This window comes from Saimiri boliviensis, chromosome 1 (genome assembly GCF_048565385.1).
Source record: "Saimiri boliviensis isolate mSaiBol1 chromosome 1, mSaiBol1.pri, whole genome shotgun sequence".
In the NCBI taxonomy this organism is placed as follows: Eukaryota; Metazoa; Chordata; class Mammalia; order Primates; family Cebidae; genus Saimiri; species Saimiri boliviensis.
In genome coordinates, this window is record NC_133449.1 from 90,713,810 (window position 1) to 90,835,705 (window position 121,896).

Consider the following 121,896-nt stretch of genomic DNA (forward strand, 5'->3'; position numbering starts at 1 on the left):
CCGCCTCAGCCTCCTGAGTAGCTGGGATTACAGGCACGCGCCACCATGCCCAGCTAATTTTTGTATTTTTAGTAGAGACGGGGTTTCACCATGTTGACCAGGATGGTCTCGATCTCTTGACCTCGTGATCCACCTGCCTCGGCCTCCCAAAGTGTTGGAATTACAGGCGTGAGCCACCGCGCCCGGCCTGCCTTCCTTCTTTTGTTGTGTAGGGGGCCCTCGGTCAGCGTGAGGTTTCTCAGGATGCAGTGGTGGGAGACAAAACCTTTTTTAAGTCCATGGATAGTGGGGCTAGCAGAAGCACAGCAGGCAGGAGAAGCAAACTCACAAGACAGTGAGGTTATCTAATGTAGTGAAGACACATGCCAATGAAGGAAGGGTCTCATGTAAGCAACCCCCTGCCGTGGAGCTGCCACACACCACCTGCTCTCAGGAATGGTGCCGTGCTTCTACTGTTTCTTCCACAGAAGAAATTCACAGGGCCAGGAATCAAGGGGTGGAAATGGTAGTGAACCCTGTCATCATTACCTTGAAACTCATCTTGAGATGAGCCCAAGGGTTGCTGGGACTTTGTCTCTCCCTTTGTGGGGAGAGGATGTATGAAGGAGAAGTTGGTCCTGGCAGGAGTTAAATTTGGGTAGGACCACAGGAATGGATGCTGGGCATCAAGGGAATGCTTGTGCCAGCTATTTACTGCCGCTCTCTGCCCTGCGCCACTGGGGACTGTCCCTGCAGACTGCATTTCCCAGACTCTCCTGTCAGCTTCTCGCTAGGTTGTTGTATTAGTCCGTTTTCATGCTGCTGATAAAGACATACTGGAAAGCTGGGCACGGCGGCTCATGCCTGCAATCTCAGCACTTTGGGAGGCTGAGGCGGGCGGATCACCTAAGGTCAGGAGTTCGAGACCAGCCTGATCAACATGGTGAAACCCCGTCTTTGAAAAAAAAAAAAAAAGAAAGAAAGAGAAAAGAAAAGAAAAGTCATACTGGAGACTGAGTAATTTATAAAGAAAAAGAGGTTTAATGGACTCACGGGGTCATGTGGCCGGAGAGGCCGCACAATCATGGCAGAAGGCGAAAGGCACATCTGACATGGTGACAGGTAAGAGAGAAAGAGAGCCAAGCAAAAGGGGAAACCCCTTATAAAATCGGATCGCATGAGACTTATTCACTACCATGAGAACAGTACAGGGAAACTGCACCCGTGATTCAATTATCTCCCACAGGGTCCCTCCCACAACACATGGGGATTATGGGAGCTACAATTTCAAGATGAGATTTGGGTGGGGACACAGCCAAACCACATCAGTTGTCCCGTGGGAGGCACTGGCGAGAGATTGGCAAGGAGGGAAATGGGACCCCTCCCCCATCTCCCAGCTCAGGAAGCATCTCCAGCCGTCTCTCCTCAGCACCTTAGCTTTGCCACAGCAGGCCCTGCTCCCTAGTACTGGCTCACATAAATGGTCCTGGACTTTGGACACCTTCACCTCCTCTTTTTGTCTTTCTGCCTTGGGATACTAGTGGCTTCCTGCAATGACTAACCTCTGGGATGCCTTACCTTCCATTGCTTGCTGTGTCAGCTGCTGACTTTGTTCCTAATTCTGAGATTAAACTCCTATCTGTGGCGTAGGCTCCATTTTCCAAACCTGATTCATGCTGTGTGTGCTGGAGCCTTGCCAGAATGTATGAGGATGAGCCTTATGAATTTCCATCATCTCAGTGACTTTTGTCTCCCACACAACACAAAGGAGCACAAATATCTGTGGGTCAATTGAGAAAACAAAGTCACGCATATTACTGTTCCACGAGGTTTGTCCAAAACTGAGACTGTTCTGGGAAACTTTAGGATCATTGCAGCCTCGCCCTCAGATAAGTCACAACTGTTTTGCAACAAGTGGTTACAGCCTAGAATTATCATTTCATTATGTCTAGTAAAACATGCCAGTGAGGGTGGGGCCGTGGCCTCCAGTGGGCTAACTTATGCTTGCAAAGGTTTTCCAAGATTCATTTTTATAGAAGTAGCCAATGTTTTCCTTTAAACACATCAAAAGTAAACTTTTCTCAAAGAAAATTTAAAAGTCAGGTCTTAAGACAATGAGATACTTGGCCGGGCGCGGTGGCTCACGTCTGTAATCCCAGCACTTTGGGAGGCCGAGGCGGGTGGATCACGAGGTCAAGAGATCGAGACCATCCTGGTCAACATGGTGAAACCCCGTCTCTACTAAAGATACAAAAAATTAGCTGGGCATGGTGGCGCGTGCCTGTAATCCCAGCTACTCAGGAGGCTGAGGCAGGAGAATTGCCTGAACCCAGGAGGTGGAGGTTGCAGTGAGCCGAGATCGTGCCATTGCACTCCAGCCTGGGTAACATGAGTGAAACTCCATCTCAAAAAAAAAACTTTCTCGATAGGTAATCAAGGAAGTAATCACGTGCTTTACAAAATATATTCTTAGGCTGGGTGCGGTGGCTCACGCCTATAATCCCAGGACTTTGGGAGGCTATGGTGGGTGGATCACAAGGTGAGGAGTTTAAGACCAGCCTGGCCAATATGGTGAAGCCCTGTCTCTACTAAAAATACAAAGAAGAACTAGCCGGGTGCGGTGGCAGGTGCCTGTAGTCCCAGCTACTCAGGAGGCTGAGGCAGGTTAATCGCTCAGACCCAGGAGGTGGAGGTTGCAATGAGCCAAGATTGTGCCACTTCACTTCAGCCTGGGCAAAACAAAAAACAAAAAACTTCTTCATTTTAGGAAGGTATAAGTTCATCATACCAGCTGGGCATAGTGGCACATGTCTGTAATCCCAGCACTTTGGGAAACCAAGGCAGGTGAATCACCTGAGGTCAAGTTCAAGACCTATCTTTTTTTTTTTTTTTTTTTTTGAGACGGAGTTTTTGCTCTTGTTACCCAGGCTGGAGTGCAATGGCGCGATCTCGGCTCACCGCAACCTCCGCCTCCTGGGTTCAGGCAATTCTCCTGCCTCAGCTTCCTGAGTAACTGGGATTACAGGCACACGCCACCATGCCCAGCTAATTTTTTTGTATTTTTAGTAGAGACGGGGTTTCACCATGTTGACCAGGATGGTCTCGATCTCTTGACCTCGTGATCCACCCGCCTCAGCCTCCCAAAGTGCTGGGATTACAGGCTTGAGCCACTGAGCCCGGCCAAGTTCAAGACCTATCTGGCCAACATGGTGAAACCACATCTCTACTAAAAATACAAACATTAGCCGGGCGTGGTGGTAGGCACCCATAACCCCAGCTAGTTGGGAGGCTGAGGCAGGAGAATCACTTGAACCTGGGAGGCAGAGGGTTACAGTGAGCCAAGATCACACTACTACTGCAATCCAGCCTGGGTGACAGAGTGAGACTGTTTCCAAAAAAAAAAAAAAAAGATAATACCTTTAAATATTAAATCCCTGCAATAGATTTAAAGCATCATTTTCAGGAACACATACTTCATGTTAGAAAGCTTCAACTTCAACTTAAGCTTCATTCATTTAGTCTTCAGGACCTTAGTCATTGAGCCAATCTAACTACTCTGGTTTTGCAATTTTTCAGTTTTGCTGTTACGAGCTTTGATGAATCTTGCTTTTTCTCATTCTTTAAATGGTTTGGCAATCAGGTGTTTATTTCCTAGTTCCCAATAAAGACTGTAAAATCATAAGTTTTAGTGAGCGTTATTTCTTACTTTTTTTGTCTTTTTGGGGTGAAAGCAGTTGCGGAGCATCAGGCCATCAACTGGTCCAGGTTTCTGTTACTGTCATGACTGTAGCCGCCTACCTGGCTGTCCCACCTTTACCTCCAGCCCTCTCACCCCCAACCAGTCCATTCTCCACATGGCAGACAGTTATCCTCCTTTTAAGATGTAAATCAGCTGGATGTGGTGGCTCACACAGGTAATCCCAGCACTTTGGGAGGACAAGGCAGGTGGATCACCTGAGGTCAGGAGTTAGAGACCAGATTGACCAACATGGTGAAACCCCATCTCTACTAAAAATACAAAATTAGTAGAGGTGGGGTTTCACTGTGTTAGCCAGGCTGGTCTCAAACTCCTGGCATCAAATGATCCACCCACCTCAGCCTCCCAAGTGCTGAGATTATAGGCATGAGCCATTGTGCCTGACCTACATCACCTCTCTAATTGGATGAATCGAATGCATGAATGCTGAAACAGAAATCATTAAGGTCCAGTGTCCATCGTCACTCACACCTTATCGTGAATGGAGCATCTGAGAAATTACAACAGGGAGACCAGAAGAGGCTTCGCAGGCCCTGGCTTGTGGAGTGGGTGTGGCCATGTAAGTCAAAGCTGCTTGCATAGAGGGAAGGACATTCGCCACGCCCCAGATTCACTACGTTAGAACCAGAGAAGAAAAACTAGGTTTGCTTGCATGTCCTTCATTCTTGAAAGCCTTTGGCAGTCTGCCACCAGGCATGGTGGCACATGCCTGTAATCCCAGCTACTTGGGAGGCTGAGGCAGGAAAATTGCTTGAACCTGGGAGGTGAAGGTTGCAGTGAGTTGAGATTGTGCCACTGCACTCCAGCCTGGGCAACAAGAGCGAAACTCTGTCTCAAAGAAAAAAAAAAAAAGATGTAAATCAGATGGTGTCTTTCTGCTGCTTAAAATCTTCCAGAGACTGCCACTGCACCGAGAATGTTATCCACAGATCCCTGCCAGTCTGAGGCCAGCCAAGCCTCTTTCCTGCCTTTGAGTCCCCCGCTGTTGATTCAGTGGTTCAGTGCTCGCATTCTTCTCCCTTCAGTTCCCAGCCCACACCAAGCATTCCCACCCCAGGACCTAAGAGGTCACCGTCCCTTCTGTGGGGCTGTGCCTCTCATGATCTCAATGAGGCCAGCCTTGGCCACTCGGTTCTTGCACCCTCTCTGTTTCCATCCTGTAACCCCTCCTAATGTGTGATTACTGCTAATTTGCCCACTTAAACTCGTTTATTTTCTCCCTCCTCCAACATACTTAAGTAGCTCAAGGAAGGAATAGGGTGTGTGATGCACCACCGGGGCCAGGCATCAGTTGGCACTGAGTGAGGCAGGTAATGAGACCAGATTGACCAACATGGTGAAACCCCATCTCTACTAAAAATACAAAATTAGTAGAATGATGCTTGTTCTCAAATTCTTGGTCAGACCAGACTGCCAAAGGCTTTCAAGAAGGAAGGACATATGAGCAATCCTAGTTTTTCTTCTCTGGTTCTAACGTAGTGAATCTGGGGAGTGGCGAATGTCCTTCCCTCTATGCAAGCAGCTTTGACTTACATGGCCACACCCACTCCACAAGCCAGGGCCTGCGAAGCCTCTTCTGGTCTCCCTGTTGTAATTTCTCAGACGCTCCATTCACGATAAGGTGTGAGTGACGATGGACACTGGACCTTAATGATTTCTGTTTCAGCATTCATGCATTCGATTCATCCAGTTAAAGAGGTGATGCAGGCCAAGCATGATGGCTCATGCCTATAATCTCAGCACTTTGGGAGGCTGAGGTGGGTGGATCATTTGATGCCAGGAGTTTGAGACCAGCCTGGCCAACATGGTGAAACTCCATCTCCATAAAAAATGCAAAAATTAGCGTGACGTGGTGGCAGGCGCCTGTATTCCCAGCTACTCTGGAGGCTGAGGCAGGAGAATCGCTTGAACCCAGGAGGCAGAGGTTGCAGTGAGCCAAGATAACGCTCCAACCTGGGCAACAAAGCGAGACTCTGTCTCAAAAAAAAAAAAAAAAAAAAAAAGAGAGAGGTGATGTAGTCCCTGAAGCTGCAGGAGATGATCCAAATCCCGGGCCTGCTTGGCTCTCCAGTAGAGCTGTTGTAAGTATTAAAATATTAACTTTGTAAGTGCTTTTAATAGTACTGGCACAGAAAAAGTATTACTTAAGCAATAGTAATCTAGTATTTGTTTATCTGCATTAGTAAACTAGTATTTATTAAGCCCCTAACATGCCCCTTCTCCCCAGTGTCTAGGTCCTGGGAAGGTAGAATTGTGAGCAAACCGACGCAGGCACCCACCCTCAGGGAGCTTCCATTCTGGCAGAGAAGACAGAAATTAAAACATTCTTACACTTTTTTTTTGAGACAGAGTCTTGCTCTGTTGCTCAGGCTGGAGTGCAATGGCATGATTTTGGCTCACTGAAACCTTCGCCTCCGGGGTTGATGTGATTTTCCTGCCTCTACCTCCCAAGTAGCCAGGATTATAGGCACATGCCACCACACACAGCTAAATTTTTGTGTTTTTGGTAGAGATGGGGTTTCACCATGTTGGCCAGGCTGCTCAAACTCCTGACCTCAGGTGATCGGTTTGCCTCGGCCTCTCAAAGTACTGGGATTACAGGCATGAGCCACCATGCCCGGCCTTTAGTATTGTTTTCTATGTAAACATTTTGCTTATACCCAAAAGAGAATTACCATTTTACTTTCATGGCTTTGATGAAAGCAAACCCTTCACAACAATATTTTCTTTTTTTTTTTTTTTTTTTTTTTTGAGACGGAGTTTCGCTCTTGTTATCCAGGCTGGAGTGCAATGGCACGATCTCGGCTCACCGCAACCTCCGCCTCCTGGGCTCAGGCAATTCTCCTGCCTCAGCCTCCTAAGTAGCTGGGATTACAGGCACACACCACCATGCCCAGCTAATTTTTTGCACCTTTAGTAGAGACGGGGTTTCACCATGTTGACCAGGATGGTCTCGATCTCTCGACCTCGTGATCCACCCGCCTCGGCCTCCCAAAGTGCTGGGATTACAGGCTTGAGCCACCGCGCCCGGCCCCACAACAATATTTTCTTAAAATCATTGGCCATTTATGGCTTAGCACTTGGGGGGCCGAGGTGAGTGGATCACTTGAGGTCAGGAGTTCAAGACCAGCCTAGCCAACATGGTGAAACCCCATCTCTACTAAAAATAGAAGAAAAAAAAAATGAGCCAGGCATGGTGGCGCGTGCCTGTAATCCCAGCTACTCAGGAGGCTGAGGCAGGAGAATCATTTGAACCCAGGAGGTGAAGGTTGCAGTGAGCCGAGATTGCGCCTGGGCGACAGAGTGAGACTGTCTCAGAAAAACAAAAACAAAAAAAGGCCAGCATGGTGGCTCATGCCTGTAATCTTCACACTTTGGGAGGCCAAGGCAGGCGGATCACAAGGTAAGGAGATCGAGACCATACAGGCCAACCTGGTGAAACCCGGTCTCTATTAAAATACAAAAAATTAGCTGGGTGTGGTGGCACGTGCCTGTAGTGCCAGCACTCAGGATGCTAAGCCAGGGGAATCACTTGAACTCAGGAGGTAGAGGTTGCAGTGAGTGGAGATCACGCCATTGCACTCCAGCCTGGGGACAGAGCAAGACTCAGTCTCAAAAAAAAAAAAAATTACGCTGGGCGTGGTGGCTCACCCCTGTAATCCAAGCACTTTGGAGGCCAAGGCGGGCAGATCACCTGAGGTCAGGAGTTCAAGACCAGCCTGACCAACATGGTGAAATCCCGTCTTTATAAATAAATAAATAAATAAATAAATAAATAAATAAATGAAAAAGAAAAAATAATTATTAGCCATTTACAAATACATGCAAACATGGGAGCACATTACTACTTTTGCCTCCAGCTCCATTGTGGTTGGGCATGGTGCAGTGAGAGTCTGTCTGCAATTAAAATAGTAATATTTTATTTGTGATGGATTTTTTTGAATTCATTTAATTTTTTAAAATATTGCATTAAAATATCGTTTATCTGGATGACTTTTTGCCTTCTGCCCCCTTCCATTTTGCACCCAAACTGAGCATCTCACACACCTGACCCTGGTCCTGGTCTGAAGCCAGAGCCACTTTCTGGGTGAAGTAAGTCAGCTCTCACCTTACCGGTAAGGGTCAGTTGTTAAGAAACATTAAGTTGACCCTGTCACTGTGGCTCCTCTGTGGAGGATATCTTCTAGTTTATAATTAGTGGTAGGTGGGTAACAACTGCCTACTTGGTATATTCTTGAGTTCTGAGTAAATATAGAACACCTGTGCGTTAATAAGACTCACCTAAGAGCAAATAAATATGTGGATGAGAATCTGCTCGGGGCCTTCAGCCTGGAATGCTGTCAGCCTCTCAACTAGCAGGCTGTTGGTACCCTGGATAGATCCACTCTGCTGTTCTATCAGGGTGTCTGCCTCTCAATACCTTCAGTGCTGCCTGGGTGGGGGTCTCCCCACCGAGCTGGTACTCAGTCGTCAGTCACCTGGGAGAAGACTAGAGATAACACCAACTAACAGAACGGAGCCTAGGGCAAAAGTATGGTGGCCTCAGAAGGACCAAATGCCAGAGTAGAGAAAGTTGGGGACAGCATGCCAGCCCCAGCCAGTGGAGCTCAGCTGGTGTCAGGCTTCAGGTTTTTTTTTTTTTTTTTACTTTAGCTCCCTTGAGTTCTCCCTGGTGTCTTTGTGAAGTTTTTATGAGCATTCCAGCCTTTTTTAGCTTTGTTGAGAGTTTTGTTCACACTCTGAGCATAGAGTTTAAAATGGAAATGACGAGCCGGGCGTGGTGGCTCAAGCCTGTAATCCCAGCACTTTGGGAGGCCGAGGCGGGTGGATCACGAGGTCGAGAGATCGAGACCATCCTGGTCAACATGGTGAAACCCCGTCTCTACTAAAAATACAAAAAATCAGCTGGGCATGGTGGCGCGTGCCTGTAATCCCAGCTACTCAGGAGGCTGAGGCAGGAGAATTGCCTGAACCCAGGAGGCGGAGGTTGCGGTGAGCCGAGATCGCGCCATTGCACTCCAGCCTGGGTAACAAGAGTGAAACTCCGTCTCAAAAAAAAAAAAAAAAAAAAAAAAATGGAAATGACGAACCCCTGAGAGCCAGTATGTGGGTGACAGCCATAATCAAATAATTACAATGAAAACTCATGCTGGACTTACTGGGTGCAAACACAGGTCTAAGAGCCTCATCTACGTTCACTAATTCTCACCTCCAAGCAGCTCTAGGAGGTAGGCACTAGTAATAATTATTTTTGACTGATGAAGAAATTGAGGCAGAAAGAGGTTTGTCCACATATTTAAGTGATGGGTTGGGCATTCCAATCTAGACAGGCCGACTCTTGAGTCCAGGCAGGGGACCTTGAGCCTGTCCCACCTCTCAGCAATCTAAGCTTCAGACCGCGTGGCAGCCTGAGCTTGCAGGCATAGCCAGGCTCAGTTTAGCACACCTTCCAGGACCCTGGAAAGCCTTCTTTCAGATGCAAACTCAGGAGGACCCACATTTATTTCTGTAAGGTGTAGTTTCGCTTACTAATGACAGTAGCAATTGGCTTTATAGGCTGGGGGTGGTGGCTCACGCCTATAATCCCAGCACTTTATGGGGCTGAGGTAGGTGGATCACAAGGTCAGGAGATCGAGGTCATCCTGGCCAACATGGTGAAATCCCATCTCTACTGAAAATACAAAAAAAATTACCTGGGCATGGTGGTGGGCGCCTGTAATCCCAGCTACTCAGGAGGCTGAGGCAGAAGAATCGCTTGAACCAGGGAGGCAAAGGTTGTAGTAAGACAATATCACGACACTGCACTCCAGCTTGACAACAGAGCGAGACTCCATCTCAAAAAAAAAAAAAAAAAAAAAAAAAAAAAAAAAGTTGGCTTTACACAGAGAACAAAATCTCAGGCTGAAAGGGTGAATTTCAGACCTCTCATCAGGGATTTGGCCAGAAGGGGCTGGGTGCCCACTCTGTGCCAATTCTAAGACTCCTTGTTGTTCTAGACCAAGGTTGCTGAGTTTACTTACTAAACAGAGGGGGATTTGCAACCTCCCGTTGCTCTGTAAGCTAATTTACATTTTAACACCCGCCCTCCACTCGGTTGGCAACCAAGACACCACAACAGCCCTCAAGGAATTAAGTCCTTGGGCCCATGAAGGCGAGCCTGAGAAATAAAAGTGCTGTGGAAGAATTTTGCCAACAAGCCGAAGAGCAACCTTTCTGGCACGCACGCTGACATTTAGGATTCCGCTGGTTTGTGAATCCTGGCATAGTCGCTGGGGGGCCACACAGTGGAGAGGCAAACAAAAGCTGCTCAGTTAGCACTGCAGTGCTTTTCCCGGGGGTGGGAACTTGCAGGAGCAGACCAACTAGGGAAAAGTCCCTGAAGTAGACAGTTTCACCAGAGTGGTTATTGTTGATGGGGCTTAGGGTCTTGTGATCCAGAAAGCAAATATTGACAGTCAGCCAGGGGGAGGCAGGGCAGAAAACAAAGTCCAGGTTTAGATGACAGCTCCACTAAGGAAAGCAGAGGGCAGGCCACAGGCTGAAATTCCAGTCCTGGCCGCATCCAGGCGGCGTTGCTGTGACTGCTGGGAAACAGTACTTCACATGCCCTTGGGTATAAGAGAACACAGGAGCCAGTTCACAGTTTTGAATGTGGTTACTACAAAAGCCCACTTTCCCTTTTTTTTTTTTTTTTTTTTTTTCTGCCTTGGAGATATTTTGCGGATGGTTTTTAAGCAATTTTTATTTAGATTCTGAAAAACTCCTATTCTAACACAAACTACTTTTCTTTAAGGATATTCTCTATCCTAGTGATTTGATAAGAGGCCACGGTTTTAAATACCATTGTAACTGCCCAAGGGGTTCACCTTGCCCATTGCCAAGACAGAGTAGATTCATCAAGACAGGGAAATTGCATTCACGACAGTAATTCGTGCAGAGTCTGCTGGGCAGGAGACTGGAGTTCTATTATTACTCAAAGCAGTCTTCCCTAGCATTTGGGGAGCAGAGTCTTTAAGGACAGTTTGGTGGATGGGGGAAGCCAGTGAGCCAGGAGTGCTGATTGGTCAAAGATGAAGTTATTGGGAGTCGAAGCAGTCCCTGAAGCTGTCCCTGAAGCTGTCCCCGGTAGATGGGGGCCACAAGATCAGATGAGCCAGTTTACTGATCGAGGTGGTGTCAGCTGATCCACTGAGTGCAGGTTCTGCAAAATTATCTCAAACACTGATCTTAAGAGCAGTGTATAGGGAGGGTCAGAATCTTGTAGCTTCTGGCTCCATGACTGGAACCATAATTTCTAATCTCGTGGCTCATGTTAGTCCTACAAAGGCTGTCTAGTCCCCAGGCAAGAAGGAGGTCTGCTTTGGGAAAGGTCTGTTATTCTCTCCGTTTAAATGATAAATTAAGTTTCTTCCAACGTTAATTCAGCCTACTCCCAGGAATGAACAGTATAGCTGGGAGGTCAGAAGCAAGATGGAGTCAGTTGAGTAGATCTCTTTCACTGTCTCAATTGTACTTTTGCAAAGCAGTTTCATCATCATTCAAGGGCTAATGGCTCCTAAACTTTATCCCAGCTCCAACCTCTTCCCTGAGTACCAGGGCTGGGTGTGTAATTGACATTGGCACTTGACTTTCTTTTTTCTTTCTTTTTTTTTTGACGGGGGGCAAGGAGTCTTGATCTGTCGCTCACTTGGCTCACTGCAACCTCCACCTCCCGGGTTCAAGCAATTCGTCTGCCTCAGCCTCCTGAGTAGCTGGTACTACAGGCCCAAGCCACCACACCCAGCTAATTTTTGTATTTTTAGTAGAGATGGGGTTTCACCATATTGGCCAGACTGGTCTCAAACTCTGACCTCGTGATCTGCCTGCATCGGCCTCCCAAAGTTCTGGGATTATAGGCGTGAGCCACTGCGCCTGGCCTCTTTTTTCTTTTTTTGAGACAGAGTTTCACTCTTGTTTCCCAGGCTGGAGTGCAATAGTGCAATTCAGCTCCCTGAAACCTCCACCTCCTGGGTTCAAGCAATTCTCATGTCTCAGCCTCCTGGGTAGCTGGGTTTACAAGCGCCTGCCACCATGCCTGACTAATTTTTGTATTTTTAGTAGAGATGGGGTTTTACCATATTGGTCAGGCTGGTCTCGAACTCCTGACCTCAAGTGATCCACTCGCCTCGGCCTCCCAAAGTGCTGCGATTACAGGCTTGAGCCACCGTGCCTGGCCAATGCTTTCAATCTTATAACATTTTCCCTTCTGTGGTCATCAACACACAAGTGTGTATGTCTCACCTTCAGCACTGATATTCTTAGTTACCTTTCTATGTGCACATGACTTTCCTACCCCTCTAGGTTATAAATTACCAAGACCAAGAATTTTGTCTTGCACTTTTTGGCACACATAGCACCATAGTCCTTAGTAAGTGGTCAATAAATGTGGTTTAGTTAAGTATTAATAATCAGTTAAATGCTAGTGGTAGAGCTTTGAAAGCTTGGGAGGAAAAAGATGATGATATCTGAAAGTAAAGTTAGGAAAAAGAAAGCTGAACGTTTAGAAGAGTAAAGCATTACCTGGTGACAACTTTCTGAATACTTTGGGCTTACAGGGCAACTCCTGCTCCCAGCTTTGCCATATCCTGGCTCACGATCTCTTGGCAAATTGCTTATCTTCTCTGAATCTCAATTTCCTTGTCTGTAAAATGACTACAAAATCAGGTAGTACATGTATTTCTTATGAATATTATTAAAATGGAAAGATTCTGTGTGGGAAGATTCTGCCTTCTGACCCTAAGGCAGAATCTAACAGATATGAGCAGATTTCCTTCTGGACTCTAAACCAACTGTTGTTTCCTGCACATGCAAGGGGCTTTTATTTCCTGCCTGCAGCACGAATTCTGCCACCAGTGGTCAGTGGCCCAGCACACCATCTGCTGAAATATCTGAACTCCTTGTTCAGCAGCTATTACTCAGTTTTCTTTTTAAATCTTAATTCCCATAATGCATTTCAAATAGCCAAAGGTAAAAGATTTGACAAAGGAAGAGCCTATCACTGCCACTAACATGACTGACTAGAATATTGTCTCTTTATTCTCATTCCACATGGCTTGTTCCAAATATGATAAAGTATATTTAGCATAACACTTACCCATTTTCACAGTTTTTTCTTTTTTTTCTTTTCTTTGAGACGGAGTTTTGCTCTGTCGCCAGGCTGGAGTGCAGTGGCACAACCTCGGCTCACTGCAACCTCCGACTCCCTGGTTAAAGCGATTCTCCTGCCTCAGCCTCCTAAGTAGCTGGGATTACAGGCACGCCACCACCACGCCAGGCTAATTTTTTTTGTATTTTTAGTAGCGACAGGGTTTCAGCATGTTGGCCAGACTGGTCTCAAACTCCTGACCTCACGTGATCCACCCTGCTTGAACTCCCAAAGTGGTGAGAGTACATGTGGGAGCCACCATGCCCAGCCTCTTTAACCATATTTAACTGCACAGTTCAGTGATATAAAAGACATTTACGTCCAGGTGCGGTGGCTCAGGCCTGGAATTCCAGCACTTTGGGAGGCCAAGGTGGGTGGATCACCTGAGGTCAGAAGTTCGAGATCAGCCTGGCCAATGTGTTGAAACCCTGTCTCTACTAAAAACCCAAAAATTAGCCGGACACGGTGGTGCACACCTGTAATCCCAGCTAGTAAGGAGGCTGACACCGGAGAATCGCTTGAACCCAGAAGTGTAGGTTGCAGTGAGTGGAGACTGCGCTATTGCACTCTAGTCCGGGCAACAAGAGTGAAACTCCATCTCAAAAATAAATAAATAAAAATAATATAAAATAAAATACATTCACATTGTGCAACTGTCACAGTGCAATGCAAGCTATTAAAAAAGATGGTGATAGGCCAGGTGCAGTGGCTCATGCCTGTAATCCCAGCACTTTGGGAGGCCGAGGCGGGTGGATCACAAGGTCAAGAGATCGAGACCATCCTGGTCAACATGGTGAAACCCCGTCTCTACTAAAGATACAAAAAATTAGCTGGGCATGGTGGCACGTGCCTGTAATCCCAGCTACTCAGGAGGCTGAGGCAGGAGAATTGCTTGAACCCAGGAGGCGGAGGTTGCGGTGAGCCAAGATCGTGCCATTGCACTCCAGCCTGGGTAACAAGGGCGAAACTCCGTCTCAAAAAAAAAAAAAAAAAAAAAAAAAGAGATACATCAGCCAGATGCAATGTATAAACCTAATTTGGATTCATGAATCTGGAGAGCTTTTTCATCCTTCCAAACTGAAACGCTGTACTCATTAAAAATAACTCCTCTTTGCCCCCTCCTCCCAGCCCCTGGCAACTACCACTGTACTTTCTGTCTCTACGAATTTGACTACTCTAGGCTCCTCTTATAAGTGTAATCAAACAGTGCTTGACATTTTGTGAATGGCTTATTTACTCAGCATCATGTCTTCAAGGGTCACCCATGTTGTGCATGTGACAGGATTTCCTTCTTTTTTAGGCTGAATCACATTCCCTTGTGTATATAGACCACATTTTGCTTATCCATTCATCCATCCGTTTGGGTTGTTTCCATCTTTTGGTACAAGAAGTAATGTGCAACCTCTCAGAAGGCATATTATTTTTAATTTAAAAAAAGTATCTTGGTATGCTCTTCTCAGTGAAAAAAACCGTGAGAGTTCTAAATCGTCATCAGATTCTTAATGTCCTAGTCCATTTGGGCTGCTAGAACAAATTGTCACAGACTTGGTGGCTTACAGATGACAGACATTTACTTCTCACAGTTCTGGAGGCTGGAAGTCCAAGATCAAGGTGCCAGCAGATTCAGTGTCTGGTAAGGGCTCACTTCCTTGTTCATAGATGGTGCCTTCTCTCTGTGTCCTCACATGGAGGAAGGGGAGAGGGAGCTCTCAGGGCCTCTTCTGTGGAGGCGCTAATTCTAGTCATAAAGACTCCCTTGTGAGCTGATCACCTCCCAAAGGCCCCACATCCTAACATCATCACTTCGAGGTGAGGATTTTAACATAGGAATGCTGGGGGTACACCAACATTCATGCCATAGAACTTAATAACTGTTATACAGTTCTGTGTTTACTTACCACTTTCCAGTAGTGGGAAAAGTTAGATGGCATTCATGTTTACAACTTAGCACCCAGCAAAGTGCATGGCATCTAACTGGTATCCAATAATACTCATTGAGTGAATTCTTTTTGAGGGAGAGAGTACTCTCACTTCGTCTGCACGATCCAGCTTTCCGGCTTCTGCTCTCTGTCCCCCACTGACTATCTGAGATGAGGTAGGGTCAGACAACCCATTTTGGGCTCAGCTCCCTTTCTGGATATGGCATCTGGCTCCCCTCATGAACTAGGAAAATTCTCTCACAGCAAGAATCTGCCACTCACTCCAGTGCTTGATAGGTGTTGGATTACGGAACAAATGTATGCTTAAAATAGAATATGCCAGCCAGGCACAGTGGCTCAGGCCTGTAATTCCAGCACTTTGGGAGGCCGAGATCGGCGGGAGTTCGAGACCAGCCTGACCATTGGAAAAACCCCATCTCTACTAAAAATACAAAATTAGCCAGCCATGCTGGTGCATGCCTATAATCCCAGCTACTTGGGAGGCTGAGGCAGGAGAATCGCTGGAACCTGGGAGGCAGAGGTTGCAGCGAGCTGAGATCAAGCCATTGCACTCCAGTCTGGGCAACAAGAACAAAACTCCACCTCAAAAAAAAAAAAAAAAAGAATGAGTAACTGTGTTGGAGGCAAACTCTCTCCATTTTTATTTGTTTGAAAGATATCTTTTTTTTTTTTTTTTTTTTTTTTTTTGAGACGGAGTTTCACTCTTGTTACCCAGGCTGGAGTGCAATGGTGCGATCTCGGCTCACCGCAATCTCCGCCTCCTGGGTTCAGGCAATTCTCCTGCCTCAGCCTCCTGAGTAGCTGGGATTACAGGCATGTACCACAATGCCCAGCTAATTTTTTGTATTTTTAGTAGAGACGGGGTTTCACCATGTTGACCAGGATGGTCTCGATCTCTCGACCTCGTGATCCACCCGCCTCGGCCTCCCAAAGTGCTGGGATTACAGGCTTGAGCCACCGCGCCCGGCCGGAAAGATATCTTTATTTTGCCCTCCGTCTTGAAAGTTCTGGAAGCTCCACTTTCTGCAACAGCTGAGAACTACTTCTGTGCATGTTCTGAAGCTCTCATTCAGACACCGACTCAGTTGAATCACCCTTTCTTGGAGATAATCTTTTTCTTTTTTTTTTTTTTTTTTTTTTTTTTGAGACGGAGTTTCGCTCTTGTTACCCAGGCTGGAGTGCAATGGCACGATCTCGGCTCACCGCAACCTCCGCCTCCTGGGTTCAGGCAATTCTTCTGCCTCAGCCTCCTGAGTAGCTGGGATTACAGGCACGTGCCACCATGCCCAGCTAATTTTTTGTATTTTTAGTAGAGACGGGGTTTCACCGTGTTGACCAGGATGGTCTCGATCTCTTGACCTCGTGATCCACCCGCCTCAGCCTCCCAAAGTGCTGGGATTACAGGCTTGAGCCACCGCGCCCGGCTGATAATCTTTTTCTTTATGGCTTTTTGTAAATGTTCTGACATGTTATCGTGATGTGTGTAGTTGTGTGGGTTTCTATTGGTTTCTATTTGTTTATTCTGCCTGCAATTTGTTGGACTTCCTGATCAGTGATTGGTTTTGTCACCAACTAGGAAAGATTCCTGGCTATTATATCTTTGAATATATTCAATCAAAGCTATTATGTCTTTAAATATTGCCTCTTCCCTCTCCTTCCTATTCTCTTCCATTGGAACTCCAAATGTATATGTGTTTGACTCCATCCTGTCCTTTATGTATCTAAACATCTTTTTTTTCTTTATTTTATTTTATTTTATTTTTTATTTTTTATTTTTTTGAGGCAGAGTTTCACTCTTGTTACCCAGGCTGGAGTGCAATGGCACGATCTCGGCTCACCGCAACCTCCACCTCCTGGGTTCAAGCAATTCTCCTGCCTCAGCCTCCTGAGTAGCTGGGATTACAGGCACGCACCACCATGCCCAGCTAATTTTTAGAATTTTTAGTAGAGATGGGGTTTCACCATGTTGACCAGGATGGTCTTGATCTCTTGACCTCATGATCCACCTGCCTCAGCCTCCCAAAGTGCTGGGATTACAGGTTTGAGCCACTGGGCCCGGCCTATTTTATTTTTTAATGAAGTCTCACTCTGTTACCTGGGCTGGAGTGCGGTGGTGCCATCTCAGCTTACTGCAAACTCTGCCTCCCGGGTCTAGGCGATTCTCTTGCCTCCACCTCCTGAGTAGCTGGGACTGCAGGCATGCACCACCACACCCACTAACTTTTGTATTTTTTGTTTGTTTGTTTGTTTTTGAGATGAAGTCTTGCTCTATCACACAGGCTGGAGTGCAGTGACATGATCTCGGCTCACTGCAACCTCCATCGCCTGGGTTCAAGTGATTCTCCTGTCTCAGACTCCCGAGTAGCTGGGATTACAGGCACCTGCCACGACACCCAGCTAATTTTTTGTATTTTTAGTAGAGACAAGGTTTTACTATGTTGGCCAAGCTGGTCTCAAACTCCTGATCTCATGATTCACCACCTGCCTTGGCCTTCCAAAGTGCTGGGATTACAGACGTGAGCCACTGCGGCAGGCCAACATTTTTTTTGTGTTAAAAAAAAAAATTATTACACTTAGATCTCACCGCAAAAAACAAAAACAAACAAACAAACAAAAAAACTGCTTAGCTGCACTCTAGATAAGTTCTTTTTTCCTTTTTTTCCTTTTTTTTTTTTTTAGACAGAGTTTTGCTCTTGTCTCCCAGGCTGGAGTGCAATGGCACGATCTTGGGTTGCTGCAACCTCCACCTCCTGGGTTCAAGTGATTCTCCTGCCTCAGCCTCCTGAGTAGCTGGAACTACAGGCGAGCACCACCATGTCTGGCTAATCTGTATATTTTTAGTAGAGACAGGGTTTCACCATGTTGGCCACGGTAATCTTGAACTCCTGACCTCAGGTGATTCCACCTGTTTCAGACTCCCAAAGTGCTGGGATTACAGATGTGAGCCATCATGCCAGCCTGTCTGTTCTTTTTAAAATTTTATCTTCGGCTAGCCTTGGTGGCTTACGCCTGTAATCTCAGGAATTTGGGAGGCCGAGGTGAGTGGATTGCTTGAGGTCAGGAGTTCAAAACCAGCCTGGCTAACATGGTGAAACCCTGTCTCTTTAAAAAAAAAAAAAAAAATCTTATCTTTGGCAAGTGCAGTGGCTCACGCCTGTAATTGCAGCACTTTGGGAGGTCAAGGCGGGCGGATCACGAAGTCAAGAGATAGAGACCATCTTGGCCAACATGGTAAAACCACTAAAAATACAAAAACTGGCCAGGCACGGTGCTCACGTCTGCAATCCCAGCACTTTGGGAGGCTGAGGCAGGTGGATCACGAGGTCAGGAATTCGAGATCAGCCTGACCAAAATGGTGAAACCCCATCTCTACTAAAAACACAAAAAAATTAGCCAGGCATGGTGGCAGGAGCCTGTAATCACAGCTACTCAGGAGGCTGAGACAAGAGAATTGCTTGAACCTGGGCGGCAGAGGTGGTAGTGAGCCAAGATTGAGCCACTGTACTCCAGCCTGGGTGACAGAACAAGACATCTCAAAAAAAAAAAAAAATTTTAGCCAGGACTGGTGGTGCATGCCAGCTACGCAGGAGGTGGAGGCTGAGGCAGGAGAATAGCTTGAACCTGAAAGACAGAGGCTGCAGTGAGCTGAGATCATGTCACTGTACTCCAGCCTGGGCAACAGAATGAGACTCTGTTTCAAAAAATAATAATAATAAAATGAAATCATATCTTCATTCAAAAAAAATTTTTTTTTTTAAGATGGGGTTTCTCTATGATGGCCAGGCTGGTCTTGAACTCCTGACCTCAGGTGATCCACCAACCTCGGCCTCCCAAAGTACTAGGATTACAGGCGTGAGCCATCACGCCCAGCCTCTCAAAATTTTTTTTTAAATTCCAGTGGATGTAGTTAGCTGGGCATGGTGGTGCGTGCCTGTAATCCCAGCTACTCGGGAGGCTGAGGCAGGAGAATTGCCTGAACCCAGGAGGCGGAGGTTGAGGTGAGCCGAGATCGTGCCATTGCACTCCAGCCTGGGTAACAAGAGCGAAACTCTGTCTCAAAAAAACAAACAAGGCCGGGCGCGGTGGCTCAAGCCTGTAATCCCAGCACTTTGGGAGGCCGAGGCGGGTGGATCACGAGGTCGAGAGATCGAGACCATCCTGGTCAACAAGGTGAAACCCCGTCTCTACTAAAAATACAAAAAGTTAGCTGGGCATGGTGGTGCGTGCCTGTAATCCCAGCTACTTAGGAGGCTGAGGCAGGAGAATTGCCTGAGCCCAGGAGGCGGAGGTTGCGGTGAGCCGAGATCGCGCCATTGCACTCCAGCCTGGGTAACAAGAGCGAAACTCCGTCTCAAAAAAAAAAAAAAAAAAAAAAAAAAAAAAAAAAAAAAACAAACAAACAAACAAAAATTCCAGTGGATGTGCCTTCTATTTCCCATCACAACCCTGTCTAATGCAGTTCCCAAGCCATGCTGTTCTCCGAAGACCATGAGTACAATACAAAGACGGTATCACATTTGTGGTAGCTTGTACAATTTGGGAACTGAAAGGAATTTGAAGGGAAGAAAATCTAAAATGGTAACTCTGTATTTCATCGTGGATATCAAGTTTTAAATAGATAATATGACATTCTGTTTCCACCCAAACTCGCCTGACCAGCTGGGTATACTGAAATTAAACTCTGACACTAACTTCCTGGGGCTGGTGCAGATGCCACAGATTAAGGGCAAAGGTCACCACAGACCCTCAGTCCCCTTCAGACATCAGTCACAAGTATCAGAGAGTCCTCAGGGCAGTTGCACTCTGATTAACTATGAATTTGGGAGTTCCCATGACTCCCTTAGGTTTGATAATTTACTAGCACAACTGGCTGACTCAGGAAAGCACAATGCTTACTATACGGTTTCACTGTAAAGTATACAAATATGGGAGGGTCCTGAATGCAAAGCTTCAGTGGCCTTTCCTCATGGAATCAGGGCACATCACTGTCCTGGCACAACAACATGTTCACCAACCAGGAGGCTCTGGAAGCCTCCAGTTCCAGAGCTTTTACTGAGCTTTTCTTTTGTAGGCACAAGTGATTAAACCACCAACCCTGTGATTAATCTCAACCTCCAGAACCCCGCCTCTCTTCAAGGTAAGGTGACTCAAATTCCTCAACCCTCTAATCACCAGGCTGGGTTGGTCTTTTGGTAATCAGCTCCCATCTTGAGGCTGTCTAGGGGTCCACCATTAGTAGCATAACAAAGCCTTATTAATAAAAAAACCCAAAGGGTTTTTAGAGTCTCCGTACCAGGAATTCAGGACAAAGACTAGACAAATTATTTGTTATACAACAGACATAATGAGATTTCTTTTTTTGTTTTTGTTTTTCAAGATGGAGTCTTGTTCTGTTGCCCAGGCTGGAGTGCAATGGCAGGATCTTGGCTCACTGCAACCTCTGCCTCCTGGGTTCAAGCAATTCTCCTGTCTCAGCCTCCCAAGTAGCTGGGCTTACAAGCACCTGTCACCATGCCTGGCTGATTTTTTATGTTTTTAGTAGAAACGGAGTTTCACCATGTTGGCCAGGCTGGTCTTGAACTCCTGACCTCATGATCCACCTTCCTGGGCCTCCTAAAGTGCTAGGATTATAGGCGTGAGCCACTGCAAATAGCTGATAGTGAGATTTCTTAATGAATTGTAGATTCTGGTAGGAGCATATTTATTCAAATTCATGTTATTGGTGATGGGGACTTGGGACACAAATCAGCACACACTTAACTTTGGACATTGTTTGCAATTAGAGTTTCCCAAAATAAGATTTTGACAAATTATTACAGATGTCATCATTCAACCTATTAATTGATATCTGTATACTTAACTCACTTTCCAAAAAGACTTGGGATTACAAGTAAGACTTCTTTCCAAAATATTCCATATGACAAGAAAGTATAATTTTTCCAATTCATAGGAAATAGTCTACATGGAGGTAGTAGTGTAGGGCCAAGCAACCACAGTCGTTGGTACAAGTCCTGGCTCTGCCACAGCATGACTCATCCCTTATCTTGGAGCTGGATGAGATGACCACTGCAATTCTGTGACTGCCACAGTCAGATCCACGTCACAGAGCAATCACGTCATGTCTGTTTAATCGTAAACAGCTAGCTCTCTTTCCTTTTCAAGTTTTTAATCTTGGAAACTTTCTTTTTTGTTGTTTTTGTTTTTCGAGACAAAGTCTTGCTTGGTCACACAGGCTGGAGTGCAGTGCCGTGATCTCAGCTCACTGCAACCTCCACCTCCCATGTTCAAGTGATTCTCCTGCCTCAGCCTCCCAGGTAGCTGGGATTATAGGTGCTCACCAGTACTCCCGGCTAATTTTTGTATTTTTAGCATAGAGGGGTTTTCCCCATGTTGGCCAGGCAGGTCTGGAACTCCTGACCTTAGGTGATCCACCAGTCTTAGCCTACCAAAATGCTGGGATTACAGGCATGAGCCACTCGCCTGGCCTCAACGTTGGAAACTTTCTATACTTGTACTATACATCTCTCAACATTACCTTCACAAAGTCTTTCCTGATCCTTGTTTTGTACTCTTTTAGGAAATCATTTGTCAGGTGTGGCTATGAGAGGTAACAGAGGAGAGGCTGGGGAGAACAAAGCGCATTCTACTCATGGGTCCTAGAGAAAGGGGGCAGGCCACACAGCCAGGAGCCAGGGAAGGGTCAGGCCTTTATGGTGATTTTCACAGGAATGGCAAGGCAGGGCAGGGGGGACAGTATAGGACTGGCTAGTGTGGATAATTCTGGTGGGCTCTAGACTCTTTGGTTGCCTGGTACTACCTGGCCTTGGGATAATTGAGGTAGAGGATCTTTCTGCTAGAGTTTGTAGGCCAGGTAGAGGAGTGCTGGCTCTGAATTGGTTCATTTGCGTATCAAAGGCGTGCTCCAATCTGAGCCTTTGGTCCTTATCTCCAAGAATTGGCTGCCCCAGGGAGAGTTTTTGTTTTGTTTTGTTTTGTTTTGATTTCATTTGATTTTTCTTGGTGTTTGTTTGTTTGTTTGTTTTGAGACAGAGTCTTGCTCTGTTGCCCAGGCTGGAGTGCAGTAGCATGATCTTGGCTCACTGCAACCTCCACCTCTGGGGTTCAAGCAATTCTCCTGCCTCAGCCTCCCAAGTAGCTAGGATTGCAGGTGCAAGCCACCACACCCAGTTAATTTTTGTATTTTTATTAGAGACAGGGTTTTGCTATGTTGGCCAGGCTGGTTTGGAACTCCTGACATCAAGTGATCCACCTACTTTGGCCTTCAGATTACAGGTGTGAGCTACCACGCCCGGCTGGAATCTGTCTTTTTAAATGTGATTCCCTGCAGTGGTATACTAGCCTGGAGCATCTCCGCATAATGGAGGGTGGCTGTAGGCCTAGCTCTCAGAATCCTCTTAGAAGATGTCCACGAGATGGGCCATAGGAGCAGCCACCACTGTTACCATCCAGAAGACAGAGAATTGTGGGGAACACTCCTGTGTGAGACCCCTAAAAGGCGTGAGTCTCACTATACGGTGAGTTTGATCCCAAACACAGTTTCCTACTGGAGGCAGTCGAGCTATCCGGAAATATAGGAACTGAAAGATGAATGATCAGTTTCTAATATCAACCACAATATCCTTTGGGCCTAAAATTATGCGTTGCTGCTAGACGGAGTGACCCCCTGCCGGCAACCGGTTCCTGCTTTTAACCTTTTTATGACTCTTTAAGAATAAGCCTTAAACCTTACTTACCTGACTGCCTTGTACCCTAGATAATGGTTTAACTGTCGATATTTGCAAAGCAAATGCCACCATAAGGGATGGCTTTGATTCCTGACTCAGAGATTCCTGAATGGGGAAGTTGAGTTAAGTTGAGTTAGGAGTAGACAAAGGAGAATCCGGTTAAGAGATATTCTGATGAGCAAAACCAGAAAACCTTTTCACATCTCAGTTCTAAAACAAGATCAAACCGGAGATACCTGCAGCCAGGAGGAATAATGTTTGGATGTAAACAAGCTTTGTGATTACAGGAAATTCTGTTACTTTTTACAACCACTGATTGCATATCTGACTTCTCTATTGTATAGGCCATGTAAGGTATACATTTGCATGTCCTCTTGCAACCATTGTGTATCTGATTTCTCTCTTGTATAGGCCATGTAAGGTGTACATTTGCATTTCCTCTTGCTATGATGTAAACCAGAGCCAAGAAAGTGTATTTATTCCTGGCCTTTGAAAAATAAAATTTGCTGTTTAGGCACAGCCTATCAGCCCTCCAGACGCCTCGCTTTCTCTCTCTCTCTGTCTTTATTAATTTTCCAGGCGCACTCCCTCTTCCAGGTATTGGGACCCTCTTGCAGGTCGAGAGACCCCCGGGCAGACGTGCCTACCCGTCCAGACGGTCCACGACAGAGAATTGAGAACTCACTACTCTGTGTCCCTCAAAGATGTACATATGCACCCTCTCCTTCCCAGCAATGCACAAATTGTACATGTGTTCACCAAAAACCTTTCATTGGAATGTTCATAGTAGCACCCTTACGTGGCAGCTCCCTGAATAAAACTACTCAATTGATTAGCAACTGTTGAAGGGACAAATTGTGTTATGGTCATACAACTATATAGCAATGAGTATAGACAGTCTATCTAAGACTATAAGCAACAATATGTATAACTCTTACAAATATTGCTGAGTAAAAAAGTCAGACACATAGTATATACTTAATTATTCCATTGTGTGGACATACAGAAAGTGTGAAAGATCACCTAAGGTGTTAGAAGTCAGGATACTCTCACTCTTGTGAAGAAGATCACTCCTGGCAGGGACACAAGAGAGGCTTCTGGGGAGCTGACAATGCTTCCTGTCTTATTCTGGGCACTGTTTACACAGGTGTGTTTAGTTTATGAAAAATCATCATTATATAAACAGGACGTATGTGCTCTGTAGGCATTTTATATTCTCCCATTAAAAATTGGTTTCTATTCAGACAGTGGCTCACCTCTATAATCTCAGCACTTTGGGAGGCTGAGGTGGGTGGATCACTTGAGATCAGGAATTCAAGACCCACCTGGCCAACATGGCAACACCTCGTCTCTATTAAAATACAAAACTTAGCTGGGTGTGGTGGCCCACGCCTGTAATCCCAACTACTTGGGAGGCTCAGGCAGGAGAATCACTTGAACCTGGGAGGCAGAGGTTGGAGTGAGCCAAGATTGTACCATTGTACTCCAGCCTGGGTGACAGAGTAAGACTCCGTCAAAAAAAGAGAAAGAGAAATTCACCTGGAGGAATCAACTGCTTTTACTACTCTGACCATTATTCTGGACCGTGACACATGCTTTCAACCAAACTTGCCGATCTCACAAACATGATTTCGCTCTCAGATTGTTCCTTCAGGTTTCCATCTGCAGCCATCTGTGAGTTGTCTGGGGAATGCTGCTTGAGGTCTATTCCTCTTTTTCTTCCCTTGTAGAGAAGTAATGAATAATCTAGATATCTGAGAATCTTATGATCTTGGTCTGATCATACCAAGTGCTGCTAAAGATGTGGTGCAAAGAGAACTCTCATATGCAGTAAGGGTGTAATTAGTGCTACCCTGGAGAGTAATGTGGAAAAACTACTTGGAAATGCAGTTGAAGACACACATACCCTTTCACTCAACTATTTCACTTCTCGCCACATAAGCTGCTCCAACAGTAGTCTTGGGAGCAGCAGCATCAACTTCTTAGAAATGCAGAATCTGGCTGGGCATGGTGGCTCACACCTGTAATCCCAGCACTTTGGGTGGCCAAGGCAGGCATATCACCTGAGGTCAGGAGTTCAAGAGCAGCCTGGCCAACATGATGAAACCCCTTCTCTACTAAAAATACAAAAATGAGGCTGGGTACAGTGGGTCATGCCTGTAATCTCAGCTACTTGGGAGGCTGAGACAGGAGAATCACTAAGTAATCCAAGTAGCTTGGATTACAGGTGTGTGCCATTACACCCAGACCTGTTTGTTTGTTTTTAAGTCACAATTATTCCTTAACTACTCCCTTCACCACAGGTCTGGGCACACAGCACCCAGCCTCAGCCCACTCCAGCAGACTGGACACCTGCCCACCATTCTGGACACCCCAAAGCTAAAGACCCAACAAGGGCCAGGTGTGGTGGCTCACGCCTGTAATCCCAGCACTTTGGGAGGCCAAGGCGAGTGGATCACAAGGTCAGGAGTTCCAGACAAGCCTGGCCAACACGTTGAAACCCTATCTCTAGTAAAAATACAAAAATTAGCCCGTTTTGGTGATGGGTGCCTGTAATTCCAGCTACTTGGGAGGCTGAGGCGGGAGAATTGCTTGAACCTAGGAGGTGGAGGTTTCAGTGAGCCGAGATGGTGCCACTGCACTGCAACCTGGGTGACAGAGCAAGACTCTATCTCAACCGAAAAAAAAAAAAAAAAAAAAATCCCAACAAGGGCTCCCCTTCTCAGGAAAGGCCCTACTGCCAGCTTGCCTGCAGGAGTCACAATGGCAGCAAATGCACTTTACTTTTACTTCCCTCATCTGCAAGGCAGCTTGGCAGAAGCCAGTCTAGTGAAAATCCTCAGAAGTCAGGTCTGAGTAGCATCCTTGTAAGCCTAAGAAATGTACCAGTTTCTGGAAGGGAGCCCTGAACAAGTGGGCTGGAATGGATTTGAGTGGCCAGTCTGCATAGCAGCCTCACCTCCCCATTGACTCACCTCCCCACTGACCGGCTGATGTTGCTGATGTCCACCTCTTTTTTTGTTTTGTTTTTTTTTGATACGAAAGTCTCCCTCTGTCACCAGGCTAGAGTGCAGTGGCTCAATCTCGGCTCACTGCAACCTCCACCTCTTGGGTTCAAGTGATTCTCCTGCCTCAGCCACCCTAGTAGCTGGGACTACGGGTACAGGCCACCACGCCGAGCTAATTTTTGTATTTTTAGTAGAGACAGGGTTTCCCTATGTTGGCCAGGATGGTCTCAATTTCTTAACCTCACGATCTGCCCACGTCGATCTGCGCTCCCAAAGTGCTGGGATTACGGGCGTGAGCCGCTGCACCCAGCAATGTCCACCTCTTTAGTCCAGTTCTATCTGATGTGGTAAGAATGGAAAGAAAGCCTTCTTAGGGGCATTTTGTTTGTTTGTTTTGTATTTTGTTTTGAGATGGATTCTCACTCTGTTGCCCAGGCTGGAGTGCAGTGGCACAATATCAGCTCACTGTAACCCAGCTCCACCTCCTGGGTTCAAGTGATTCTCTTGTCTCATCCTCCTGAGTAACTGGGTCTACAGGCAGGTGCCACGACATCTGGCTAATTTTTTGTATTTTTAGTAGAGACAGGGTTTCACCATGTTGGTCAGGCTGGTCTTTAACTCCTGACCTCAAATGATCTGCCCATTTTGGCCTCTCAAAGTGCTGGGATTACAGGCCTGAGCCACTTCGCCCAGCCCCTCTTAGGGGCAGTTGGATGTTATCATCTAGATGCTTCTGTCAGTGAGTTCTAGAAACAACAAAATAAAAAAGAACAGGAAGGTCATGGCAAGGGAGACCAAGGCCTGCCTGTCATTTTAATCCCTTATTCCATATTTCTAACACAGAAAATACATACTCTAGAAAATCATATTTAAACATCTTGCTATGTTTCATTCTAATTTTTTTTTTTTTTTAGATGGAGTCTCACTGTCACCCAGGCTGGAATGCAGTGGTATGATTTCAGCTCACTGCAACGCCTGCCTCCCGGGTTCAAGAGATTCTCCTGCCTTAGCCTCCCAAGTAGCTGGGACTATAGGCGCCCACCACCACACCTGGTTAGTATTTTATTTTTAGTAGAGAGAGGGTTTCACCATGTTGGCCAGGCTGTTCTTCAACTCCAGTCCTCAGGTAATCTGCCTGCCTTGGCCTCCCAAAGTGCTGGGGTTACAGGCATGAGTCACTGCACCCGGCCCTGGTTTTTTTTTTTTTGGAGACCGAGTCTTGCTCTGTTGCCCAGTCTGGAGTGCAGTGGTGCAATCTCAGCTCACTACAACCTCTACCTCCTGGATTCAAGCGATTCTCCTGCCTCAGCCTCGTGAGTAGCTGGGACTACAGGTGCAAACCACCACCCCCAGCTAATTTTTTATATTTTTAGTATAGACGGGGTTTCACCATGTTGGCCAGGATGGTCTAGATCTCCTGACCTTGTGATCCACCCACGTCGGCCTCCTAAAGTGCTGGGATTACAGGCGTGAGCCACCGCGCCCGGCCTCTAATTTTTTTCTTAAAGAAAGGAAACACCACAGATCTAGTTCAGTTTCTCCACTTCACTCCCCTTCTCCCAGAGGTAACCATGTCCTTAATTTTGTCTTTGTGGTCAATACTCTAAGCATGCTTGTATCCCCAAACGAAACGAAATATTGTTTTCTTTTTACATTTTGTATACAGTATATCCTACTCTACGTTTCAGTCTGCAATTTGCTTTTCTTTCCCTTGATGTTATGATTTTGGATGCAATCCATGCTGGTATTTATGGCTCTACTTCCTTTATTTTTAACTGCTTTATACATGTCATTGTATGACAGCATCACAATTTATCTGTTGGCTTTTTGGGTTGTTCCCTTATCTGTTGTTATTACAAACAATATTGTAACAAACACATATACACACATGCTTGAGAGCTCCAGGCTGGTGCCCAGAGTTCCCAGGGTGGGTTAAAACGCATATTCCAATTCAGTGGGTGGGGCCTGAGATTCTGCATTTCTTTTTCTTTTCTTTTTCTTTTTTGAGACATGTCTCCCAGGCTGGAGTGTAGTGGCATAATCTCCATTCACTACAACCTCTGCCTCCTGGGTTCAAGCAATTCTCCTGCCTCAGCCTCCCAAGTAGCTGGGATTATAGGTGTCCACCGCATGCCAGGCTAATTTTTTTTTTTTTTTTTTTTTTTTTTTTGAGACAGAGTCCTGCTCTGTTACGAGGCCAGAGTACAGTGGCACGATCTCAGCTTACTGCAAACTCTGCCTCCCTGGTTCAAGCAATTCTCCTGCCTCAGTCTCTCAAGTAGCTGGGACAAGAGCATGCCACCATGCCCAGCCAATTTTTGTATTTTTAGTAGAAACGGGGTTTCACTATGTTGGCCAGGGTAGTCTCCATCTCTTGACCTCATGATCCACCCACCTCAGCCTCCCAAACTGCTGGGATAACAGGCATGTCCTACTGTACCCAGCATCATTTTTGTATTTTTAGTAGAGAAGGGGTTTCATCATGTTGGCCAGGCTGCTCTTGAACTCCTGACCTCAGGTGATATGCCTGCCTTGGCCACCCAAAGTGCTGGGATTACAGGTGTGAGCCACCATGCCCAGCCAGATTCTGCATTTCTAAGAAGTTGATGCTGCTGCTCCCAAGACTACTGTTGGAGCAGCTTATGTGGCGAGAAGTGAAATAGTTGAGTGAAAGGGTATGTGTGTCTTCAACTGCATTTCCAAGTAGTTTTTCCACATTACTCTCCAGGGTAGCACTAATTACACCCTTACTGCATATGAGAGTTCTCTTTGCACCACATCTTTAGCAGCACTTGGTATGATCAGACCAAGATCATAAGATTCTCAGATATCTAGATTATTCATTACTTCTCTACAAGGGAAGAAAAAGAGGAATAGACCTCAAGCAGCATTCCCCAGACAACTCACAGATGGCTGCAGATGGAAACCTGAAGGAACAATCTGAGAGCGAAATCATGTTTGTGAGATCGGCAAGTTTGGTTGAAAGCATGTGTCACGGTCCAGAATAATGGTCAGAGTAGTAAAAGCAGTTGATTCCTCCAGGTGAATTTCTCTTTCTCTTTTTTTGATGGAGTCTTACTCTGTCACCCAGGCTGGAGTACAATGGCACAATCTTGGCTCATTCCAACCTCTGCCTCCCAGGTTCAAGTGATTCTCCTGCCTGAGCCTCCCAAGTAACTGGGATTACAGGCGTGGGCCACCACACCCAGCTAAGTTTTGTATTTTAATAGAGACGAGGTGTTGCCATATTGGCCAGGTGGGTCTTGAATTCCTGACCTCAGGTGATCCTCCCACCTAAGCCTCCCAAAGTGCTGGGAATTACAGGAGTGAGCCACCACACCTGGTCGAAACTTTCTTTTTTTTTTTTTTTTTTTTTGAGACAGAGTTTCGCTCTTGTTACCCAGACTGGAGTGCAATGGCGAGATATCGGCTCACCGCAACCTCCGCCTCCTGGGCTCAGGCAATTCTCCTGCCTCAGCCTCCTAAGTAGCTGGGATTACAGGCATGCACCACCAAGCCCAGCTAGTTTTTTTGTATTTTTAGTAGAGACGGGGTTTCACCATTTTGACCAGGATGGTCTCGATCTTTCGACCTCGTGATCCACCCGCCTCGGCCTCCCAAAGTGCTGGGATTACAGGCTTGAGCCACCGCGCCCGGCCGAAACTTTCTTATAATAAAATTTGCTCTTGAAAATCTCTTAAATCTCCCATGAAGTAAAATTCTAATAAAGCCGATTTTATCTTTAGGATTGGAATAACTTGCTGTTCTTTTGGCTGAGCTGCAGATGAACTTGTTGGTTGGCATTTAGGAGCCATTTTATATAAAAAATAACTTTTGGCCAGGCACGGTGGCTCAAGCCTGTAATCCGAGCACTTTGGGAGGCCGAGGCGGGTGGATCACGAGGTCAAGAGATCGAGACCATCCTGGTCAACATGGTGAAACCCCGTCTCTACTAAAAATACAAAAAATTAGCTGGGCATGGTGGCTCGTGCCTGTAATCCCAGCTACTCAGGAGGCTGAGGCAGGAGAATTGCCTGAACCCAGGAGGCGGAGGTTGCGGTGAGCCGAGATCGCACCATTGCACTCCAGCCTGGGTAACAAGAGCGAAACTCTTGTCTCAAAAAAAAATAAAAAATAAAAATAAAATAACTTTATTGGCCAGGTGCAGTGGCTCATACCTGTAATCCCAGCACTTTGGGAGGCCGAGGCAAGTGGATCACCAGGTCAGGAGTTCAACACCTGTCAGGCAAAGACAGTGAAACCCCATCTCTACTAAAAGTACAAAAATTAGACGGGCATGGTGGCAGGTGCCTGTAAACCCAGCTACTCGAGCGGCTGAGGCAGAGAAGTGCTTGAACCTGAGAAGCGGAGGTTGCAGTGAGCCGAGATCCCGCAACTGCACTCCAGCCTGGGTGACAGAGCAAGACTCTGTCTCAGAAAACAAAACAAAACAAAACAGAAAAAAAAATTTTATTCACATAGCATAAATGTATGTTATTGAATTATTTATATTATATAACACTATAAAAATATTTACTGTATTCCATTAAAAGATCCTTACTGAATACCTTCAACATGCTAGGTGCTGTATAAGGGTGGAACATTTCTCACACATTCCTTACCAATGCATCGATGTGGAAAAATAGGCTATTAATTAACAGAATGAGAAAGCTACTTACTGATATGAAACTGACATTTAAAGATTGAGAAGGAAGTATAGTGTTCTTCAGGGAAAAAGCAGGTAGTTATGTGAATCACATGACTCCTGTATCTTGAGAAACAAGTTCCTGTACAGTCATCTTCCAGCCCTCTAATATTCAGTGATTTATGAAGACTTGAGTAATCATGGAAGGAATACTGGTTTATAGTAAATTCCAAGTATTTATTTATTTATTTATTTATTTTTTTGAGACGGAGTTTCACTCTTGTTACCCAGGCTGGAGTACAATGGTGCGATCTCGGCTCACCGCAACCTCCGCCTCCTGGGTTCAAGCAATTCTCCTGCCTCAGCCTCCTGAGTAGCTGGGATTACAGGCATGCGCCACCACGCCCAGCTAATTTTTTGTATTTTTAGTAGAGATGGGGTTTCACCATGTTGACCAGGATGGTCTTGATCTCTTGACCTTGTGATCCACCCGCCTCGGCCTCCCAAAGTGCTGGGATTACAGGCAGGCTTGAGCCACCGCGCCCGGCCAAATTCCAAGTATTTAATTCTGGAATTAACCATGTAAGAAACTCCAGGCCAGGTGTGGTGGCTCATGCCTGTAATCCCAGCATTTCGGGAGGCCGAGGCAGGCAGATCATGAGGTCAGTAGATCGAGACCATCTTGGCCAACATAGTGAAACCCCATCTCTACTAAAAATACAAAAGTTAGCTGGGCATGGTAGTGCACGCCTGTAGTCCCAGCTAGCTGGGAGGCTGACTCAGGGGAATTGCTTGAACCCAGGAGGAAAAGGTTTCAGTGAGCTGAGATCGTGCCACTGCACTCCTGCCTGGTAACAGAACAAGACTCCATCTCAAAAAAATAAAAAAAATCCTCCAAAATACTATTTGACTTAGCAAAATAAAAATAATGTTTACTAGGAAAATTTTTTTTTTTTTTTTTTTTTTTTTTGAGAAGGAGTTTCGCTCTTGTTACCCAGGCTGGAGTGCAATGGCGCGATCTCGGCTCACCGCAACCTCCGCCTCCTGGGTTCAGGCAATTCTCCTGCCTCAGCCTCCTGAGTAGCTGGGATTACAGGCACACACCACCATGCCCAGCTAATTTTTTGTATTTTTAGTAGAGACGGGGTTTCACCATGTTGACCAGGTTGGTCTCGATCTCTCGACCTTGTGATCCACCCGCCTCGGCCTCCCAAAGTGCTGGGATTACAGGCTTGAGCCACCGCGCCCGGCCTTACTAGGAAAATTTAAAAAATATCTGTAACTGCTTAATAAATCCTTTTAAGACATGTGCTTTTTTTTTTTGAGACAGTTTTGCTCTTGTTGCCCGGGCAGGAGGGCAATGGCGTGATCTTGGCTTACTGCAACCTCTGTCTCCTGGGTTCAAGCAATTCTCCGGCCTCAGCCTCCTGAGTAGTTGGGATTACAGGCGTGCACCACCATGCCCAGCTAATTTTGTATTTTTAGTAGAGACGGGGTTTTACCATGTTGGTCAGGCTGGTCTCGAACTCCTGCCCTCTTGATCTGCCCACCTCAGCCTCCCAATGTGCTGGGATTACAGGCGTGAGCGTGAGCCACTACGCCCAACCAAGACATGCATTTCTAAGGAAAGAAGTCATTCTAGAAAAACAAAATACTTAGCTAGTCTTTCAGTTACCCTGAAAAATATTTTATGGGTTGTCATAAAACATCATGGTGGGAGCTCCCAGAGAGAGCAATAGTGGGCAATTACTCCAAGGAGTACCACATCCCTTTGCCATTCAAGAGTTGAATTTTGCTAAAAATACAGATCACAGGCAGCCTTGATGAGGAAATTAATTCATTAACTCTCAAAGCTTGACAGAGGTTGAGAAATGAAAAAAGGTATTCCTACACTTGTCTTGAAGTCAGCCCTGGGTAGGAAGAGTTTATGGCAGATGTTGTGTGTACAATCCATACAGCATTTTTTTAGGTAGTGGTAGAGGTATTACCTTTTCTCCAAGTTGATTCCTCCATCACTGGTGCCAAACTACAGTTTTGCTAAAAATATGGCAATTCAACATGCAGAAAAGATAACGCTGTGAGAAAGCACTGACTCTTAAGATCTTACTAACAGCCGTTTACTATGTGACAACCTGAACAACCACTAACCTTCATTTTCTTATCTGTAAGTCAGGAATATATGTCCCATAATCTTAAGGGATAGGAAAAAAGTCAAATAAACTGAAACTTCAAAAAGCATTCTGTGAACTGAAAAACACAATATATGTAAAAAGCCTAAAGGCAGACAGAAATTTAAACAATTCAGAGAAAAATTCTGTGAACCTTTTATTTTGACAAAACAAACCTTACAATCTCCCAAATATCACTTATTTAAAAAAACAGTAATAGACAAGGCAACCTAGACTCCAAGATTTCAGGCATGAAAAAGCTGGTACCAGATATTCATGTTATATAATTGAGCTGCATTTTACATATCATGAAAGTAAAGAGAAATGTGACACTCACTAATTTCAAGTGTTACCTTATAAGAAACATATGGACATACTTGGGTTTTTTAACCATATAGTCTCCTATCAATAAACATCTAAGTATCTGACTTACATTTTTCCATTAAAGGTAAGCACAACTCTATGAACATCAAATTGTATCAATCATTTGCTTTTTATAATCTTGACTGGAAACTGAAAAACAAGACGAATATAGTTAAGTAGCCAAAAATGCTACTTACTGTACACAAGCACATCATGACAGGAATGCTAGAAGTAGTTCCCCTCAGGAATGGGTTTTTAAAAAATATTGTTTTATCAGAAAAGTTAAAGCCTTTAGGGGAGAAAACCATGGTAAATGACATATTGACTCAATCTCTAAAGACCTAGCAAATTATAGATTTTATGTAATTAGTAATCAACATATACATTTAAGAGATTAATACTGACTGTTCACCAGAACCTTCTGATGGTTCTGAAGCATCTATTATTTTGTTGTTGTTGTTTTGAGATGGAGTTTTGCTGTTGGGTGCCCAGGCTGGAGCGCTATGGCAGGATCTTGGCTCACTGCAACCTCTGTCTCCCAACTTCAAGCAATTCTTCTGCCTCAGGCTATGGAATAGCTGGAATTACAGTCATGTGCCACCGGGCTAATTTTGCATTTTTAGCAGAGACCAGGTTTCTCCATGTTGGTTGGTCAGGCTGATCTTGAACTCCCGATCTCAAGTGATCTGCCCACCTTGAGCAGGATTACAGGCGTGAACCACTGTGACCAGCCAATTAAGCATCTATTCTTTTTTTTTTTTAAAGATAGGGTTTCACCATGATGGCCAGGCTGGTCTTGAACTCCTGACCTCAGGTGATCCACCCACCTCAGACTCCCAAAGTGCTATGATTACAGGTGTGAGCCACCACACCCAGCCTGCATCTATTCTTTAGTTACTTTAGCTTTACATGTCTATGAAATTTAAGATTCAACGGGACGTTATAGCTTTTTCTGCACTAGATACAGGCAGAACATGTATAGATTTAGAACAATAACTGCTTTTCACCTTCCAGGAGCCTATTTTTACAAAATTAGATTGGTTTTTCACCCACATATATGGATAAAAGTGCTTCTCAAATATACACAATTCATTCACATCCAAAATCCTACAAAAGGCACGCAAACGGAGTTTATATATTTTGTATTTTCATATTTGAGACAAGAGTCTCACTTTTGCCCAGGGTCGGATACAGTGGCATGATCTTGGCTCACTGCAACCTCCACCTCCTGGGTTTAAGTGATTTTCATGCCTCAGTCTCCTGAGTAGCTGGGACTACAGGTGTGCACTACCACACCTGGCTAATTTTTGTATTTTTAGTAGAGATGGGTTTTTGCCATGTTGGCCAGACTGGTCTTGAACTCCTGGTCTCAAGTGATCTACCTGCCTCAGCCCCTGGAAAGTGCTGGGATTACAGGTGTGAGACACCACATCCGACCTTTCATCCATCTTTACACAAATTCAATGACCATCTAGACAGAGATGTCACAAACTTGTTACAAATTTCTATGAATTGCTCTGTGCAGTTCACACATGTGTCCATTCATCCTGCAGGCTGTAGGTAATTAGGTTTCTGCAATTACACGAACCTAAGATTAAAGGAGAAGTACTTGCTTAAATTAGTCCCTCTCAAAAATGGTTTCTAATCTTAAACAGATTTAATATGCTTGTGGGTTAAATTTTAAAGTAATTATGAAGCCATTTACTCTAATATAAATGAATGAAATATAATTAAGAACCACACTTAAATAAGTCTTTAATGAATGGTATTTTTCATTTACATACAAAGGAATTTAATAGCCAGCAGCATTTAAATATATAACTAGTCCCATCTCTTCTCTATTTCCTTTTATAAAGTGCCATTTTAACCAGATAGATTTTTCTACACAGATTTTCAGTAACTACAAGACAGGTATCTAATTGTCAAGAAAAGGTTGGAAAATTAAGTTCAGGATTTTAAACATATGCAACATTGCTACAAGTCATAGTGACTACTAATATATTAAAATAAGGTGTATCTTATGTGAGAATGATTAAGTTGTTTAATAATTACTTCATAGAAATATGGGGTAATCTTAGGCCAATTTGTGCTAATTATTGAAACCAGAAACAGTTTCTGTAAGTAATTCAGCTCTAAGTACCATTAAATAGGGTTATGCCAAATAGAACAATGGTTATATGATCCTCAAAATAAAAACCCCAGCAAATTCAAACTTTTAGAATAGTAACACAAACTAGTGAGAATCAGAACAAGAGGCAACATTTTATTTAAAAGTACCATAGGTTGCAAGTGCTATCTTCCTTAAATAAAATTTTGTGCCGTTATTAGTGTACCTTAACACTGGTGTACCTTAATAGTAGTGTTAGAGATAGTTCGGTGGAAACCATACCACAGAAGTAAATATTGCCTGTTTCTTCAGTTCAGTAATTAAAACTGAAACTGCTTTTAAAAAAATAATTGAACTGTGACTTACAATACACATAAAATATCAAGGGAATTCTCATTTTATTCACATTATTCTCTAATTAGTATTTTTGCATTTCAACTCTGATCTAACCTTCAGTAGTACCTTAATACGCAAATTAGTAAAAAAACGGGGCAGTAAGTTGTTTTCACACTTACAAATACTACCGGTTTCATTACAATTTCCGTTTTTTTGTTGCTCTTGAAAGAGTAACCCCTTATAAAATCAGATACATAAAAGTGCACTATTCCTTATTTTGCAGGCATCCAGGAATGGTTAAAGTAAATGTACTCTTTCATTCATTCATTCTGTTCCCCCAATTCAGGTCCATTTCTAGTCTCCAGAAACCGACTCCAGGGCAGAGAAGAGGCACAGGTCAAGGTATAATGAACCTCTTAAAAAGAAATTCACTTTCCCCAGAAGCCTAGCTTGAAGGGAACTCCGCCCCATCCATTCCAATCCCTCAAGTAAGAATGCATAATTTACCTTGTCTTTCTAGTCTCATTTACTTACAACACCTACTATTGAATTTCTGAAGACAAGTCTTTGCATTTTCTAAAAGAAACCATTTTTACCCAAATACATTGGACTTTGGTCTCAATTTGAAGGAGGACGAGCGGCCTTTAACAGATCGTTCCTCCTCTACTTCCTCCTCATCCTCGACATCCTCCTGTGGCTGTTCTGAGTCCCTGAAAGAGAGTGTGGTGTGGACAATCTGGGTTCTGAAGCGGATTTTGTTGAGTCTGGGTTTTATACGTCCACTAGAGCTGCCCGAGGCTTTGCGCCCTGGATCCTTGGCTTTGCCTCCGACCCACCCCTCAGCAGAGTGGTGATGGTGGTGGTGGTGGTGGTGGTGGTGGTGGTGATGATGATGGTCTCCTCCATCTTCTAAGGGGTGTGAGAATTTGTAGGTGATGAGGTGCGAGGGAAGCACCTTTGAAAGCCTCCAGCGCCCACTGCCGCTGCCCGCGGCATTTTCCCCGTCTTCCTCCTCCAGAGCTCCCACCAGGTTCTTGATCTCCTCCGCGATGCTCTGACTCAGGTACTGGGAGGCCTTTTTCCCACTGTAGTCCCTGATTTCCACATCGGCGTCGTAGGCCCCCACCAGCAGCTTCACCACCTCTATGTTCCCGTGCATGGCTGCCAAATGCAGGGCCGTGTAACCCCCGCTCGTCCTGGCGTTGATATTCACCGGCAGCTGGTGCTTGTTGGCGAAGTTGACTAGCATGGCCAGAAGCTCCTGCCTTCCGTGCTTGGCCGCCCAATGCAGGCAGGTGAAGCCAGTAATGAAGTCCCGTTTGAACAGCAGACTGGGATCGCAGGTCAGCAAGCCCTCCAGGTTGTCCCACTTGCCATCGGAGGCAGAGAGCATCCAGGCGTGCTCCAGGGGGTCCAGCGTCACGGAGCCCCCGCCGCTGCTCTCCTCCTCCACGGACGAGGCCACCGATGCGCTGTCTGAGTCGCCCCCGCCTCTGCTGCGTCCTCCCCCGGAGGAGCTGCCCGGGCTGCTGCCCGCGAGACCCACGCTCCTCTTCAGCTGCGGGGAGCTGCCCATCACCAGGTCGCGGAAATTCTGGAGGGACGGCCTCGGCGCGATGACCCCCCCAAGAGAGCTGCCCCTGTCCGCCTCCTCGCAGCCATGGGGCGGGGGCTCCAGGTCCTCGCCAGGTCCCGGGGCCGGCGTCCGGGGTAGGGGCTGCACGTCGCGCCGCGAGTTCTTCCAGGGAGCCCCGGCGCTCAGGGGCGGCCTGTGCGCAGCGGCCGGAGGCTCCCCCTCGCGAGGCTCGAGGCCCCGTTCGGGGTGCGCCTCCGGGACCGCTGCGGCGGGGAGCGGATCGCGCACCTCGGGCCCGGCCGGGCCGTCGGGGGCCTCAGGCTCGGCGGTCACCTGGATTCGAGGAGGGTCCCCGGCTGGCGCCGGCGGCCCGACACAGAACCTCTTCTTGAGGTGCACGTACTTGGCGCCGTCGGCGGGATCGACGCGCACCGTGGCCACTGCGTTCACTAGCTCCTTGAAGCGCGTACGGGCACGGGCGCGCTGCTCGGGTTCGCCGCCTAAGGCATCCTTGAAGTGCTGCACCAGCTCGGCGTGCCGGGCCCGGCCCCCGCGCTCCGCCAGGAAGCGCAGCACCGCCTCAGGGCCCAGCGCCGCCTCGAGGCCCGGGTCCGCCTCCGGGCCTCGCTCCGCCGACCCCTCCATCCTGGACCGCGCTGCTGCCCCGCCAGCGGGACGCTCAGCCCGGTCCCATCGCGGCGGGCTCCCAGAGGCTGGCTCCCGACGGCGATGGAGTCTGGCGAGCTCAACTGGCCACCCACCTCCGCGTCTGCGGCCAGAAGACTCGGCCACCGCCTCACTGGGCCGTTCCCGAGCGGACACGCCCCCCGCACCCCCACCCTGCGCCCACGCCACCAGGCCACGCCCACTTCCGCTCCCCACGGTCCCGGCCACACCTAACTAGGCGGTCCCGCTCTAGGGTCCGCCCACTTCCGGCCTTGCAGGGCTGCAATCACTGCTCTGCAGTCTCCGCCTTCATTCCTCGCGCCCTCTTTCTGGAGTCGCCGCTCTCTTTCTGCCCGCCCCTACACTGACGCTCAGTCCTCTGAGGCGTCTAGGCAGCTCCTGCAACGGGCTTGCTTCGCGCGCGCCAAACGCTCAGCGTGTTCCGTAGGGCGTCCGCCCCGACCCCGCCCCGCGGTCCCCATTCCCGTTCCCCGCCTCCCGAGGCCGCCTTCTAGGCCCCGCCCTTGTCCCTTCACTGTCTACGAGGCGGTCCCACCCCGTGCCGCGCGCCCCGCCCGTTAGCGCATACCTCCGGCTTTCTGGCCGCCGTCGCCAAGACCAGCAGCTCGGGGCCGGGCTGACACCGCCGCTTCGCCTCAGCCCCGCCCGCAACCATGGCATCCTCCGAGGTGGCGCGGCACTTGGTGAGTCCCGCCGAAGCCGGGGCCCCTGTCCTGCGCTCCCCAGCGCCCGCGGGACTTCCCCGGCCCGCCGGTCGCTTCGTCCGGTCGGGGATTGTGATCCGCGTCCCCTCGGGCCCCGCCCGCCCAGGCTTCCGCGGCGGCTGGGTGCTTTGGGCGGGAGAGGATCCTCCGCGGAGCCTGGGCGCGGTCGGACCCCGACTCGAGGGGCGCGGCGGCAGCGTGGGGACGTTGGGGGACTTCTTCTTGCACTGCTTCCCGGTCTTTGCCAAAAGTTCAATCCGTAACGGTGACTGTGGGTCTCACGGCTATAACGGTATTGGAGGTGCGGTGCGGACGGATTCAGTAGCGGTCATCTTTTACAGCAGTGAGCATTTCCGAGCCTTCCTGACCTTAGGAGAAAGCCCGGCTTCCCTGGCTTTTCAGAAGCGCTCCCGTTTTACCAAACGGTGTGGTCGTCCGAGTTTTCCTCCATTATGATTTCGAACCTTTTTTTTTTTCCCCCTCCGTGACACTTTTGTACTCTAAAACGATGCGTTTGTTCAGTATTTTGAACCTTACCAGTTACCTTTGCATATTTATCTTGCTTGCTAGTAAGCCAGCGGTTTTCAAAGTTTGTTTACAACTATTTTCATAATAGTACCAAAGTCGTGTACATCGAGTTTTCCAAAGGCTCCGTGATGTGGAATGATCTCACCACCTTTTGGAGGGCCGAGGGAGTATGTCTTTGTGTATTCTTAAAAACAAATTCTCCCTTTAAGTTTCTGATACTATAAACATCATTGGTTGTAATCTATGTAAACAAAAGCTCTTTGGAGACTGGAGACCAAAAAGTTTGTGAACTACTCCACTAAGCAGCCTCCTACGGGAGAAGTTTAAATTGTAGAAACAGTTGAAATTGTAGGCTGAGTAGCGGATCTGTCCACAGTGACACCGTTGGTTTGTTTTATAGAGACTGGACAAGGACTTTTCTCCCTCTCTTTATTCTGTCCTGTATTTAAAGAAATCTCAGTTTTTCTCTCTGGACCGCCTTGTCTCAGTTGCTGTGTTTGTGTGCATGTGAGTGAGGGAAAATTGAGGGGTGCTGATGAGGAAGGTGTGTTTTATAAACTCTGATTCATAGAGATCTATCCAAACACACTTGAACAGAAGAGAACACTTCATTTAGGTGATGTTAGATATCTTTTTAATTGTACTTACTTTGCTTTGAGGCTAACTTTACTTATTTTCGAATTAAATTTTATTTTTCGTTAATTGTAGATTTATATGCAGTTGTAAGAAATAATACAGTATAGTGAGAACCCTGTACCCTTTACCCAGCTTTACTCAATATCTTGCAAACCCATAGTACAATACCACAGCCAGGATATTGTCATTGATTGGTACAGTGAAGTTAAAGGATGTTCCCAGAACCAGGAGGATCCCATATTGCCTTTTTATAACCACACTCACTTCTTTGCTGCCCCACCTCCTCCTTAACGCCAGACAATCAGTAATTCGTTTTTTATTCCTATAATTTTGTCATTCCAAGACTTAATATAACGGAATCACCCAGTTAGTAACCTAAATTGGATTTTTTTTTTTTTTTTTTACTCAGCAAAGTTCTGGAGATTCATCCAGGTTGTTGCGTGTATCTAGTTTGCTGAGGTAGTATTCCATGGTATGATTGTGCCGCAGTTTGAAGGACATCTAGGTTGTTTTCAGTTTTTGGCTATTGGGACTAAAGCTGCTATGAACATTCATGTACAGTAACTCATAATGTAAGCATAAGTCTTTAGTTCTCTGGGCTAGATGCCCAGGAATACAATTGTTGGGTCATATGGTAGTTGCATGCTTAGTTTTATAAGAAACTGTCAAATTTTCCCAGAATGGCCGTATTATTTTCCATCCCCACTAGAAGAGTATGAGAAATCCGGTTTCTGCACATCCTCACCGACATTTGGTGTTGTCCTTATTTTTAATTTAGCCATTCTTATAGGTGTTTAGTGACACATAATGGTAATTTTAACTTGCATTTCTCATGTTGTCACCCAGGCTACATTGCAGTGGTGCCAACATGGCTCACTGCAGCCTCAGCCTCCACCTCCTGGGCTCAAGCGATCCTTCCGTCTCAGCCACCCCAAGTAGCTAGGACTATAGGAACATAACACCACGCCTGGCTAATTTTGTATTTTTGTAGAGGTGAGGATGTGACCATGTTGCCCAGGCTGGTCTCAAACTCCTGGGCTCAAGCAATCCTCCCATCTCAGCCTTCCAACGTGTTGCCTGTTTTCTAGATTTTTTTTTTTCTGTTGCTTTTAAAGTTTTTTAGATACGCTAGATTCTAGTCCTTTCTCAGGTTTTCTTTTCTCTCAGTCTGTGGTTTATCTTTTCATCTTCTAAGAGGGTCTTTTGCAAAGCAAAAGTTTTAAATTTTGTTGAAGTTGATCATTTTTTCCTCTTATAGATTGTGCTTTTGGTGTCAAGAACTCTGCCTAACCTTGGATTCTGAAGATTTTCTCTTATTTTTTTCTAAAAGTTTTATAGTTTGTTTTACATTTAAGTCATGACCCATTTTGAGTTAATTTTTCTGTTAGATGTCAGATTTAGATTAAGAGCAACTTTTTAGCCTGTGGATGTCCAGTTGCTCCAGCACCATTTGTTGAATAGGCTCCCTTTCCTTTATTGAATTGTTGATGCACTTTTGTCAAAAGTCAGTTGGTTATATTTGTGTGAGTCTGTTTTGGTCTATTTCTGGGTTCTCTATTAGCACACAAACTTGATTCCTGTAGCTGTGTAAGTCTGAAGTAAGGTGGATTGATTTCTCTCATTTTATTTCTCCCCCCACAAATTTTTAGCTATTCGAATTCTGTGAACTTTCTGTATGTTTTAGAATTGTCTTGTCTGTTGGGATGCTGTGGCTCACACCTGTAATCCCAGCACTTTGGGAGGCTGGTGGGTGGATAACCTGAGGTGGGGAGTATGAGACCAGCCTAACCAACAGGGAGAAATTCCATCTCTGTTAAAAATACAAAACTAGCTGAGCATGGCAGCACATGCCTGTAATCCTAGCTACTTGGGAGGCTGAGGCAGGAGAATCGCTTGAACCCTGGAGGTAGAGGTTGTGGTGAGCCAAGATCATGCCATTGCACTCCAGCCTGGGCAACAAGAGCAAAACTCTGTCTCAAAAAAAAAAAGAAAAAAATGAATTTTGTTGGGCTTTTGAGAGGAATTACATTAAATCTGTTTATCAAATTAGGGAGAATTGATAGCTTTACTATGTTGAATCTTCCAACTCATCTACATAATATTTCTCTTATTTTTTAATGTATTCTTTGACTTACTTTTATTTTTTTTTGAGACAGTCTTAATCTGTCGCCCAGGCTAGAGTACAATGGTACAATCTCAGCTCACTGTAACCTTCACTTCCTCAGGTTCAAGCGATTCTCCTGCCTCAGCCTCACAAGTAGCTGGGATTACAGGTGCCTGCCACTGCACCTGGCTAATTCTTTGATTTCTTTTATTTTATTTATTTATTTATTTATTTATTTATTTATTTATTTATTTATTTTTTGAGTTGGAGTTTCGCCCTTGTTACCCAGGCTGGAGTGCAATGGCGCGATCTCGGCTCACCGCAACCTCCGCCTCCTGGGCTCAGGCAATTCTCCTGCCTCAGCCTCCTGAGTAGCTGGGATTACAGGCACGTGCAACCATGCCCAGCTAATTTTTTGCACTTTTAGTAGAGACGGGGTTTCACCATGTTGACCAGGATGGTCTCGATCTCTCGACCTCGTGATCCACCCGCCTCGGCCTCCCAAAGTGCTGGGATTACAGGCTTGAGCCACCGCGCCCGGCTGATTTCTTTTATTGTCATTAGGCAGTCATCAGCATATAACTCCTGCGTATATTTTGTTAGATTTATACCTAGGTACTTAATTTTTTGAATATTTGTTACTGATACTATTTTTTTTTTTTTTTTGGGATGGAGTTTTGCTCTTGTTACCCAGGCTGGAGTGCAATGGCGCGATCTCGGCTCACCGCAACCTCCGCCTCCCTGGTTCAGGCAATTCTCCTGCCTCAGCCTCCTGAGTAGCTGGGATTACAGGCACACACCACCATGCCCAGCTAATTTTTAGTATTTTTAGTAGAGACGGGGTTTCACCATGTTGACCAGGATGGTCTCGATCTCTTGACCTTGTGATCCAACCGCCTCGGCCTCCCAGAGTGCTGGGATTACAGGCTTGAGCCACCATGCCCGGCCCACTGATACTATTTTTTAATTTCATTATTCACAAAATTCTTTGTTAGTACATAGAAATAGTTGATTTTTCTATTTTATATGCTGTGACTTTGCTAAATTCATTTATTTTAGGAGTTGGGATTCCTTTAGATTCCTTGGGATTTTCCCATTGGACAGTCATATTATTCACAAACAAGAACAGTTTTATTTCTTCCTTTATCTGTCTGCCTTTTATTTTCAGCCTTCTCGTGTTGTGTGTTGTATTGTCTAGATTCTAGTACTATGTTCAATAACGGTGGTGAGAGCAGAACTCCTTGCTTTATTTCTGATGTTGGGGAAATGCATTCTTTCATCATAGCAGGAGTTTTTTTTTTATAGATGCTCTTTATCAAGTTCATGAGAGTTATGTTCTGTAGGTTTTATGTACTATCTTTTTTTTTTTTTTTTTTTTTTTTTTTTGAGACAGAGTTTCGCTCTTGTTACCCAGGCTGGAGTGCAATGGCGCGATCTCGGCTCACCGCAACCTCCGCCTCCTGGGATCAGGCAATTCTCCTGCCTCAGCCTCCTAAGTAGCTGGAATTACAGGCACGCGCCACCACGCCCAGCTAGTTTTTTTTGTATTTTTAGTAGAGACGGGGTTTCACTATGTTGACCAGGATGGTCTCGATCTCTCGACCTCGTGATCCACCCGCCTCGGCCTCCCAAAGTGCTGGGATTACAGGCTTGAGCCACCGCGCCCGGCTTATGTACTATCTTAGTCTTGGTATCAGAGTAATGCTAGCTTCATAAAATGTATTGGGAATAAGTGTTCCCCTTTCCATTTTCTTTTCTTTTTGAGATAGAGTTTCACTCTTGTTGCCCAGGCTGGACCACAATGGTGCAATCTCGGCTCACTGCATCCTCTGCCTCCTGTGTTCAAGTGATTCTCCTGCCTCAGCCTCCTGAGTAGCCATACAGGCATGTGCCACCACTCTTGGCTAATTTTACATTTTTTAAAGAGATGGGGTTTCTCCGTGTTGGTCAGGCTGATCTCGAACTCGAGACCTCAGGTGATCCACCCATCTTGGCCTCACAAATTTCTGGGATTACAAGTGTGAGCTACCATGCTTGGCCTCCTTTTACATTTCCTGAAAGAGATTGTATAGAATTGGTGTTAATTTTTTAAATACTTGGCAGGATTCTTGAATGAAATTATCTGGGCTTGAAAATTTATGTTTTGGGAGTTTTAAAGTTGCAAATTTAAATTTCCTCAGTAGTTACCAGGCAGTTTATATTATTTCTTACTAGGTGAGTTGTGGTAATTTGTGGTTTTTGAGGAATTGATTCATTCCTTCTAAGTTGTCAAATTGATGTGAATAGTGTTGGCTATGGTATTCCCTTATTATCCTTTCGATGTCTTCAGGATCTGTAGCGATATCTCTGTTTCATTCATGATACTGGTAATTTGTGTGTCTGCTTTTGTCAATCTTGCTAGTAGTTTGTCAATTGAATCCATCTTTTTTTTTTTTTTTTTGAGATGGAGTTTTGCTCTTGTTACCCAGGCTGGAGTGCAATGGCGCGATCTCGGCTCACCGCAACCTCCGCCTCCTGGGTTCAGGCTGGGATTACAGGCATGCGCCACCATGCCCAGCTAATTTTTTGTATTTTTAGTAGAGACAGGGTTTCACCATGTTGACCAGGATGGTCTAGATCTCTTGACTTCGTGATCCACCCGCCTCAGCCTCCCAAAGTGCTTGGATTACAGGCTTGAGCCACCGCGCCTGGCTAATCCATCTTTTTAAAGAACCAGCTTTTCATTTCATTGACTTCTATTGTTTTTGTTTTCAATATCATTGATTTCTGATCTTTATTCTTAAGAATTATTTCCTTCTATATTTCCTCTTCTACTTTGCTTGCTTTGGGTTTATTTTGCCCTTTTTCTGTTCTTCGATCTCAAAGGAGGAGCTTGGATGCTTGATTTGAAATTTTCTCCTTTCTTTTTTTTTTTTTTTTTTTTTTTTTGAGACGGAGTTTTCGCTCTTGTTACCCAGGCTGGAGTGCAATGGCGCGGTCTCGGCTCACCGCAACCTCCGCCTCCTGGGCTCAGGCAATTCTCCTGCCTCAGCCTCCTGAGTAGCTGGGATTACAGGCACGCGCCACCACGCCCAGCTAGTTTTTTGTATTTTTAGTAGAGACGGGGTTTCACCATGTTGACCAGGATGGTCTCGATCTCTCGACCTCGTGATCCACCCGCCTCGGCCTCCCAAAGTGCTGGGATTACAGGCTTGAGCCACCGCGCCCGGTGAAATTTTCTCCTTTCTAATATATGCTTTTTTTTTTTTTGCCTGATAATTCTTTATTAATTTAAATATAACTGACTGCAGCAATAGTTCTATAACATGGTGTAAATCAGGCGTCCCCAAACTACGGCCCGCGGGCCGCATGCGGCCCCCTGAAGCCATTTATCTGGCCCCCCGCCACACAATGGAAGAGGAACGGGCACCTCTTTCATTGGTGGTCAGTGAGAGGAGCACAGTATGTGGCGGCCCTCCAACGGTCTGAGGGACAGTGAACTGGCCCCCTGTGTTAAAAGTTTGGGGACGCCTGATGTAAATTAAAGATCAAAGTCTATCCATATTGTATCAGAGACTTGGCTTGAAAAATAAAAAGTGACTAAGTATATTCACAAGGGTAAACCATGCTGTATGGTAATTCTAGGTGATGAAGAAAATGAATTTTCCTCTATGCACAGCTTTAGTTTTATTCCGCAGATTTTGATATGTTTTATTTTCACTTTTATTAGGGTTCAGGTGATTCTCCTGCCTCAGCCTCCTGAGTAGCTAGGACTACAGGTGCATGCCACAATGCCTGGCTAATTTTTTGTATTTTTAGTAGAGATGGGTTTCACTGTGTTAGCCAAGGTAGTCTCCATCTACTGACCTCGTGATATGCCCACCTCGGCCTCCCAAAGTTCTGTGATTACAGGTGTAAGCCACTGCGCCCGGCCTAATTTCATACTCTTAACAGATTTCGAGACCTTTCTTTTTTGAGATAGAGTTTTATTCTTGTTGCCCAGGCTGGAGTGCAATGGGGCGATCTTGGATCACTGCAACCTCTGCTTTCTGGGTTAAAGCGATTTTCTTGCCTCACCTCCTGGGTAGCTAGGATTACAGGCATGCGCCAGAATAATTTCTTTTGTATTTTTAATAGAGACAGGGTTTCTCCATGTTGGTCAGGGTGGTCTTGCACTCCCAACCTCAGGTGATCCACCCACCTCAGCCTCCCGCTGTGCTGGGATTATAGGCGTGAGCCACCGGGCCCTTTTCAGATTTTTTTTTTTTTTTTTTTTTTTTTTAAATAGAAGGGGATATTAAAACTCAGGAAGTTTAGTGTCTTGCTCAAGGAATCACAGCTGGTGATCATGATACCTGCTCTGTCCATATTGTCTCTGCCATTATCTCCATGATCCATGACCCCTATTAGGAATTGCATCTATTCTATGATTCAGGTGATCCTGACTATATAATTAGTTATTGCTGACTGAGATAGTGGAGCTTGAAGTAGTGTTGAGTACAGTCCACTGACTGCCTTTTCTTGTCCTGAGAAACAAACAGCCATAATCTTCTACTTTTTCAGTTATCCTTACCATTTTTTCACGTGGTGTCTAAATCTTTGCAGTTCCTGAGTTTGTCATTTCCTGTTTTTTAGCAACAATGCTTCTGAACTTTTTTTCTCTTTCCTTCTCAGATATTCTTCAGTGAAGATAATTTCTGTATCTCAGAGGCTTCCCTCATTTGTTTTACTTCCTGTCTTGAAGTTGTGATTCTTAATTTTCTTTCATGTCCCAGTAATTACAACCTCCGAGCCTTTGGATATTCCCATCTCTTCATCTGGAGATCCTATAATCGTTGTAGTATAATGAAAGACTCAGTTCCCATGCTACTTCCTCTGAAGCTTTCCCAGAGAACCCCAGCCCCCAACGCCAGGGATACTGCTTATTTGGCATTTGGTCATATGCTACCTTGCAGTGCCTCCTAATTTATGTTTTTACATTGCTAACCTTTTGCATCTAGTAAGCTTTGCATTTTTTCATCCTTAATTAAATGATCTGTCTTCAGGAAGAGCAACTTGTGTTATTCTTAGTATCCTCCATAGCCATACTCATATATCTTTGAGGACAGGTGTTGATTATTTTTTGTATGGAAAGTACATTATTTTGGACAATTTTATTCTTGCTGAATGTTAAATGAATAAATTATAAATGATTGCAGCCAGCCAGGAGCTTTTTGTTCATCTACATGTATGTTCTAATGAAACCCCAACTTCTCTAGGCTATAACACTGATAGTGTCATGCTTTTCAGATATTCCCAGACTGATTCTCATTACAACGTGGTCCCAAACTCTTTGGACTGATTGATTGATTGATATATTTTGGTGTGTGGGAGAGAAGGAGAAAGGTGCTCTTAAATTTTTATAATCTACTACAGGATAGATTCCTCTCTTCAAGAATACATATTGGACCCTTGTTTTCAACCATGTTAATCTAATTTGTCTCTGCTTTAGATTTTGAGCATTTCTAGTATAAAATGGTTGATGTTGAAAGTTTTTGTAATGAGAACTTTAATTCTTACGTTTTCTTTTGATTTTATCTGGAAAGTTGATTTAGATAGTGCTTTATTTAGAAAATTTAATACTTTGTTGAATTTGTGTCTACTACAAATATTTTAAATTCTGATGTTAAATATGATAAAAACAAATATGATTTAGTAGCTTGGGATATAGCACTTATACTTTGTTGGTATTACTTTTAGTAAATAGGCTACTGGTCTGCGCAAGGTAGGATGGGCTCCCCAGCCCCTCTGCACTAGCTTCACCAGCATAGGATCACATGACCAAGGAGCTTACCAAAAATAAGGTAGAAATGTGGCTATTTTCTCTGATTTCCTTCACGTTCCTCCCTTAAGAATCAGATCAAGTTTATCCTGCCCTCTGTGTGATCCATTTTTATGGGGATAGCAAGAAAGTTCTATTGCCTTAGAGTGCATGTTACATAGAAAGAGTTAATAAACTGTGAACTATTAGGTAGGGAGTATATTGATAGATACCTTGAATGTTTTGTGAGTGGTCTGTATCCCAGTTTCTTCATGGACAAATAGAAGCTGTGCATGGTGAAATTTTTCCTTAGCTGCATATATATTATTTGGCAGGAATATCACTTTGAGCTCTAAATTAGGTCAGAATTACTCAGATGATTTTTGAAAATTAAAATAAAAAGCTGTCTTTGTTATAAAGGACCTTTGTTTTAAGAGAAATGGTTTGGCCAGGCATGGTGGCTCACACCTATAATCCCAGCACTTTGGGAGGCCAAGGCAGGTGGATCACTTGAGGTCCGGAGTTCGAGACCAGCCTGGCCAACGTGGTGAAACCCCTTCTCTACTAAAAATACAAAAATTTGCCAGGCATTATAGCACATGCCTGTAATTTTAGCTACTTGAGAGGCTGAGGCAGGAGAATCACTTGAACATGGGAGGCAGAGGTTACAGTGAGCAGAGATCGTACCACTGCACATTCCAGCCTGGGCAACAAGAGTGAAACTCCATCTCAAAAAAAATATAGAAAAAAAAAAGAGGAATGATTAACTAAGGTAGTTCTATGTGTGTAGATGAGAAATGTTTCCATTGACAATTTAGTGGCTAGTTCTGCTCAACCTGAGTCAGGGCCTCAGAAACAGACATTGAACTTTTCCTTATCTCTAGCATAATCTTAAGAAGATTTTTTTCCCCCCATTTACACTGCATGAAATCTACTTTATAGAAAGTCCTTTTGTCCTTTTATACAAGTATAGATATCCCCAGACAGGTTAGTCAGTGGGTGACTTTCCAAACACCTAGTGAGATCCCAGGAATCAAGGAAGTCAGAGCTTCCCTAGGGGTGAACACAGGTAGGTAGTTTTGATTTAGGGTAATCTGGGTAGGGAATCAGGGGAGGGGAGGGCTGCAAAAAGGAGGTGGGAAAAGACTAAATCTAAACTTTGCCTGGTTCAAGGTTTATCTAGAACAGTTTTTCTCAAGCTTTTTTTTTCATTATTGCCCTCTTAGGAGAAAAATTAAATTTAAAGAAAATGTAATTAATAACAGATTGAATTTTTATTAAATTGATTAGCCCAAGTAATTAATTTAAGTTCTCCCTAATTGGAGGAATCCAGTACTAAAAAATAAACACTTTCCAGGTAAAATTGAGCTTTGGTGAGGGCCACCAATCATTCATTCATTCATTCATTCATTTTTGTCCTCTCAAGAACCAATTTCTGCTTTCTTTATGGGGAGAGAGAATACTATACTTCCCCCATTGAGAATGCATGATCTATAGTTAACCATTCTAGAAATAGGGCAGCTTCCTTCTTAGTCTGCTACTAGATTTGAAAACAGTCTAAGACTGTAAATACTCTGTACATTGTATGGTAAATGAGGCATTTGGGAACCTGCTCAGGAGATTAGCTGTTTCTGTGGAAACTGTATTCTTGATCCATGCAGCTTACTAATATGAATTTTTGGAAAATACAAATTATTTGTGTGATTATGATTTATACTACCTTTACATAAATAGAATGAAAGCTTTTTACAAAAGCTCAATATTGTGCTAAGTAGTAAAGACAGAGATAGGTACGGGTTAGTGGAGAAGAGCTGGCTAGACATTTTAGACAGGAAGATTCACTGTTTCACACTGTTGATATGCTCAACCTTAACATGAGTAACCTTTTAGTTCTTAGTTACCATTCATGAAGAAAACAGCTTTAAATTTTTCCTTAGAGCAATTTTTTTTTTTTTTAAATGAAAGGGAACTTTTTAGCTATTACTTTCAACTTCCTTGGATATATATATTTTTTTTTTTTTTTTTTTTGAGACGGAGTTTTCGCTCTTGTTACCCAGGCTGGAGTGCAATGGCGCGATCTTGGCTCACCGCAACCTCCGCCTCCTGGGTTCAGGCAATTCTCCTGCCTCAGCCTCCTGAGTAGTTGGGATTACAGGCACGTGCCACCATGCCCAGCTAATTTTTTGTATTTTTAGTAGAGACGGGGTTTCACCATGTTGACCAGGATGGTCTCGATCTCTCGACCTCGTGATCCACCCGCCTCGGCCTCCCAAAGTGCTGGGATTACAGGCTTGAGCCACCGCGCCCAGCCATATTTTTGTTTTTAGTGGTCTAGTAATCTCCAAAGATCTGGGTTTTTTTTGTTGTTATTGTCGTTTGTTTTTTTTTTTTTTTTTTAGAGATGAGGTTTCACCTTGTTGGTCAGGGTGGTTTCAAACTCCTGACCTCAGGTGATCCACCCACCTCCGGCTCCCAAAGTGCTGGGATTACAGGCATGAGCCACCATGCTGGACCATCTCTAAAGATCTTTGCAGGTAATAAAGTAGTCAAGATATATTTTTCTGTGGACTTGTCCTTTGTGGCTGTAACTATGTTTACTACGGTAATTAAATGCTACCAGATGCTGAAGTGCGTTAACCATGGCAAGTACTTCCCTTGTGTTATCATTTTTTATTCTCCCAGCCCATGAGCTGAGTGAGTACTGTTATCTCCAGTTTTTTGGATGAGATGCAACTTTGTCAGACACGTTTGCACAAAATATCTCTTGTTTCTTCCATGTTGTCTTTGTACCTCCTTGTCCCAGATCTCATTCTGGGCTTTGGCAGTTCTTAATGTTGCAGCATTTTGCATCTGTTGCTACTATAAACAGTTAATTCTAACAGCCTTCTTAACATACATTTATAATGATGTCATGTTAACTCTTCTTCATGACATGGGTCATTGAGGGAATTTCTAGGGGCTCTCTGTTTTGATAGAAGATAGGCTGCTTGTCATATAGTAACAGAGATTCTGTTGTATAGAAAAGAATTATAATTTATAGTTTCCATGTAACTGAGGGCCAAAGAACCTATTACAGCATTACAAGTTGAACAGTTGGAGAAAATATTTTAATTTTGTTTTGTATTTGCATATTTTGCTATATATTTTCTTCTTGATTACAAAAATTATACATATATGTCAGGCATGGTGGCTCACACCTGTAATCCCAGCACTCTGGGAGGCCGAGGCAGATGGATCATGAGGTCAGGAGAATGAGACCATCCTGGCTAACACGGTGAAACCCCATCTCTACTAAAAATACAAAAAATTAGCCGGGTGTGGTGGCACGGGCCTGTAGTCCCCCATGTACTCAGGAGGCTGAGGCAGGAGAATCACTTGAACTCAGGAGGTGGAGGTTGCAGTGAGCTGATAGTGCCGCAGCATTCCAGCCTGGGTGACAAAACGAGATTCTGTCTCAAAAAAAAAAAAAAATTATACATATCTTATTTAGTTTATCTGCAGGTATTCTGATTCGTTTTTGTTAGCTACGCTTTCCCATTTACCTACCTTTTAGTCAGAAAATTTTGTTAAACTCTTATGAATTAACTTTTTAAATTCAAGTACAATTTATATACAATAAATTTACCCTTTTTAGCATAAGATTCAGTGGGTTTTGGTGAAGGCATACAGTTGTGTAGCCACCAGCTATGCAGACTAGTTCCATAACCCCCCAAAATGCCCTTGTGGTGTTTTTAGTCAACCTCTTATCCTACCCTCCTCTGACAACCACTGTCCATTTTTTCTGCCCCTATTGTTTTGCCTTCCACAGTGTCAGGTGTATGGAATTATCACAGCCTTTGTGCTGGCTTCTTTCACTCAATGCCATACTTTTGAGATTTATCCATGTTTTATCACTGAGTCATATACCATTATATTGATGTGCCACAGTTGAGTTTATTCAACCTTTCTCCATTTAAAGAGCATATGGGCTGTTTCCAGTTTTTGGCAATTATAAAAGAGACTACTATATACTTTTACAGGTTTTTGTGTGAATGTAAATTTTCTTTTTTCTTTTTTTTGAAATGGAGTTTTTCTTTTTTTTTGAGACTAAGTTTCGTTCTTGTTACCCAGGCTGAAGTGCAATGGCGCGATCTCAGCTCACCGCAACCTCCGCCTCCCTGGTTCAGGCAATTCTCCTGCCTCAGCCTCCTGAGTAGCTGGGATTACAGGCACGCGCCACCATGCCCAGCTAATCTTTCGTATTTTTAGTAGAGACGGGGTTTCACCATGTTGACCAGGATGGTCTCATTCTCTCGACCTTGTGATCCACCCGCCTCGGCCTCCCAAAGTGCTGGGATTACAGGCTTGAGCCACCGTGCCTGGCTGACTGAGTTTTGCTTTTAATGCTCAGGCTGGAGTACAGTGCACGATCTCAGCTCACTGCAACCTCTGCCTCCCGGGTCCAAGCTGTTCTCCTGCCTCAGCCTCACAAGTAGCTGGGATTACAGGCATGCACCACCACACCTGGCTAATTTTTTTGTATTTTTAGTAGAGACGGGGTTGCTCCATGTTAGTTGGGCTGGTCTTGAACTCCCGACCTTAGGTGATCCACCCATCTCAGCCTCCCAAGGTGCTGGGATTACAGGAATGAGCCACTGTGCCCAGCGGCTTTTTTTTTCTTTTTTCTTTTGAGATGGAGTCTCACTGTTGACCAGGCTGGAGTGCAATGGCCTGATTTTGGCTCACTGCAACCTCTGCCTCCTGGGTTCAAGTGATTCTCCTGCCTCAGCCTCCTGAGTAGCTGAGACTACAGGCGTGCACCACCATACCTGGCTAATTTCTGTGTTTTTTTTTTTTTTTTTTTTTTTTTTTTTTTGAGACGGAGTTTCACTCTTGTTACCCAGGCTGGAGTGCAATGGCGCGATCTCGGCTCACCGCAACCTCCGCCTCCTGGGTTCAGGCAATTCTCCTGCCTCAGCCTCCTGAGTAGCTGGGATTACAGGCACACGCCACCATGCCCAGCTAATTTTTTTGTACTTTTGGTAGAGACGGGGTTTCACTATGTTGACCAGGATGGTCTCGATCTCTTGACCTCGTGATCCACCCGCCTCGGCCTCCCAAAGTGCTGGGATTACAGGCTTGAGCCACCGCGCCCGGCATTTCTGTGTTTTTAGTAGAGACAGGTTTTCACCATGTTGGCCAGGCTGGTCTCAAACTCCTGACCTCCAGTGATCCACCTGCCTTGGCCTCCCAAAGTGCTGGGATTACAGGTGTGAGCCACCATGCCCAGCCAAATGTTAAGTTTTCATTTCACTTGGGTCAGTATATAGGAGTAGGATTGCTGAGTGGTATAATAAGTGTGGGTTTAACTTAAAAAAGAAACTGTTGTACTGTTTTACCAGGTGGTTGTACCAGTTTATATTCCTACCAGTGATGAATGAGAATCCGTGTTGCTCTGCATCCTTGCCAGTACTTGATATTGTTAGTTTTTTTTTGTTAGCCGTTGTGATAGGTATGTAGTGAAATCTCACTGTGGTTTTAGTTTGCATTTCCCTAATGACTCATGATGTTGAGCATCTTGTCACGTGCTTATTGGCTATCTGTATATCTTTGATCAAGTGTTGAGTCTTTTCCCAATTTTTAACTGGGTTATTGTCTAATTATTGAGTTGTATAAGTTTTAAATATATATATGTATGTATATTTGTTGTTATTATATAAGTCCTTTATGAGACAGATGCAGATGATTTACAGGTGTTCTATAAAAGGATAAAAGACTATCTTGTCTTTTCAGTCTCTTTTTCTTTTTTTGGGGACATGGTCTTCCTGTCTCCAAAGCTGGAGGGAGAGCAGGGGGGTGATCATGGCTCACTGTAGCCTCAACCTTCTCGGCTCAGGTGATCCCCTTGCCTCAGCCTCTTGAGTAGCTGGGACTACAGGTATGTGCCGCCATATCTGGCTAATTTTTAAAATTTTTTGTAGAGACGAAGTTTCACCATGTTGCCCAGCTGGTCTTGAACTCCTAAACTCAAGCCATCTGCCTGTCTGGGCCTCCCAAAGTGCTGGGATTACAGGTGTGAGCTACTGTGCCCAGTTCAATCTCTTAACTACATCTTTTGAAGAGCAGAAGATTTTTATTTAAGTCCAGTTCATCACTTTTTTTTTTTTTTTTAATGGATTGTGCTTCTGGTGTTGCAGCTAAAAAAATCTTTGCTTAACCCAAAGACACAAAGATTTTATACTTCTAGAAGTTTTTAGGTCAGTGTTCCATTTTGAGTTATTTTTATGTATGGTACCAGGTATGAATCGAGATTCTTTTTGCTTGTTTTAGCATATGGGCATCCAATTGTTCCAGTCCTGTTTTTTTTTGAAACTCTCCTTTCTTCATTGAGTTGCATTTGAACCTTTGTGAAAATCTCTTCCCTGCCGCTACCTCAGTTACACTCTATGACATTACTTCTTTCCTTCACAGGACTTACACATTTTGTTTTCTTGTTTAACTCTCTCTCTTCACTATAATGTAAGCCCTTGGAGGGGAAGAACCTTTGTATGGTACAAAGGATGGGAAGGACATCCAAGCAGAGGGAATGGCTATTGTAAAGGGCCAGTGGTGGGTAGAGCTTTGACATGTCTGAAACATGCTAGAGGAGGACATCAGTAGCAAGATGAAGCTGGAGAGTAGGTGGGACCAGACCCTGTAGGGCCTTGGTGCAGCCATGGTAACCAGAGGAGGCTATGACTGGGGACAAAAGGATTGCCTCCGAGTGGGAACAGGACATCATCAAAGCATGATAGTGTTTGTCAGTGTGGCTGAAAAATTAGTGAGCATTTTCAATTAGTTATTACCTGTGTCTTATTCCACAGTTTCCTAGAAAATTTTGCCCACTGCTATTCTTGGGTTGAGATGGGTCAAGCAGGCCAGTCGCAGTGGCTCATGCCTGTGATCCCAGCACTTTGGGAGGCCGAGGTGGGTGGATCAGGAGGTCAGGAGTTCGAGACCAGCCTTGCCAATGTGGTGAAACCCCATCTTTCCTAAAAATACAAAAATTAGCCCGGTGTGGTGGCGAGTGACTGTAATCCCGACTACTCAGGAGATTGAGGCAGGAGAATCATTTAAACCCAGGAGACGGAGATTGCAGTAAGCCGAGATTGTACCATTGCCCTCTAGCCTGGGCAACAGAGCAAGACTCCATCTCAAACAAAACAAAATAAAACAGGTCAAGCCTTCCTTTATATATTTGTGATTTTAGTCAGAATACAGAAATATTTGACTACTTTTTTGTTGACTGAATGTTTTCTCAGAGGGGATGTCTAGGAACCTCTGTCATTAATGGATTCACCTTGTATCCTAGAATCTGTAAATGGAGTAGTTGACTGCCACACTCCTCCTTTTGCTTTCCAGATCATTCTCCTCTTCCACCTAACAATTCTGACCAGCACCCAGCTGTCATACTATCTGCTAACCACATACCTTTGTTGCAGTCATCTGAGACCCCCACCTCCCCTGGTGCCTGATGGTTTAGCTACTGGCTACCTATAATTCTCCAACATTAGACCTGTCAGAATTCTGGATGATTTCAGCATCTGCATAGATTAATCCTTTTAGTCCCTACCTTTTCAGTTTTCGGCCCCTCTCCTTCTTATGCTCCCCTAAGAGGTCAAACACAGGGTAGAGGTGCCCATCCTTTGCTCATGCTACCTCCACCTTTCCTCTCCTCTTTTCCTGCCTTATTTTTTAAAAATTTCATTTATTATCCTTTAGCAAGATATATGTTTTACTTAGATCTTTGTCTGTCTTTTCCTAACTGGAATAGGAGCTGTATAAGAGCAGAGATTTTTCTGTTTTTTTAAGTTATGCATCCCCAGTACTTAGGACGGTTTCTGCAACATAGCAGGTACTCAATACATAGCAGCTGATTAAATGCATTTTTGTAGATATTTGAGGAAGACCTGTCGTCTTTTTTCTGCATTAGTCTTTGTTAAATTCAGATGAGTAATAATAATGGATATCAAAAAAGAGAGGTAAATATTTATTTTCCCACTAAGAATCAGACTTTATAATGCTTGTTCATATCCAGAAATCATTTTTACTTGTTACCATGTATTAGTCAATACAATCTTGTATTCTTTTACCGCTTAATATCACATTATATTCATTTCTCTCAATTTTCATAATTATTGCTTCTAATCTTTGTAGTAGCAATTGCCCATTGTAATAATAATTCCCCCATTTCAATATATGTAACTTTTTTTTTTTTTTTAATTGAGATGGAGTTTCACTCTTGTTACCCAGGCTGGAGTGCAATGGCGGGATCTCGGCTCACCGCAACCTCCACCTCCTGGGTTCAGGCAATTCTCCTGCCTCAGCCTCCTGAGTAGCTGGGATTACAGGCACACGCCACCAGCTAATCTTTTGTATTTTTAGTAGAGACGGGGTTTCACCATGTTGACCAGGATGGTCTCGATCTCTTGATCTCATGATCCACCCGCCTCGGCCTCCCAAAGTGTTGGGATTACGTGCATGAGCCACTGCACCCGGCCAACTTTTTTCTTCTTCTTGATGATTTGTTTATTTATTTTTTTGAGATGGAGTCTTGGTCTGTTGCCAGACGAGTGCAGTGGCATGACCTCAGCTGACTGTAACCTCCGCCTCCTGGGTTCAAGCGATTCTCCTGCCTCAGCTTCCCAAGTAGCTGGGACTGTAGGCGCCCACCAGCATGCCCAGCTAATTTTTGTATTTTAGTAGAGATGAGGTTTCACCGTGTTGGCCAGGATGATCTCGATCTCTTGACCTCATGATCCACCCACCTCAGCCTCCGAAAGTGCTGGGATTACAGGCGTGAGCCACCTCGCCCAGCCGATTTATTTTTTTTCTGACTATAAAAATAAGATAATATTTTATAAACTGCAGCCTGATACTAGTGATATGGTATAATTACATTTAGCCTAAAAACTACGTCTAACTGGCTTAATGAGTCAAGCTGAATCTTTAGTCGGTTGGTCTTATCAGTGTGGAACAATTCAGGTCTCAAGGAACCAGTGGAAACTTCAAAAGAAGTGAGAATTACCACTGGGCCATGTATATTTGTTTTTGATAATGTAAAATTTACCCTAATTATCTGTTTGACTAAAGATTTGGGTGATAGGAGGTGTTTGAGGGATCCAAGATGCTCATAGGAACTTTAAGCTCAGTAGTTCCAAAATTGCATCAAACTTGTGCTGATTCCTCTCCTTTTCTCTTTTCTGCTTCACAGTGTCATCTACCCAGTGACCTTAGTTTGAGTCACTTGGACTTAGAATCATGAAGTCACTAAGTCATAAGGGACTACTGGCCTCTTACAGTCTCACCTTTTTTGCCGTCCTTGCATATTTACATGTAAACCTCCTTGGGCTTCAGTGATGAGCTCACTGTGGTTTTTCTTTTTCTTTTTCTTTTTTTTTTTTTTTTTGAGACAGAGTTTCGCTCTTGTTACCCAGGCTGGAGTGCAATGGCCTGATGGCCTGATCTCGGCTCACCGCAACCTCTGCCTCCTGGGCTCAGGCAATTCTCCTGCCTCAGCCTCCTGAGTAGCTGGGATTACAGGCACGCGCCACCATGTCCAGCTAATTTTTTGTATTTTTTTTAGTAGAGACGGGGTTTCACCATGTTGACCAGGATGGTCTCGATCTCTTGACCTCGTGATCCACCCGCCTCGGCCTCCCAAAGTGCTGGGATTACAGGCTTGAGCCACCGCACCTGGCCTCACTGTGGTTTTTCAACCATACTGGTTATATTTGCACCCTTTGCACATGCTGATTCCTCTACTATTTTGAGATGGAGTCCTGCTTTGTTGCCCAGGCTGGAGTGCAGGGGTGTGATCTCGGCTCACTGCAACTTCTACCTCCCAGGTTCAAGCAATTCTGTCTCAACCTCCCAAGGTTCTGGGATTACAGGTACATGCCACCACACCCAGCTAGTTTTTTTTTTTTGTATTTTTAGTTTTTAGTGAAGACTGGGGTTTCACCACATTGGTGAGGTTGGTCTTGAACTCCTGACCTCAGGTGATCTACCTGCCTCAGCCTCCCAAAGTACTGGGATTACAGGCATGAGTCACTGGGCCAACCCTGTCTTGTCTTTATTTGCTAGGAAATTTCCTGTTTCTCCATCAAGTCTCTGCTCAAGCCTTTTCTTGCCAGTGCCTTCTCTGAATATGCAGATTTCATTATACTCTTGAGTGTCTTTTCCATATTTTTAGTTGTATGTATGTCTCCAAATTGTATTAAAATTTAAATTGCAAGGTTATTGATTTATACAGCTTTGAGCCACAGTACCTGGGTCTGTTATTCTGTCCTTAAAACGTAAGGCTTTTAAATAATATTGTGTACATTTGTGGAGTAATTGAAAAACAGTAAGCATTGATAGACTTCACACTGATTCCTAAATATTCTTTTTTCCCCCGATGTTCCTCATCAACTTTAAGCCCTTTTAATGCTTTTTTGTTTTTTTTGTTTTTGTTTTTGAGACAGGGCCTTGCCCTGTTGCCCAGGCTGGAGTACAGTGGCACAATCAGAGCTTACTGTAGCCTTCACCTCCCAGGCTCATGTGATCCTCCTGCCCCAGTCTTCCAAGTATCTGGGACCACAGGTATGCACTACTGTGCCTGGGTAAATTTTTTTTTTTGAGACAGGGCTCCCTTTGTTGTCCAAGATTTAAGCCCTTTTAATGGGTCTTTATTTCTGTGCCTTCCTCATTTCTTTTTTTTTTTTTTTTTTTTCCCTGAGATGGAGTTTTGCTTGTTGGCCCAGGCTGAACTGCAGTGTCACCATCTTAGCTCACTGCAACCTCCAGGGTTCAAGCGATTCTCCTGCCACAGTCACCTGAGTAGCTGGGATTATGGTGCCCAACACCATGCCTAGCTAATTTTTTTGTAATTTTTTGAAACAGAGTTTCGCTCTTATTACGCAGGCTGGAGTGCAATGGCGCAATCTCGGCTCACCACAACCTCCGCCTCCTGGGTTCAGGCAATTCTCCTGCCTCAGCCTCCTGAGTAGCTGGGATTACAGGCACGCGCCGCCATGCCCAGCTAATTTTTTGTATTTTTAGTAGAGACGGGGTTTCACCATGTTGACCAGGATGGTCCCGATCTCTTGACCTCATGATCCACCCGCCTCAGCCTCCCAAAGTGCTGGGATTACAGGCTTGAGCCACCGTGCCTGGCCTATTTTTTTGTAATTTTTAGTAGAGACCGGGTTTCACCATGTTGACCAGGCTGGTCTCAAACTCCTGACCTTAAATGATCCGCCCACCTCTGCCTCCCGAAGTGCTGGGATTACAGGTGGGAGCCACCACGCCCGGCCTGCCTTCCCCTTTTCAGCTCCTTTCTCATTTGCTTTTCCTGGGTTAAATAAATGGCTTCTCAGATTTCATTGGCTTTTGTGTTACCTAGCTTGCATGGAACATGCTCCCTTTCCAAGGAATTCAAGCCATCTAGTAATGCTGGTTTTTTTTTTTTTTGTTTTTTTTTTTTGAGAGAGAGTTTTGCTTTTGTTGCCCAGGCTGGAGTGCAATGGTGCGATCTTGGCTCACTGCAACGTCTGCCTCCTGAGTTCAAGCAATTCTCCTGCCTTCCAAGTAGCTGGGATTATAGGCATGCACCACCACACCCGGCTAATTTTGTACTTTTAGTAGAGATGGATTTCACCATGTTGGTCAGGCTGGTCTCAAACTCATGACCTCAGGTGATCCACCCGCCTCTGCCTCCCAAAGTGCTGGGATTACAGGCATAAGCCACTGTACCCAGTCTATTTTTTATTTAAATAAGCCTGGAGATTTAGTTCTGCAGGGTCTTTTCACATCAATAAGATGTAATTTTATTGTGTCTTTCCTTAGTCTCCCTTTCTGTTCATGCAGTTTCTGTAAGTTGTTTGCATTCTTCACATCATATACTTTTCTCTCATTGCTAGTTCCAAGTATAGTCATAAAATCTGAGTTGAAAGGGACCTTAGAAGAGTGTTACCTTTGCTACCCACTTAGTACAGAAGTCAGCTCTGTAGCATTGATGGTGGTTACTGTGCCGATGTTGGAACCCTTCCAGGGCCTGAGTTCAGTGCTTCCTAGGCAGCTCATTTCTCTGTTAGTCAGCTCTAGTCCTTCAGTCATTTCCCTTCCTTGTGTCAAAATCTGCCTCTCTAGTCTATTTACGAGGTACAGGTTTTTCCCATGGAAAGTTCATTTCCATATGACAGAATGAATGTACTTTGCCGTTCCTTGATCCTCTAATGCTGCAGTAGGCTAAGAATGTTGGGAAAAAGTCTTATTTCCTTGACTCATACAGTACTAAGAAGTAACTCCTAGAACATTAGAAAACTTAATTTGTTCGACATGAAACCACAAAAGAAAATTTAGGTCCTTTTTTTACCTTTAGAGTGTAGAAAGATATTTTGAGCTTTATATTTAAGGAAGAAGTCATAAAGGAAAAGATTTATAAATTGGACTTCATGAAAACTGAAAAGATCAGTAGTAAATCAGGAAAAAATATTTATGATATGCATGACAAGCAAAGAGTTATATCCAGCAGCTCTTAATAATAAAGACAGTAATACCCTGATAGGCAAGTGGGAAAACTTGAATTGGTGATTTTTGGAAATATATATAAATGGCCAGTAAGCTGAAAAATACCAGAAGTCAAATTAAAGTGTCAGTTTTGCCTGTCAAATTGACAAAAATTTAAAAATTGTTAATACCCTGTACTGATGACTATATAATGAAATGGACCCTTTTATACACTTGTGATTATTGTGAAATACACATTTGGTCATACAACTTCTGAAATCCTTAAAACTTCCAAAGTGATGTCTTTTGTATGCTAACAAGGTGACTGGTGGCTGGAAGCCCCTAGGTGGCTTCAGGATGCCACTGGTCACAGAAAGAACAAGGCAAGATTAAAGGGTTGGGCTCCATCTCCCAGTCTCCAGGGAAGGGAGAGGGGACTGAAAGTTAATTGATCACCGGTGGCCAGTGAGTGATTAATCAATTATGCCTTTATAATGGAGGCTCCTTAAGAGCTAAGGACAAGGTTCAGAGAGCTTGCAGTTAGCCAAACATGGAGGCGTGCGCACATCCACGTGTTGGGAGACAGAAGCCTCTGGGTTTGGGACCCTTCCAGATCTTGTCCTGTGTATCTCTTTATCTGGCTATTTATTTGTATCCTTTAAAATATCCTTTGTAATAAACTGGTAAATAGAGAAAATGAGCAAATTAATTGAACCTGAGATGGGGGTTATGGGAACCCTGGTTTGTAGCCATTTGTCAGAAGCATTGGAAAATGACCTGGGGCTTGCGTTGAACAGAAGTGGGGTTGGGATGGGGTAGAGTCTTGGGGCCTTGCCCTCAGTCTGTGGGATCGGACTCTGTTGCCAAGTAGATAGTGTCAAAATTAAATCAGAGGTCACCCAACTGGTATCCAGTGCAAAACTGATTGTTTGCTGGGTGGGGAAAACTTCCTGCATTTGGTCACCAAATTATTTTGTGTTGTGTGAGAACAGAGGAAAAACAGTTTGTGGTGTTTTTTCAATTCATTGCTAATAGTAGAAATATAAGCAGGCCCAGTCTTTTTTTGAGGGGCAGTTTGGCCGTATGCTTGGAATAGGAATTATATTCTAGGAATTTAAGATATTGTAAGATGCACAGAATAATTAATGGTTATACAGGTGAGTTGGTTGGAATCCTCCTGGAAGCAGACACATAGGAGGAGCTAGCAGTATAGGAGATTTGTTGGAGATGAGGGGCAGGGGGACTGTTGCCTGTGAAAGTTGAAGGGGGAGAAAGCAGGAAGTGTGGGTGGCGGGGAGAAAGCTTTCACACCCTGATCCAGATCTTGATAGCTGTTCAAGGAAAGAAGGGAGGAAGCCCAGTTGGGCAGTGAGAGCTGCATGGCAATGTGAATCTGACAAAGTCTGGGCCAGGCAGCCCTGACATCCCTACTGTACCCAGTCTTCACCTACCAGCTGCCTAGGGACAAAGTGGTCTTGGGTCTATATTGCAGCAGATTCCGAAGGCTTTACGAGTGGAGACCATCAGTGAACTGCATTCTTTGAAGACACAGGACTAGGTATTGCTTGAAGGGAGAATCCGAATGGTGTACCTCTTTGGGTGCCATGAGAGAAAGGTCATTGTAGTATTAGTAAAACAGTTCAAATGGGAGTGTTCATTGCAGTGTTACTAAAACAGCAGAAATTAGAAATGATATTTTTTCTATAATAATTTTCTATTTAGAAGTAATTTTAAAATAAGATTGCATTTGCTATTTAAACTGTCATTGTTATAGTGCAATCTTTTGTTAAGCTTGAGACTGTTAACTCTGTTTTATATGAACTACTATCAGAAATTTCCCCATCTTGATGATCTTTTGAGATTAAGTAGTAGAATTTGCAGTTATCTTCTAACTTTTGTGTTTGTTGGAGTTTGATGGTATAATGGAGGCACTATTTTGATGGGATTGGACAACCCTAAGCCTTGCTGTCCTAACAGCCTCCCAGGGTGATGTAAACAGGCCATGTGCATTGGAGGCCAACTTGCCGCTGTCTTACCTTGCTTAGTCTCTTTTTTTGTTTTGTTTTGTTTCTGAGATGGAGTTTTGTTCTTGTTGCCCAGAGTAGAGTGCTATGGCGCGATCTCGGCTCACTGCAGCCTCCGCCTCCCAGGTTCAAGCAGTTCTCCTGCCTCAGCCTCCTGAGTAGCTGGGATTACAGGCACACACCACCATGTCTGGCTAATTTTTGTATTTTTAGTAGAGGGTTTCACCATGTTGGTCAGGCTGGTCTTGAACTCTTGACCTCAAGTGATCCACTGGCCTTGGCTTCTCAGAGTGCTGGGATTACAGGCAATAGCGACCCACACCCAGCCTCCACCTGAGTTCTTTTTTTTCCTGGTTGTAATTAGCATCCACTTCTAGCAGTATGGTCTGCATTAACTTGAATAACTTAATGTTACTACTTGTTTTAGGAAAATTTTAGATCGCTGTTAACCTGTACCTTTATTTTAACCTGAATTTTCCCTTAACCTGAAGATTTTATAAAAAGATTTAAAATAGTCTGTGGAATCTTTCAAAGTATTGTTTCTAGCCAAATACCCCCGCCTTCCTGAGACTCATAAAACAGGCCCAGATAATATTTATTTTTTATTTTTTGAGACTGAGTCTCCCTCTGTCACCCAGGCTGGAGTACAGTGGTGTGATCTCAGCTCACTGCACTCTGCCTCCCAGGTTCAAGCAGTTCTCCTGCCTTAGCCTCCCGAGTAGCTGAGATTACAGTCATGCACCACCATGCCTGGCTAATTTTTGTATTTTTAATAGAGACAGCGTTTCACCATGTTGGCCAGGCTGGTCTTGAACTCTCTTGACCTCAGTCAATCCTCCTGTGGGCAGCCTCCCAAAGTGCTAAGATTACAGGCATGAGCTACCACATCTGGCCTCCAGATAATAATTATTTAGGCCACTTTCTGCTTTTTGTTTTTTTTCTCTCTCTCTTGCTAGCTCGCTCTCTCTTATTGTCCTAAAGAATGCCAAGAAACACTTCATAGAAGCCCAGGGGACAGTTTGGTTCTATATTTTGGACTAACTTTATAAAAATAAAGATTTTGGAGAAGTGAAGTTAAACTGAAGCAATTATAAAGCCATGGCAGGATTCTGTTGCCTGAGGTTCATTGTTCTGCCCAAGGGGAGGCTGTAAGGCATTTTCGGAAATGTTTCCCAGTAGGTTAAGGAAAATTGTTATTTAGGGTTCTGTTGGGAAAGAACCATCGGAAGTTTATGTTATTGCTGGATAGGAAAAGGCCATGTCTCCCAAGGGCCCCAGGATGAATTGTGTGTCTGTCACATTGCCTGTACCCCACAAACTGATATATATATATATATATATATATATATATATATTTTTTTTTTTTTTTTTTTTTTTTTTTTTTTTGAGATGGAATCTTGCTCTGTTACCGAGGCTGGAGTACAGTAGCACGATCTCGACTCACTGCACCCTCTGCCTCCCAGGTTCAAGGAATTTTCCTGCCTCAGCCTCCTGAGTAGCTGGGACGACTGCAGGTGCGTGCCACCACACCTGGCTAATTTTTTATTTTTAGTAGAGAATGGGGTTTCATCATGTTGGCCAGGCTGGTCTCAAACTCCTGACCTCAAGTAATCCACACTCCTTGGTCTCCCAAAGTGCTGGGATTACAGGCATAAGCCACCTCGCCTGGCCCAAACTGAGATTTTAAAGAAGGTGGAGTACCTGACCTTCCTCCAGCTATGCCATGTTTGGCACTTCTTTCTAGGACTCATAGATAATACAACTTTTTAAAAAGTATATGGGAGACTTTGCTAGGAGTTAAATTACTGTATAGGATTTTTTCCTTTTGGAAAGTAGGTGTGTAGATTTATATATGATTTGTGTGTGCCTGATGTATATATATCTTTAAAATAGAAGCTATAGCCGGGCGCGGTGGCTCAAGCCTGTAATCCCAGCACTTTGGGAGGCTGAGGCGGGTGGATCACGAGGTCAAGAGATCGAGACTGTCCTGGTCAACATAGTGAAACCCCGTCTCTACTAAAAATACAAAAATTAGCTGGGCATGGTGGCACGTGCCTGAATCCCAGCTACTCAGAAGGCTGAGGCAGGAGAATTGCCTGAACCCAGGAGGCGGAGGCTGCGGTGAGCCGAGATCGCGCCATTGCACTCCAGCCTGGGAAACGAGCGAAACTCCGTCTCAAAAAAAAAAAAAATAGAAGCTATAGAAAAAGCAAATTGACTATGTAGTCAAAGGTGGGTTGCGATGGTTAGTCTCCTTACCTCCTTGTGCGTCGAAACGAGATTGTGGTTGCCTGTTGTGTATTCATGTTTCTCTGAGACACGATCACAAGATCAAGGGCCATATCTTACTACTGTTGAGACCGTCAAGCCCAGCTGAGTGGTTTACACATACTAAGTAGGTGGTCAATGATAGAGCAGGCCAGAATTTTACTTGCAGATTTAAAATTTTTTTTGTAATTTAGTGTTTCTTAGCCTTATACTGGGCTCTGTTTGCCATTAGAGGGATTCAGCCAACTCTTGTCCTATTCTTATTTTCCCTGCTAGTTTATTAAAAATTGTTTCCAGCTGGGCATGGTGGCTTATGCCTATAATCCCAGCACTTTGGGAGGCTGAGGCAGACGAGTTGCTTGACCTCAGGAGTGTGAGACCAGCCTGGGCAACAGAGTGAGACCTCATCTCTCCAAAAAAAGTGGTCAGGTGTGGCTGGGCAGGGTAGCTCATGCCTGTAATCCCAGCACTTTGGGAGGCCAAGGCACACAGATCACCTGAGGTCGGGAGTTTGAGACCAGCCTGACCAACATGGAGAAACCCCCTTTCTACTAAAAATAGAAAATTAGCTGGGCATGGTGGCACATGCCTATAATCTCAGCTCCTTGGGAGGCTAAGGCAGAATTGCTTGAACCCAGGAGTTGGAAGTTGTGATGAGCCGAAATTGTGCCATTGCACTCCAGCCTGGGCAACAAGAGCGAAAGTATGTCTCCAAAAAAAAAAAAAAAAAAAAATTAGCCAGGCCTGCTGGCATGTGCCTGTGGTCACAGCTACTCAGGAGGCTGAGGCGGGAGAATAGCTTGAGTCTGAGAGGTCGAGGATCTTGGCACTGAGCCAAGATTGTGGCATTGCATTCCAGCTTGGCTGACAGAGCCAGAACCTGTTTCAAAAATAAATAAATAATTAAATTGGAAAAAAAAAAATAAAAGCCTTTTCCAGTGTTAAACTTGTTTTGGAAATTTAACTGGCCAAGTAGTACTAGTGGAAAATATTTGAAGCAATGATTTATATTACTTCTATGTGATTCGTTTAAACTTCCTGATCAAAATATTTATCCACTGATATTTTAAGTAGGCTTTTTGTCAGATGTTCAGAAACACAGTAAATGAATAAACAAAAGCAGATATTTGATATGAACTTATATTAATGACAGAAGTTTAAGCTATAATTTATTGAAGTTTAATGGTAAATGAGTACAAATCCTCTAATGTTTTTCTAAGCAAATTTTACTTATCAACACTAAGCAGCATTTCACCAGAACTCATCATTGCCATCATTATATTAAAAAGTAAAAGTTACTTTCTTACCAGTCATTTTTTAAGTTTGATTTTCATCCAGGTGTGTTGGTGCATGCCTTGTAGTCCCAGCTATTTGGGAGACTGAGGTGGGAGGATCACCTGAGCCCAGGAGGTGGAGGCTGTAGGATTTCGCCACCGCACTCCAGCTTAAACAATAGAAGGAGACCTTGTCTCTAAAATAAAATAAAAATAAAAGTTTAATTTTCCTTAAAGTTCTATACTTGGCAAGTCAAAATAATACAGCCTCAGTGAATTATATGTATGGTACATTACTTGTAGTAGACACAGATTCTCAGAGGCGATCAGGTAGTATGTTAGGTCCAGAGTTAATGACAAGTATGGAATGTTCTACCTTCCTACTCAGTGTATATAATGCAGGGCTCTGAAGAGGGCCCCTAGCCAGACATTTTCTGTGACACTTCTTAACCTTTACCAGAAAGTCAAACTCTAAATGGACATTTCTGGTTTACTCAGTCTGTCACTAAGGTATTGTCGCTAATCTGTTCCTTTTAACATCATTTATAACTTTGCAGCTGAGATCATTGAATGCTTCTTTTTCCATCAATTTTTTAAAGACAGAGTCTTACTCTGTTGTCCAAGCTGGAATGTAGTGACGAGATCTCAGGTCACTGTCACCTATGGCTCCCAGGTTCAAGCGATTCTTTTGCCTTAGTCTCCCGAATAGCTGGGACTATATGCACACGCTACCACACCTGGCTAATTTTTGTATTTTTAGTAGAGAAGGGGTTTCGCCGTATTGGCCAGGCTGGTCTTGAACTCCTGACCTTGTGATCTGTCTGCCTCAGTCTCCCAAAGTGTTGGAATTACAGGCCTGAGCTACTGTGCCTGGCCTCCATCAAATTCTTAAACTTACTGTTTACTTTCTCCAAGTGTGAAATTCTGTCTTCTGGTGCTTAGGGATATTTTTTTTTTTTTCCTACCTTAAATGTCTCATCTAGATCTCTAGCTCTTTCCTGACTCAGTTCAAAGTCATTTTCTTTCTATTTTTTTTTGAAATGGAGTCTTGCTCTGTCTCCCAGGCAGGAGTTCAGTGGTGTGATCTCAGCTCACTGCAACCTTTACCTCCCGGGTTCAAGCAATTCTTCTGCCTCAGCCTCCAGCGTAGCTGGGATTACAGGCGTCCATCACCTTGCCAGGCTAATTTTTGTGTTTTTAGACGGGTTCACCATATTAGCCATGCTGGTCTTGAGCTCCTGACCTCGTGATCCACCTGCCTCAGTCTCCCAAAGTGGTGGGATTATAAGCATGAGCCACAGCACCTTGCTCAAAGTTATTTTCTTTTTTGATTCTTGCCTTCAGTGATCTCTTTCTTCAAATTTCTATAACCATGACTGTTTGTTTCCAGGTGCTTTCACTTTGTTTCTGTCCTGCAGAGTAGAGGGACCTGATACTGCCTATGCATCACATGGTGACTGAGACAGAGGGGCTTTTCTAAGTGAAGTATATGTGTAGTTAAAAGCTAAAACCTGAGGCCAGGAATTAAAATCAGGCTAGTCTCTGATGTGCTTTGTATCATTCATACTTCTCTCTTTTCAGATTGTGAAAATATAGCCAGGACCTTGATATTCCTCACTGAGCTTTTGTGTGCTTTTAAATAGGAGTATTTTCCAACTGACAAACATAATTTTGTGTTGGCAAAATTTAGGATTTGAAAACACTGTTGGCTGAGCACAGTGGCTCACGCCTGTAATCCCAATACTTTGGGAGGCTGAGGTGGGAGAATCACTTGAGGTCAGGAGTTGAAGACGAGCCTGGCTAACATGGCAAAACTCCATCTCTACTAAAACTACAAAAATAAGCCAGGCATGGTGGTGCACGCCCGTAATTCCAGCTGCTTGGGAGGCTGAGGCAGAAGGATTGCTTGAACCTGAGAGGCAGAGGTTGCAGTGGCTGAGATTGCACCACTGCACTCCAGCCTGGGTGACAGCGAGATTCTGTCTCAAAAAAAGAAAAAGAAAACACTATTATGTGGAGTGTTCAGTCACAAGTTCAGCCTATTTTATCAAAGTGTACCAGCAGAAGATTGTTGTTAGCATATGTAAAATGCAGTCACAATGTACACTGTTTTATCTGTGTGGGATTAATTCACTGTGTGTGTGTGTGTGTGTGTGTGTGTGTGTGTGTGTGTTTGTGTGCCCACACACAATCAGGACAAGGTGTTGGGAGCAAGTTCTCTCTTTTATTGCAGTGCCATTTGTTGCAGCATGGTTCATTGTAATTACAGAGGATAGGACAGTCTCAAAGAAGAGCATCCGTATATACCACACTGTGTTATACAGAGGAGAACACTAAGCTATAGAAAGAATGAGGAGCAGCAGACAACTACCATTTATATAAACAAAGGATGCCTGCTTAGACATGCACAGTCTCTCTGGAAGGATGCCTAAGGGTCTGATGCCTCTCAGAAAGACAGCTGACCTACTAGGGAATCAAGGGAGCTGACTAGGGACTCAAGAGTGTATTCTCATTGACATCATTTGCAATTTTTCTTACTACATTCATAGTAGTAGTACTTATTTAAAAATGTCACATTTCCTCAGTATCTTGTGCTATATTCAGAAGTAGGATAGCAGTGCCTTGAAATTAATACAGTTTCTCTTGTATCTCTCTTTCCTCATTCTGTACTGTTGTGAACAGTGAATATCCATTTGGTTTATTATTATTATTATTATTATTATTATTTTTTAGACGGAGTTTCGCTCTTGTTACCCAGGCTGGAGTGCAATGGCGCGATCTCGGCTCACCGCAACCTCCTTCCTCCTTCTGGGTTCAGGCAATTCTCCTGCCTCAGCCTCCTGAGTAGCTGGGATTACAGGCATGTGCCACCGTGCCCAGCTAATTTTTTGTATTTTTTTAGTAGAGACGGGGTTTCACCATGTTGACCAGGATGGTCTCGATCTCTTGACCTCGTGATCCACCTGCCTCGGTCTCCCAAAGTGCTGGGATTACAGGCTTGAGCCACCGCGCCTGGCCCCCGTTTGGTTTATAATTTGAGGCAGTAGAAGGAACACCAGCTTGGCAGTCAAATCAGACCTGTGTCTAAATCTCACTGGCTTGTATGATTTGGGGTAAATTACTCAACGTTTGAGAATCCAAATTCTTTCATCTAGGCTATGAGAATGATAATATGTATAGCTCAGATGTATTGTAAGGATTATATAAGAAAATGAACTTAATGAGCTAGCATAGTGATATGGACATGTATGTAATATGAGTTCTATAAATGATTATTTTTATTTTAATTGGTGACTAAGGTACTTGTTCAAATTATAAAATCCCTGCTTTCCCCACCATTCTGCAATTGTAACATTCTTGACATTTATATATTTCCCCTGCCACACTGCAGTGGAACATACCTAATTTTGAGGGACATCTTGGCTCTTAGAGTGTCTTTAAAAATGAAATAGCTTATTTTCCCTTTTTAATCCTGTAAAGCAACTTAAGTAAAAATAAAGTTCTTTGTCTCCCTACTTGTAAATGGGAGTTTACTAATTTCTTTTCTTTTTTTTTTTTGAGACGGAGTTTCGCTCTTGTTACCCAGGCTGGAGTGCAATGGCGCGATCTCGGCTCACCACAACCTCCGCCTCCTGGGTTCAGGCAATTCTCCTGCCTCAGCCTCCTGAGTAGCTGGGATTACAGGCACGAGCCACCATGCCCAGCTAATTTTTTGTATTTTTAGTAGAGACGGGGTTTCACCATGTTGACCAGGATGGTCTCGATCTCTCGACCTCGTGATCCACCCGCCTCAGCCTCCCAAAGTGCTGGGATTACAGGCTTGAGCCACCGTGCCCGGCGTTTACTAATTTCTTACAATTTTTTTGTGTGTAAGTGTATTACTGCATGTGTTGAATATTATATGTTATTTACTTATGTAGATACCTATCCATTAAGAAAGCCACAATTTCAAACGGAGTTCAATAGTGTAGACTGAGTCAAAACTTGGTGATGACAACAATATTGTAACACCTTATTCATGTAAATGTATTATTTAGATAATGGGTTTCTCGGTTAATGTTTCTGTTTCCTTTTAAGCCTTTGTATTCCTTTTTCAGCTCTTGCAGTCTCACATGGCAACGAAAACAACTTGTATGTCTTCACAAGGATCTGATGATGAACAGAGAGTGAGTATGTCTTTAAATAGATACCACATTGTACTCTAAATGCTTCTATGATTTTAAAATAACTGCTGAGAGTGTTCATAGACTCTTGTGATAAAGACTTCTTTTTGTACTTACTGTGAACGTGAATTAATTTTTCTGTTGATTCAAGTGAAAAGTCGATGATGGATTGAATAATTGAATATCCATAATCTGACACTAAGGAAATATTTTTGTTTCTTTTCTGTTTTTTTTTGATGGGGGGCGGGGGCAGAGTCTTGCTCTGTTGCCCAGGCCAGAGCACAGTAGCGTGATGTTGGCTCACTGCAACCTCCGCCTCCAGGTTCAAGTGATTCTCCTGCCTCCTGAGTAGCTAGGATTAGAGGTGCCTGCCACCATGCCGGGCTAGTTGGTTTTTTTTTTTTTTTTTTTTTGGGGGGTGGGCATGTGATTTTTTGTAGAGATGGGGTTTCACCATGTTGGCCAGGCTAGTTTTAAACTCCTGACCTCCAGTGATCTGCCCACCTCAGCCTTCCAAAGTGCAAGGTTTATAGGCTTGAGTCACCGCCTGGCCTTGTTTCTTTTTTCATTCATTATGTTACTTGTTTGCTTTTGTTTTTTTAGAAAGAGTGTTGCTCTGTTGCCCAGGCTGGAATGTAATAGTGTGATCTTAGCTTACTGCAACCTGTGCCTCCCAGGTTCAAGCAATTCTCATGCCTCAGCCTCCCAAGTAGCTGAGATTACAGGCATGTGCCACCACACCTGACTCATTTTTGTATTTTTAGTAGAGGCAGGGTTTCTCTATGTTGGCTAGGCTGGTCTGGAATTCCTGGCCTCAAGTGATCTGCCTGCTTCAGCCTCCCAAAGTTCTAGGATTATAGGTGGAACCACCATGCCTGGCCATGATTTGTTGTTTGAGCACGCTGCAGAACGTGGTGGGTGCATAGAACTCCTGTGAATGGCAGAGTTTACGGAGCCCTTGGGTGGTCCTGCCAGAAGCCTGCCTGATACAAGATTAGACCTGATGCTTATAAGGGCCTGCAGGGATGGCTTTGGTAATTCATACTGAAATTTGTGTTTAAAAAGAGGAAGTAAATGTAATTTGATGAAAGAGATGAGTTTTTTTTTTTTTTTTTGAGACGGAGTTTCGCTTTTGTTACCCAGGCTGTAGTGTAATGGCGCGATCTCGGCTCACCGCAACCTCCGCCTTCTGGGTTCAGGCAATTCTCCTGCCTCAGCCTCCTGAGTAGCTGGGATTACAGGCACGCGCCACCATGCCCAGCTAATTTTTTGTATTTTTAGTAGAGACGGGGTTTCACCATGCTGACCAGGATGGTCTTGATCTCTTGACCTCGTGATCTACCCACCTTGGCCTCCCAAAGTTCTGGGATTACAGGCTTGAGCCACCGTGCCCGGCTTGAGATGAGTTTTAAACTTTAATTAGAAAGGAAATTACAAATACAAAATGGGTAATTCAATAAGTTGTCTGTTCGTTTGTTTTTGAGACAGAGTCTGGCTCTGTTGTCCAGGCTGGAGTGCAGTGGTGCAGTCTCGGCTCATCCAACCTCTACCTCCCAGTTTAAGCAATTCTCATGCCTCAGCCTCCTTAATAGCTATGATCATAGGCATGTGCCACCACACTCGGCTAACTTTTGTATTGTTATCAGAGACTGGGTCTTGCTCATGTTGGACAGGCTGATGCTGAACTCCTGACCTCAAGTGATCCACCTGCCTCAGCCTCCCAAAGCTCTGGGATTACAGGGGTGAGCCACCATGCCTGGCCAGTAATTCAGTAAGATTGAATAATTTCCTTTAGTTCTGTGCTCCAATAAATGTAGTCTCTCTTCTTGTTTTTCCCCCTTTCTCATTATATCAACGATGCTGATAAATTTTAATTTGACAAACTATGCTTCTTTTAATGTTTTTCTCTCACTGATACTAACAGTCTATTCCATCTTCCTCATAGACTTTTTGAATTGTGTTTAATCCTCCAGAGACTACTGTTGGAGTCACTAGTAATCTTCAGTGACAAGTCCATCCAGTGGCTATTGCTTAGTTTCTTTTTCCCTGGCCCCTCTTCTGTGTTACATCATGGGGACCACACACTCATTTTTGAAATGCTTCTTTTTTCCAGTTACATTAAAATCCTGTCATTGTAGAACTATAAGGGATCCTAGAGGCCATTTAGTTCAACTTTTATGTAATAAGCATATGCCTATCAGATAACAACTTTCACAAGTTATGAAATTCTTATCATCTTGAATACTTACGTGAGGAGGAAGCCTAGTACTTCTTCACAATCTTTAAAAAAAATATGAAGATAACATGCCTACATGACTAAAAAGAATTCAAACGGCACAAAAGAGAATATAGTGTACTAGTTTTCTGTTGCTTCATGACAATTCGTCACAAATTTAGCTGCTTAAAATAACATCTGCTTGTCAGCTCACAATTCTGTAGGTCGAAGGTCAGGCGTGGCCCATCTGCCTTCTCTGCTCTGGATTTCACGCTCAAGGAGTCAGTTGCTGGATTCTTATCTGGAGGCTTTCCTTCCATACTCTTTCCGGTTGTTGGTAGACTTCATTTCCCTGCTGGGGTGGTGGTTGTCAGCTCCTAGAGACCACTCCGTTCTGAAAGCCAGCAAGGGAGAACTGGCAGGGGGAGTTCCTTCATGCTTCAGGTCTTTGACAGGGAAGTGCCTAGGCCCTGTTAATGGATTTACCTCATGGCTGGGCGTGGTGGCTCACACCTGTAATCCTAGCTCTTTGGGAGGCCAAGGCGAGTGGATCACCTGAAGTCAAGAGTTTGAGACTAGCCTGGCCAACATGGTGAAACCTTGTCTCTACTAAAAATACAAAAATTAGTTGGGCATGGTGGTGTGTGCCTTGCCTGTAATCTCAGCTACTTGAGAGGCTGAGGTAGGAGAATCACTTGAACACAAGAGGCGGAGGTTGCAGTGAGTCAAGACCACACATTGTACTCCAGTCTGGGCAACAGAGCAAAAACTCTGTCTCAAAAAAAAAAAAAAAAAAAAAAAATTTACTTCATTGCGGGGTCAGGCCCACCCAGGATAGTTTCCATTTCTAAGGTTGACTGGTTTGGACCTTAATCACATCTGTAAAATCTCTTCTCAGCGACACTTAGGTTAGCATTTGATTGAAATAAGTGGGAGAAAGTTCATGTGCACCAGGAGCATCAGTGTTAGGGGCCATCTCAGAATTCTGCCCACTATATACATTAAAAAGCAATTCCCTCTCACCCCAAACTGTAAGTCCACTGCTAACTGGTAACCACTCTCAATAGTCATTACCCTTCGAGACATTTACATCTGCATTTATATATGTATAAGAATATATGATTATGTAAAAAATGCACATAATGCATATTTTTAAAAACTCAAATCCCAGTAAATAAATCACTATCGGGATGCCTAGCTAGTCATCCATTGTTGTAAATGTAGCAGTAGTTTAGTATACTACAAATTTTGTGTCTATTCACCACTTGTTGGATATTTGGGACGGTTCCAGTTTTTGATCATTCAGAATAAAACTGCTGTGAACATTGATGTATAAATTCTTGTGTGGATATATGTTTTTATCATTTTGGATACCTCCCAAGTGGGGTTTTTTTTGGCTATGTAGTAATATGTGTTTAATTTCATAAGAAACTGCTTTCCAAAGCAACCGTACCATTTTGCATTCAGACTAGCAAATTTATCAGCATTCCAGTTGTTCTTCATTCATTGTTATCTTTTAGTTTTAATTTAAAATTTATTGATAACTAATTTCCTTTTTTGGGTTTTGTTTGTTTGAGATGGAGTCTTGGTCTATCACCAGGCTGGAGTGCAGTGGCACGATCTCAGCTCACTGCACCCTCTGCCTCCTGAGAATCAAGCGATTCTCCTGCCTCAGCCTCTGAAGTAACTGGGATTACAGGTGCTCGTCACCACACGGGCTAATTTTTTTTTTTTTTAAGTAGAGACAGGGTTTCACCATGTTAGCCAGGATGGTCTTGATTTCCTGAACTTGCGATCCTCCCATCTCGTCCTCCCAAAGTGCAGGGATTATAGGCGTGAGCCACTGCGCCTGGCCCTGATAACTAATTTTCTGTATGTGCCATTGTCCTTTCACTTTTTCCTTTCCTACTTCCTTTTGGATTAATAGAGAGTTTTTATAACTCCATTTCATTTCTGCTTTTGGCTGATTAGCTATACCTCTTTGGTTTTAAGTATTTTTTTTACAGTAATTGAACTAGGCTTTAACTTTTCACACCCAACCTTCAATAATATAAGACTTTAGCCTGGCATGGTGGCTCACCCCTGTAATCCTAGCACTTTAAGAAGCTGAGGTGGGTGGATCTCCTGAGGTCAGGAGTTTGAGACAAGCTTAGCCAACGTGGTGAAACCCTGTCTCTACTAAACATTTATAAAAATTAGCCATGTGTGGTGGTGGGTGCCTATTATCCCAGCTACTCAGGATACTGAGGCAGGAGTATCCCTTCAACCTGGGGGGCAGAGGTTGCAGTGAGCCAAGATCATACTACTTCATTCTAGCCTGGGTGACAGAGTGGAACTCAGTCTCAAAAAAACAAAAGTTATATATATATTTTATTCCTCTGGTCCCCCTCCTGTATTTTGTGTTTCTTATACAATTTACTTGTGCATGTAACCTGTAATACATTGTTTTTGTTATTGCTTTAAACCAGGCGTCCCCAAACTTTTTACACAGGGGGCCAGTTCACTGTCCCTCAGACCGTTGGAGAGCCGCCACATACTGTGCTCCTCTCACTAACCACCAATGAAAGAGGTGCCCCTTCCTGAAGTGCTGCGGGGGGCTGGATAAATGGCCTCAGCGGGGCCGCAGTTTGGGGATGCCCGCTTTAAACGTTTATATTTTCAAGAAGTTAAAAAAAGACTCTCTCACCTTTACCTACATATTTGCCTTTCTGATGATCTTCATTCCATTTTGTAGATCTGTTGTTGTTTTCCTTTCTCTTGAAGAACTTTTAACATTTCTTAGGCTGTAGGCCAACTGGCAGTGGATTTTCTCAGGTTTTGTTTGTCTGAAGATGTCTTCATTTTGCCTTCATTTTTGAAGGATGCTTTCATTGGCTATAGAATTCTAGGTTGTCTTTTTTTTCTTTTGGCATTTTGTAGGTGTCATTGTTTTCTCTTATGGTTTGCATTGTCTCTTAAGCAAAATCTATAGTCATGTTCTATTTGTTTTACTTGTGTGTAAAGTGTCTTTCCCACACCTGATTGTGGCTAAAGTTCTCTTTTTGTTGTTTTATTGCCCAGGCTGGAGTGCAGTGGCTCAATCTCGGCTCACTGCAAGGTCCACCTCCTGAGTTTAAGTGATCCTCCCACCTCAGCCTCCTGAGTAGCTGGGATTATAAGTGCTACCACACCCAGCTAATTTTTTTTTTGAGACAGAGTGTTGCTCTGTCACCCAGGCTGGAGTGCAGTGGTGTGATCTAAGCTCACTGCAATCTCTGCTTCCTGGGTTCAAGCAATTCTGTGCCTTGGCTTCCCGAGTAGCTGGGATTACAGGCAATCCCCACCACACCTGGCTAATTTTTGTATTTTTAGTAGAGACGGGATTTCACCATCGTGGCCAGGCTTGTCTTGAACTCCTGACCTCATGACCTACCTTCCTTGGCCTCCCAAATGCTGGGATTACAGGCACGAGCCACTGCACCTGGCCTAATTTTTATATTTTCAGTAGGGATGGAGTTTTGCCATGTTGGCCAGGCTGGTCTCAAACTCCTGACCTCAAGTGATCTGCCCACCTTGGCCTCCCAAAATGCTGGGATTACAGGCATGAGCCACCGTGTGTGGCCTAAAGTTTTCATTATCTTTGTTTTTAAGCAGTTTGTTGTGGTGTCGCTAGATGTGGGTTCCTTTGGGTATTTACTGTTTGTAGTTTGCTGAAATTCTTGTATCTCTGAGTTCAAGTTTAGAAAATTAGAAAGTTTTCAGTCACTATTACTTAGATTTATTTTCCCCCTCCACCCTACCCTGCACTTTGACCTTGTCTCCTGTTTCTCTGACTTTTCTTCTGGTATTCCAGTTACTGGTATGTTAGATCATTTAATACTCTCCCACAAGTTTTTAAGGGTCTATCATAGTTTTACCTTTTCTCTCTCTGCCAGATTTTTAGCTTGGATAGTAACTATTGAACAAATCTTTCTTTCATTATTTGATCTGCTGTTAATACTAAATACATTTTTTACTTCAGATGTTGCCTTTTTACATGCTAGAAATTTTGTTTGCTGCTTTTTGTTTTTGTGAGCTCTAAATCTTTCTGTAATTCCCCATCATGCCACCCATTATATCCATCTTTTTCCTGTAGATTATTTAGCGTATTTGTTAGCATTATTTAAAGTTCTTACCTGCTAATTAAACATCTGGTTCATTGTGGATCTCTTTCTGCTGACTTTTTTTCTTGACTATGTATCACATTTTTCAGTCATAATTTTTTAATTGTACAGTAGTAAATACTGTAGAGATGCCAGATTCTGTTTTCTTCTGCAGTGTTTAGCCTTGTCCTAACAGGCAATTAAATTGCTGACTGATCACGTAGATCATTCATGTTGAACCTTGTTACAGGCTTTGTTAAGGCAGGTCTGCTTCACCTTTGCTTTCAGTACTGGGAGCCTTTCTGATTGCTGGGTTATGGACCTTACTCCTAAAATGTGGCCCATCTGGAATTTCAGTAGAAGGCCTAGGGTGTTTACAGGAGACCTTTAACTTACAGACTTAAAATTTAAGCTCTGTCCATCTCCCCAAGATGGCACTTGATAACTCTGCTTAGCTCCTCCCAATTCCCATTTTCCCCTTTCTGAGATCTTTGTATTCCCTCTATATGTGTGCAGTTTGGCCACCAGCCATGGATTTGAGGGGAATGTGTTTGTAGATTTTGGACTCCCTTCTTTCTGGAATTCTATCCCTCAATTTCCAACCAATCTGCCTGTCCTAGTCTCCAACTGACAACTTAACCCATTAAGACTATAACCCTCCTGAGTTCTAGGAAAAGCTAGATAAACTCATCTCACCTGGTAAGTTTCCTTTCCTCAAGTCTTATTTTGTCCACTGTCTATCTGCCTTTGGTTACACTCTAGTGATTTAAAAGGGTTGCTTGTGATTACTATCAGTAGGTGGGTAAATTTGACCTAAATTACTCTCCCATTACTGGGAGCTGAACCTGTATCTGTACTTTTGTTTTGTACTTTTTTTTCACTTGACATTTTAATGTAAGAACTTTCTAAGTTATTGAAAATTTATCATAAACAAATGGACTTTAACTTTCCATTTTGTGAGTGAGTATGCTATAGTTGGATGTTTTCCTACTTTGGAAATGGAATGTTTTAATGTTATACATAGTGCTAGACTCTCGTTGTATGAAGGAGATAAGAAATGTGTGTTTTGAGGATCTGGACACAGGTTTCTTTTCCTGCAAATTTACTTAGTCACTTGTATCTTAGGTAAGGTATAATGATTATAACATTTTTCATTTCTTTGATATATTTGTCCTTTCCAGTGTGCCTACATCCTATTTAAGTCAAAGTTTAAAAAAAATTATTGCTGTTGTTTTTGTTTTTATTTTCCTTCAGAAAAGAGAAAACATTCGTTCCTTGACTATGTCTGGCCATGTTGGTTTTGAGAGTTTGCCTGATCAGCTGGTGAACAGATCCATTCAGCAAGGTTTCTGCTTTAATATTCTCTGCGTGGGTATGTGCCATCTACATTTCCTCTAAGTTGTTCCTTCATATTCCTTGTGCTCACTTCATTCTTGTCATGAGCAGAGCAATGCGTATGTTACTAATCCGAAATCATAATCCCAGGTGTTCTCCTCAGTTGTTTAGATTCTGTTAATTTTGTTTTTCTTAGCTTTAAACTTTTGGCTTGTTCTGTAAATATTTCAGTGTTGTCGAAGTTCTGAGTAGCTTAGACACTTGCTCTATGCTCTTGCCAATAACTTGAGGGACCAGCATTAGCATGTATTTCTTTCATGCACACCCTGGCCTTTGAAATATTTGGTGTCTTTGAAACCACTGTAGTTGTTTACAGTTGTATTTCTTCTCAGTCATTCATGCAGCCATAAAGAGGTACCTTTGTTTGTTTCAGGGGAAACTGGAATTGGAAAATCAACACTGATTGACACATTGTTTAATACTAATTTTGAAGACCATGAATCCTCACATTTTTGCCCAAATGTTAAACTTAAAGCTCAGACATATGAACTCCAGGAAAGTAATGTTCGATTGAAATTGACCATTGTGAATACAGTGGGATTTGGTGACCAAATAAATAAAGAAGAGAGGTATGTGTTTTCTTCCTGTAATAAAACAAGTTTTTCTTACTTCAAGACATTTGCCTTACAGCCCCATGAACTATGATTTGATTTTCTCCTATGGTAATCTATACTTTTCCTTACACATATTAATTTTTAAAAATAAAATAATTAAGCAACATTTTGTTCTTATCAGCACATTGACATTTTTCTATCCATCTGTCTAATTTATTTAGAATAATTTGAATCACATTATTAAAATGTGTGTTTCAGCAAAAGGAGCTTTAATTATTTCCTGACATGCAAATTCAGTGTGTATTAATTATACTAATTTTCAGGCAGGGCTTATCCCCTTGAAGAAAAAAAATACAAGACATATAAGAGCAAATATATATATATAAAATATGTATATTATTATATATGTAATATATATTATTAATATATAATAATACATATGTTATATATATATATATATAATGGCCAAATGCGTGATGTGCAAATTTTTTGTAAAATTCTAATCAAAATAGCCAGTTACATTATTAATCATTGCAAGAAAGCTTCGATAGTGAAATTTTAATTTATATTTTACCTTAGGTCTCTATTTCCTGTTAATATTTCTCCCAGGGTTATATAAAGATTGAGTAGAGATTCTATATCAAATTTAAACTATGAAAGGGGGAAAAGGATTGGTAAAGCAATAATTTTTTGTTCATTTTACTTTTTGAAATGTATTTCCATTTTTGTAAGTACTTTTTTCTTTCTTAAAAATAACTTCAACTTTTATTTTAGATTTGGAGTACATTTGCAGGTTTGTTACTTGGGTGTATTGTGTGATGCTGAGGTTTGAGGTACAAGTGATCTGATTACCCAGGTACTGACCATGGTACCAATAGTTAGCTTTTCGGCTTTTACCCTGCTTCTCCCTTCCTAGTCTAGTAGTCCCCATTGTCTGTTGTTGCCATCTTTATATCCATGTGTACCCAATGTTTAGATTCCACTTACCTATAAGTGAGAATATACAGTATTTGTTTTTTTGTTCTTGTGTAAATATGTTTAGGATAATGACCTCCAGCTTCATCCATGTTGCTGCAAAAGACATGATTTTGTTCCTTTTTTTTTCTCGAGATGGAGTCTAACTCTGTCACCCAGGCTGGAGTGCAGTGGCGCAGTTTTGGCTCACTGCAGCCTCTGCCTCCTGGGTTCAAGTGATTCTCCTGCCTCAGCCTCCTGAGTAGCTGGGATTATAGATGCATACCACCACACCCGGCTAATTTTTGTATTTTTAGTAGAGATGGAGTTTCACCATGTTGGCCAGGCTGCTCCTTTTTTTGTTTTTTTTTTTTTAAATTTTAATATTTACTTTTTTCTAAAGAGACAGGGTCTCGCTATGTTGCCCAGGCTGGAGTGCAGTGGCTATTCACAGGTGCAGTCCCACTACTGATCAGCATGGGAGTTTTGACCTGCTCCATTTCCGACCTGGGCTGGTTCACCCCTCCTTAGGCAACCTGATGGTCTCCTGCTCCTGGGAGGTTACCATATTGATACCGGACTTAGTGCGGACACCTGATTGGCATAGTGCACTACAGCCCGGAACTCCTGGACTCAAGCGCTCCTCCAGCCTCAACCTTCCAAAGTGCTGGGATTACAGGCATGAGCCACTGCGCCCAGCCGATTTTGTTCTTTTTTATGGCTGTGTAGCATGCCATGGTATGTATGTACCACATTTTCTTTATCTAGTCCACGTTGATGGGCAGCTAGGTTGATTCCATGTCTTTGGTATTGTAAATAGTTCTATGATGAACATATGAGCACATGTGTCTTTTTGGTAGAACAATGTATTTTCTTTTGGATATATACCAAGTTGGAATAGCTGGGTCGAATGGTAGTTCTATTTTAAGTTCTTTGAGAAATCTTCGAACTGCTTTCCACAGTGGCTGAATTAATTCGCATTCCCACCAACGGGGTACAAGCATTTTCTTTTCCCTACAGCCATTCTGACTGTTATAAAATGGTATCTCATTGTGGTTTTGATTTGTATTTCTCTAATGATTAATTATTTTGAAAATTTTTTCTTTTTCTTTTTTTTTTTTTTTCTTTTTTTGAGACGGAGTTTCGCTCTTGTTACCCAGACTGGAGTGCAATGGCACGATCTCGGCTCACCGCAACCTCCGCCTCCTGGGTTCAGGCAATTCTCCTGCCTCAGCCTCCTGAGTAGCTGGGATTATAGGCACGCACCACCATGCCCAGCTAATTTTTTTTTTGTATTTTTAGTAGAGACGGGGTTTCACCATGTTGACCAGGTTGGTCTCGATCTCTCGACCTCGTGATCCACCCGCCTCGGCCTCCCAAAGTGCTGGGATTACAGGCTTGAGACACTGCGCCCAGTGGAACATTTTTTCATGTTTGTTGGCTGCTTGTATGTCCATGTCTTTGGTCACTTTTTAATGGGGTTATTTGTTTTTTCCTCATTTAATTGTTAGTTTCTTACAAATTCTAGATACTAGACCTTTTGTAAAAATTTTTTCCCATTCTGTAGGTTGTCTCTTTACTTTGTTGATGGCTTGTTTTGCTACGTAGAAGCTCTTTAGTTTAATTAGGTCTAGCTCGACATTTTTTGTTGTCGTGATTGCTTTTGAGGACTTAATCATAAATTCTTTTCCAAGCTCGATGTCCAGCATGATGTTTCCTAGGTTTTCTTCTCAGGATTCTTACTGTTTGACATCTTACATTTAAGTCTTTAATCTATCTTGAGTTAATTTTTGTTTATGGTAAAAGGTAGTGGTCCAGTTTCATTCTTCTGCATATGGCTAGCCAGTTATCCTAGCACCATTTATTGAATAGGGATTCCTTTCCCCATTGCTTATTTTTGTCAGCTTTGTTGAAGATCAGATGGCTAGAGGTGTGCAGCTTTATTTCTAGGTTCTCTGTTCTATTCCATTGGTTTGTGTGCCTGTTTTTATACCACAACCGTGCTGTTTTGGTTATTGTAGCCCTGTAGTATAGTTTGAAGTTAGGGTAATGTGATTCCTCAGACTTTGTTCTTTCGCTTAGGATTGCTTTGGCTATTCAGGCTCTTTTTTGCATTGATATAAATTTTGGAATAGGTTTTTCTAATTCAGTGAAAAATGACATTGGTAGTTTGATAGAAATAGCATTGAGGTCAGTTGTGGTGGCTTACACCTGTAATCCTAGTACTTTGGAAGGTCAAGGTAGGAGGATTGCTTGCTCAGGAGTGTGGGTCTAGCCTGGGCAACATAGTGGGACCCCATCTCTACAAAAAAAAATGTAAAAAATTAGCCAGACATGTTGATGCTCACCCATACCACCAGCTACTTGGGATGCTGAAGCGAGACTGTCACTTGAGCCTGGGAAGTTGAAGCTGCAGTGAGCCGTGATCATGCCGGTGCCCTTCCAGCCTGGGTGACAGAGCGATACCTGTCTCAAAAACAAAACAAAAAACAGCAATAGTGTTGAGTCTATAGATTGCTTTGGGCAGTATGGCCATTTTAACTATATCGATTCTTCCAACTATATTGATTCCATGAGCATGGAATGTTTTTCAGTTTGTTGGTGTCATCTCTGATTTCTTTCAGCAGTGTTTTGTAGTTCTCTCCTTGCAGGTATCTTTCACCTTCTTGGCTAGATGTATTCCTAGGTTTGTGTGTGTGTGTGTGTGTGTGTGTGTGTGTGTGTGTGTGTGTGTGTCTGTGTGTGTGTGTGTGTGTGTGTGTTGTACATGGCATTGTATTCTTGATTTGGCTCTCAGCTTGACCATTATTGATGTACAGAAATGCTACCGATTTTTGTACGTTGATTTTGTATCAAACTTCACTGAAGTTGTTTATCAGTTCAAGAGGCATTTGGCTGAGTCTTTCAGAGTTTTCTAGGTATGAAATTATATTGTCTGCAAAGAGATAATTGGACTTTTTCTTTTCCTATTTGGATGCCTTTTATTTCTGTCTATTGCCTCATTTCTCTGGCCAGGACTTCAAGTGCTGTGTGAAATAGGAGTGGTGAGTACAGGCATTTTTATCTTGTTTCACTTCTCCAGGGGAATGCTTTCAGCTTTTGCTCATTTTATAACTTCATTTTTTCTCATTAACTTATTTGTTGTATTGTTTGTGTTCTATTAATTACCCAAATAATACACAAATACATTTCTGTGAAAATACCAAATAGTACAGATCAGTTGGAATGCACTTTAGCCATTCCCTTGTGTTCAGTCCCATTTCTTCAGTTCTTTTAAAATAAGCTTTATTAATGTATAGTTTACATAGAATAAACTTTTTTTTTTTTTTTTTTTTTTTTTTTTAAGCGAGACAGGGTCTCACTCTATTGCCCAGGCTGGAGTGCAGTTGTGCAATCTCGACTCACCGCAACCTTCACCTCCTGGGTTCAGGTGATTCTCATACCCCAGGCTCTCAAACAGCTGGGATTATAGGTGCCCACCGTGACACCCTGCTAATTTTTATATTTTTGATAGAGACGGGGTTTCACCATGTTGGTCAGGGTGGTCTCGGTCTGCTGACCTCAAGTGATCCACACACCTCGGCCTCCCAACGTGCTGGGGTTACAGGCATGAGCCACTGCTCCTGGCCTAACTTTACTGATTTTGAGTGTACATTCAAAATGAATTTTTAGAAGCATATAGCATGTTGTAACCATTAGCATGGCTCTAATATAGGAAATGGCCATGGTCATAGGTATTTTGCTGTCCTGCATGTACATACCAGTGCTTAGCAAAGGATTTGGCAGCTCTCTCCAGATGTGCAGTGCTTCCTGCTTGTGCAGCTCTCTTCTGTTCCGACCCACAGATGTTGCTTTCGCCTCCTTGAACTCCTGTCTGGGTTTCCTCAACTCAGTGAATGGCCAGACTCTGTGCTCACTATGCTGTGCCCAGGACCCATGTCTCCAGTCAGAAAGCTGGGACGTGGTAGGTTTCCCCTTATTTATTTCTCTTCTCAGTGGTCACAGTTTTATACCTTCCCAGTGTTTTAAAACCTTTTTTTTTTTTCATTTATTTTGTTCAGGTTTCTAGTTACTTAAGGTGAGAAGGTAAATCTGTTCTCAGTTCCTCTATCAGGACTGGAGGCAGACTTTATTTTTCTTTCTTTCATTGTTAATGCCGGACTATACTGGGTAGGACCTGCAATATTTTGTTGGATAGTTAGTGATGGTAGTGGGTACCCTCCCTTCATCCTAATCCCAAAGGGAAGGCTCTATTTTTTAAAAATCATGTACCATGCTTGCTTCGTTTTGGCTCTTTTGTTTCTTTGGCTGTTTTTTTTTTTTTTTTTTTTTTTAGATAAAATAAAGAAGTTCCTTTATATTGCTAGTAAAAATTCTATTTTTAAGAAATCATCAATAGATACATACTTTCACCAGATTTTTTTTGTTTGCATTTTATGGAGAAATTGTAATTTCTTTCATTTAATCTTTAGTAAGTCATACTATAGTAACTGATTATTTTATACCATTCTGAGATCATAATATAGTGTTCTTTTAATATTAAGCTATATTTTCCTTTTTGTTTTTCTTTTTTGCATCTGTGTTCATCAGTGAGGTTTTTAGCCTGTATTCTTGTCTTAAACTCTTTTTCATTTATTTTTTTAAAATCAAGGTAGTGTTAGCCTTCTGAAAGGAGTTTAGGGAGTTTTCATTATCTGTTTTCTGGAGAAATTTGCATAAGATTAGAGTTATTTTTTCCTAGAATGTTTGGTAGAACTAACCAATAAAAATTAGGGTCTGGATAGGCGTGGTGGCTCATGCCTGTGATCCCAGCACTTTGGGAGGCTGAGGTGGGTGGATCACCTGAGATCAGGAGTAAGGCCAGCCTGACCAACATGGTGAAACACCCATCTCTACCTAAATACAAAAATTAGCTGGGTGTGGTGGCAGGTGCTCGTAATCCCATATACTTGGTTGAGGCAGGAGAATCACTTGAAGACTCAGGAGGCAGAGGTTGCAGTGAGCTAAGATCCCACCATTGCACTTCAGCCTAGGCAACAAGAGCAAAACTCCATCTCAAAAAAAAAAAAAAAAAAAAAAAAAAAAATCAGGGCCTGGAATTATAAGATCAGAGTTATTTTTCCCTGAAGTGTTTGATGGAACTAACCAATTAAAAAATCAGAGCCGTGGGTTTCCTTTCTAAGAAGATTTTGAGTTAAATAATTTTTAAAAGTGGTTATAGGACAATTCAGAGTTGGTTTTATTTTGTTTTGAGACAGTTTTGATAAATTATAATTTTCTAGGAATCTGTCCATTTCATCTAAATTTTCAAATTATTGGCTTAAAAATATTCTAACAAACTCCTAATATCTTTTTATTGTCTGCGTCAAATGTACTGATACTGTCTTTCCTGATAATAGTTGTTTGCACTCCTTTTCGTTTTCTGCTTGATTAGTCTTGACAAAGTGTTGTCAATTTATTTGATCTTTTCAAATACCAAATTTTGGCTGTATTGATCCTTTCAGTTTTATGCTTTTCATTTTCCCGTTTAATTACTTTCTGCGCATATGTCTATACTTTTGGAGTTTTGCTCCAATTTCTCATTGGTTTTCAGCCTTATGCATTTAGTATTATAAACTACCATGTAAGAATGGCTTAGGCTACATCCTGCAAGTTTGATATGTAGTATTTTCAATTTCAGTAAATTTCTTTTTTGTTTTTTTTTGAGATGGAATCTCACTCTGTCACCCAGGCTGGAGTGCAGTGGCAAGATCTCAGCTCACTGTAACCTCCACCTCCTGAGTTCAAGCAATTATCCTGCCTCAGCCTCCTGAATAGCTGGAATTACAGGTGCCCACCAGCACGCCCAGCTTATTTTTGTATTTTCAGTAGAGACGGGGTTTTGCCATGTTGGCCAGGCTGGCCTCACACTCCTGACCTCAGGTGATCCGCCCACCTCAGCCTCTCAAAGTACTAGGATTACAGGCAGGAGCCACCATGCCTGGCCGGCGATTTCAGTAGATTTCTAATCTCCATTTTTATTTCGTCCTGAAGCATTGACACTTTTATTATTATGTAGTGACTTTTTTCTCTTGTAATATCTCCATGTCTATGTTGTCTGTAGCTTTCTTATGTATGTTTGGTTTGGTTTTTCAATTTCTTTACTTAATTTCTTTATGTGTTTTTGTTTTTCGAGACAGAGTTTTGCTCTTGTTGCCCAGGGTTGAGTGCAATGATACAATCTTGGCTCACGGCAACCTCTGCCTCCTAAGTTCAAGCGATTCTCCTGCCTCAACCTTTCGAGTAGCTGGGATTACAAGCATGCACCACCATGCCTGGCTAATTTTGTATTTTTAGTAGAAACGGGGTTTCTTCATGTTGGACAGGCTGGTCTTGAACTCACCACCTCAGGTGATTTGCCCACCTTGGGCTCCCAAAGTGCTGGGATTACAGGTATGAGCCACCTTGCCCGGCCTCAGTCCTTTTAACCTTTCTGTGTCCTTGTGCCATGTTGACCAGGCTGGTTTTGAACTCCTGGCCTCAAGTAATCTGATTGCCTTGGCCTCCTAAAGTGCTGTTATTGCAGGCATGAGCCACCATGACTTTTCTTTTCTTTTCTTTTTTTTTTTGAGGCGGAGTCTTACACTGTTGCCCAGGCTAGAGTGCAATGGCATGATCTTGGCTCACTGCAACTTCTGCCTCATGGGTTCAAGCAATTCTCTTGCCTCAGCCTCCTGAGTAGCTGGGATTACAGAAACTTGCCATCATGCCTGGCTAATTTTTTTGTACTTTTGTAGAGACGAGGTTTCACCATGTTGGCCAGGCTGGTCTTGAACTCCTTCTCGTGGGTGATGTGTCTGTCTTGACCTCTCAAAGTGCTGGGATTATAGGTGTGAGTCACCATGCCTGGCTGAGTTCTCTATTTTTTAACCACACAAAGTGTTATTAAATGGCCAGTATATATTTATTACCAGCTGTTAACCAAAAATTTCTGTTTTGCTCACATACTTGAAATTTTAGTTGGTTATACAATTCTGGGTTGCCAGTTATTTTCTTTCTTCCATTGGAAGTACCATTCCACTCTCTCCTGGCTCCTGTCTTTGCTATTAAGAAGTCTCCCTTAAGGGTAGTCTCCTTTTTTCCCTCCAGTACTTTTAAGATCTGTGTTTTTATTGTTTTCCAGTTTTGCTGTGCTGTATATGGGTTGTTATTATTTCTAATTTACCTTGCTTCTGATATGTTTGAGTTCTTGATTCTGAATAGTGTCCATCAGTTCTTTCTAAAAAGTCTCAGATAATTCTTACGTAAATATTGCCTGTGTTCCCTTTTCTGTTTTTCTTCGAAAACTTTGATGAAATATGTTAGATCTTCTCATTATATCTTCTGTGTCTCTTACTCTTAATCTCTCTGATTCATTTTTTTATATTTTTGTCCAGAATACTGTGGAAGAATTTCTAATGGCCTATTATTTATTTAGCAGAAAATCTTTATGGTTTTCATTCTTTTTTTTTTTTTTTTTTTTTGAGACAGAGTTTCGCTCTTGTTACCCAGGCTGGAGTGCAATGGCGCGATCTCGGCTCACCGCAACCTCCACCTCCTGGGTTCAGGCAATTCTCCTGCCTCAGCCTCCTGAGTAGCTGGGATTACAGGCACGCGCCACCACGCCCAGCTAATTTTTTGTATTTTTAGTAGAGATGGGGTTTCACCATGTTGACCAGGATGGTCTCGATCTCTCGACCTTGTGATCCACCCGCTTCGGCCTCCCAAAGTGCTGGGATTACAGACTTGAGCCACTGCGCCCGGCCGGTTTTCATTCTTAAATAGCATAAGACAAAACGTTCAGATAGAGGTGCATTTATAGTTATTTAGGTCATATAATAGGTCCTCTTACTGTCCTATTTTAAGTCATTAATAAAAGTTTCTTTGGAATTTTTATGTGAAATATATACTTAATAGATTAATTTTCCCCATTTTGTTTTGGGAAGTAAATCCTATTGGGTCACATTTAGACCACTTTCCAAAGGATCACTTACTGTTGATATAATAATCACTCTAATGGTGAATTGAATTCTTATAATGTTCAAGGTTTTATGCTAGTTGTTTTATTTATTATTTAAAAAAAAATCTTTTTTGAGGCCAGGTGTGGTACTTCACGCCTGTTATCCCAGCACTTTGGGAGGCCAAGGCAGGAGGATTGCTTGAAGCCAGGAGTTCAAGATCAGCCTGGGCAACACAGCCAGACCTTGTCTGTATATTAAAAAAAAAAAAATTCATTTTAAACAGAATCTTGCTTTGTCACCTAGGCTGGAGTGCAGTGGCGCAATCACAGTTCACTGTAGCCTTGACTGTCTAGGCTTAAGGGATCTTCCTACCTCAGCCTCCCAAGTAGCTAAGACTATAGGCACTCACTATGTCTGGCTGATTTTTAAATATTTTTTTATAGAGATGGGGGTCTCACTTTGTTGTTGCTCAGGCTGTTCTCGAACTCCTGGCCTCAAGTGATCCTCCTGCCTTGGTCTCCCAAAGCACTGGGATTATAGTTGTGAGCCACTGAGCCTGGCCTATGTTAGTTCTCGTGAAAAACCCAGATGCATAAGATACTGTCTTGAGTCTCACATTGCTTACCATTTGCATAGGGAGAACAAGGTGTATAATTTTAAAAAAGGTGATGATCCTCAAGGACTAGAAGGTCAAGCAACTTTATAGAAGAATTCTATACACATTTATTAATTACCTCAGCTGCTAACAGTACTGGTTCATTATAGGGCTGCAAAGGATTCTAGGGAATTTGACATGGGAACTGTTTACTGTTATTTTCACTTAGAAACCCAGATTTGTTTAATGAGAATAGTTAAGAGTAGAAAAATAAGTTGCAAAGTCAGTGGTTTAGCATATCAGAACTGAGTGGAATGCTCACAGACTGTTCTTGGAACAGCGTTAGCACACTGCTTGGCACATGCACCATGATTTGATTTGCGTCTTTGAAGGCTGAACAATCTGAGACAGTCAAAAGGAAGACTGCATTCCAGAGAGGAGTTATCTGAGCAGAGGATGTAATTGGCTTTTCCTTTGTTTATAATTGAATGAAAGTAAAACTATGCCAGCATTGCTAGTTAGCTACTTTCAGCTGATGTATGCCTTTCTTCTTTACTTAACACTTTTTGTGCCTTACAAATCTGAGAGGCAAGGAATCATGGACTTTGACTTAAATATCTTTTGAGTTATTGATACCTATGCCTTTTCTCAATTAGTTAAATAATAAGTCAGGTAGCAGTTTGGTTACAAATTAGACTGTTGCTAGTCTCTTTGAGCAGTCTGGCAAGTGTGAGAACCTTTGTCAGAAAATGACCTAGCATGTGAATGACTATAAGAATGAATCAGTATAAATCCAATACCATTTCAAGCACAGATTACCCTGATGGTTTCGGAAGTACAAACGATACTGAATTTAGGATAGTTTGACCTATGATTTCTCAACTTTTTGATAGGTTTATTGGGGTATTAAATGTGTTTCAGCTAATATTTTCAACTTGTGTGATGGATTTATCGGGATATAGCCCCATTGTAAGTTGAAAAGCATTTGTATAGCTTTTGTGCATGTTCTGTACATTTTTTATCACTAAAGTTATCTGTTTATAGATACTGTTTATGAACTAGTGAAAATACAGACATCAGACTTCTAAGAATTGCACAAATATCTTAAGGTAATACAAGTAATATGTTAAACATTTAAATAATTTTTCAGCTACCAACCAATAGTTGACTACATAGATGCTCAGTTTGAGGCCTATCTCCAAGAAGAACTGAAGATTAAGCGTTCTCTCTTTACCTACCATGATTCTCGCATCCATGTGTGCCTCTACTTCATTTCACCGACAGGCCACTCTCTGAAGACACTTGATCTCTTAACCATGAAGAACCTTGACAGCAAGGTGGGTTGAGGAAAGGAATCAGCTTACCATACTTTAATATTTATTTTGAACTATTAAAATATTTTTTACAATATGGGTATGTATTGTGACTTTTATCCTGTGCATCTTACTATTATTATTTTAGAGATAGGGTCTCACTCTGTCACCCAGGCTGGAGGTAGTTGTGAGATTGTGGTTCATGTAGCCTCGAACTCCTGGATTCAAACGATCCTCCTGCCTCAGCCTCCTAGGTAGCTGGGACTATAGGCATGTACTACTTCCATGCCCAGCTAAATTTTAAATTTTTTTGTAGAGTTGGGGGCCTTGTTACGTTGCCCAGCTGATCTCAAACTCCTGCACTTAAGTGATTTTTCCTTCCTTGGTCTCCTCAAGTGCTAGAACTACAGGCATGAGCCACTATGCCCAGCACCTGGAAATCTTTAAAACATTTTATATTTCCATCTAGCTTTTTTTTTCAGAGAAATTCAGTTTGGAAGATGAGATGCAAAGAAGGAATATCACAATAAAATTTTACTTCCTTTTTTAGTGATTAAATTGCATGCACAACATGGGTTTTCGCTACATTTTTAATGCAGAATTTAGTTGATACTAATTTTACTTTATGACACTATTAAGTGAGAAGAACTTTGTAATAAGGATTAAGTTCTAATGTTTCATTAGATATTATCGTAAAATACATTTTAATTTGGACTATACTGAGAAAACCTGTTTTCAAATTGCTCAGCCAAGGAGTTACATATAAATTTAGGGAGCAGCTGGGCACAGTGGTTAATGCCTGTAATCCCAGCACTTTGGGAGGCTAGGGTGGGCAGATAACAAGTTCAGGAGTTCAAGACCAGCCTGGCCAATATGGTGAAACCCCATCTCTACTGAAAATACAATATTAGTTGGGGATGGTGGCAGGTGCCTGTATCCCAGCTACTCAGGAGGTCAAGGCAGGAGAATCACTTGAACCCAGAAGGTGGCGGTTGCAGTGAGCTGAGATCGCACCACTGCACTCTAGCCTGGGTGACGAGGGGAGACTCCATCTCAAAAAAAAAAAAAATTTATGGAGCTATAGAAAAATTCATAAATTAACTCACTTCAGATATTTATATTTGTTTAAAAGAGAGCTAAAGACAGTAATTTTATACTAAAGAAACTTTAGAATTTTCCGGTAATCTCGAAGGGTATGAGAAATGAAGCTTTCATCATCTGAATTCCAAATCCTAGGTTTTTCTGGATGCTGCTGCTTTCTCTGCAGAAACCTGTGTGGAAACCATGAAGGCCTCTCTAGTGAAGCTTTGGCACATAGGTCTATTTACTTTTGACTAGTTGCTTGGTCCCCTGGCTTTAGCAAAAATTGATGTAGCTTATATGACAGTCTGTTCACCTGATCACATATGATGAGATGTTCTAACCGTTTAGCCAGTTGTTTTCATAGTTGAGTCTGATTACATGGAAATTCATATTTGTTAAAGGAACATAAAAACAAGAGTGTGCAGTTTTGTCTTAGCTAGAGTGGAACAACATGAGGTAGTTTGTATAAAGATTGTAGAAGTTGATGTCAGTGGAGGCTGGCTCTAAATATTGGCTCTCTTATTTAATAGCTGTCTAATCTTGGCAAGTTTCTTTAGCCCTGAGTCTCAGTTTCCTCCCTTTTTAAATAAGAACTGGGGAGAAGAACTACCTCAAGAGGCAGATATGAAAATCAATTAAATAGATCCATGGAAATAGAGGGTTTGGCAAATAGGCATGCCCAGTAAGAGCCTATCTGCCATAGAAGTTTGCTTTAGCATACTGTGTAAGTATATATTATCTAATCTTCTCCAGCTTTGGTGATTTAAATATATTCTTTATTTTTTATGATAAAGTGTAAATTACCATGTAAAAACACCTGCCTCTTATTTTACATAAGAAGGTTGTCTTAAAAGTTAGCTGAAGTCTACCCGGTTCAGTACACTGCCCTGGTATAAAACAGGCAGTCAAGAGGGATTAGTACCTGGCCGTCGTGCTGAACTGCCTGGATTCTGCTTCAGTCCCACCACTTATCAGCTGTGTGGCCCTGGAGAAACTCAGATTCAATTTCTCATGTATAAAATAGGGCTAGAGAGCTGACTCTAAGACTTTTGGGAAGATTAGCTGAGATGACTATTATAAAGCAGTTAGCACAATGCCTGGCATATATGAAGCATCTCTGTTATTGTTTTGTTATTTAAAACTTATTTTAAAATTAATAGGCACAGTTTGTCGAGGATATTTATATGTTGGTATTGGAGGTATTGTCCAACCCAGCCACCTTTGAGTCATCAAAAGTTTTTAGGAAGTGTTAGGAGCAATTTATATTGATATATTCCCATAGTGGATTTTCAGGAATAAATGAAAGGGCTAATGAACACTTGTTCAGAGGCAATATATCTTCAACCAGCAGTTCAACCTGCTAACTCTTAGAACAACTAGTTCTAGATGTTTCCTAGTCATCCCTCAGTATCCAAAGGGGATTGGTTTCAGTACCCTGCAGATGCTGAAATTCCTTATATAAAATGGTATAGGACAGTCAGGCAGTGTAAAACTACATTTCAGTCAGCAAATATAGAATGGGACCAAATACAGAATGGTGGTCCCATAAGATTATACCTTATTTTTACTGTACTCTATTATATGTTTCTGTGTTTAGATACACACATACTTACCATTGTATTACAGTTACCTACAGTATCCAGTATAGTTACATGCTGTACAGGCTGGTAGCCTAGGAATAATGAGCCATACTGTACAGCCTAGGTGTGTCATAGACTATAACATCCAGGTTTGTGTGAGTACACTCTATGATGTTCACATCACATCAGAATCACCTAAGGTAATATTTCCATTGCATTTCTATCACCACGTGTATTAGTGTATTAGTCTGTTTTCGCATTGCTATAAAGAACTACCTGAAACTGGGTAATTTATGAAGAAAAGAGGTTTAATTGACTTATAGTTCCTTAGGCTGAACAGGAAGCCTGGCTGGGGAGGCCTCAGGAAACTTGTAACCATGGCGGAAAGCGAAGGGGAAGCAGGCGTGTCTTCTATGGCCAGAGAAGGAGGAAAAGAGAGCAGGGGGAGCCGGGCATGGTGGCTCAAGCCTGTAATCCCAGCACTTTGGGAGGCTGAGGCGGGTGGATCACGAGGTCAAGAGATCGAGACCATCCTGGTCAACATGGTGAAACCCCGTCTCTACTAAAAATACAAAAAAATTAGCTGGGCATGGTGGCACGTGCCTGTAATCCCAGCTACACAGGAGGCTGAGGCAGGAGAATTGCCTGAACCCAAGAGGCGGAGGTTGCGGTGAGCCGAGATCGCGCCATTGCACTCCAGCCTGGGCAACAAGAGCGAAACTCCATCTCACACACACACACACACAAAAAAGAGAGCAGGGGGAGGTGCTACACACTTTTAAACAACCAGATCTTGTGAGAACAAACTCACTATCACAAGAACAGCAAGGGGCAACTCCGTCCCCATGATACAACACTGGGGTTTACAGTTTGACATGAGATTTAGGTGAAGACACAAAATCATGTCACCATGGTTAAGCAGCACATGATTATGTAAACTGCTTGTATCCTTGCATATGCTTGAATCTCTGGATTACTCATTAAATACCTAATACAATATAAATGCTATGTCAATAGTTGTTATACTGTACTTTAAATTTTGTGTTATTTTTATTGTTGTATTGTCATTAAAAATTTTTTTCCCTTAATATTTTTGATCCTCAGTTGGTTGAATCTGTCAAAGCAGAACCCACAGATGATGAGGGGGCCAGCTGTAAAGACATTGAAGAGCATTACAATATTACTTTTTGACCAATACCTTATTTCATTCAAACCAAAATGAAATATTTTATGGTAACAGTAAAGATCATGGGTATCATGTACTCTTTTAAAGATTGTCACTACTCACTTCTGCCTTATTCAGTTGATGAGAGACAAATTCTGAAATTGAGACTCACTTATTAAAATCCTGCCTTTAGCTTTCTATTGTACAAATCAGACAGGAATGTTAACACCAAAGCTTTGTTATAAGTTCGAAAGAAGAACTAGGATATGCTTGTAACTTGATTTGGCCCATTTTATATAGTCATACACAGGTTTTTTATAGGGGAAGCTGGCAGGTGTAGGGAAATTCTGTTTTACACAAGGGCACTACATAAAGATGAGAGGGGTCCTTGCTGGCCTCTTCTCCCTACTCCTCAGGCCACCTCCAGATGGTTGTCTTCTGTTTCTAAAAAGCAGAACACTCAACTGCTTGACATGGAAAGTTACCTTTTCTTATACCTGTGGTGACAAGTGACCCTCTCTGGGCAATATCTATTACTTTCCCTCACTCACGTAAACATTGATGTTTAGTGTTCATTCTACAGCAGTTTATTGTGCAAGTAATTACAAGTTATTAACTTGGCATAATTTGTTGAATACCTAATTATATTATATTGAAACCAAGAACTTGACCCCAAAATGTTTATGTACTTTGATTAATGTAACAGGAAAGTTGATTACTCAGGATTGCTAGAAGGTTTTCTGCCGTTAATTTCATAGATAGATAGAAAAAATTTATCTCCTTTGGAGCATATGGAAGACTGATAAATTCCGATATATACTTTACATCAATGTGAAATTGGAGAAGAGAAAAAAGAATAGAATGGGAGTTATGATTTTTTACTTTTAATCTGAAAATTACATTGCAGTTTTACTCTCTTGATACATATGACTGATTAGCATGTGGTTTTTGATTAAAAACAAACTAAAAAAACAACCACCAGTCACAGATTTGTGGAGCTATCAGTCTTTTGTGGGGATATCAATCTTATAGGACTAGATTTATGAGTTATTTGGTCTTCACAACTCCAAATCTCTTCCTCTCTGTCACTGATGGGACTTGAAGTAATACTGAGACAGTTACTCCTTTGCATCATGAACACTTTTAATTGGTGTTGGTGCAGTTTCCTTCCCTCCTCTGCCAGGTCAGTCTGTGACAGTGGGACACAGGTAGGCATGGAGTCAGTCCTGAAACGAGGCAGAAAGAGAAGCTTCACCTGTCTTTTGGTTTTGCTGAGGGATCAATCACCATAATTATTTAATGCTTGGCTTATTAAAAAATAAAAATTCTTAGTGAATTAAGGAGGCAACTTCAGTTTACCTTTTGTCACATTTTACTTTTTAAGTGTATGATGAAATTTTAACATTTTGAGATAGAGAAAAGAAAATGTGAGCTTTCTAAACCTAAATTCAAATGAAAGGTTAATCTTACAAGAGTTCTGCTTTCTAAAAGCATTGATCGAGGTGCCTATAATCCCAGTTACTTGGGAGGCTGAGGGAGGAGAATCACTTGAGCCTAGCAGGCAGTGGTTGTGGTGAGCTGAGATCGTGCCACTGCCCTCCAGCCTGCGTTAGAGTGAGACTCCATCTCAAAAAGAAAAGAAAAGAAAAGCAATGATTTTGTGGCTAGTATCTATATGAATGAGTGTGTATATAGAAGAGTGTCAGTCAGGGCCTATCTAGGTTGGGGTTGGCATGTCTTTTCTGCAGAGGGCCAGGTAGTGAATGTACCGGACTTCACAAGTGCTGTGGTTTCTGGCAGCAGGGACTCATCTCTGCTGTTGTAGTGTGGACAGAACTGTAGACAGTACACAGGCAAAGGGGCATTGGCGGTATTCTTGTAAATCTTATGTATAAAAATCAACAGCAAGATAGACTGTAGTTTGCCAGCCCCCGATCTAGGTTAGGGAAATTCATTGTCAGAATAAATGGTTTTGAGTGAAAAACAGCTGCAGGATTAAAAAAACAAATCCTTGATGAGATTTTGTTTTTCTTTATTCTCAATAGGTAAACATTATACCAGTGATTGCCAAAGCAGATACGGTTTCTAAAACTGAATTACAGAAGTTTAAGATCAAGCTCATGAGTGAATTGGTCAGCAATGGCGTCCAGATATACCAGTTCCCAACAGATGATGACACTATTGCTAAGATCAATGCTGCGATGAATGTGAGCTCCTGATTGAATGTTAATTATTTCCATGTGAAAATAAAACTGTAATTTGTGAGTAATATTGCTGCTAATATACTTTCACTTGTGTCTTCCAAAAAGACCTTAAACAAGGTAAATTTTCAAAAAGTCCAGTATGAGAAAATATTTTATTTTTATTTTTATTTATTTATTTATTTTTTGAGACGGAGTTTCGCTCTTGTTACCCAGGCTGGAGTGCAATGGCGCGATCTCGGCTCACCACAACCTCCGCCTCCTGGGTTCAGGCAATTCTCCTGCCTCAGCCTCCTGAGTAGCTGGGATTACAGGCACGTGCCACCGTGCCCAGCTAATTTTTTTTTTTGTATTTTTAGTAGAGACGGGGTTTCACCATGTTGACCAGGATGGTCTTGATCTCTTGACCTCGTGATCCACCCGCCTCAGCCTCCCAGAGTGCTGGGATTACGGGCTTGAGCCACCACGCCCGGCAGAGAAAATATTTTATTTTTTATGTTGGAAAAAGTGTAAGGAGAATTTATTTTTAAACATGTTTTTCTTTCACAGTGTTTTCACCAAAGTAAAGTGATAACATTTGTGATACTGGGATATACCTTTTGTGGGACCACATTTAATTCCCTTAGAAAGATGACACCTTCCTATCCTGTCTTTATAAACATAAGAAGACTTTACAGCCTCCCTTGGCATGCTTTAGAATCTTAAAATCTGGGCCAGGCACGGTGGCTCACACCTGTATTCCCAGCACTTTGGGAGGCCAAGGCGGGCGGATCACGAGGTCAGGAGTTCGAGACCAGCCTGGCTAATATGGTGAAATCGTGTCTCTTCTAAAAATACAAAAATTAGCCAGGTGTGGTGGTGCTCACACTCTGGAGACTGAGGCAGAAGAATCGCTTGAACCTGGGAGACAGTGGTTGCACTGAGCTGAGATCGTGCCACTGCACTCCCGCCTGGGTGACAGAGCGAGACTCCGTCTCAAAAAAAAAAAAAAAAAAGAAATTAAAATCTTTAAGGAAGTCTCTTAAATCTAGTATTTATGCCCCATTTCTCTTAGAGTGTCATATATACATACTAAATATTCATGTAACTTTTAGTTTAATACAGTGGAAGGTGACTATGTTCTGTACTTTCTTGAAGCTAACACATTTTTAAAACACCTGGTTATGTTTTGTAGGATTGTGGGTTTTGAAATCCGACAGATTTGGCCATATATTCACTGGAGTTACTAACCTCCTTAAGACTTAACATATCTACAAAGTTAGGTTAATACTGCCCATCTTAAGGGTTGTTGTGAGGGATAAATGATGTCAGCTTTGTTAAGTGCCTAACGGTGACTTTCAATAACTGTTCATTCTATTTCTTGTATTTTCCTTTTCTGATTTTTTCATAGCCCTTTTGTATTAAGATACATAAAATAGGCCGGGCGCGGTGGCTCAAGCCTGTAATCCCAGCACTTTGGGAGGCCGAGGCAGATGGATCACAAGGTCGAGAGATCGAGACCATCCTGGTCAACATGGTGAAACCCTGTCTCTACTAAAAATACAAAAAATTAGCTGGACATGGTGGCGCGTGCCTGTAATCCCAGCTACTCAGGAGGCTGAGGCAGGAGAATTGCCTGAACCCAGGAGGCGGAGGTTGCGGTGAGCCGAGATCGTGCCATTGCACTCCAGCCTGGGTAACAAGAGCGAAACTCCGTCTCAAAAAAAAAAAAAAAAAAAAAAAGAGATACATAAAATAAATCTATAAAAAGCTGATTAATATAAATGAAGCAATCTTAATTTCTATGTGTTGCATTGTCATTACATCAATTTTATTTCTTGTGCTCACCCAGAATATTCAGAAAGCTACCATTAAGAAACTAAGTATGTCAATTTTTAAATATTAAACATAGTACTTAATAGTTTTTATGTTAGACTTTTCCGCTGTATTAATCCTCAACTTCAGACGGACCAGTCTACTCCCTGCCCCTGAACCTAGCTGTTGCATTTTGTTCAGAATCTTTTCCTTTTTTCAGCCATTTCTTCCCACTTAGCTTCTCTATCTAAATCTTGTTCTTCTTGATCTGGCTTAGCTTTTATCTTCCTGCTCCCAGTGATCTCTCACTCCACTCAATTTCTAGGACATTTGCCATATTGACATTAATTTAGGATTTTCTATACTACTTTGTATTAGTACCACGTCTATACACACACACACAATAGGTATACACTATGTTGTATAGTTACATATACATTATGTATTGTGTGTGTGTGTGTGTGTGTGTGTGTGTGTTATTTCCTCAACATTGTCTTTTTGGGGAAAGATAATATTGAGGGAAATGATACCTATACTAAAATTCTTTTTTCTTCGGCCAGGTGCAGTGGCTCACACCTGTAATCCCAGTACTTTGGGAGCCCGAGACAGGTGGATCACTTAAGGTCAGGAGTTTAGACCAGCCTGGCCAACATGGTGAAACCCTGTCTCTACTAAAAATATGAAAATTAGCTGGGTGTTGTGGTGGGCGCCTGTAATCCCAGCTAATCGGGAGGCTGAGACAGGAGAATTGCTGGAACTCATAGGTGGAGGCTGCAGTTAGCTGAGATCGCGCCACTCACTGCACTTCAGCCTGGGTGACAGAGCGAGACTCCATCTCAAAAAAATAAAAAGAAACAAAAATAGTTTTTTGCCTGTGTGTATTTCCAATAGCATAATGCCTTACATGTAATAATTTTCTTTATGGGGCCCAAAATTGACTCTTGTAGAACAGTTAGTACGTATTCACTGGCAGGTTTTAAAATCTGAGGCATAGCTGACCACTTGATTTTAATAGATTTGTTATTTAATAAATTATTCTCTTCTCAATTACATAAAATTTATTTTAGCTAGTCAGTTACCACACTGGTATGAGAAGGTGTTCTTGATATGATTCTTTTTCAGGGACAGTTGCCGTTTGCTGTTGTGGGAAATATGGATGAGGTAAAAGTCGGAAACAAGATGGTCAAAGCTCGCCAGTACCCCTGGGGTGTTGTACAAGGTAAATAAGATAAAGGATGACTAGAAATATGTGTCTAGTAATCTCAAAGCTGCCTTTTGTGGATTTTTTGAGGTGATGCTGAATTTGGATGAGATTGGTTGTCAGAGGAGTTGCCTGTGTACTATTTTAGCCAAAGTCTAGACACCATGTAGAGCCTCCCCCTTCTCATCATGCCACACACACATTACCTCCCCAAGGTACCCTGACTGTCAGTAGGTGGGAAGCACCAGTGGGCCACTTTGACCAAAATATGAATGTAGAAAGTAGTATTTAGACCATAAAACATGACTAATTACCACTTAACTATAAGGACAGTCAGCCATCTTATAAATTTACATGTTTTTACTGATCATAGTATTGCTAGCTATTTCCAAAATAAACCAATCAGCCAACTTAAAAAGTTAAATCCACTTGACATTTAGATTATTTATCTAACATTATAATGAGTAAGTAATTAGTACTGTATGGTTCATTTACTTATGGCACTAATTAATGGGGAATAGATTACGCTTACTAGTATTGAATTTCAAATGCTGATTTTTTTCTTAATTGATAACTGTTGTAATTAATGAAAAATATTGAGAAAATGTAACATTTTAAATTTTATTAAAATATTAAAGTAATAATTATACTAAAGAGTATTGGTCACAATAAAATATATTTATTTGTAGTCCTCTGGTCACCATAAACATAGAAGAAGGATCATGTAAGTGTGTTCACTAATTTTGAATAGTGTCTAATACAGGATCATAAATGTGTTATATAAAAGAATTTGATAATTATAGCATGAACAGATGGTATTCTTGAGTTTGCAAAATTTACTACTTTGAAGTTTTAGTGAACTAATATTATCTACTCTTGTTAAATGCTAGGTGAAATGTTTTCAGGATAGTTCATAAACTAACAAAATATTAGTGTGAAATAACTAGAACACCTGGTTGACAATAAATTGTATCTTTTTGCTATTTCTTGGTGATCCACTGGCTACTAAATTTAAAGCACATCTCCTGGTCTGTTAATTCACATTGCCTATAATACAGTGTGTATACTGCCAAGAGTTTCTTCTTTGCTTACTTGTATGAAATAATCATAGCTATTAATCAAACTGATCATTTTGCTGTTTGTTATTTCACATGTTTTTATTTATTTGTTCATTCACCAAACACTTAATTGTGTGCCAGGAATTAAAATCCAGTGTTGCTGTTTTCTTATTTTTTCTGGCTAGTGGAAAATGAAAACCACTGTGACTTTGTAAAGCTGCGGGAAATGCTCATTTGTACAAACATGGAGGACCTGCGAGAGCAGACTCATACCAGGCACTATGAGCTTTACAGGCGCTGCAAACTGGAGGAAATGGGCTTTACAGATGTGGGCCCAGAGAACAAGCCGGTCAGGTAGGGTGGGGTTCTTGGGAAGCCTACCAAAGAGGAAGTTAGAGAGGATTGCATGTTTTTTTATGTATCCAGGATGATGGGGCATGTAGTTTTTAGAACTCTCCCAAAACCATGATACAGAATTGTTTAGTAATGACTAATTATTGTGCTTCTTAAATCACTTGACTCCTTGCTTTTGAAGAGTCTTGCTTTTTAAGTCTGTCTTCCTTGTCTGACTCAGAAGGAGTTAAATATGATGAAGAATGTATGGCAGAGGCCCCGCTTCAGTTCATGCTGATACGAATAACTGAAGGAAAATACCCTTATTATTTGTTTTACTTTTGTATTTATCTGAGACAGATGATATATTTAACTATTGTCTTAAAGGTAAGTTGGAACACAAATCATTGTCTTATTATTTTTATTTATTTATTTTTTGTGGAGACGGGGTCTCACTATGTTGCCTAGGCTGGTCTGAAACTCCTGGCCTCAAGTGATTCTCCTACCTCAGTCTCCCAAAGCTTTGGGATTACAAATGTGAGCCTCTGAACCAGTCCTCAGGAATCATTTGAAATAAACTAAAACATTTTCTGTTGGTTTTTCTCCGTTAAAGGTTTTAGAATGTGTGAAGCTTAGCAAAACATAAAGGAAGAATGAGAGTACTTGTAGGGAGTCGGAGATTAGATTGTTTCTTGCCATATTACAACATAGTTATAAGAATTTTATAATCTGAACGCCTCCTTGCTCAGTAATTTAAAACTAATATTAACAGTTGTTAGAAACTTCCTTGGCGATTTTATATGGTGCTGTATCCCAGACTTTATGAAACTTGAATGCTTAGTATATTGAATTAAATTGATTTGATGTAGCATTCCCGAACAGTGTTTGCATGGAGAAAAGCGTGAGATCTTTGGGGCAAATGCTATTTTAACTCTCTTATGAGACTGAGAATTCCTTTTCCATTGTTATTTCCCTGGTTCTTATGACTTGCACCAGCCTAAACACAAAAGGAAACGGGAGGAGTGCATCACATCAGTGCTGCTGTTGCTTATGAGCTTTTGGAAGACTTAATCCTAGATGAAGTTAAATTTTTTTAATTTCTTCAGTCTGTGGAGTTAATTTTCTGGTAGTATAATAAATTAAAAATTGTGTGTACTTACGGCCAGGTGCAGTGGCTCATGCCTATAATCCCAGCACTTTGGGAGGCCACGGTGGGCAGATCACTTGAAGTCAGGAGTTCAAGACAAGCCTGGCCAACATGGTGAAATCCCATCTCTACTAAAATTACATAAATTTGCTGGGTGTGGTGGCACACGCCTGTAAAACCAGCTACTCAGGAGGCTGAGGTAGGAGAATGGCTTGAACCTGGGATACAGAGTTTACAGTGAACCAAGATTGTGTCACAGCACTCCAACCTGGGTGACAGAGCGAGATTCCATGTCAAAGAAAAAACAAAAAATCATTGTTTGAACCTAACCCACTCTCACCAAATTCAGGCATGGGATACTTCTGGTTGTAGGCCATTCTGGTAACTGACAATTTTCTCATGATGTTGTCTTCGCTAAAGATTAATCATCTCAAGTTAGCTTCCCTAGTGTTTCCAGAGGAGGCTCACTTCTCATTTCTTCCAAGTCTCAGGGTCACTTCCGAGGCCTCTGTGCACTGAGAAGGAAGGGATCCTGAGTAACGGCAGGCAGGGACAGCTTTGAAGTCCTCTCTGAGGAGAGGGGCCTGGGTGCCTGTTTGTCAGTTACCTGTGGATGATTAAGAAATGCAGGGTCAGAATTTCCAGGGATGAAGCCTAGAAATCTGCAGTTCAGAATTCGTAGTCATTCAGTAAATAATTATTTTGTCTACCACCTGCTCAGCCAGATGCTAGTCATTGGGCATATGTGCACTGTGAGCTCAAACAGAGACCCTGCCTGTGTAGAGTCTCTGTTGTGGGGTGGGAGGAGGACCCCTACATGAAGAATAGAGTTGGGGGGCAGGTGGAAGTGGGGAGACCAAGTTAGGAGATTGCCATGTGGCCTAGGCATGAGAAGATGGAGGTGTGGAAGAGGGTGGTAGTGACAAGGGGTGAGAAGCATATTTAGGACATGTAATGTTTTTAAATTTTAATTTTATTATTATTATTATTATTATTATTGAGGTAGAGTCTCACTTTGTTGCCCAGGCTGGAGTTCAGTGGCATGATCTTGGCTCACTGTAACCTCTGCTTCCCAGGTTCAAGCGATTCTCATGTTTCAGCTTCCTGAGTAGCTGAGACTACAGGCATGCAACACCACACGCGCTATTTTTGTGTTTTTAGTAGAGACAGAGTTATACCATGTTGGCCAGGCTGGTCTTGAATTTCTGGCCTCAAGTGATCTACCTGCCTTGGGCTCCCAAAGTGATGGGATTATAGACGTGAGCCACCACACCTGGCTTGAGGATATGTAATTTGAAGTTAAAGTCAGTAGGACCCACTGATAAATTATTTTGGCTGTGAGATTTGAAGGAAAGAGAGGAATCAAGGATAACTCAGTCACCATTTTTACCTAGGAAGTAGGGTGCCTGGTAGTGTTCTTTATTGACCTGAGTAGGTTGGGAAGGGGAGAATTTAGGGGTGTAGTTGGTAATCCAGAGGTTTTGGAAATATTACATTTAAGCTGCTTATTAGCTATTCAGGTGAAGAATTTGAGTAGATTATTAAAAACATGAATCTGGAGCTAGGGAGAAGTTAGGGCTGCAATAGTAATGTGGTAGTCAACAGTGAATAATACTGGGTAAAATCTTAAGTATTTTTTTAAAAGGCTTTGCTAAACGCTGGCAATTGACTATTATTTCTCGTGGATTTTATGTTCTTGTAGGGGAGTTCGAAAATTAAGCACCTAATTGCATAGTACATTGTAGTTATGATATATACACAAAAGGAGAGGTAGATAGTATATAATGGGTGAGGGGTTCCAAATTTAAGCTGGAAAATTCAGAAAGACTTTGTTGAGGCAGTGACTGTTTTGAGCTGTAATAACTTGGGAAGATAGAGCAAGACATATCCAAAGGGCTGAAGGCAGAGAGAGAATGGTGTCTGTAAGACTCTGTAAGATCAGTACACCACAGCACAGCAGGACAGACAAGGCAGGCCTGGTCTCGCGTGAGATGAGAGATAGGCAGCAGTTGTTGGAGGCCCTGGGGAAGATTTTGATCTTTGTCCTAAGAAGAAGGCAATGTCATTTTAGGAATAATATATTTGCATTTAAAAAAATTATTCTTGTCTCTAATGTGAAGGAGGTATTGAAGGGGTGTGCAGAGATGCTTAGGAGAGGCTAGTTAGGAGAGCATTTCTTGGACTAAAGTGAGATCAGTTAAAGAGCTGGACATTTTTGAGAGATGATTAGAAGGTAAAATTGGAAGAACTTAGTGGTGGTTTGGATATAATAAAGTAAGAAAGCAGGAGGCCAAAAGACTTCTAGTCTCCTGAATTTGTGGTGTCGTGGCTAGGTGGATGGTTACTGCATACATCTAGATAGGTATGGCTGAAGGAGGACTAGTTTTTTTGTGTGAGGCAGCAGTGGTAGGCACAATGGAGGTCAGTTTAGGACCTGTTGACTTTGAGTTTCCTCTGAAACAGTCAAGTGACAATTACAAATAGGCACTTGGGTATCTTTTTGGAGGTCAAAGAAGGGCTGAGCCAAAGAGTCATGGGCATTTAAATGATTAATTGCAAGTCAGGGATAAGACTGCCTATAGAGAGAAGTCGAAAGAAAGGTTACTCAGAAACAGCCTTATGTCACTTTAGTGTTTGTCAGCAAGAGGAGCAGATAGGAGGGCTTGAGAAGTGAGGAGGAGGAAAACCAGCAGTGTCATGTCTTGGAACTTGGCAGAGAGTATCAAGAAAGAGAGAGTGTGCTGCTGTGTTGAAGTTGACAGCCAGGTTTATGCTGCACAAGTACAGAGGTGCTTCCTTGACAGTTATTGGAGAATAATGAAGACCACTCTGTGTTCAGTTAAGAAAGGCAGTGGTTGGAAGGCTGCATAGGTCTGGACTTGGAGATTTGAAAGGAAGGCCTTGAAGAGGTAGAAACCATTTTCTTTCTAGCTCTGGCAGTGGAATGAATGAACCTAAACCATTGCAAGCCTTTTTTGTTCACTGCTCACAATTCATAGTCTGGGGAAGGAATGCCTAGTAGGCCCAGTGCAGGTCATGTTCCTATCTTTTGTTTAGGAGTAGGTGTGAAACCTGATTAATTGCCAACAAGACTATATTCCATGTGGGAGAGGTAGCCCCCCAAAAGGTAATCAAGATAATGGTACCAAGAGGAGAGGGCTCGATGATAGGCAGTCAAGAATCATAGATTTCCCATCACGTTCATTTACTGAGCATTTCTTCAGGTTGGGAAGCATCTGCTCACTGATCACATAAAGAAGGGAAAATTAGAAAGGAAGGTTCTTCAGCTTAGGTCAGGCTACACACTAGGTGGGCACAATGGCTAGAAAAAACTCACTAAGCTTAGATCAGGCTACAGAGTGAGTGAGAGCAGTGGCTCAGTGTTGTCTTCCTAAGAGAGTAGAACTTAACTATATTTCTGGATCACTTGGGTAAAGTGGAGGCAAAATGTCTCTTCTGGTTATTTGTCATATGTGATTAGATGATTTGATAAGGCTTTTATATTTTATAGCTCATTATAGTCTGATGTATTAGGAAGCTTTTATTTTTTATAGTTTCAAGAAGTTATATCTGGCCAGGTGCGGTAGCTCACACCTGTAATCGCAGTACTTTGGGAGGCCAAGGCAGGCGAGTCACCTGAGGTCAGCAGTTTAACACCAGCCTGGCCAATATGGTGAAACCCTGTCTCTACTAAAAATACAAAAATTAACTGGGTGTGGTGGTGGACACCTGTAATCCCAGCTACTTGGGAAGCTGAGGCAGGAGAATCACTTGAACCCAGGAGGCAGAGGCTGCAGTGAACCGAGATCGCACCACTGCACTCTAGCCTGGGCAACAGAGCGAGACTCCATCTCAAAAAAAGTTGTATCTGTTTTCTGAGGAGTCTTTTCCCACTTAATTTGGTAGATGCAATTTAGCTGGCATGTAAAAGCTTCAGTATTACATCTAGCAATATACACAAGTTACATGAACCTATTGGGTGACTTTATGTTGCTCTACTTTCTGGCCCTCTTTGTTGCCAGACCTTCCGTTTGTTTTTCCAGTTAGACTTTTCTTTTCTTTTCTTTTTGAGACCAAGTCTTGCTGTGTCACCCAGGCTGGAGTACAGTGGCACAATCTTGGCTCATTGCAACCTCCGTCTCCCAGGTTCAAGCAATTCTTCTGTCTCAGCCTCCTAAGTAGCTGGGACCACAGGCCCGAGCACCACACCTAGCTATTTTTTTTTTTTTTTTGTATTTTTAGTAGAGATGGGATTTCACCATATTGGCCAGGGTGGTCTTTAACTCCAGCCCTCATGATGAGCCCACCTTGGCCTCCCAAAGTGCTGGGATTACAGGTGTGAGCCACCGCACCTGGCCTTATGTTTTATTGAAGGGGTATGCTTAGTCACAGCGGAAATCCTAATCCATCAGCACCAATCATGGGCTTGTCACGAGGTCCACATAAATAGCATTATAGTCGTATAATTTCATTAACTGATCTTAACATTTTATATTATTTCAACCATTGGAAACATGCCTTTATAAAACTCTTTAAACCCCCAAGTTTAATAATTAAAGATTAATATAACTAATCTCTTTCCCACAGTTAATCACCTTTAATGTTTTAGCACAAAATCACTGTCATTGAAGTTTTCTGAAACCTATAGCTTTGAAAGGAAGATTTATGTGGTTGTTCAGAGTTGCTTAAGTGTTTGATGTAATTCTAGTAAAACTTCATGTCTTTGGAGCTCTCAAGAACTAAATAGTTAACTTCTTCAGGTAGTTAGTCCACAGTAGACTTGGGTGGCAGAGGCAGAGGATTGCTTGAGCCCAGGAGTTAGAGGCTACAGTGAGCTGTAATGCATCACTGCGCATTAGCCTGGATGACAGAGTGAGAACCTGTCTCAAAAAAAAAAAAAAAAAAAAAATGACAGCAAGTTACTTTTATGCTAGAAAGGGGAATAGTATAACAAGAAAATGTTTTCATTTGTATTTAATAAATCAGTGAATAAACAATAATTGCGTTAGATTTAGAATACTAACTCTATAGACCATTCTCTTCCAGATCTGACTTTCTTGACCACCTTTTGAAAAATAGTACAAGATTCTCTATTTGAAATTCGCCTTGTAAATTTACGTTGTCAAAAGTTAGAAAGTAGCACAATAAGATACAAAATATGCAGAAGCAGTCCATCACTTTCTTCTGCTGAGATACTACGTTAGGGCAGTCTGATTTGTGGTAGTTGGGAATATGGACTTTGGAACAAGTCTAATCTGGTTCAAATGCCAGCATTTTACTTTTCAGCTATGTTTCTTTGGGCAGATTACTTTCTGTGCTTTAGTTTTCTTATTTAGAATATCAGTGCTTGTTCTTCAGGGTTGCTGTGGGAATTAAATAGTGAACATAAAGGAGTCTAGAAGAGTACCCATGCCAGGAGCAGATATTCAATAAATGTTAGGTCTCTTCACTGGGTAGGTGTATTTTCCGTGAACAACTCAAGTGTTTGTATAGATTAATGAAGCATTGTTTTAAAAAACTTAATTTGTTATCAATTCAAGATACCATTTTTACATCAAGCTTGCCTTTTTTTTTTTTTTTGAGATGGAGTCTCTCTGTCGTCCAGGCTGGAGTACGGTGGCACAGTGGTGCAATCTTGACTCACTGCAACCTCTGCCTCCTGGGTTAAAGCAGTTCTCTGCCTCATCCTCCTGAGTAGCTGGGATTATAGGCCCATGCCACCATGCCTGGCTAATTTTTTGTATTTTTAGTAAAGATGGGATTTCACCATCTTGGCCAGGCTGTTCTTGAACTCCTGACCTCGTGATCCACCCACCTTGGCCTTCCAAAGTGCTGGGATTACAGGCGTGCGCTACCGCACCCACCCCTCAAGCTTGTCTTTAGAGACTACGAGTCTGGTGTTGGACTAGTGAAATGTAGTGAGGTTTCTGAAGATGATGAAAGTAGCTGATAAATAGAGGGGCTTCTTTAAAAAAAAAAGGTTAAAACAAACAAACAAAGCCTGGTACAAAGTAAAATGCCTCCTTGGGGTGTGAGATGTGGTGTTCAGGGTATTTTGCACTTTTTAAACCTCTGCTTTAAAGGAACATGTTCCTGCAGGTGTTTAGGATCTGTTCCTTATTTCTATTTTTATTTTATTTTATTTTATTTTTTTTGATACGGAGTCTCACTCTGTCACCCAGGCTGGAGTGCAATGGTGCAATCTCAGCTCACTGCAACCTCCACCTCCCACATTCAAGCAATTCTCTTGCCTCAGCCTCCTGAGTAGCTGGGATTACAGGTGCGTGCCTCCCACCGCGCCCAGCTAATTTCTGTATTTTTAGTAGAGACAGGGTTTCAACATCTTGGCCAGGCTGGTCTTGAATGCCTGACCTCGTGATCCACCCGCCTCAACCTCCCAAAGTGCTGGGATTACAGGCATGAGCCCCTGCTCCCAGCCAGGATCTGTTCTTTCTTGGAACCCCTCCTGTGAATGCCTCACAACTCACCTCTCAGCCATGGTAGCTCTTGTGCAGTATTTCTTACTCTGTGTTTCTTTGAACTTACAGAATCCTATACTTAAAAGCTTAATGTTTCCAGTTATAAAATTTAAGTTTAATAAGATTTCTCAATTCATCATATTTTGAAATTGGTTGATTTTTATAAGCAATAGAAATTTCTCACTAATGCAGAAATTTATGTTCTCTGTCAAACCTTTGGGATATTCTCATAGCAAGTCCAAATGGAAGGAAGCGCTCTGTGTTTCTGACATAGAGGAAGGCTTATTATACCTCCAAAATGCTACACATAGGAAAGGGCAACTACCTGTAGAGTTCCAGGATAGTTCTTTCTCTGTTGGTTATGCTGGTTAAATTTGCCTCCTCTTCCCAGAAGTTTCTGTTATTGAATGAATGTTTTTGAAGAAACTGAACTGTCTAGAGAGCTCTGCTGTATAGTCAGTTACAGAGATGAATAAGGATTCATTTTCTGTTCTCAAGATTTGTGACCTATGAGAAAGGAGAGGCAGGCGGGATGTAAATGCCATGGAAGTGCTTGGAAGGAACAGTTAATTCTAACTGGGGATAGTGGGGAAGGCTTTACAGAGGAAGTTGCATGTGAATTTGCCCTTGAGGGACAGAGGATTAGCAGGGCAGCATGCGGAGGTGGGTAGAAAGTGGACGGTGGCCACAAACTGAAGCCTGAAATGCCAGGTGTATTCTAGGAACAATGAACAGGTTGGTGTGGCTGGAACCTGACGGTATCAGAATTGTTTGGTGAGAAATGAATCTGGAAATGTAGAATTAGGCCAGGTTATAAAGTTTCTTAAGTGCAATTTAAAGGAGGTGGAACTTTATTCCATAGATAGCATAACTTTAATGTGTTGAGAAAAGATAATGAGATCTGTGTTTTTGGTGGAATATCTAGAGAGTGACAAGAAGAACAAAATGAAAGAAAGGAACTAGAAGCTCAGAGATGAATTAGGAGATGATTTCAATAGTGAAGGCAGAAAATGACAAAAGTCAGGTTCGGCTGTAATCAGATATCTGTAGAAATGGAAAAAAGGTTATATTAAGACACTTAGCTTGAGAAACTGAACTAATAGGCCTTGATGATAAGCTATGGAGATAGGGTAAGGGAAGAGTAAAAGATGACTCATGATTTCTAAGTTTCTACATAATAGTGATTTCCGGTGAACAGAGGTTAAAAGAGGAACATGTTTGGGCTGAAATGAAGGCATTTCTTCTAAAGGATTTGCTGAAGCAGAGACTTCAGAACTCTAGTACTCCATAACAGCACTAACATGGGTGGCTTCATATCTCATGCTATAGGAAATTTTATGTTTTTGGTTACCATGTATAAAAAGATACTGGTACCTGTTACATATATGGGGCCAAACATGAGATGTACAGCAGGTTCTTGAATAACGATGTTTTGTTCAGTGTCATTTTGTTATAACATTGACAAGAAAAATTGATTCCCAGTGAAGGCCACTGTCTGTGTGGAGTTGGCACATTCTCCCTTTATCTGCACAAGTTTTCTCTGGGTTCTCTGGATTTTACATCCCAAAGCTGTAAGTGTTAAGTTCATGGCGTGTCTAAATTGTCCTGGTCTGAGTTGAGTGTGGGTGGTGTGAGTGTGCCCTGCAATGGAATGGCATGCTGTCCAGGGTTGGTTCCTGCTTAGCTTCAAGGATAGGCTCTAGCCACCCATGACCCTGAACTGGAGTAAGCGGGTTGGAGAATGAATGAATGAATCAATGAATGAATATATATTATTGCAACGTATAAATTTATTAAATACAATAACTACACAAATATAAGACAATAAGCAATGCAGTGTGAAAGTGCTCAGTGAACCTGCCATATTTGTTATTGTTTGTTTTTGAACTGCATTGTGGTAGGAGGTGATCTTTACAATTTTCCGTTTGCAAACGTTTATTCCCTGATTTCACCTCCACCACGATGACTACCATTACTCACGGATGCACCAAAAATTGGGTAATTAAATTGTCCTACTTATTTTTGTTAATTTTTCTTAAATGTGGATATAGCTCACATTTATTTCAATCTTTAATATTAGAAGGGTTTTGAGTCTTTACTTAGAAGTTTGATGATGTTTTTGTGACCAGAAATATGCCATAGGAACTTAATTCTTGTTTATATCAATTACCCTATGGTAAAAATTGGTTTAAATTATACATTGCTTCACTTAAAGTTGCAGTTTTCAAGAACCTATTGGTAGCATTAAGTGAGCACTTGTATTTTTGCAAGTTTATTATCACTTTTTTTTTTTTTTGGAAATAGAGTCTCGCTCTGTCACCCAGGCTGGAGTGCAGTGGTGCGATCTTGGCTCACTGCAACCTCCACATCCTGGGCTCAAACGATTCTCCTGCCTCAACACCTCATGTAGCTGGAACTACAGGTGTACGCCACCACGCCTGACTAATTTTTAGTAGAGACAGGGTTTCACCATGTTGGACAGGCTAGTCTTAAACTCCTGACCTCAGGTGATCCGCCCGCCTCAGCCTCCCAAAGTGCTGGGATTATAGACGTGAGCCACCATGCCCGGCCAGTTATATCACTTTGTTGTTTTGAGACATAGTCTTGCTCTTTCACCCTGGCTGGAGTGCAATGCCGTGATCTTGGCTACTGCAACCTCTGCCTCCCGAGTTCAAGCGACTCTCCCACCTCAGTCTCCCAAGTAGCTGGGATTACAGGCACCTGCCATCATGCCGGGCTAATTTTTGTGTTTTTATAGAGATGGGGTTTCACCATCTTGGCCAGGCTGGTTTTTGAACTCCTGACCTTAGGTGATCCACCTGCCTTGCCTTCCTAAGTCTTGGTATTACAGGTGTGAGCCACCATGCCTGGCCTATATGATTTTTTAACAGGAGAGTAACACAAATAACTTTTTAGTCTTCAAGAGACCTATGAAGCCAAAAGACATGAGTTTCATGGTGAACGTCAGAGGAAGGAAGAAGAAATGAAGCAGATGTTCGTGCAGCGAGTAAAGGAGAAAGAAGCCATATTGAAAGAAGCTGAGAGAGAGGCAAGTATGCTGGTTTGATGTGATTTGCATTTATTTTTTAGATGTTCTATTAATTTGGAGGATTTATTCCAAGAATTTACTTGAGATACTTTTGTAGGCAACTTGTTCTTTAAAACGTAGCTTTTCCAACACATAGTCTTTGAATATTGATTTAAAAATCATAGTCTGAAATTAAATGAAAACTTTGGCTTTCTTTTTTTAAAGCAGTACATTTATGGAGTGACTAATCGTTGAAATTCTTACAATGAACTGGAAGCTGTAGCAGCTACCTTCTTGGGTGCAGGCATTTTTCTTTTGTGGAATCCATGAATGTATGATATACAATTTTTAGGTGCCTTATTCAACCAGTCCCAGTGGTAGTTTGTCTTTGTTAGTGCCCAGGCTAAAAGAAGAAACACCACTGGATGTTTTCTTGTGCCTGGCAGGGTAAGCCACATTTGCCACAGGCCAACGCCTGAAGATAGTGGGCATCACAGCCACAGCGGCAACATAGTGTATGCTGTTACTGCAATGCCTTTCAAATGATGACCTTCCCTTTGTCATCTCACTCCTGTGACTGAGACCAAAGATAATTTTGGCCTTTTGAACAAATATTCTTCCATTTCCCTTTAGAAATGGTTTATCAAGGGCTTGTAGTGGACTAAGTTATTAAGAAATATTTTAACCATGAGCCATAAACGTTTTTATTGTGGCTTAATAAAGCCTTTTTTGAGTGTTGCTGGGGTGGTTGTTTGCACTAAAATGGATATCTGTGAAGGCTGTGATATAGCTTTACTTCCCTTTTGAACTCAGTCTCTCAGGGTGCAGTTAGGTGGTCTAAATCAGTGGTTCCCAACCTTTTTGGCACCAGGGACCTGTTTCATGGAAGACAGTTTTTCCATGGACCAGGGGAGATGGTTTCAGGATGAAACTGTTCTACCTCAGATCTTCAGGCATTCGGTTCTCATAAGGAGTGCACAACCTAGATCCCTCCCGTGTGCAGTTCACAATAGAGTTTGCGCTCCTATGGGAATCTGATACCACTACTGATCTGACAGGAGGCGGAACTCAGGTAGTCATGCTTGTTTGCCTGCCCCTCACCTCATGCTATACAGCCCAGTTCCTAACAGGCCATCGACCAGTACTGGCCCATGACCTGGGGTTGGGGACCCCTGGTCTAGATGACCTTGGGGTACCCCGGCACCAAAAATATCACCACTGAACTTGCATAGTTTTGTTTGCTTCTAGTTCTTAAGCAGCAGTTTAGGTTTTGAGTAAAGCTATTTTCTTAAAAATACACAATTTCTTGAAGAGTCAATCTGTAATCCAATTGTGCTAGATTATTATTTCAAGTGCACTTATATTGCTGTGTAAATGAACCCTGCAGGAAATGGTTTTGTAAAAGTAATAGTTTACTAATCTGTTTATAATTTGAATTTTGATGTTTTGTTTGGAAAAAATTCAAACAACAGAAAAGTGAAAGTATAGGATTCCTATGTTCTTCCCTTTACCTAAGAAAATAGGAATATCATAATCTCACCCAATCTTCAGTCCTTATTCAGATTTCCCCAATTGCCCAAGATTGGCTTTCATTCCATTTTGTTTGGTGATTTTTCTGTTTTTGTTTTTGAACCAGGATGCAATCACAGATCGCATATTGCACATGGATATTATGTTTGTTTAGTTTCTTCTCTTTTATTCAGGAGTTTCTCTCTTATATAGCATGATTCTTAGTTTTACCAATTCACTAATAAAAAGATACCACTCAAAACATTATTTAATTATATATTAAAGGACTGTTATTTAAAATGGCCTTGCCAGTATTATTGTGAAACAAATATCCTTTAATTTATCTTTCGTATAAATCTAGATTTTTATATGTAGCTTAGTAAAATGCTGTGTACTCAGATAAGGGTGTGTGAACATTAAATGACTAGAGTGGGGAGATGCAGAGAACAAATGATGTCTCCAAATATTGTTGACGTGCTGTCTTTCCTATACCTTTACTGATAAAATTCTAGAAGAACTAATGAGGCATCCTATGTGTGACACACCAATTTCCCATATGCCTTCCTCCACTACAAGAAAAAGTAGTTTATATTTATCCCTTAGGTGACATGACCATCGTTAAGGTATTATTTCTTCTCAATATGATATGTCAGTCTGTATCTTGGGATAACTTTTTCATTTGACATTTATGCCCCTTGTGTTTTCAAAAAGTATTCTCAGTAATTTACAGTTTTAAACTGTAGCTATGTTGTTACAACCATGAACACGAGGAGAACGGGAGCCTTATAATACTGGGTACGAAGAAGGGACTTGCACAGAGGGTAGCCGAGAGTCCTGGATCGAGGGAATTTTTAAGTGAACACGAAGACTGGGCTGTAACTTCTAGGCAGGCCGGGCAGAAGGGACCACACAGAGCTTAGATGGAAGTCATCTGCTAGCTCAGCAGAAATGGGGCTGGGTGTGGTGGCTCATGCCTATAATCCTAGCACTTTGGGAGGCCGAAGTGGGTGGATTACTTGAGATCAGGAGTTCAAGACCAGCCTGGCCAATATAGTGAAACCCATCCTTCCTAAAAATACAAAAATTAGCCAGGTGTAGTGGCATGTGCCTGTAATCCCAGCTACTCAGGAGGCTGAGGCAGTAGAATCATTTGAACCCAGAAGGCAGAGGTTGCAGTGAGCCAAGATTGTGCCACCACACTCCAGCCTGGGCAAGAGTGAGACTGTCTCAAAAAAAAAAAAAAAAAAAAAAAAAAAGGGGATGCTTTTAAAAGGATCCTTGAGTAACAGAATGTGCAGTATCCTTAAAAATAGTGTTTACAAAAGATACGGCCTTGTACAGTAGTCCCCCCTTAATTCTCTGTTTGACTTTCTGAAGTTTCAGTTACCCGTGGTCAACCATGGTCTGAAAATATTACAATAAGACATTTTGAGAGAGAGAGACGACATTCACGTAACTTTTATTACATGTATTGTTATAATTGTTCTATTTTATTGTTGTTAGTTTTTTACTGTGCCTTAACTTTACCATAGGTGTCTATATATACGGAAAAACATAGGGTACGGTACCACCTGTGGCTTCAGCTGTTCTCCCAGAGTCTTGGAACGTATTTCCCAAGGAATAGGGGGGACTATTGTACCATATTGATGGTTTAATCTTAAGAGAATTGGTGACTGTCAGTAGCACAAAAGATCCCTTGTTTTTAATTTTTTGAGAATTTGAAAATATGTTTGAATTAACTGCCTTTTGTAGGGAATAATGGAACCATGCATGAATGCTTCATGTATATGGAATAGATTGTTGGTAGCCAGAGCTGGAAATGCCATGCAGTGTGAATAATAGTCCTGCCCCACCCCCTGTTGTTTAATGTTTTCCTCTTTGTATTTTTCCTGGAATTTTTTTTTTTTTTTTTTTTTGAGACGGAGTTTCACTTTTGTTACCTAGGCTGGAGTGCAATGGCGCGATCTCGGCTCACCACAACCTCTGCCTCCTGAGTTCAGGCAATTCTCCTGCCTCAGCCTCCTGAGTAGCTGGGATTACAGGCATGCACCACCATGCCCAGCTATTTTTTTGTATTTTTAGTAGAGACGGGGTTTCACCTTGTTGACCAAGGTTGGTCTCAATCTCTTGACCTTGTGATCCACCCGCCTCGGCCTCCCAAAGTGCTGGGATTATAGGCTTGAGCCACCGCGCCCGGCCAATTTTTTGTATTTTTAATAGAGACGGGATTTCACCATGTTGACCAGGATGGTCTCGATCTCTTGGCCTTGTGATCCGCCCGCCTCGGCCTCCCAAAGTGCTGGGATTACAGGCTTGAGCCACCGTGCCCAGCCTTTTCCTGGAATTTTTTAGTCAACCTCATGAATGATGTATGAAGTGCTCTGTGACCTTTCGAGATATTTTAGTGTGCATATGAGGTATGCAGCCTCCATTTGAGTAACCAGAGAACTATCTCTATTCATGTGATAGAAACCTGCTGCTCCCTTTCCAGACTTTGCCCTGCTCCTGCTGCTGTCCCACATCCTGCGTGCACACATGTTCAGAGAGTTCTCTGTTTGTGCCACTGATTTGAATGACAACTGGGGAGCTTGCCCCTTTAAACACACACACACGTACCTAATATGTAACTTTTTTAAAAGCAAGAATCATTTAAATAAGCAAATACAAAGGAACTGATGCTTCTCTGAAAAGGCATCCTCTGGATTAAAGCTTCTTAGGTTAGAAGGGCCTTAATCATCTGTTTCAGTCTTGTTTCCCTTTGAATACTTTTCCTGTCAGGTGCTCGCTGGCTCACAGGACAACCTATTCCATATTTGGAACATAACAGTTTTATTAGAATGGAGTTGAGCTTGCTGGTTTCTTCCCTCAGTCTCTGATTTTCAGTGAAATATTTCCTCAACTATTATATGTCATCTTTTTCTAGACACCAAGTCCTGCTTTGTTTGCATGAATGCTAGGTTGCTACCCAGAACTAAAATGTTAATCTCAGATTTACCTGACTGGACCAGAGGACCAAAAACAAGGTTATCTTTTAAAATGTAGATTCTAGACACTGTGGTTGTGTTGTTAGAAGGCACAGCACACAGCTGATTTGTATGGAGCTGACGCTGATTCACATGGAGCTGGCTTTACACCCTAGATTTTTTTGGTGGGGGTAAGCCACAATTAAACCATCTCTACCTGCATTCTTTCTTGGACCTTGTCTCTTTGAATTTGCATTCAGAACTTCACATAACTTTCATCTGTATTTCTTCTCATTACTAGTTCTTCTACATCTTTTAGAATTCTTTCATGAGCAGCATTGTGTGCTGCTCTAGGGGTATAAAAATGAGAAAGATGTAGTTCCTAAGTAATCCTCAGGGAGACATTGATCCCACAGTTGCCCCAGCACATGTGTGCTAAGGGTTTCTCTTTTGCAGCTGTAACAGAACAAAGCACACAGAAAGAACTACCCATGGTGGCGGTTGGAGCAAGCCGAGATTTCTATTAATTTCTGTTAATAACAATGGCTAGTATTTATTGAGTGCTTACTCAATGCCAGCCATCATGGTAAAAATATTAAATAGATTTTTTTCTTTTGGTATATCCCAGTTGTTTTAAAGCTTCCTTTTTAAGTTTCCAGAGTTTTACATGAATGCCCTTCATTGTTTTGAGACATACGCCTTCTATAATCCATATAGGGCATTCCTTAAATTGTGGAGCGAAATAAAGTAAAAGGCCTGCCCCTAAGTTGACATCCAAGGTGAACATCGCTCCCTTTATGTGGTTTATCAAGGTGATTTTCAGCCCCAAGTAGATGAAAAGTACTGAATTGTGTCCTTTAAATATTTTTTCTTCTGCTTTTTTTGCTTAAGAGAAGTCTCTTGCCGGGCGCGGTGGCTCAAGCCTGTAATCCCAGCACTTTGGGAGGCCGAGGTGGGTGGATCACGAGGTCAAGAGATCGAGACCATCCTGGTCAACATAGTGAAACCCCGTCTCTACTAAAAATACAAAAAATTAGCTGGGCATGGTGGTGCGTGCCTGTAATCCCAGCTACTCAGGAGGCTGAGGCAGGAGAATTGCCTGAACCCAGGAGGCGGAGGTTGCGGTGAGCCGAGATCGCGCCATTGCACTCCAGCCTGGGTAACAAGAGCGGAACTCTGTCTCAAAAAAAAAAAAAAAGAGAGAAATCTCTTGATGTAATCTTATTAACTTTTGTGAAACTCATTTAACAGTTGTATAGGGGAAGAATAACCCCTGTAGGTTCTTAATTAGAACAACTCCTTATTCTCAGATTAACAAAAGAAAAACAGTGCTCAAATTTGGCCTGTAGCTGGAATATTTCACATGTATACTAGCATGTATATTTCACATATACATGGGAGATACAGTCAGTAGTAGTTCTCAGAGAGGCATCTGTATCCTGCCTTCTATAGCAGGTGTCCCCAAACTTTTAACACAGGGGGCCAGTTCACTGTCCCTCAGACTGTTGGAGGGCTGCCACATACTGTGCTCCTCTCACTGACCACCAATGAAAGAGGTGCCCCTTCCTGAAGTGCGGCGGGGGCCAGATAAATGGCCTCAGGGGGCCGCATGCGGCCCGCAGGCCCATAGTTTGGGGACACCTGTTCTATAGCATCTTCAACAAAGAACAGTTAGATTTTAGAGAAATGACAAGACAAAGGAAAAGGACTTGGAGTCTCTCAGGGTAGCAACTTGGAGGAAGGCACGTAGCTGGCAGATGGAGGCTAGTTAGTAAAGCTAGTTGATGTAAATCTGTCTGGCACCAGTCTCCAGTCCCAGAAGGGTCTGAAGTTGTCTTTGGTGATTAACCTTTGTGCTCTCTGATTGGGGTAGGGGGCTGGATACCTTTCATCTTTGCACATCTGTATCCTGCCTTTAGGCACCTAAAGGAAGGTCAGAGAGCTTTTCTTTATCTGCTGCTTCTTAGTTGCCCTCAGCTCAACAGTCCTGCACATTCTGCTCTCCCACAGCTTTATTAAATGTATTTAGCATTAATTTATTCTTTGATTTTATCTTTATTGGATACTTAGGCTATTTTTTTTCCTATTGTAGTATACATTGTACTCCAATGAGTATTTTTATATATAAAGCTTTTTCTGAATTTAGGATTTTTTAAAGCCTAGATTTCAAGACATTGAAAGACTATGGAAAAATATAATACAGTTTTAATGTTCTTGACATAGTTGACAATTGACACTTGCTTTCCAGTGATGTTTACCAGTGCAATTTTACAGTAACTGTTTACTGCACATATTTTATTTGGAAAATAGCGTTGCTGTTTTTTTTCCTTTCTGGTAATTTCCTTCTATACTTTGCATCTCTTTTATTGAGCATGGACTTGAGAGACTTTAAGAGGTTTTGTGGGGAAAATATATGAGAAAATAAAAACTAGGAAAATGTCACATTTTTAAAACAGTTTTGTTCGTAAGACTATGATATTTATTATATTTGGTTTAAGCATTTTTTTTTTTTTGCATTGGAACTCACTTAAAATAAAACTTACCAAGGGAATTTCATATGTAAACTTTTCCTTGAAGCATGAACTATTGAGACTTTAGAAAGATTTGGAGGTACTGTGTATTGCGCCTTGCGATCCACCTTTGTGTTATTGAGTGGGAGAGCATGTCTCTGCTGCCACGCTGTGTCAGCAGTGGGGATTGCACTTTTGTTTCCAGCTACAGGCCAAATTTGAGCACCTTAGGAGACTTCACCAAGATGAGAGAATGAAGCTTGACGAAAAGAGAAAACTTTTGGAAGAAGAAATAATTGCTTTCTCTAAAAAGAAAGCTTCCTCCGAGATATTCCACAACCAGTCCTTTCTAGCAACAGGCAGCAATCTGAGGAAGGACAAGGACCGTAAGAAGTAAGAGGCCTAGTCACCCTCCCTGGCAGCCCTGCTCACACTTGTCACGTTGCCCTGTCGGATCTTCCTTGTGTTTCTTACTTGTGCTTCCTTATCCTTTATCTGCCTCCTGCAACTAAATATCAGCTCCTGAAAAGGAGAGATGTTGTCCCTCTTGTTCACTGCTGTTTTCCCAGCATCTAGAGCAGCACCTGGCACATGTTATGTGTTCAGTGAATATTCACTAAAATGAATGAATGAATGAACAAAATAGAAATACATCACAGTGTAAAAAGGATCAGTTAGCTGAAGGGGAAATGGTTGCTCTTATTTAATAGCCCAGCCGTGGCCCTGGTACACTGCTAATGGCCACTGACCTACCATGAGTTATTTTGAATTTCATGTCTAAATGAAGCTGTGCCCTTTGTTGGGGAATTACAGACATAAAATAGTATTTTGCCAAATTGATTCTTAGGTTTGATTTTTTAGAACAAATTCTACTGATACTGATCTTGTGAGAATTTTTATTTTAATAAGGGAACAAAGCTGTCGATTCGAACTCCTGTGCGTTGATGTCAGAGCTTGTGAAACCAGTGGTGGACGTAAAGATGCAGAGAAAGGTAGAGAGGGCCACAGTGCAAGGGGGCGGCCATGAGTAGCATGTGGATGATAATCACAAGGCGTGTAGGTTTGGGGTATGTGTTAAAATCAGTTACTCAAGTTTTAGAAAATAAGTTTATTTTTCCTTTTTGATAATTTCCTTCTGTACTTTATGTCCCTTGTTTTATTTCTCCCACTTTCCCTGTCAGTTTACTTATTTGGCTGTTGAGGAAATTCATCATGCCTTGTTCTGTTCAGAATGCTCATTTGTGGGACTCTGCCTCAGTTTACTCTAGCTGCCTCTGTGCTAGCAGCATCCTCTGCTCCCATGTTCCCTACCATTTCAGACCCATTTTCAGAATATTGCAACTCAACTTTAAAATAAGAGGACATAACCTTGGCTCATGGTGGCTTTCAAGTTTTTATATATGGAGAAGTAAATCCACAGGACTTTGGCAGATTTTATTGGCCTATATACTTTGCAGGTATTTTTGGAAAAAAGGAATTCTCATGTATGATCTTTTAATGTAAGCTCTCCAAGAGCATGGATCTTCATCTTGTTTATTGATATAGCCATCCCCAGAGGCTAGAGCAGTGTCTGCTACATAGTAGGCATGCAATTATTTGTTAAAGAATAAATATGATGGTAGTATAAAAGCTATATTTTATTCAAGCATTTAATTTTGAAAGATAAACTATACAGTTACTACTGCTTTTCAGCCTGCTTTGGATTTTAAAGCTAATTGATCTTTTATTAATATTTATTTTTTCTTCATCTTAACCCAGTGTTACTAAAAGTAGATTTCCCATTTTTTTCTCATATATGAAAGATAAATTACATTTACCTTGTCAAAATTATCACCCTGCTCTATTTGAGAACCCTGCTGTTGTTTGCAAAATCAGGACCAAGCCCATATTTTTTGAGAACTCTTCTAGAAGAATTTATCTTCAAGAAAATATGGTTTGGTGTTTTTGTTTCTTTTCTTTTCTTTTTCAAAGTCCTGTAGCTAGATATCCTATAATATACTAGATGCATATTTGCTAATTTTTACTTCTTGAATGTTTTTTAAAAATTGTGCCAATTAAAAGATTCTTTTTTTTTCCAGCTCCAATTTTTTGTAAAACAGAAGTTCCAGAGCACAGAAGGTCATCATCACAAGCAAACTTTATTAAAAAAAAAACAACTAGAAGTGTACTTTGATTTTGTTGTTTTTATTTTCTTTATCACTTTGTCTATATTTGGTGAACGGCCACAGTTACTGATTTTTATGGAAAAGTACCCTCAAGCACAAGGTCAATATGTAAGCCAGAGTGAATGATATTATAAGTTGAGCATCTCTAATTCAAAAATCTGAAATCCAAAACCTTCAAAATCTGAATCTTTTTGAGCACTGACTTGACCCCACAAGTGGAAAATTCCCCACCTGACACCTTTGTTTTCTGATGGTTCAATTTAAACAGATTTTGTTTCTTGCACAAAATTACTAAAAATGTTGTATAAATTGCTTTCAGCCTATATGTATAAGGTGTATTTGAAACATAAATGAACTATGTAATTAGAGCTGGGTCCCATTGTGTATATGCAGATATTCTAGAATCTGAAAGAACCAAAACATTTCTGGTGGCTAGCATTTTGGATAAGGGATACTTAGCTTGTACCTATGTATTCATGTATATTCACTGTTGTTAGAAATTTTTAAGTTGCTGTTTTGTGATGACTGAATCTTTTCTCTTGCTACCAAGCTATTGTCACTGCAGTGCATTATACCAAAGAGCACAGTGTCAGTGCCATTGAAAATACAGAACCCATTCATATCGGGGCTATCTGATTGCATTTATAGTCCAAGATGAACCTTTTTTATATATACTAAAAATTTGGGGGAATATGTTTTGGGATGTATTATAGAGCTGAAACTCTAACTTCTTAATAGTTTTATAGAACTGAAATTTTTGATGCAGTTACCCTATTGGTGATATGATCTTAAGCTTTTGTGTCAAATTATTTAACATGATGACTTCATACTTCAGGATGCCTTATTGTGGCTGATGTATTACTGTGGTGAAACAAAATATCTTTAAAAGTTAACACATCCAGCTATATAAACCCTTTTTTTTTCTAATGAGAAAGTACCTTTGAACATGGGTGCATCTCAGTTTTCGTTAGGAAAACATTTCATTACATACTTGTTTAAACTCTGCCTTCCAGGGGAAAGATAATAAGGTTGAATCATTTTATTAAAAATATTTTTTAAGAAAATATGAACATCTGAATATTAAAGATATAAAAATGCAGATAATTCATATTTTATGTGATGTTTGCATTCAGTGCCTTACTATTCTCAACACTTTAATGATTTCTAACATTTCTTAACATTCGTAGATAAATTTTCATTTTTTGTACTTGAATATTCTAAATAAAACTGACATTTACTCTTGACAAATAAAACATCTATATATTTACTAAAATGTGTTTAATTTTCCTTTTTGAAAATTCATTTTAAAAACAATTACATTTTTGAATTATTTTGAAAATGAGGTATTTTATGAGTATTTTCAGACAAAACTTATTAGTCTGTGTCAGATTGTGAGCAATCATAAAGTCATCTAAGTTGTAAATAAAGCCTTGCATAGCACAATTTATCTGTACACGTTAAATTTTATTTTTGCATTTGAAATTCACAAATATCAGTCTTTTAAAACTTCAGTAATTAAATTAAATGTGTCACAGAACAAGCTCAGAAGTTTCTTCTCAAGATCAGTGACACCCAGATTCTGGTAGACGGGGAATCCTGGAGGGTAGGTGACCTGAGGTACAAAGCCGGGCCAGCACAATGGTACTTAGTGCCAGCTGAGCAGGCTACTCACAGAGGGGCTTGGTGACACTGTGGGAGTGTTTGTTATATATGTGGCTATATTTGACCACACTTTATAAAGCAGCTCTCCTTGACTCTGAGAACGTATTTTGAAGTGTGAGATGGGTTGTTGGAATGGTAAACAGTTACTCAAGTTTTAGTTGAAAATAACTTAATGGAAACCTGCCTAAGACTCTGGACTTAACAGGAGGGCTGTCGTTTTGCACTGCTGATGACTGCTGTGAGAAAGCCTCACTCCTGCATCAACCACAATGTGAATTTTTAATGTATTTCATATATTTGGGTTCCATGTAAGATTTTATTTTAAAAGTTGGGCAACCAAGAAAAAAAAATTAACAATGACTTCTTCTATTTTTTTTTTTTTTTGAGACAGAGTTTCGCTCTTGTTGCCCAGGCTGGAGTGCAATGGCGCGATCTCGGCTCACCGCAACCTCCGCCTCCTGGGTTCAGGCAATTCTCCTGCCTCAGCCTCCTGAGTAGCTGGGATTACAGGCACGCACCACCATGCCCAGCTAATTTTTTGTATTTTTAGTAGAGACGGGGTTTCACCATGTTGACCAGGATGGTCTCGATCTCTTGACCTCGTGATCCACCCGCCTCGGCCTCCCAAAGTGCTGGGATTACAGGCTTGAGCCACCGCACCCGGCCAACAATGACTTCTTATTACAAAGCTAATTTATTATCAGGCACAAGGTTAGAAAATGAATTATCCACTGATGCTTAAATTAATCTCCTGGGAATAAAATAAAGCTAGTCATGTTTTGTTGAAAAATTTTTCCTATTAAGCTTATGAAACAATTGCCTCTAACAAACAGTCATTAATCCTGGTATGTACTCCCTCTGACTTTTAAAGCTCTTTGGCATAGACTAGGATTTGAGCTTCAAAGCAACACAAGGAAAAAGCATTACTGGGATTATTATCACCATATTGTGGATGAACTCGGTATAGGCCCCATGTTTGTATTGGGCCAGGAAATGGGGACACAACGTGATTCGGGCCATCCATGCATCGTGGAGTAGCCGGAGCAGGTTGGACAGGCAAGCAGATTTGGAGCAGGGCACTCTGAGAAGGGTGTCTGTCTCCTCACAGAGCACAAGGAGCCATCCAAGGAAGTGACTGGTCCTGAGGGACTGGAGCAATTTGCCCAGTGAATGAAAGAAGTCAGACCCAGTACAAGGCACAGCATGTTGTATGCACTGAAAAGTAGTTGAGCACTGTCAGTACCAGGGAGGAGTGGGGCTCCGGTAAGGGTCAGGTTTCAGAAGCAGGTAAGGACTGGGTCAGGAAAGAGTTTGTAAGCCCTGTCTGGCAGGCAGTGGGAGCCATTGAAAGGTTTGGCCTCACAAAGTTCGGTGTTCTCTAGTGTTTATGGGAAGGAGATATTGGCA

The 121,896-nt window shown here is 42.3% G+C and overlaps 2 protein-coding genes across 4 annotated transcripts; one reads left to right on the top strand and one right to left on the bottom strand.

Moving 5' to 3' along the window:
- Positions 1-32,558: 32,558 nt before the first annotated feature.
- SOWAHC (sosondowah ankyrin repeat domain family member C) lies at positions 32,559-37,681 on the bottom strand. Its single transcript, XM_003922760.4, has one exon. It carries the CDS (start codon positions 37,451-37,453, stop codon positions 35,825-35,827), a length of 1,629 nt encoding a protein of 542 aa, XP_003922809.3. The 5' UTR covers positions 37,454-37,681; the 3' UTR covers positions 32,559-35,824.
- Positions 37,682-37,981: 300 nt separating this feature from the next.
- SEPTIN10 (septin 10) lies at positions 37,982-120,810 on the top strand. Of its 3 annotated transcripts, none has more exons than XM_039459857.2 (11): positions 37,982-38,178; positions 69,420-69,488; positions 77,076-77,193; positions 77,590-77,785; positions 88,449-88,635; positions 94,485-94,646; positions 97,557-97,653; positions 98,879-99,047; positions 109,569-109,701; positions 116,868-117,055; positions 117,572-118,734. In XM_039459857.2, exons 1-11 carry the CDS (start codon positions 38,149-38,151, stop codon positions 117,687-117,689), a joined length of 1,467 nt encoding a protein of 488 aa, XP_039315791.2. In that variant the 5' UTR covers positions 37,982-38,148; the 3' UTR covers positions 117,690-118,734. The 3 variants fall into 3 exon arrangements, with proteins under 3 accessions (XP_039315791.2, XP_039315765.2, XP_074256399.1); XM_039459831.2 differs by lacking the exon at positions 117,572-118,734 and adding an exon at positions 118,741-120,810 and having other exon boundaries at positions 37,986-38,178; XM_074400298.1 differs by lacking the exons at positions 37,982-38,178; positions 69,420-69,488; positions 77,076-77,193; positions 77,590-77,785 and adding an exon at positions 82,177-82,688.
- The last annotated feature ends 1,086 nt before the right edge of the window (positions 120,811-121,896 follow it).

What these genes read in the sequence shown, in the direction of transcription:
- SEPTIN10 (XM_039459857.2), top strand. Translation starts at nt 38,149, where the DNA reads ATGGCATCCTCCGAGGTGGCGCGGCACTTG. An exon ending in TGAAAGAAGCTGAGAGAGAG is followed by an intron (nt 109,702 to 116,867) that starts GCAAGTATGCTG and finishes TTTTGTTTCCAG; the next exon opens with CTACAGGCCAAATTTGAGCA. An exon ending in AAGGACAAGGACCGTAAGAA is followed by an intron (nt 117,056 to 117,571) that starts GTAAGAGGCCTA and finishes TATTTTAATAAG; the next exon opens with GGAACAAAGCTGTCGATTCG.
- SOWAHC (XM_003922760.4), bottom strand. Translation starts at nt 37,453, where the DNA reads ATGGAGGGGTCGGCGGAGCGAGGCCCGGAGGCGGACCCGGGCCTCGAG.